Below are 116,427 nucleotides of genomic sequence, written 5' to 3' on the forward strand. Positions count from 1 at the left end.
AAATTATGTTGTCTCATCGCAATTCCAAATGCAACATATAAATTTCTTACTTTAATAGAGTTTATTATACGTTATCATAAATGTTTAAAGCATAATATATTATAAAATGATAGGTATAGAAAAGTAAATTATAATATTTATATATTTCTAAATTCTTTTAAAGGTTAAATGATACGAATTCTTATGAGGATCATAAAATCAACATCTCAAATTCAAAGATAAAAACTAAAAGTAATTTCTAATAATCTAAAGAGAATTTTCTCTAGTTTCAAAGCTTTATCCTTAATTCCTAAATGAGTCCAAAACTATTACAAGATCAACATTTGTCTTTTTATACTAATAGAACTAAAGGAAACTAAAGTCTATTACTAAAGCCCAAACATAACTAAAAAAATTAAAAGTCACACGCAACTGACGCAAGAAACTCTTCTAATAATGCACCTACCTCTAATAAACCCAATAAGGGTTTAACAAATAAATATGAAAGAGACTTAATTAAGTCCAATAAAAAAAATATAAGAACCAAAAGAAATTCAAATACAAATATTAAGGGTCCAATTAATTATATTTTTAGTCTCCCAACATTTTTAATATTTATTTTTAATCTCTTAACAAAAAGTTAACTTGTCTTAATCTCTAATGTTTTTGGATGACGGATTTAGAAATTTTTAGAAAATTTAAATGCATAATATTTTAATTACCTTGATTTAAATTTCTTTCATTTCATAAATATTTTGTTTGGATGAGACAATTTAATTACTTGTTTTTTAATTTTGTTGTTTAGATAAAGTATTCAATTTCAATCAAATTTAAATTTTCATTTTTAAATATTTATTTAAAAATTAAACCAACAACAGCATAATCACACGCACCTTACACGTCACGCCAGACACAATAAAAACAATTTCTTATTCTAAATAAATTTAATTTTTTTCCTTTTAGTTGAAATGTGAAATGAAATTATATGAGGTGAGTATGATATCATTTTAATTACTTTTAAAATATCATATCCGAACAAATTATATTATAGAAAAGTATTTTACTTTTTCTATTAAAATATTTTTCCCTGTTTAATCTTTCCATCCAAACACATGCTAACTAGATTATGATATGACACTTGTTAGATTTATTTTAATTATATTATTGCAGAGGTTCATCTTCTGAGGGTTAAAAAAGTCAGAAAATGCTTAGATGACTTGTTTACAATAGATTAAACCCAGAAAAATTGCTTCTCATTCTAATTCTTGAACCAATGTTTTTCATTTGTGGTAATTTTGTTTTCACATTTCACAATCCCTGAAGTAGCATTCAAAAACCTACCAAAGACATTAAAGCATTCCCACATAATTTTTTCACTCATCGTTGTCGCCGTCCTAGCCTCCTCAGCCACCGCCTCCGCCTTGGCTTCCTCTATTGTCATCTTTACCTCCCTTACTGAAGATCGACAACCTTTGTTCTCACCTACATTCCTCAAAAGAAAACACACAAAGTCTCTCTCTCTCTCTAAAGTGAAGTAATGAAGCTTCAGATCTAATGCTAAATCATGGATCCGAGAGAGAGAGAAAGAGAGGAGTTGGATTGATTCACAGAATCATATCGAAGAAAGGAAATAAAGTGAGTGGTGTTGGATTGTTTCACAAATTAAATCGCTGTAACAAGGGTATAATTAATAGTTCTCAGAATTTGAACTCCTTTGGTTACTCTTAATTTTTTTAATTTTGCGTTATGATTTTTGCATTTTGATGTGGATAAGGCCTTCCTGGGCTACACGTTAGTTTCAATGTAGGTAGGTGAACAAGATCATGTGTTCGTGAATTGGTTTAGGTGAATGATTGACACCTCTGTTTTTGCTATTCCTTTTAATATTGGTCTATGAGAATGATTTTTTCTTGTGGTTATTTGAAATTGATCCATTTGGCTGTTGATTGGATATTTGGATTCATGTGTGCATGATTTGGAATTTGTTGATCGACAAGTGCTTCTCACTTGCAACGAAAACAGGGGAAAGGGGAGAAGTGAAGCCTGAAACACTAGTGAAGCAATTTCTGGCGGTTTTCTAGCGTCTAGAATTTGTTCCCCACAAATATTTTTTGGCGGATTTTGCCCGTCAAATATTAACCGCCACAAAAAATATCAATTAATTAAGAAATTAATGTCATGCCATAAATTAACTACGGGATTTTATAACAGACTAAAAATATTAACAAACAAAAGCAGGTTAATTTTTTGTTTAGAGACTAAAAGTAAAAATTCAAAAAAAAATTGTAACTAAAAACATAATTAATCCAAATATTAATTATCCTTCGACTCTTTCAAGTAAAATTTATTAGGTTCATCTTCATCATTTCCTTCTTTTTGAAAGAAATTTGTTGTCAAATTTAACATTTTATTATCTACATAAAAAATACCATTATTAGAAAAAGACAAATTGCCCATACAATATCATTTTACACCATTGCTCAGTTCTTTTATTTTACATATATACTTTAGGCAATTTTGTCTCTCTTTATATATTTAAAAGTTTGGGATTATTAATCTCTCCTTTTCCACTTTAATTAGGTACTTGAGATCCTGATACAGGATTGATTGTATCCACATTGCATGCTGAACTGGCAGCAAGAATACAAGAAAATAAAGAAAAAGGTTCTTTAGGCTTTATTTAATTGAACTTATTCATAATAGTTTTTTCAATTTTGAACATATTTTTATGCCTAGTTTGAGTCTTTTACATTCACTTACATATTTTTTTAGTACATTTAGATTTACTTATAATCATGTTATCACTTGTTAATAGTTTATATATATTTTTATGTATTTTTATTCACTTTTAACTTTCTATTTTATAATTTTTTTCTATACTTATTATCAATTCTTCAATTATTTTGTGCAAACTTTTTTCCAATTTTTGCATGCTATAGTATACAAAAATATTTCAGAAAATCATATTATTAAAGAGAATATTTTATACACTCTTACTTTTTTTTTCAAATTATTTCATAATATCTTTTCTACTTTGAACATTTTTTAACATGATTTTCAGTTTTATAAGTAAGAATATTTTTACATATTTTTCATTTTTCCTTGATTATTATTTTGAAATGTAATTAAATTTATCGCCAAAGCTAATTGATCACATTTATAATCCACCAAATTATTGACAATAAATCACTTGAGAAAAATCCTCTAACTCCAAAACCAATTCAGAATACCCAATGTTTGATTTGGTTGTTGTGTCGATATTGGACCCAGGAATCTATTGATGATGAAAACATCTAGATTAGATGAACTAACTCCTACCTTGGATTCGTGTTTAAGCAACTACTCCTAGTGCCTTTTATGCAATTTTTGATGGGTATAGAGGGCTTGATGTTGTCTTTCTTAAAAACAAAACTATGAGATTATTTTTTGAAGTTGTTGCATTTGTTCAAAATAATGCTATACCATTATTTTTTGAAGATGTTTTTGTTATTCTTAAAAACAATGCTATGAGATTACTTTTAACAAAGAAAAGTAATCTCAAAGCATTGTGTTTAACAAAGACAACAATATCTTTGAAAAATAACATCATTGTCTTGTTTTTAACAAAGGCAAGCACATCTTCAAAAAATTATCTCATCGCATTGATTTTAACAAAGGCAGCTACACCATCCTCTCCATGGCCATCAAAAACTCCATAAAATACACTTGGAGTAGGTTCTGCTTAAACACGAATTCAAGGTAGAAGTTAGATCATCTATTTGAATGTGTTCTCACATCATTTATAGTTAAATCCTTATTTAATCTATGAATTAATAGTGACATAGTGTATATATTGATATTAGTGATTCCAATTTCATGGATGCATCCTAATATATGTTGAGATTAGGCCGAGATGATGTGTTTGATATAGACTATTGGGATTGAATAAAAAATGATAAAGGTTCACCCTATTTTGGGTGGATTGGAGTTAATGGAAGATAGACATAAAGAAAAAGAAAAGGTAAAGAAAAATGTGATAGATATGATATATGATATGATAAAGAAAAATGTGATAGATATTATATATGATATGATAAAGAATGTAAAAAAAGATAGGAAAAAGTAGATTAAATATGAGTTGTAAGATTGTGGGATATATGATAATTATTCAACTTGATTGAGTTATTGTAAATGTTGACTATGTTATGAGTGCATCTAAGTTTTTAAGTTTTCTAAATTTGGCAAGTTTTCCAATATCATAGAAATACAGTGAAAAGTAAGATTTACATATGTGTAAAAGACATTTGAATGACATGTATTTTTAGATGCATGAGATGGATTGGATTCTACAATACATGACCCAAAGGCTTTCAAGGACAATCTTAGTAAAGCGACATGATAACTTTACTCCAGGCCATGGTTTGATTTACTAATCCATTTTAGATATCCTGCATCTAGGGGTTGACTTCAATCAATGTCTACAGTTTAAGGCTAACGCTTTTGTGGGCTGAGGTAACCCATTATGCAAATTGAGCCACAAGCTTGATCTGAAACATATCCATTGACTTAATGGTGCTTTTTTTTTTTTTGAAGACTAAATCATGCTTAAGACATAGATTAGATAAAATGAGCCATGTGGCAAAGCCAAGGTTTCAAATTCCAGCTATGATATTAAAAACTAATGATTTAGTGATGAATATGACGATAAATTGGTAAGAATTATTTTAGTTTAATCGATAGTGTCCAATTTGAGTTTCAAATATCCAATTAATTAAAGAGAAAACCTTTTCATTTATAAACTATAATGATCTTAAACATCTTCATATATATATATATATAATCTTACGTAAATTATTTCAACTTTCAAACTCAATTCTAATAGACTAGAATAACAATATATGTAATTCATATATTTTAGAGAAATATCTATTATAAAAGATAAATAATACAACACGAAAGGAATAATTTTTTATATAAGACTTAACTGGTCTTTGACAAATTACTAATCTATTTAAAGTTGTGTTGGTAGTTAAAAAATCGAGTAATTTATAAAAGATTATAATGTTAAATATTTAGCATCATTTGTTTAGAAAAAAATAAAAGCAAAAGGTACATATCAACTTATGAAAAAACTGACAAAGTTACAAAATCGTATATTATCCATGTTGATTACATTATATCCAATTGGAGAATGGTAGCTAGAGAAGCATATAGTTGAAAAATGGGTTATTATTAGTATATTTAGAGGATAAGTCAATCATTTTCGGTATTATTTTTGCATTAGATTTCTAAATTGACTGATTAATGCACATTGGTGAGATCTTATAGTATACTACTAGTACATAATTAAAAATATTGAACCTGGGGAAGCTTTGAAAGAATGACGCAATGATCTAGCGGCTCGCATCAGACTGGGAAAGACGCTCCTGTTCCTACGCCCAAAGTCAATTAACGTCATCATTCCCACCTAACAATGCCTCTAAAACCTACAAAATATTTATCTTGTCCACGTTAATTTGGATATTGATATTGTTCTTTTTTTAATCAATACAAATTAAGTTGTATCATTATATTGTTATTTTAATTTTTAATGATAATTTTTTTTAAAAAAATATCAATAAATGATTAATTTCAAGAAAAAAAAAGAATACGCCAATTAGTATAACAATTAACAAACGATATGACAACACAAAAAAAATATGATTAAAAAAATTCCAATTTTAAAATTTTGAATTCAGTTCTTATTTGTTTTTTTTATCATTTTTTTATTTGTTATCATATGGTGTTATTTGTTATTATGCTAATCGGTATATCTTATTTGTTCTTTTTTGCTTTACCTTAATTTTTTGTTAACAATTTTTTTAAAAGACTAAAGTTTCTTTTTTAAAATTAATATTAATTTTTAAATAATAATATAATAGTACAGCTTGATTCCTATTAGTTAAAAATCAGCCATATTAACACCTCCAAATTAACGGAGCACGATAAGAATTCTCATAAAACCTACTCACTAACATTTCTCTTTCATTGTTCCTCCCAAATCTTATAAATATGTACACAGTGGTGGATTCAACGATGAATTAACAGGTGACATTACGAAGAAAAGAAAAAAAATGTATACTCTGTAGTCTGTAATCTAAATTTTGAGTCTTTAATATAAAAGATATGTTAATTAAAAAACTGGTTAAAAATAATTTAGTTTTATTTAAAATTTAAAATTTTCTTAAATCATTTTTAATTAAATTTTGATACCAATAATAAAAAGAGTTATTATCTTTAATTCTATATATGAAACAAATATTTGATTTATCAAGAATTCAACAGAAGTAGTTATACTAATTAATTTTAATTAATATTATCATAAATTTATATTTTATTTCAATAAAACTCGTATAATTAAATAATTTAAGTAATAATTATATAGTTAATGACAAATTGGCACTATTCATAATTTAAAGAATAATTTTTTTACCGATAAATATTACTTATTTCATTTTAGATTATTTTTTGAATATTTTTCATATTACATTTTTTGTTTGAATCATCATACTATTTACATTATTTATACTACTCATTTAATATTACACTTCAAAATATTTGAATTATTACATACACTAATCTATAATAACAAGGATAAAATATATTTTTTCCCTAAATTTTTGTGAATTATGATTTTAGTTCTTAAATTTTTAAAAACCAGTCAACGACCTTTCAATTTTATTCCGTCATAGTTTTTAGTTCATTCTCTCTATTTTGAGCATTAAGTGATGATATAATGTTTGTTTTATCATATTTTATTATAATTTGTATTGTTGCAGTTAAAAATTGTTAGAAATTATATTTTTAATTTAATAACTTTCAATTTTTAACAAGTAGCTAATTTTTAATGGTTTTTTTTCTTAATTTATATACTTCTCCTTTTAAAAGGAAATGTTTAATTATGTATTTAATCCTTAAAATCATATTTTTTTATTATTTTAGTCCTTATATTTAAAAAACATTTTCTTATTCTATGCGTAGCTTTTTAATCTTTTATAATCTTTATAGAAGGGACTAAAGAAATTAAAACATACGTGTAGAGATGAAGAAGAGTTTAAAGTGAGATGTGTATAGATTAATAAAAAAATATGTCTATAAGTATAAAAAGTAAAATAAATTCATTCACATCTAAAAAAAAAACAAATAAATAATTAAACCTAAAAAAAGTCATTCCTCTCCGCTAACTGAGAAACTAACAAAATGTGAAAATGGAATTTTAATTCCGGGGCAGTGTGGCAAAGTGTGTCGAAATTGGAATATAACCCAAGAAAAAAAGTCACGAGCTTGGGCGGCAGCGATCTCCAGTGGTCATATCAAAAAGATTTGTTACTTAGTTGTTTAGTTTTAAACAGCAAGTTAACCACAAGTCTCCCAGCTTGTTTAGGAAGTCTTTTTACCTTATTTTTTTTAATTATTTGATTATTTAATAATTATATTTGATAAATGATTTTATTTCATTAACTTATAATCTTTTTTTATATATCATTTGAAGCAGTATTTGAATTTTTAATTTCTTATTTTTTATGAAAAAAAATCATTTACCATTTTTATATTATATTATACTATCATTTGTTTTATAATTTTTTCTTTCATATCACATTATTTATTCAATCAATAACATGCACTGTTTATTTTAATATTTAGTAAAACTTAAAATTATATATATATAAACTTATAATGATAAGTGGTTGATTCAAATGGTCTTTTAAGTTTGATTTTTTTTAATAAGATCTTAAATTTGATATAAAATTAATAGATATTGGACATATATTTATTCTTTGTTGGGAGTCAAAGAAAACTTTGATTGGAGATGAAAGCTTGAATACAAAGTGAAATCAACTCAAAAGTAAGGGGACTAGCAAAGATCTTGACACCATGGCCAATTGGCACGCGCAGGATTAGCTTGTCTTGGGATAAAACTAACCACTAAGTTTGCAATCAACTTCGATCAACAGTTACATCTGAGATACCAAGATTATGGAGCCATGCCAGTGCATTGATTCAACAAGTCCTGTGGCATCAACTTCATGTTTTAATGGCGAACCTTTGAAAGAGGCAGAGTTGACGTTGCATTTTAAGTGTTGGCAATGAGAACATTGTTTATGAATGGTTCCAATGTTGGCCAAAGCCCCCACTTTAACCAGATCCAACAGACACAATGGCAATCAAAGGAGATATGCCATTCATTTTCAAGTAACATGTATTTATTATACACACATATTTATAAACCATACAAACATGTGTACTTTATGCATTTTAAGTTAGTTAATAATTAAATTTATCAAATAGTTTTAATTTAATAAATTAATTTTAAACTTTTAACTTTAAATTAAGAAATAATATTTTAATTTTCAACTAATTCATTTTACTAAATATAAAAAATTATTTTTTAAATTACACGTATCTTTTTTTTTAAAAAAAATTCTAGTTTGAAGGGCTAAAATTACTATAAAAATAAAAAAATAAAAAATAAAAACATTTAATGTTATTGTATAAAGTTGAGATCACTACTAATGTTAGAATAGTCACCCGCTATTTCATCCACACACTCAGTTGATACTAATTATTAAAAACAAAAATCAATTTCTTAGATTTAAATTTACATACATATTTCCCATGCTTTGTTATTTTGGTGTACATGTATTCCCACATGGAATATAATATTCTGAATACATTGTATTCTTATTTTATATGCCACGGTCAGTGTGAGATGACGAAATAAAAAAAAAAATAATGAATTAATTAACCCACCCATATTCTCTTCTCTCTGAAGTCTTCATATTAAAATTGATAAAGTAGAAAAAGGTACTCCATTCATTCAGTCATATACACCGTCCCACACTCACGCACAGGTCTCTAACATTCCCTTTTTCTGCTTCTGCGTTTCAACTAAATTACAAAGCCTACCATCATTTCTCTTTCTCTTTCTTTCATCAACTTCATCCTTTGAAAATCCTTTCTTCATCTTCATCCATCCATGGACACAGCTCAATGGCCACAGGTAATTAATCCTTTGATTCCTTCTGTTTCCTTTTTTGTACCTGCTGGTGCAAGTGAAACTACGTGTCCACCCATCATTTTTTTTCTTCATATCTATCAATTTTCTTTAACATATGTATCATGTATGTACCTTTCGCTTTCTCCCTTTTTCCTTTGCTTTTGCCATAACATAAAGAAGTAGATCAAAAGTTTCCATTTATATCATAATTATATACATAATTTCCTCCATCTTTCTCGATCGCGAAAAAGTGCAGACCAAGTAAATTAATTTGCTAGTTATGATGTATGTATATTTGTTTGATACACACACCTGCATGATTTGATTAATTAATTTGTTTATATGCATATATAATTATTGAAGGAGATGGTGGTGAAACCAATAGAAGATATAGTGGTGACAAATACATGTCCAAAGGCTGTGGAAAGTAAGCCAAGGCCACAGAAGGAACAAGCAATTAACTGTCCAAGGTGTCATTCAATTAACACCAAGTTCTGCTACTACAACAACTACAGCCTCACACAGCCTAGGTATTTCTGCAAGACTTGTAGAAGGTATTGGACTGAAGGTGGAACTCTCAGAAACATCCCTGTAGGAGGTGGCTCTAGGAAGAACAAGAGATCTTCAGCTTCTTGTTCCACACCTAATAATAGTCACAATAACAATAATTCAACCAATAAGAAGCTTCTTTCTGATCTGGTCATCACACCTCCAACTCTGTCACACACTCAAAACCCTAATAGCAATAATGCTATTCATCAAGGCCAAGATCTCAATTTGGCTTTTCCATCCTCCACCCCAGATTTCAGAAAAATCTCTGAATTGGTCCAACAAAACAACAACAACAACAATAGTAGCAACAACAGCATGTCAGCTTCAGCTTCTTCTTCTTCAACCACAACTACAACTTCCACTTCTCACCTTTCTGCATTGGAGCTTCTTACTGGGATCACTTCAAGTTCCAGTGCTGGTTTGACTTCTTTCATGCCTGTGCCGGTTCCATCTGATCCAAATTCTATCTACACATGTGGGTTTCCTCTGCAAGATTTCAAGCCAACCTTGAATTTCTCTTTGGATGGGATCGGAAACGGGTACACAAGCCTTCAGAATGTTCAAAGTGGGAGGCTCTTGTTTCCATCTGATGACTTAAGACAGGTTTCTAGCTCCACCATCACCACAATGGATCAGAAACAACAAGGAGATTCAACTGGGTATTGGACTGGAATGTTAGGCGGAGGATCATGGTAATTAATCATCAAGAGAGTCATAAAGATATATATTTATTTACTTAATTTCTTCTCTTGCTTTCTACTAAGTTAATTTTCCTTTTGAACTTTTTTCTTTTGGGTTTTAATGAGTTTCCGTCAGATCATGTGGGGACTTCACTTGTTTGGATTTCTTCATAACTGGCTAACAGCTGATAGGATCGATTCATACATGAGTTTCTTTTCCTCTTCTGTCAATTCCTTATATGTATATCTGGCTCCGCTTATATCTCTTCATGACCAAGTTTATTTTGGGATCTTGAAATGAAGCTTATTTTAGGCAGGCTTCAGTAGTACTTGGAAAATTAAAACAAGGGTTACATTACATTTGATTATATGTAATGATAGAAGAGATCAAGATTAACTCCATTTTTTTAGGGTTAACAAGTAGCTAGAAAGGGGGGCCGGGTAAATTAAGTGTTATTGCTGTTATAGTATTTCATGTAATTTCTTCTATCACTGAAGAAGGGCAACATCATCAATTGATTTGATTGTCTAGCTTACCGGATTCGAAAATGTATAATGTACAAGAATATATTATTATTATTATTAAATAAATTATTGGTATGCTTTTTTTATGATTAATAAATTGGCGTGTTATGTTTACATTGTAAATATTTGGCTGTGAATATCTATGTGATGATATAGCTTTATTTTATCACCCCTTTCCTTTTCTTTCTATTTGTTTTGTGCTAATACATTTAGGTTTAATTGGAGATGTCATTTGTAGCAAGATTCATATCCGCATTAAAATGTGTTATGATCATGATTCATGAATAAAAGCCAGGTGAGACTTCTGATATCTTCACGTGACATCCCATTAAAGAAGTAACCTTGATTAAGTATAGTCATCATAACTACAAACTATAAAGCTGACTCAATCAAAAGCCCACCCACCGGCCTCCGCAATAGTATCAATAAAATACCTCTGCTTGTACTATTTTCGTTCGGTTTGCAAATAGATAATAGTGATTTTTTCATGATAAATAAAAAAGAATAAATATAATTAGACGCTTAAAATGTTATTCAACATATAATCTAATGAAAATAATATATATATATATATATAATAAGTAATATAATATGATAGAAAAAAATATTTAAAATGATGAAGTATTTAAATGTTATTATTCATAAAAAAATTTAAATATAATTTTATTTTTTAATTATTTTTTATCCTTATAAAATTATTTTTTATTTTTAACTATTTTTAGTCCTTATAAATTATATTTAATTCATTTTAAATTATTAAAATACTTTAAATAATATTTTAAACAATAAAAAATATTATGTAAAATATCATTAGATGAACATAATTAAAAAAATAAAAGAAAAAGTAAAAAAAAGACATAAATAAGAATAAAATCTGAGGATTGATTGATTGTGAGTTCTCTCTCCCACATTGACAAGAGGCAATTATGATTGCTTGCGTGCCACCTCTTCCTATGAAAGAAAAAAAGTGACAAGGATCTGACACATGACATGCCCTGTTATCTTGTAATTTTTCCAAGTGAGGGTCCCATAAACATTCCCCTCGGCATGTGTGCTAAATAAGAATAATTATACACTCAGTCCCACTTGCTTCATCACTTCTCTTCTATAAACTTGCTTTCTCCTTTTCTCCTCATTCTGCGCTGTATGCCACTACTAATGCCCATCTGGACCCTCAGACCAACTAGTGTGTTTGAAAACAAAATAAGAAATTAAAACCATTTCATTCAACACAAATACAAAATACAAAATAGGAAAATTCAAATTATCCATTGTTAATGGATTCTTATAACAGACAATTAGTTGCCCTTTTCTAACCATTCATTGTCATGTATAAATATTAACTATCATAGGTAAAAATATTTGTGCATGTTTAAACTAAGGTTACAAGAGTTTTAAAATATTTAAACTTCAGAAGTGATAATTTTTTCTTTCAGTTTATATATTGGAAAAAACTATTTTGAATTAAATTTTTTAAAAGTATTTATGTAACTTTAAACTAGATATAAGCTTCGTGACAATCAATTATTAATTAAAATAATTGATTATTTTTTAAAAGAAACATTTTTTGCTATTCATTTTCATGCAAATTTATAGAAAAAAAAAATTCATACTTTTTATTTGTCTTCTCCCTTAGATTTGCTCACATACTTTTTCATCTTTTTTTCTTTTAACCATAATAATTAGAGTATGAGACTTTTTAATAATATCTCTTAAGATATCCTCATAAATTTCATAATGAGATTAATCTTCAGTCATATCTTGTCATACTTAAATTTCTTCTCCTTATTCAAAGTATATTCTATGAGAATTAAACATAAATTCTCTCTTACAAATTTAACATGCACTTTCAATTGAACTAAAAATATTAATAATTCTCCTTTATTTTCTTTCTTTTTCTTATTTTTAACTTATTTTATTGCGCTCTAAGCTAGACGAACAATACATAAATTGAGAAGGGAAGAGTAACATATAAGTATATCATTCACCTACTGTCATGATTCATCAATAATAGATTATTTGATCGAAAACTTTAATTGTTTGATAAGAAAATAAAATTAGAATTATGAACATAATTTTATTAAAAAATTAAATCAAATTTATGCACAAAAATGTTTATTATTCAACAATTAAAATATATTTAAAATATATATATCATAATTTATGAAAATTTAAACTTTTATTTATTTTTAACTTCATTTAATTCAATTTTTTATGAGAAAAAGGTGCAGAAATTCACAGATATTTATCTTTTTAAGTCAATTTTACGTCCATAAGTGGCAACTATAAGTCTATAACTACTCCATATGTTCAGAAAATTTGACATAATTGATTAATAGTTAATTTTTAAACATACTGGTTAAGTTTTATTAGAATTCTAACTTTGAATATGAAAAAAATATATTACAAATAGTACTTTAAAAAAAATGCTTTTTAAAAGAATTATGTAAAAAAGATTATTCTCGTTCCCTGAAAAGAGGGGGGAAAGGAGTATATATGTTATGCTGCAAATGGTGGCCGTCACTGGAGTGATAGACGTGAAACGCATGTTAAATTCTGAAATTCTTTGACGTCTATAACACACCATAGATCATCCACTCATTTTGGTCGATTGGGTTGGAAGAAACTAGAAAGATATAATAATAAGGGGGGCAAAAGTGATAAATATAATAGATTTTCTGATGAAAAAGGAAGAAATAAATATGAAAATAAAAAATGAACATAACTATTCTAACAGTAAAAGAAAATCAATATAATTACTATGTAATTTATGCTTATAATTATTTTCGTCTCATCAAACGTAGTCTGGAAATTTATTAACCGAATGATGTATTAAGTGTTGATCAGGCTTTTTTTTTTTTCACGTGACCACCTTTGAAGTTAGAGTTACCTAAATGAGTTGGGCTAGTCGAATTATCCAAATCTATTTAACAAAGTGTAATGCCTGAACTTAATCTTGAGTTCAAATTAAATGTGGATTTTTTTTCCCAATTCGATGATGGTGGAATGTGAAATTAACATGTAAAAACTCACTAATTTTTTTAAAAAAGATCTTTTTAATGTTTAGACTTCATTTTAGATATCCAAATTAAATTTCAACTTTTTATGCCATTTTCCACTTTAACTCGCAATCTATATTGGATCAATTCACATTGGACTATCAATGGTACAATAGCATTCCTTAGAAAAAGCAAAAGAAATGTTACGTTAGCTAATCCTAACCATCAAGGTAAACAGCAAATTAATTTGCCAATAAATCAATTGGAATAAAAAAATCTTTCACAGTATTTAAACTTCATTTTAGATATCCAGATTAAATTTAAATTTTTTCTGTCTTAGTCCACTTTAACTCGCAACCGCATTGAGTCATTTGACTATCATTGGTACAATAACATTCTTTAATAAAAGAAATATAAATGTTGCGTTACCTAATCCTAACCATCAATGTAAATAGCAAATTAATCTGCCAATAGATCAATTAGAATTAAAACTTGTTAATTTTGGCATTATAGCATCTGTAACAACAAAAAATATCTAGGATTTTATTCTTAATTCTTTGAAGGAAGTGACAAATCCGAATTGTTTGAATACAAATTTCTTTCCGAAACTATTTCAATTCTATCACAGACCAGTGTCACCTTATCCAAAATAGAGTCATTGAATATTAGTTAGAATGCTCCTGGTTGGTAAGGAGACCATATATTGATGCTTGTTTTGATCTATAACTCCAGCTAGGCTGGTCCGTCTTTTCCCGAACCCGAAGTGACATTGATGTGAGAAATTATTTCTTCAGGAATAGGATTTTCCGTTTTGATAAACGGTAGTTACATGACGCAGTTATTTAGTCCACTATCCAATTAGGCTTTAACTTTGGCTGTCACGGAGCAATCAGTCTTACTTTTTAGTCCATTTATCCATTTGTAACTGCAGACAATGAATTTTACTAGTAGTAATGAAATGACTGAGGAAACATCGAACCCTACTGTTTTGTGGAGAATAATGGTCTGAAATTGGTGTCACCATATGATATTTATAGGGTAAATTACATCAAGTATATGATGTTTTTATAGGATACAATAACCATCCTCTTATTGTTCTGATATTTTTTCAGGTCATATATGAGGTATTAAATGAACACAGCATAAGCTGAAAAAAAAGCCTTCCATTTGACTGGCCTATTAAGCCACATTCCAATGCTCTTTTCAATTATTATTTTAGTATTATGATTTATGATCTTCAGGTTTGCAGAAGTAATTTAAAATAGTGGGAAAACAAGAATCCATATGATTATATATAACAACTTGATTCCTTTTGTGGACTGCAAATACTTATATTTCAATGACAATATAATCAATTCGGAGATAGCAGTTAATACTATATATGAATCTTCCTGATAAATTACTTCCTCTTATATCAACACGAATGGGCATACTGAGGCTTTGCTACGGCCCATGTAATTATCAACAGCTTCAAGATAATTGTGACAGAATTTTCTGGTAGCAAATTTCATTGGACAATAATTTTTTATAGGAAATTTTATGTAATGTGCGGACAAAAATTTTCATCTCAAATGATTTTCTCTCTTCTTTTAGTTATAGTACTTTGTAACTTTATTTACCACCGTTTGTTACTATTTTCTTTCGGTACATTTTATTGGCGATTTTCATTTAAAAACTGTATGCTTTCTATGCTTGTCAACTAAATTTCTTGATAGTTCCAGTCGAATGTCACTCTTTGTGATGTAAAGAATTGCTTATGAATCTATATATATGTCTTCCTGAATGAAATCGCTTAATCAATAAAGATATCTGTGCTTGTTATTAGTTACTAATTTATTTAACTCTTTAACTGATCTATTCAGCAAAATATCATTCCAAAGAAAAACGCACCCACAATTAAAAAAAAAGAAAAGTATATATAAGTTTAATCTGTTGGAGATTCTGGATACAGGCAGCACGGGCCTCAAAGGTACGAAGACGATCACTTGGGCAGTTGGGCTTAAGTTATATATAAATATAAATATATTTAAAAACTAACATTTTAAAATACACGTTTATATAAATTAGAATTATATAAGATATTTGTAATTATATAATTATTTGAATATATTTCTTGATTAAGGAAGGAGACTAATCAACTAACACACAAAACTTTTACCTGCGAAATAGAAATAAGAAAAATGGACTCGAGAAGAATGCGATGTGACCAACCAACGATGTAAGCAGAACGGATCGAGAGAGGGCGAATAAGGATCAAATCCCTTTTTCCTTGAAATTTTTCATAAAAGTTAATTATTATAAAATTATATAAAATTAATTTTGTATATTGCTATTATAATAATGATTAATGTTAATTAGTATAAAATTAATTGTATTTGTAGTTTATTGTAATGATTAAAGTGATAACTAATATAAAATTATATATTTATATAAAATTAGTTGTGTGTTTATTGTTATTATGATAACAATTAACATTATCATCATTTAATATAAAAATTAATTTCAATTTATGTGTAAAATGTAATTTTTAAAAAATTATTATTTATTGAAAGTTAAATAGTTAAATAATTGTAAAGGAAGAAAAAAGAATTAGCCCCTTATAAGATTTTTGAATCCATCCCTGAAGCTAGAAAAAGAAAGAGAAGTTAATTTAAGATACAGTGACGACTGACGTGAATTAGCATAACAAAAATTGTTAGAAATTGAAGGTGGTATATATTTTGAGCATTGGTGATCATGACTCATGGAGGAAGCCTATCATAAGACCCATCTTCTCCAATTTTGCGAATGACAATCGGATAGGATTTTGTTGGAATACAACTTGATCCTCACCGATTAAGAGTAAATAAAAGGATAATGGGGCCTCTAATCAATGCTCAATTATTTACCCTTTAGCCGGAAGTTCAGAATCAACGATTGACTAAGAACACAGTGAATCCCAGCTGGAAAAGTGATCGCACAAAACACAAAATTATTGAGTTGACTTTGTCAAGAAGTGAATCCTCAATTAATTCGCCAAATGCTCATAATCATAACAAATATTAGCATCAAACTACATATCTTTTGAGACTCTTTCATGATTATTATTAACCCAGTTAAGTACAGAGCTCACTGTAATTAGCTCAATTGTACAAGATTAAGCTCTCTCTCTCTCTTGGTGCTTTAAACCCGCAACACATATTTCTTGAACTTCGCATCAAATTAAAAAAATATTTTAATTAAAGATATTTAATTTTATATTTTTTTAATCTTTTTTTCAATCAACATCATATCACACAAATAAAATGTGTACACATCACTAATTAAAACGTTCTCTGGTGCATTTATATATATATACAGTCATTGCTGATTAAAGAAAAACGTTCTTCTATTAATTAAATGATTTTTTTTTATAGTTACATAAACTAAGTTGCAATTCTTCAACTTTAATAAATAGTTTTATTAGTTAAAAATTAGGAAAATAAAAATAGGGTTAATGACTCAATGAAATATATTAAACTATATTTGAAACATATTGGTCTAAGGTATTAATTAGAGATATGTAGATAAATTAATCAGTTAAAAGTTGATTAGTTTGATGCAAGGTATTTAAGTGACTACGTACTAGTGAAATATTTTTGTGATGCACAATGTTAATTGGCAATTCATGTAAAGAGAAGTTTGGTAAGTTTGATAGATTTTATATCATATTTAATGACTAATTCTTTATCATAATTTTATATTTTAATCAATTTTAACGAATTAATTATAAAATATGTGCTTAAGCTTGTTATGGTATGTTTAAAATAGTGTGTAAGGAAGTTTATTTCTGGCATAATTATATATAGAATAATTGCATTATGTAACATATGTCACGCTGTGCTGGAAAGCTCTATTGTACTTACTTTAGGTCTAAAAAGTTTTTCTACCAGGAGGACAATGAAATAGAATATTTCATTAGAATTTGGCACGTGTACAAGTAAATATATTTTGTTTTTTGTTAAATGGAATGCTACTCATTCACTTGACAAATGACATTTTACAATGAGTCGAGTAGAATGACACTTTTTTCAGGTTTGCTTGGGAGGAATTACCCCAGTCCCCAGCTCGATCAATACAATTAACTTCTTTTCTTGTTTTCTAATTCTAAAACATCTAATTTTCTAATGCCAATTACTGTTCAAGTAATTCGATCTTCAACTCCTTATTTAAATCTATATTGAACATCACTCCTTTTCTTTTTTGAATTACTATATACACAGACAGGAAGACGACATATATAAAGACATATGATAATCCAACTGAACATCACTCCTTTTCTTTTTCTTAAAATATGACAATTTATATTCAAAGTTACCGTGCTAGATGAAGTCAGTAATTACCAAAATTATTTAAATAAAATTATATTAGATTTCATCTTAAAATCAATTGACATTAACCAACACATCTCTTCATGCATAACACTTGAAGTCTGACTCTAATAGCATGTTAGATTTCATTTTAAAACTAATTGATGTTAAATAAAATTACCTAATAGATATATAAGTTACATTCCAATAAGTAAGTGAGGCGGTTAATATAAGACTTGAGTATTTTTCAACAAATTAAAACTATTTTACTTCATTTAAATTGGGGAGGAGGGGTTTGTGTTGCAAAATGGTGGTGGGACTGGTGGCTCTGATGCCATCTAAGGAGGGATGGTTTGAGCAGGAAATGGACCATCTTTTCTCATGAACAGAATGGAAGAAAACCTGTAGAGTTTTAAAGGAGAATACCTGTATGGAAATATTAACTATCCGAGCATCTTTATTATAATAAACATGTTATATATTTTAATGTTGTTACATTTAATTTTCGTTTATTTTTTTCCAATTATTCCTTGCAAATTTAGTAATTTAATATACTGACTAAACTGCATGTTTGGAATGTTTTTAATTTTTGTGATTTTTTGGAGGTAATTAATTTTTTTATCCTTGAATGTTGTTATTGATACATTTGAATGATTTAAATTCTAAATTTGAGAATTCCATTATGTATATAAGTGCCTATACCAAAATGATAAAATTTAATTCTAATTGTATTATCTATTTTTAATTCTACAAAATTAAAAATAATGGATATAATTATATCAAGAAAATAAAATTTGCAACTAACCCGTGCGTCCGCACATACTAGTTTAAATCTATATTGTTTGTCATATATTAAGATTAATCTAGCTCTAGTTTCACTAATTTGAATCTAGCAGTAAATTAAGGATACAAAAAGAAAGACACTAAGCTGCTCAATTGCTTGAATTGAAGTTAAAATAAATTAATCAACAAGAAAAACTATAACACTAATATATAACACTTTCCTAACATTTTTTTTTGTTGGAAAGGCACTTTCCTAACATTAAAAAAGAACAAATTAAACATCTAACATAATAATAACTTATTAGAAGGAAGTTGTTTAACCTTGAGCACCGTGAACCGAAAAAGAGAATAGTTACTTGTTAGGATGAAACAAACTAGCAACACAACTTTGAAGTTTCTGTGAGCACAACATGGGAAAAGTGGCTATGGTGAACCTTAATGTCTCACTTTCTTGGACAACATCATTAACATATAAATCACCAAAACCTGTGCTTATGTCGTGAAGGAGCTTGGTGGAGTGGACCCATGTTTGTGCCAGCTTTGGCTCCCACCTCTGTGAAAGTGTGAGATTCTCTTCCCTTTCTCTTTTTGCTTGTTATTTTAATTAGCATATTTGTCATACAATAAACTAATTTATAATTGAAAGTTTATGAAAAGTATTGAAACATAAAAAAAAAATCTTATATATCCATACAACTCAAGCTCAAACGTGAATCATAAAAATGATTTTGAGCTATTTTTAATACATCCTAACATAAAATTAAATTTGATCAAAAGTGAATTGCATATATTAATCCAAATATGTACATAATAAATTTATAAGTAAAATATTGATATCACATTTCTGATTTCAATGTGAAAAACGTTAGCCAAAAGTGGAATTACTAACAGTAACTATTACTTATTTTATTTTATATTTTACTTTGACGTGGATTTTAAGTGAAATTTGAGTAATAGATGGGAATTCAAACACATACTTTTCACAATTACTTCTCGTAGTTTCTCAGTTAACGTGAGAATGAGATGCAAGTATTCTAGGAAAATTAAACACATGCTTCATGAGTGTTTAAAAATTCATTAAAAAGTAAGAAATTATATTTAAGATTATGAAACTATAACTATAGATTAACTTAATAAATGTGAAAAATCACATCTAAAATATGAAATCAAATACACTATTTAGTTCAACTACACGTTATTGCACAAACCTTAATCCCGAGACAAGAGTAGTTCTTTACTTTAACACTCTGAATCAATTTTTTGCTTAATTAAGAAAAATTTTAAAGAATATTTTTAATGCATTATATATTTTATTTAGAGTAATTTACACCAACCACTATGGTGTTTAATGAATTACCTTATTTCTCCTATTTTTTAACATTTATAACAACTTTCATTATAGAGCATAATATTTTTTAAACGATTAAGAAGAGTTAATGTAAAGTATAAGAAGTATCAGTATATTTTTTTAAAAAAAAGGGTTTGACGGAGGAGTAGATAAAGGTAAGAGGACGTGTGTAATTTTATAAAACTTTAGGTTAATTAGAGCAATTTATTCTTTTAAAAATTAAAATATATTAATTATTTAAAAATATTATTATTACGATTTTAAAAAAATTAACTAGCACTTTACTATTGTGTAACATCCTGTACTTGCTTTAAAAATCCTTTTTCATTCGTTATTGAATAAATATCAAGCATAGCGTGATAATAAGGAAATTAGATAAGGTTTTAAAAAAAGGTGTGCTCATTATGCTTACTTATTGGGCCTCTATCGAGCTTAGGTAGGTGATTAAAAACATAAATGTATATATATTTTAATTATGGGACGTTGAGTATAAAAATTTTAAAAAATTGAAAATATTTGTTCCTTGTATATATGATTTATTACTTAAAAGATGAAATTTTCAGAAAACATAATTTTCAGGAAATATTTTTTTACTTATCTTTCTCACGTAATGTTCCTAACATTTTATGAAGAATATGTGAATCTAACTTTTTCGTATTGAGAAAAATATATTTAAATGTGATAAAAATTATTACTTTACGCTTATTAGATTATTTAATGTAATAAATAATTTAAATTTTCATGAAAGTTTTATTAAAACCAAGCATGAAAATAATTCATTTTCAAGAAACCTATATATAAGTATTTTTAAAAATATTTATGATTAATTGAATATATTTTAATCATTCTTATGCTATAATAAATGATGATTAATAATTATTAAAAACATTTTTTTCAATCAAACACACCCAAATTGTGAATAGATTTTTAAAGTGGAAATATTTAATAATTTTCTTATTTTGAAAGAGAGATAAACTTTTAGAGGAGTGCCGAGTGCAACTATTCCTTGGTAAATCCATAAAAAAAATACCATGATTTGTCAACCTAGTTATGACCCTACCTCAACTTTGCCGATACAAGATGTTGCCAAACAACCAACACTTACAATACAAGCAAATCCGCTTCCAGATTTTCTGAACTTTGAATGAAACCCTTTGAATTATACCCCTTTTATTACAGTTTGGTCAAATCTTGAGTGCAGTGATTATCAATGCAACTAATTTAAAGTTTGGAATGTATTAAAATAATAATAATATTCGTACTGAATTTGTGTTAAATTTATTTTACAAATATTTTAAAATTATTACTTATTATGGTCGCATAAAAATGATTTCTTTATTAGGAATTTAGGACAATGTCTCTCGACACTTTACTCCCAGTCTCAAAACCTCACAAACTTGTGCTCTTAAAAAAAGGGAAATGCTCAATAGTACGAAACTGACATTCGTAAGATCCATACAGACCTGTAATTTGTGTAAAACTTATTTTTTTTATTTTAATATATTTAATTAATGTTTATTTTGAAAAATAAAACTAACACAAATAACTTATTCGTGGGATTCATGCATCCTTACATTCATACGAAATAGCATTGCTGCTTAAAAAACCTGGGCTAAACTTTCATAAACTAAAAATGAAAAAGAAAAAGTATCAAACATTATTTTGGAAGATTTAGTTTCATTTAGTTAAAAATTTAATAACATTAATTTTGAACCATTATTAAAATATTTCTTTAAATTAATTTCAATGACATATTTTACATTTGAATGTGTGCATGGTGTAAGGAGCTACTTTTTCGTGTAGAGAAAATATTATTAACATGTCCATATTTATTTGAAAATTATGAAAAATAAGTCAAAGGATAATGTGTTCAGCGTCTACTAACTTCTATGTTTTTTTCCAGAACTTGTAAGTTTGTTTATGTTAACCAAATTGCTTTCTTTTTCAAGAGAACCAAATCGTTAAATTAGAAGTATTTGATAAATGTATTTTTCCACTAACTCACGGCATAGTTAAATTAGGAGTATAATTTAATTTGGAAGATCTTAAATGTTCTAAAAATGAAAAAAAAAACGTGTTGCTAGTTCACCACACATGTTGAGCGTATGAAAAATGACATGAATGATGAGTTTTAAATATGATTAATCTCAATGAATTGAAATTTATAAATATTTTTTAAAGTCATATCAAAGAATCAAAGATGCTAATTAATTATGATATGGTTGATAAATAACTTTATCCTTTAAACATATGATTATGAGTTTGATCCTTAACTTATATGTATGAAAAAAAATATCTGTTGAAAGAAATCAATCCTTTAAATAAATTTTAATATTTCAGGGATTAATCTTTGATGTTCGGTTGAGATATCTTAATTAAAAAAATAATAATTATAATAATTGCAAAAAAGAAAAAAAAACTAATGTATTATAATTTTTTTTATAAAATTGATAGAATAGAGAGATGTCCTCAATGCAATTAAATAGAGTGCTAATAGCACATTAATTGAGACTATCAACAAAGATCCATTTAAAAATTAAAATTTATACACAAACCTAAACCACCAACAAAGCATATAAATACAATATTCAAAGTTTCAAACAAAGGTGAAGCTATAAACAAGACGATTTGTTCAGAGAAATAACAAGCAAACAAGAAAGGAAATTCAACAACGAGAGCACTATCACTTGTGCCACCGTTGGGGTAAAGAGAACGTGGCACGATAATAAGTAATAACTGACCATAATAGTTTTCTGTCTTATTCCAATAAAATAGGACCCATCGCCCCCTATTCAAAGGGCAAAGCATGTTGATTTCCACACAGATAAAAAATAAAAGATTATATAGGTAAGCTGCATTATTTGAATTTGACGCATATCATTCAATTGAGAGAGTCAAAACAAATCTCTATACTTCCTTCAATTAATCATATGTAGGACCTTATGTTGAATTGGCTGCAATATTACCAATATAGTTCTTGCTTAATTGAGCATGCCCTTGTACATAAATTTTTAAAGCAAAAGGAGAAAAAACATGCTTGTTTTGTATTTTGGAACATGTCTAATAAAAGGTGTGTTATTTTTCACTTGACAAATATAATCAAATAAAAAAGAACAAAATTTATATACAACATTTTTTTGATTCAATTTATGTACAATATTTGGTGTTATTCTTTATTTAAAATTGGAGCTTTATACATTGATAATGTGTATTAATTTTTTTAATATTGACGTCAATTATACAAATATTTAATAAGTTAAAATTCTAATTTTAATTAAAAAAACACTAATATTGTTATACTTAAATCTGGACCATTAGAATATGTGTGAAACTTATTTAGAATTACAAGATTCGCCTGAAACATTGACGTATACATTAGTTACAATCTGAACAAACAAGCTAGAAGGCTATTTAACGATCACAAAAGAACTTATGCATATAGCTCCTATAAAATTGTATGGTCATAAACCTTTTCCAAATGACACACACACATTAATAAAACTTATTAAACTTATGATCAAGCATGAATATAATTCAAAATGTCCTTTGAAAACTGTTCCTGTTGCTTTTGTTGATTAGTTGGTCATCGATCATTATTTGATTGAAAATCATAGGGTCATTGAACATAGCAAGCAATACGGCTTTTAATATGCTCACCTTAATAAGAATTTAGTAGCTCCATATTATTTCATTTTCTTTAGGCTCTGATGTTATATATGGTGTTTTTATGTGTCAGAAAAGACAAGAAAGACAAAGGAAACCCCACAATTAAAGTGATTGTAAAACGCGAAGTTCCTTTACTATTAAGTCTTTATATATAAAATGGTTATTTTATTCGCATCACTAACGAAAGCCTTCTTTTCTAAGAGAGCAAAGGCTTATAATTTTGTCCCCTTCAGCCACCACATGCTTTATTATAACTGTTGATGAGTGGCAAGCTACAACATCCAAAAGTTCTACTCATTTTACTAGCTAGCTAGCTGACTGTAACAAAATTATTTATTATTTATTAATATTAGAATGCTTATATTTTATATCGACATCAAATGAATCCGAATATTCCTTCTATGAGTGGATAACGCACCCGAAACTGTGCATTGACATTTTGCACCGTGGTATGACATGTTCTGTTCTACTATATCTGTCTTATTCTGTATGGATGCTATCTGATCATTGTGCATGCTGTTTCTAAGTTAGCAACCTTCTCATATGACAAAGGTTGGTCTAAGTTATGGTTGAAATGTGACTCTTGCAAGCTTTCAAAGATCACAAAATTGTACCTTGGCAGATCATAAATAGGTGAAAAAATGTTGATCAGCTGACCAAATCATGATTTTATTGTGGGGCACATTTACCTTGAGAGAAACTTGTGTGCAGATAGGCTAATTTCTCACGGAGTTTTTTTAGACATTTTTTGTTGATGGAATTTAATCTCTTCTTTCATTACAAAACTTTTTGCACAGGATAGACAAACTTTTCCGTTTATAGGTTTAGTTAGAGTTTTGCCTTTTCTGTCAAGGGTTAAGTTCTATGCCCCCTTGTTCTTTGTATGGTTTTTTTATTCTTCCTTTGGTTAATGAATTCGGGCTATGCATGTGGTTGTTTTAGTACCAACTTGGTTTGGATTACAACAACCTATTTGTCTTAAAAGAAAAGGAGCAGGGTGATGACATGAATATGTATCTTCATGTAACTTTTAAAATTTTGCCATATTTAATTAGGGGAGGTATGCCTCATACCAAACCTGTATTAATAATATTTTTTCCTTCGCTGATAAAAAAATCCGAATCTTGAATATAATAAATAGAAATTTATGTAAAGTTTCCGTCTCGATTATTTTGTATATAAAATTTTGATTAATCAAATCATTAGTTTATGAATATTTGTTCCAAAAGGCTGCATATTAAATTTTTAAAAATATAATCAAAGACATTAGTTGTTATCAATTGATAATTGTATTTATGTCAATCATCTTATCACAAAACTGTCGGTTTTGTATTGACTAGTTGTTTTTAAGTATAACTTATGCTTCTAAAGTCTCAAGATCTGACAAGAGGTATAGGTACGGATACACACAAGAAAACGGTGAAGATCATAGGTTGCGAAGAAGTGTTTCAATTCATTCACTACGTCTACACATTTTCAATAACAATGACAAAGCTTAACTTTACCATATATTCTCATAAAGACATGCTAAGGGGAATGAAAGTATCTTCGGACAAACGATAAGAGGTTGCTGAATGAGCATAACAATAACAAGCTTATCCTAATTTAAAGGCCAAGTTATATACAAGACCTAACATTGATGTCATCTATTGGACTAGGCATCATATCAAATTATCAATGAATATTCCTTACACACAAACTCCCAACATGACAAAAGCACCATATAAAACTGAGTTATGGTAATACTTGAATCCATGAATTTTTTTTAGTTTAAAAGATAAAAATCTAGTGCTGGCACTCATACCTTATTTTGGTGTTATTATGGAAATTTGGAAAATTGACCACACTAGATTTCGAGTTCCTTATTTCAAATCTAAGAGAGTTAATAATAATAATAATAATAGATGACTTGAGATTTACATTGGTGGATCTTAATAGAGTAAGCTCCAAAAAAGAAACCATTAACATTGTAAATTAATCCAAGCAAAAACAAGTGTTCTATGTCATTTTGTTTCTATATGGTCTTAATTAAAAAAAAGAAGAAGATAAATACTAATTGTTATGTAATTGAAGGATAAAAATCGGAAAGCTTTATTTCCCTTCAAATAAGAGTGATTTTAATTTATAATTATCTAAGTCAGTCTGCTATTAATTAATATAAATTTATATTTATGATTAATGTTGTCAAAGGAGTAATTATACTCTTTCTAGTTCTTATTATAAGATTTAAATTTAAAATATGATTTGATATTTTTATAAGATACAAATTAAAATACTTTTGTATTAATTATTTTTAAAAAATATCTTTAATTAAAGTCAGTACTAACATGATGTGACAATCGTATATTTGTTAGTTTTATTTACGGGAATAATCTTTAAAAAAAATTAATTTAAGATAAGTTTAATATTCTCAATTAAATTAATATTTTTTTAATCATAATAAAGATCAAAAATATTAATTTTGTTAAATAAATAAATTAATGTCGTCCTTATTGAGATAGAAATTTGTATCACATATTCATAGGGATAACATACTTTTTATAAAAATTTCTTTCAAAGTAAAATTGAGATAGAAGTTCATGCATGCTTCAAACAGTACAAAGTTTACACTCAAATGAAATCAGCACATTATCAGCACCCGAAGCAAATTATAAAATCATCAAATTAATGAGTGGAGAATTTATAGGAGTATTATTGAAGCAAATAAACAAAGTAATAATGGAAACATATTTTTCGTGAGGAACGAGGATGGACGATGAAGAGGAATCAGAAGCCAACTCCTTTTGCCTTGGAACTAGGAACGGACAGTCAAAGTACCTCCGATCCCTGAGTCAAGTACCTGTACGAGTAATATAACGCCACTATTTTAAATCTTTTTGTTTTACTACTGTGTTTTTTTTTTTGTATAAGTTTTTTTTATGTAAGTGTTAAATATTTTTCATGTTTCCAAAAAATTAAATCTATTACTGTAACTTTTGATTTAATACTTTTTTTAATAAATATTAAGAAAATATGCAGAAATATTTATAAAAAATATAACTTACATAATTATATAATATTGTTACTCTTCCTGTTCTATTTTTTAAGTATCAGAATAATTATTTTTTATTTTATTTTTTTAAAATAAAAGAAAAATATTTTAAGTATAATTTTTAAATATTAATTTATATATGACGGAGTAAAAATAAATATTTCTTGCCCAGTTACCCTCATAAATGAGAATATTAATCTTCGTACAAGTAAACTTTTTAATTATATTTAAGCTTTAAATATGTTTTTTTTCTTATTAAATTTCTAAAATTTATTGTGGGATTTTAATATTTTTTCAAACTTCTTTCCCTGAAAACATTGTTTAGGGAGTTAGGTATTTCTTTGAAAAGTGAAATAAAAGGATTTAGATAATATATTAGGACAAAAAATAGAGACTAAAAAGTAAAAAAAATATATTAGAGATAAAAAATAAAATTCTTAGCATGAACAAATATATATATATATATATATATATATATATATATATATATATATATAAAAGCATATATTTAATCGTAAATATATTATTCATAAGAAAAATAAATAACAGGAATATATTTATAAATTGTTTAGAAATTCTATTTTCAAAAATTTCATGACCTCTCTCTTAATTTTGAAATTTTTAATATGTTTTAATCAATGAGAAAAATATTTATAAAATAGTATGTTGCTAGAACTTCTCTAGTTTAGTTACAAATAAAAATAGTTTTATGAGCTTGAACTCACAAATAAAGTTTATGTTTTATTTGATGTTTGAATGGTGTAAATGAAGTTCTCTTTTAGATTTTACTACTTCATTAATCCATGTGTATTTTCTTATAATTTTTTGTTAACTTTATGTTAGACATTTTTTATAAAATATTTTTATCGTTTTAATAATTTTCTAAAAAATTTCAATAATTTTTTAATTTTCAAAAAATGTTTATTTATTTTAATATTTTTCTATTCATCCCGAGGACAGATTCATTTTCTCATGAGCTAGGTGGGTTCAACACACTAGACAAAAGTGAAGTACATTTAATTCAACACAAATGCATTTTGAACGGGTGATCTCAAGTTGAAAATCTGAAAATGCATTTTTGTTGAAGTTTTGTAAGAAAATATTATCCTTGATTATTTTATCTAACTAACCCATATAAAATACATTAAATCAGAAAGAAAACTATCATTAATTTTTGTATGGGTTTTCAACTTTGAAGCCAGCCCTCAGATCAAGAAGTAAAAAAGAATGCAGAATGCCAGAATATGACACATATGTCAGCATTCTTGCTCACAAGTTACACCTAGTATTTCTTTTTAGTGAACTCTTATAATTTTTTTGTTGTTGAGCAGTTACCCCCACTAATTAGTACTGCTAGATGGTATCGGCACTTCAGTCCATGTAACTAGAGTGCGGGGCGCAAGATACTTTATAATTATAATTCAATATACTCATAAGACAATTAATTAATTTTGATCTACTATGCCTGGAATGAACATCTTTTCACAATATGATAAGATTCTCAAATTCAATGCTCGCAAATTATAATTATTCCCTTCATTAGTATTAATTATGAATAATTATGATATAATCATGAGCATGAACGAGAAAATATTTTTTCTTATCTAAACTTTCAATTCTATCATACATGCGTATCTGTATGATAAAAATCCAATGATGACCATACCTCTTCTGCATTTAATTTCAGGATATAATAGTTTTCCATTTTTATTCTCTGGATATTATAATTATAAATTAATAGTAAATTAGTAGTATTACATTTATAGGTTTAAATTCAATAAGAAAAATGATCGATATGATAAATTTGCAAGCCTCATTTGGCCCAGTCTCATAATTCTTTATTAATAATTGTTGGATTCATTTAAATTTAATCCAATTTAGTACGGAGAAGAAAACATATCACAGTATTTTTATTTTTTACTTTTTTCGCAATGAATGCGAATATTTGAAATTATGAACAATTATAAGTAGATGTCATAAAGAATGAAAGTGAAGTTGGGGAATATTTGTAGGGGGTGAGTGAGTGGGACCAGTGGTGGGGAAGTTGATGTCGTAAGCTGTGTTGGAAATTGGAAGCCAGGGAAGAGAAGAGAGTACGGGTAATAGATGTTGGTTTTGTCCCTAAAGAACAACAAATACATTATAGTATTAAACTATTAAATATGTGTCTATATTGTGTGCTTAGATTTGATTGAAAGTAACTGAGAATAGGCCAAACCTGACAACATTTCTGTTCAGACTTTGCCTTTCCTTTTCTTCCTGTGTTTGACACTTTGACATATCTGAGCTTGTTGAGTGAATATTCGCCTTTACTGGCCTTCCCTCCATCCCTTCAATTCACCAATTTCTGTTCTTCTATATAGACTATATACTTGTTCATGCATAGATAGATAATTTATAACCATTTTAGTTAGTGGCAAATGACAATGCCTCTTACTCTAAGGAATAAGCTCAAGACTCTTTGTACTTGTGGTGATGGCTGGTCTTATGCTATTTTCTGGCGCTTTCATCCACGAAATTCTTTGTAAGCTTTTTTTTTTTTTTGCTGCCCTTCTCTTTTATATTATGTTTTCTTTTCTCATTTTCTGTATGAGGGTACTAGGAAGTAGAAACGTTTCTTCTGTTGATAAAATGCTCCAAAAAAACTATTCAACTGTCACATCTTTGTACCCAATGCTTCAACATTTCACTGTCATTTTGATCTTTCTCACCGTGGACTGCATTGCATGTTTGAAATTCCTGTAGGTTGCTGACTGTGGAAGAAGCATACTATGAAGAGCATCTGGGAGAAGAGATTGCCAACATGCATCCACAGGTCCACTTGCTGGGTGAAGGGTATGCTCCAATTTTTGTTAAGTTTTGTTTTACTTATCCAAAACTACATAATTTTCAGTTTTTCGCTAAGCCAGTGAGATAAAAGTGGAGATTCATTTCAATTGCAAAACCTAAATGCATTTACTTATCAATGAAAAACAAAGGGCTCTGATACAGTTGCCATGTCCTATCTAGAATTGTAGGTGAAGCTGCTTTCACGGGCAAGCACAGTTGGGTGCACTCAGATGGTCTAACTCATGATTGGAATTTGACTGGCCAAAATACTTGTGAGGTATTGCTTTCAACTGTTGAATTTGTACCATTTATTTCAACTTTCAATTGCTCGTTTTTTTGTCCATTTATCACTAAAGAATTTTCTTTCTTTTTGCAGGATGATTCTGAATTGCAGCAACAGTTCTCCTCAGGGATAAAGGTACTACAAGGGAAATAAAATGCATTTTAGTTGAAGTTCCAAGCTTCATATTTTTCTTTCCCCCCTCACTTTCAACATTTCTTCCGATGGTCAAATATAATTGCTTTAGTTGAAGTTACCAAGTTTGCATGCAATTAGTTTCTTAATACCATACAAAGTATGCTTATTTGATTATCTTTATTCTTCAAAGTCGTGAGTTATGTATATTTTTCTGCTTTGTAGACTATTGTGGTCGTACCTGTCAAAGCATGGGGAGTGGTACAGTTTGGATCCAGAAAGAAGGTTAGTATCATGAAAGAACATGAATTTGTGATATTATGCATAAATGAGTTTGTACGGGCAAGTTTTATTATGATAAAATGAGATCACGGCGCACAATGTGCCCTGGTTTTTGTACTAACTTCGAATTGATAGATGCTGATTTGCCATACAGGTTTATATTAAATGTGATTTTTATTTTAAACAGCAAATGTTCTTGACTATTTGATATTTTTTATTTGGTGGGCTCAATTAATCTTATTATAATTTATTTTTTCAGAAACAGAGAACCTTAAATCTTCCCTTATACATTTTATTTAGGTTTAACTATTTAAACCTTGAGTCTTGCAACTGTAATCCAAATTATGTCATTCCACAATGTCAAAGCTTGACCTGACTGGCATAAGGTTGTTGAATTCCCTTTATCTGAAAGACTGGAGAGTAGAAGTTTATACTCATGTTTCATTTGGAAGAGTATTCTAGCATGACATAGAAATTTAGGACACAATTATAAAAACAGCATGCCTGTATTGTTACGATAGGATGTTACTCATGTGCAATGCTTTTACTCATTTCATTCTATGATCCATGTTTTGAATGCAGAAATATTCTTGTGGAATAGCATTTTCTGAAATATACAAGAGCCTCCAACTTTGACATACTATTTAACATTTAGCCATTTCTTTGTTAAGTTATGATGCTCGTGACATGCACCATTCACTTTTTGTTATTTTCATCATGGTTGATTATTAATTAATGGTCTTGAATGTTTATCTACAATGACGCGTATCTGAGTGCTAATGGATCATATCATAATACTTCCATTATTGTAGATCTTAGAGAAAGTGGAATTTTTGGAGCAAACACAAAGCGTACTCACAGAGATGGATGATGATATGGGTATGTTTGACATGCCGGGAAATGCAGTTTTACCACTGGATTGTGAAAATAATGATTTAAATGGGTTCTTGGATTCCATTTCTTCTGCAAGTCCCAACAATTCCTTCCCTTCCCAATATAACACTTATGAAGAATCAGTGGCTACATTGCAAGGAGATTCTTCTTATCTTGGTGACCAATTGAAAGGTACCATGGAAGCTCTAGTTGTATTATCAGATAGGGATAGTGCTGATGTGCTTTTGAAGCCTAACTCTTCTACGAACAATTTAATTGCCGAAAACCCATATTTTGGCGTATGTGGTAACGAATTATCTTCTTTTGATTTGTTGGAGCAACAATTGGTATCCTGTGTAAGTGCACAAGAAGATGCAGATGTGTGTTTTACAAATGAAAATGCATTTGCTACCAGCGAACTTCTAGGTCAGGATTTGGCATTGACCTCATTGTGCAGTATGGACAGAGGGTCATTTCAAGGCAAATTACAAAATTCACTCGATAACCAATATTCAACTCAGTCCAGTGTTGTGACAGATGTTGATTTTTCCTCGAGTTTAAATGCATTGCATGGACTCTCTGAGAACTTAGAGCGAGTTGATATGTCAGAAGAAATTTTGAAATTCAGCTCCATGGAAGATCTTTGCCAGTGGTTTGGTCCTTCTCCCAAGGATAGTATCTGCAAAGCAGTAATTGCATTGGATAATACCTTTTCTGAATCAACAGAATTTAATCCCACTTCCTTTGATCTGGTTGGATCTAGTTCTTTAAATGATATTTCAGTGACATGCCTAACTGGACAGAATTCCAACTCAGAGGGGAAAGAAACATCTGTAGTTATGCATAGCACTGAAAACGCTCTCTTGGATAACCTGAAACTTGATTTTAGCTATGACCAAGCTGATGAATGGTGGGGGAATATGCTTACACCAGTGGTGAGTGGTGTTACTGATACTGGCTTCTCTGAATGCATTTCAGAGTTGAATACTGATATCCCAACTGGCACCCGAAAGAGATTATTCTCAGAGTTAGGAATTGATGAGCTTTTGAGGGGTGAAGCAAATTACAATCCTTTTAATAGTTCAGAACTTGAGCATGAGTTATTATTACCCAATAAGAGGCAGACAGTAGAATCTTCATCAGTGAATAGAAATTCAATACCTTTCACCAACCTTCATTGGCCTGGTGTGGCTAGAGCAGACTTGACGCAGACATTTTGTGACTTAGACAGCGCAAACAATCTTCCGACAAAGAAAGATAAATTCCCAAAATTACAAACAGGCATGTGGAATGATGATAGTCATAGCATTAATATTGGGAAGGCTGTTCCAGTACACCCTCAAAAGCCAGAGGAACCCGCAAAGCCACCCAAGAAGAGGGCTAGGGCGGGGGAGAGTACTCGACCACGGCCAAAAGATCGTCAGCAGATCCAAGACTGTATTAAAGAGTTGAGAAGACTCATTCCCAATGATGGAAAGGTAACTGAAGTTTAACTGACCTACGCCAATATTTCCTCTATATATGATGCAAAAGTTCCAATTTCATTAAACTTCTTCCATTCATCCTTTATGATTTGTGACATACATTTATAATCTTACTTGGCTACAATTTTATTTTTTTTGTGCTGCAGACTGTTTTGATATTAAAATGACATGTTTTCTTGATTTGACAGTGTAGCATTGATTCTTTGTTAGACCGCACCATCAGATACATGCTTTTCTTACAAAGTGTCGTCAAGTATTCAGACAAGCTACAGGAACCAAATGAGCCTAAGGTAACTGATCAGACTACTTTTCTACAATATTTTCTTTTAAGAAGAAAATAAACATGTCAGCTCAGATATGATTGGACTTGCTTGGATGTTTAGCTTATTGAACAGGCAAATAAAGTGGTTCTAAAAGACAGTGGTGCAGCGGATGGCAAAAACTGTGGCATTACATGGGCATATGAAGTAGCACACCAACCAATGCTATGCCCAATTATAGTTGAGGACATGAGTCTACCTGGCCAAATGCTTATAGAGGTATGATAGAATTGAGAATGCATGTTACTTTGTTTATCATCTGCTATCCTTTGGATTGCCTATGCAACATTGAATCCATTGGCATTGCTTTGTTGCAGATGCTTTGTGAGGAGCAAGGTTTCTTCCTTGAGATAATTGACATTATTCGGCATTTCGGGCTGAATATCTTGAAAGCCAAGATGGAAAGAAGGAGGAACAAACTATGGGCACGCTTTATTGTTGAGGTAGATCCAATATTTGATTGCAATATCAGAATACAAATAATTAACAACATTTAAATGGTGGCATGTGGTTGCAATTTTGAATTTTCTTTCTCATTTATAAAAGAATTAACACTGGTTAACTTTGTGCAACAGGCAAACAACAGACACGTGACAAGGATAGATGTGTTTTTGTCCCTAATCCGTTTTCTACAGCAAACAAACACCTCTGGCATTGATTCTTCTAATAAGAATTGCGACGTTATTGATGCCAATATTTAGGAAAGAAGACGATTACCAACCCATTTCCACAGTTCCTAGAAACAGGATCCGTGTGTGTACATAGATGATAGATTAGAACTTAGAATACACTTAGCAAAAATTGTAGGTGATCTGTGCCCAATTTAGTTCCCTTGGAAGAGGCTGTGTTAGTGATGAATTGAAATCTGAGGTGCAAAGTTATCTATGATAAAATTTCTGAGCATGCAAGAGGTGTTACAACTGCCTACAAGACATGTTAATGGAGTGAACAAGATAATTCATTTGGTCTATGTATTAATTCCTCTTGTGTTCACGCCGTTTCATTTAATAATTATATATAATACTTGAAAAGAATAGAAGATTGTCTCGATCGATCTTTTGTTGAAATTGCTTACATGATTGGTTCCTTGTTATTTTGTTGACTTTGGCATAGTGGCCGCTTTTCTTCTCGAATTAACTTAGGAAATTCAAATCTTTATCTTGTCAACTTTATGTTTCTATGAGACAAAAGTTGTAGTTATCAATAATGAGCATCCAAATGCGTATATTTGGATTTTCTTTTACATCTTCTAGGATTTATTGTTAGATTCCTATGTGTCCATGAAGATGTTAAATAAAATACTTGGAACGGTATCTCAATTAAGGGCCAAATGTAATCAACTTCACCAGCGCAGATACCCAAAATGATTTCCTATTGCAGTGGCACTTAATTAGATATTGATTTACAAATTACAAATAACCCTTCTCAGCAGAAGTTGTAAAAAAAGGTGAAAAAAGGATTACAAAATTAATGATATGGTTCTTGGTGTAGTGGTTAAATCCTTTTACGAAAAAGCTAAACAATATGCAATGATGAGATGACGAATCATCCAAACATATATCCGAGCATATGCATTATGAATTAACTAAAAGAGGCAGCATAGTTGTGTAGCTGCAAGACAACTTTAAATAACTTTGGCCAAGAGTAATGACCAATGTTAGGACTTGTAGAAAATGCTGACCCAATAAAGTACTTTAAAGCTACTTTTAATAGATGGTTTGTCCTTTCACCAAGAGTGCGGATCCGGGGATGTAGCTAATAAGTTCTCCACAATGTCATGGACCATGGACCCACATTCATCTCAAAATGTTTGAAAGCTTTTAATTAAAATGAAAGTTGTACTCATGACCTAATTCATTCTGTTCCTTATGTTGAGTTAACTTGGGAATCTATGGTATATACCTTTAGATTGTGTTTATATTCAGCACTAGTTAGAGGGTGATCAACGAACATCCATAGGAAATGCTTTCATTTTGCATATTCAAGGAATCCGGGCAACAATTTATTATTAGATTCACATATGTCTAAATAGTATGTACATGAAATTAAGTGTGTTTGGATAAGTATGATTAAAATTGATTTTAAATAAAATTGATTTTATGTGATTTATGTTTGAATATTTTTCCTTTTAAAAGTTAGAAACTAACAAAGTAATTTGATATAAATTTATTGATCTAATGTAAAAGTTATCTGAATTTACTTCAATTTAGAATTAACTCTAACCTAAAATCAAATTCTTGATGTGCAAAACGTGTATCTAAAATTACATTAGGTGATATTTCAATGTAATTCTAAAAAATTTAAGGCAAAATGCAACACACATTAATTTAGAAGAAAAAAAAATATAGTTAGTAATGGTATCTCAATTGCCAAATATAATCGATTTCATCAGCATTACGCATCCAAATTGTTTTCCTTATAGTAGCAATTATTAGGTAGTAGCTTGTTTGTTTGCAGAAGTTTATATTAAGCTAACAAATGGCGAACAAAAGATTGCACTAATCACAAATTTGGTCCTTGATAGCTGTAGTACTCTTCGAACCCCATTATTAAAAATTTAAAAATAGATAACATGATGTGATATGCATATTCCTCCACATAAATCCGGACGCATGCTTTGTACCAATAGTTAACTAAAGTAGGCAAAGTTATGTTGCTGCAACTGACAATTTTAAACCCTTGATTAATTAACCAAATTAGGACAGGAAGAAAATGGTGACACAAGTACTTTATCTATATATATTTATTTATAAAGCAACTTTTGATAGTTGGATTCACATTTCAAAAATAGTGCGTCAACACCGAAAAGGAGTTAGATAAGGGCTCTCCCATATATATATATATATATATATATATATATGCCTGTCATTTCAAAATGCTAAGAGAAGATACGCCCAACATGGAGTCCCCATTGTAAATTCCACAACCCTCATTTGTCTAAAAATGTTTTAATGTTTTTAAATAAAAGGTCCTACTCATGGCCTAATTCATTCCGTTTTCTTTTCCTAATTCCTAATTTTAGTATCCATATTTAGACAGTAGAAGAATGATCTGATAACGGAGCCACTAAGTATCAGGTGTGTGTGCGGTACAACAGGCATGCAATGCTAGACATGGTGGACCAAGTCACTATGCTACTATGAGATTGCATATATAAGTTGCTATCCCAGATTCTGGTTTTAGTTAGGTCAGCAAGTAAAGGAAACACATAATGTGAATTGGCGTAAAATATATGCAAGTGCCTATATAAATTAGGAGTGGAAGTGACACGACAAAGTTTATAAGTTTTTAATTCGTCTCAAATTAAAAATGTAATGCATGCATGCCCATGTCCGGGGATGGACAGAAAACATGAACGAAAATAACCATTACTAGATTTTTGTATCACTTTATTTTTGCAATAATATATTGAAATATGTAACATAAAAGTGCAGTATATGTTTTATTGCCAATTTATAACAAAAGAAAAGGTAAATACATAATAATAATTCCCTAAAAGATATACCTTGCATGCTTTGAGTTAGAAGCTTGGTTATTTAAATTTTGATTGCATTGACACAAACTTGCATTTAAATTACGTGCATCTGTTCTTCTGCTCTCACGTCCATATTTATATATACAAGAAGATATGATCATTGATGTATATAATATGCCCAACAATTTGAATTAATTGGGAACATTTACCTACTAATTAAAAAGATAGAACAATACTTGAGTGGGATTTGTGCTGTTGTTACATCAGCTACGTCTAAGAATAGAATATAATCTCACCGACTTATAAAAAGTTAATGGACACACTCCCTCCCTATTTAACTTGAATTAAATATAAAATATTTTGTCCTGATTAATACTATTAAATATCCTCATGTTAAGACATGCGGAGCCTCTCTTTATATAAATACAAGGTTACTTCTCTAGCTCTGCCATAGTTTTGTGTGGCATAAGGCATTTAATTAGGGCCTTATTAGCCACACTAGTCTTGGTCTAACAATATTTTCCAGCACACAGCTTGCTAATTAGGGCTTTAGTACTCATCAAGAAGATGGCTCGTGGCAACGAAGTGGTGAAAGAAGTAGAATGGAGAATCAAGGTAGAAGAAGATGAGACACTGCAGAAAACAGTTGTTGGTTGCATTTGGGCAGTTACAGCAGGTGTGGCTTTGAAGTTGTGCAAGTTTGTGAAGAAAGCATGGGAATTGGGGGTGAATGACCCTAGAAAATTCATCCATTGCTTGAAAGTAGGCATTGCACTTTCAGCAGTTTCGCTCTTCTACTATTGGAAGCCTTTGTATGATGGAGTTGGAGGAAATGCTATGTGGGCTGTCATGACTGTGGTTGTAGTTTTTGAGTACACAGCCGGTAGGTAGTGCTACATGTATATATAGCTAGGTAGTTACTATTTTAATTGTAACAATTCATATGACATATGTCCCTCATAGTAATTAATTAATGTCAATCAAATTGCAGGTGCAACGATATGTAAAACTGTTAACAGAATGTTTGGAACTTCCCTTGCTGGATTTCTAGGCATTGGTGTACATTGGGTAGCTAGTAGGGCAGGAGAGCAATGGGAACCCGTAATTGTTGGAGTCTCTCTCTTTCTTTTAGGTATATATAGATATATATTGACAAAAACAGATTTTATGTGCATACACAAATAATATGTAGTGTGTGTTTTAATTTTATGTATATAATTGATGATAGTTAAATTAATTAATTGATGTAAATGTTTTTGTTCAGCATCTGCAGCAACATTCTCCAGATTCATCCCCACCTTAAAGGCTCGTTTTGATTATGGTATTTTGATATTCATCCTCACATTCAGCTTGGTGTCAGTATCGGGTTATCGGGTAGATGAATTGTTGGTCATGGCACAGTACAGAATATGCACGATTATAATTGGCAGCATATTGTGCATAATTATTAGCGTGATCATTCGTCCCATCTGGGCTGGTTTCGAACTCTTTGTTTTAGTCACAGGGAACCTCGACAAACTGGCCAACTCCTTGCAATGTGAGTTTTCTATGTTGATTATTTGCATTTTCTTGCATATTAAAATTGTTATCATATTATTTTAATTTCTTCCACTGATATAGAATGGAAATTCTTGATTCTCCAGCCCCATGCACTACCACTACTACGCTGTATATATAATTGTATGCATATACGTATTTCAGGTTGTGTGGCTCAGTACTTCGGTGGTAGTGAAGCCTCAGAAGATAGTGATGAGATGTCTGATAAAAAATTGCTAGGCTACAAGTGTGTGCTAAGTTCCAAAGCAACAGAAGAAACTATGGTATATATATACGTGTAACTCTTTTCCTATGTAAATATTCAGTTATTTAATTACTTCAATTTATTTTGCATGTGTAGATAGTGTTTACATAATATTCAATATGTGAATAACAAAAGATAGAATAAAATAATCAACGGGAGAGTTATGTGTTCGTGGTGCAAAGCTTAACGAATAAAATAAAATCAATGCAAAGCTTCAAATTACTATTGTATTTATAGTGTGTGACTATACAATTATCATTACTGTACGTAGGCAAATTTTGCTAGATGGGAACCTGCCCATGGCCGCTTCAACTTCCGCCACCCGTGGAGGCAATATGTTAAAATTGGAGCATCAATGCGTAGTTGTGCTTCCTGTTTAGATGCTCTTATTGGATGCATAAATTCAGACAACCAGGTAATACCTGAATTTCTAATCAAATACTACATTAACTATTTGCTACTAATTAATCTATGAGTAATGTTAAATGTCTTATTATTTTTTTTCACGCCCTGTAAAGTAATGTAAGGCAAATATTATTGTAATATTTATGTTTATATATCAATCAAATCTTAAAAAGCTCATGGAAATCGTACAATATATATAGTTATTTTTAATCTATACCTTTGATGCAAATCTATTTTTTCATATGTGATTGATGAGGTAACCGTGTTAATTAACTTAGATCGCTATGTTAGTGTATTAATACAAATCTTGATACATGTAGAAAAAAGAAAAACTATCAAATTAGGTAGTTAAGTTATGCACGAAGTAAGACACGGGCAGTGTATATATATCCTGAGCTTCATCCAGTTAATTGACCTGATTAATTTGAGCAGGCTTCGGATGACATGAAGAAGAATATGAGCAGCATCTCCATGAAACTGGGCGCAAACTGTGCGAGTGTCATAAGAGAGCTAGCAACTACAATAAGGAAAATGGCAAAATCATCTAAACTTGATATTCTGGTTACAGATATGAATAGTGCTGCACAAGAGCTTCGAAGTTTATTAAATTCTTATCCAAACTTGGTTAACGCACCTTCACATAATGCCAAAATTAGTACACAAACAGAAACAGCTTCACCTGATGATCAGGCTGCAAAAATAGAAATCCCACTTATGGAAATCATTCAAGTTGTAACTGTAGCTTCTTTGCTCATTGAAATTGTGGCTCGTGTGGAAGGCATTGTGGAAAATGTTGAAGAACTATCAGTTTTGGCTAATTTCCAAGCAGAAATGTGTGTCAAATCCAAACAACATACATCTGACAGCAAGGTCTCCCCTGACCAACAGAATGATGATGAACCCGTTAGAACACTCCAAATGGTCTGAAGATATACGAATATATATATATATGAGATCTATTTTGCATATTCTTTGATCCATGAATATATATGAATAATGTATATGAGATCATTTAGTCTGCAGGCCCATCAACACGTGTAAATTTACCTCCGAGAATCCAAACTTACGCCCCTAGTAATTCAGCTTATTAATCATACATGCATGTGTTCCAAATAATATATTATATCGATAGACCAGAAGTTTTATTACTATTATTATTTAATAAGCACGGCCACTTTTGTAAATGTTCTAGAGTAAATCTTGATTTTACTTGTAAAACCGACATTACTTTTATAAAACAATATCAATTTAGGGTTGGGGTAACTGCTCCGAAATAAATTTTCATTTTACTTGTAAAGCTTATATTATTTTTACAAAACAATATCGATTCATTCAGGGACAACCAATATTCTAGGATAAATCTCGACTAAACATAAAATGATCATCCTAATTCAATAACGTAATTAGTAAAGTAGATGTAAGGCATGAAGTCATTGCGATGACAGAATTACCGTTACGACTTAACCAAATGAATAAGATTCCCAACACAAACAAGGATTAGACACATGGCATGAGATGTCGGGCAACAATCACTATAAATACTAGAGTACGTACCAACTGAATGTAACCAATTATGCTCATTTTAGCATAAATACATATTAATACAAAGAAACTTTTTTCTCTAATCCTCTCCGACTTCTCTATTTTCTTTCTTCAATCTTTTCTAAATCTTGAACCTTCCATACCTTGTGACAAACACCATAACAATAACCATTGTAAAAATAAGTGAGGGAGTAAGTTACTAGATGCGTAATTGGTGTGAGGTTCAAACTTGCTTATTTATCTAAAATGCCTTAAGAATTTAGATTTGTAATATCTTTACTTTAGGTTTAATAATTCATCTTATTCTTATAGTTCCAAAATATTTTTCTTTTATTCTTTATACTTAAAAATATTAAACATTAATCCTTACACTTAACTATATTAAAAGAGATTAAAATGATACGTATAGAAATTCAAAATATATATATATATAAGAACTAAAATTAGATGATTTTAAATATAGAGACCAAAAGAAGATATTTTTGCAATCATAGCTGGGGATCAAATAAATAATTATTTATACGTTTACTTTATATATTCTTTACCAAGTTAAATGGAGTTACATTTTATAATACTTTTTCACAAACTATATATGCTTGAACTTCTCAGTCGAAAATGGCTTAGTCAACATATTTGTTGGATTGTTTATTGTGGCTATTATCTTTTAATTTATTTGCAATAACATCTAAGATGAAATTCAACCTGGCATCAATGTGCTATGATTTTCATGATAGGCAAATTTTTTAACCAAACTCAATGCACTTTCACTATCATAATTAAAAGTAGGTTTTCCATATTCATACCAAACTATCTATAAGACCTTACAATCACATATTTTCTTTAAATTTTTATGTTATCAACTATCGATCGGGAACTCCCTCCTTCACAATAGAATTACCACACATCCAAGGATCTTAAATAGAACAAATGATAAGAATTATTATCATTATCCTTATCTAAGCATAACATCCTAAAAATTTGAAACATAACTACAAAAACATCTTTTGAATTTCCACCCTCTACATTTATTTTAAGGGTGAATTTAGTTACGTGCAACAAAAAAGGTTAAATTATTCATTTAATTCATAGTTTTATAATTCTTACTTTTTTGGTTTATATAGTTTAAAAATGATTTTTTTAGTCTCTATAATTTACATTTTAATTTTCTTTTAGTCCTTATAGTTTTGAAAGTGATTTTTTTAATCTTTATAATTTGTATTTTAATTATTTTTAATCTCTATAGTTTGAAAGTAGTCTTTTTAGTCCATATATTTTATATTTTAATTCCATTTTAGTCCTTATTATCAAAATATGAGTAATATTATCAATTACAATTAACTACAAAAATATTAATAAGTAATTAATAATTAATTTATCATAAGATAATTTATAATAAAAAAATAATTGATAATTTATAACTAATTTGTAGCTAATTATTTTTTTTGTAATAAGGATTAAAAGGTAATTAAAATACAAATTATAGGGACTAAAATTATCGCTTTCAAACTATAGAAACTAAAAAAAATTAAAATACAAATTATAAGAACTAAAAAATATATTTTTAAACTACAAAGACTAAATGAGAATTAAAATATAAATTATAGGGACTAAAAAAATCATTTTCAAACTATAAGGACTACAATGGTAAGAATCATGAAACTATAGGGACCAAATGAGTAATTTAATCAATAAAAAATAATTGAACAAAATTAGAAAAAAAATATTTGAATTAAAATAGAAAGAAATAAATATAAGATTTATTCATACATAATTTTGAAATTTTTTCTCCATTTCTTCACAACAAACACACTAAAATTTGAATTATTTTTTCAACAATTCTTTCCTCAATTAAAATTTTTGAACAACCATCTTATTAGAAAATTTTACCTTCTTCTCAACGTTACTATCACAATGATTTTCCTTTCTCAAAGCTTTTACCTCTAAGTAGCAAAGGTTTTTCTCTTTTTTGCTTTCACAACACTAAATCCAAATGTCACATTGTATACCATGCATCTCTACTTTAAACCATTATACTTATATACTTGTAATGTCATTTTCTCCAATAAAATAGTACGGATAAACACACTAAATACAGATCTCACATTTTGAAAGTTCAAATAATAATATCACTTTATATAAAGTGTTATTCTTATACTTATAATGTTTGGACCTTTATCTCCTCACCATTTTTTAATTTGAAATGATTAAACTCCGCGTTAATTTTAAGTGTTAAATATCATTTGATCTCTATAAATGTGTTTTAAAATTGTCAATTTTAACTTAACAACCTTCTCAATAGTTGTTAAACACAAATCTTCATCTTCAAAATTTTTTACTGCGTTAGCTTAGGAATTGTCATTATCTCTTTACATAAGTCTAAAATTTTTCAAGTCTGACGCTTGGGGTAGCTAGCTAACCTGGGTGCATTAGAGGATCTCATATGCATATTAACCAATGGGCAGCTGGAAAACATTGTTTTTGAAAAAATCACCGTGTTGGCATTAGGAGAGCACTCGGACCCGTCAGGTGGGTACATACAGGATGCTTATGGTTTTTCCTCTTGTGGGCACTTTACAAGCAGGATTAGATTTGGGTGCCATCATAAAAGTTATAGTAATTCTATCCTTCAAAAAATGACATCGATCAATCCTATATATGTTGTCTTTATATCTACAACTCAAGATATCCTCAAAACAATGTGGCTACGTCATTAATGTCAAGACAACACACCAATTTCAACTTCAATCCCAATTGCCTTCATGATCCATGTTTAAATAACATTCTTTAGTCCTATACTTATCAAGGATCACATATTCTTTAAATAACATATTCTTTAGTCGGTGTGTAGCCTCTTGATTTTTAGAGTGATTTACTTTCAAATAATGAATATATTTAACATTTTTCTTAATTTTTTTTAGTCCTTTATTTTTGTAGGTTTGCCTTTTGATTTGCTTAATACAAGAAATGACAAAAATAGTCCCTAATTTCAGAAGAAATTTAAAATCAAGCCCAGTTCATGTAAGAAATAAACATATAGTTCTTATGCAAAAAATATGGACACACTTTCAACTTAGGAGATTCAACCTAAAATTTTCAAAACGTTTAAATAAAGAAGTACCACAAAACTCTAATCCCATAAGCACCTCAATTTCAATCTAGAATTCCTAATCACAAACTAATTAGTCACAAATAATTAACTATTAAAGTTTGTTCTCGTTAAATCGTACAAATCCTAATTTTAATTAACAAGAAATGAAGGATAAAAAATATACTAATTACTTTAAATAAGAATCTATATTGGTATAAGTATGTGTGTTATATGAGTTGTATTTTGACAAGAAGATGGTAGTTTAAAGGAGCAAGTGGGACTAGTATTGATTGAATGATTGATAGAGGAGTGAGTCTCGGGGCATCAAAGAAGAAAGATGGGAGACGTAGCAGATAAATTGGCGTATTTCCAAGCGATAACCGGTTTAGAAGATCCGGAGCTCTGCACAGAAATCCTGGCTGCCCACAATTGGGACCTGGAACTCGCTATCTCTACTTTCACCTCTTCCTCAAACCCTAACAACCCTCCACCGCCTCCCGCTCTGGCTTGGAAACTCATCACCCTACCCGTTTCCGTCATCTCCGCCAGTCTAGGCTTAGTTTCCGCCGCTATCGGCTTGGGCCTATGGGCCGCGGGGGGCGTCCTCTCCTATTCCCTCGGCCTCGTGGGCCTGGGCTCGCCCTCGGCCCCATTGGTTTCCGTCACGGCCGCCGCTTCCGAGGCGATGGATTTCGTGGCCGCTTTCGAGAGGGACTACGGCTCCGGTGGGCCCAATTTCGTGGGCGAGGGCTTCATGGACGCTCTTCAGCGATCCAGGAACTCGTTCAAGCTTCTCTTCGTTTACTTGCATTCCCCCGATCACCCCGACACGCCGTCGTTCTGCCAGAGGACGCTCTGCTCTGAGACCATTGCGCCGTTTGTGAACGAGAATTTCGTGTGCTGGGGTGGCAGCATTCGCGCCAGCGAAGGGTTTAAGATGAGTAACAGCTTAAAGGCTTCTCGCTTCCCCTTCTGCGCTCTCGTCATGGCCGCCACCAATCAGAGGATCGCGCTCCTTCAACAGGTTATTTTTTTGCTGAAACTGCTTATTTATGTTATTTGTGAGTATGTCTGAAATTAAACCCTAGATGAACCGAGTTTTAAGTAGCATAGCAGTCTCTCTTGCATTATAGTCTTGCCTGGTTGAAACAAGAGAAACAAGTCTCATGGTTTTAATTCTTGTGAATTTCTCGGTTTGGCAAATTTGAGTGAACTTGGCCAACTTGGCGAAACTTTTATGAAACGAAACCATTCATATTTAATGCCATAGTTAGTCTTTGGAAAGCTATAGTTTTTTCCTTGTGCTTTGGACTTATTTACTTTGCCGCTGCATGATTTAAGTAGTGAGGAGCGACTATATACCTCTTAATAGCTTTAATAGGTTGCCACCATCCCAAATGGCTTGATAGCTCGAAATGAGAATTTCAGACTCAATGTCCTTCGGTTCGAACCTTGGCATAGTCATAAGAAAAAATAAAGCTTTAATCAGTTATGTAAGTTACATTCCCTTTAAGCAGATGGCTTCTGTCATCATCTTCTCCACTTTTGGAATTTGATTGATATGGATTTATAGTTCTCCACTTCTGGCCTCCTCGTCTTCTCTTCTTGCCGACCATCTACTGTCGCCTCTGCTGTACCCTAGCTCTCTTTTATCATCTCTGTTGCAGTGGTGTTAAATAGCCACTAGTGCTATTGCACTGTGGAATTACCTTTATAATCAGTGGCGGCACTTGAGAGCTTGCAATATGTGTAATGCAATACCTTGTTGTGGTGTGGGTTTATGGTCGTGGCAAGTGCAACCGCATTTTGCAGTGAGATCACGGTGGGGTCGTGTGTAAGCAGCTGCGATGTCAGATTTCAGGGTGAAAACATTGAAATAGCCCTTTTTCACCATTTTGATTTCACTTTTGGGTGTTTTTAATTTGTTAAAACTTTTCGGTTTTGACCCTCTTACTAATTTGTGTCCCTTTTCCATGGTATGTGTATTACAAAATTGCCCCAATAATATTTTGTCCCTAATTTTAAGTGAACGTGAATGTTTTCCAAATTTCCTGTAATTCTAAATTAAGTGGATGTGAATGACTTGCCCTTGTTTTTAAGTTCGCACTTCATTCTCACTTGTTAACCTTCCTTCTCAATTCTTCCCCTATTTCTTATACGTCTTATTTTTTTTTCCACCACGGCATCATCTAAGCTACCAAGTGAACGACCAATTATAAACTATATGTGTGATATAAAATTATTATATTGTTTTCTAGACTTCGCAATAGCAGTCATCCCACTATAGCATTTTTTGGGGATGACCGCTCCGCATCACTATCCTGCATTGACTACATTGGGAATTACTTGGATGCACTATCACGACTCTGGCTGCTATTGCTGCCGCTATTGGTGTTGTGGTTGCTCCTTGTGTCCTACATCTTGTCATCTTGAGTCTCCAGCCAATTGGACTTTTGAGTTAATATTATGCCTATTTTTATGCATTTTTTTATTTGCATACAACATTTTTTTTCTACATATATAATTGATATATATCATATGTTTCAACTGCTAAGTGACTTCTGCTATTTGCCCGCAATGCTATGAAATCCACTATATGATATAGACTATAGAGGACTATTGGATTTCTGCAATTTTCTGCATTTCCTTTGGCACTGCAGTTCAGCTAACATATCCTCCTCCCTTTGAAAAATGTCCTCTGACTTCCTACTTATATGCCTTCAATTTTCCTTTGCATTTCTTTGAGCCTCCCTTCCAATTTTGTTTTACCATAATACCATTCAGGTTTCCCAAATGGGGAGCTCTAATACCAAGTAGACAAGTTGATAAGTACTTGGTATTATAGACAAGAAAAATGGAGAGAACTCATTACTACCAGGGAATTCTACCTCCCAGCATCATGGTTCTGATTGCAAACCAGAATTGCCCAGAAACAGAAATATAAACCCAGCATATACTTCTAATATAATTTATTTCAAATTGTATCAATAATGTCTATTTCTCTCAATTATTTATCTTATAAATCTATGCAAATAGTTTTTTAGCATATGATTTTCTGAACCAATATATGTTTTCTGTAGTCTTTCTAGTCTTTTTATATTAGGAAATATGGTTGTAGTATTACTTTACATCCCCATTTTTTATTCAAAGCCTAAAGTTTGTCATCAATGTGTGTATGTAGTGTTCTAGAAGGATGAATTTTTGCTTGAAGCATGATAAATTTTCCTGATGTAGTTCAACTACAAAGCCAATAGCCCTACTATGTTTGAACTTTTTCATGAAACACTCTCGTAAATATGCATGTATTTGTTGCATATAAGATAAAAGTTTACACCTATAATGAGGTTAGAATTGGTAAGTTATGATAGTTCAGACAATGAGATTGGCTTCATATGACCATGATGAAAAATGAAGTTTTCTTTAGGATTTTAGCACTTAGTGTGACAATTATGTTCATAATCAGTTATAATATGGATTAAAAAAACCACAAGGAGGTTTTATCCCAAAAAAAGTGTTTGAGGTTTTATATTCTTACAGAGCAAAACTCTAGGAATAATGATAAGGGGCAAAATAATATTGCCAGTTGCCACTCACAATATTAAACACAAACAATGACAGTAAAAGAAACATCCTTTGCAGAATCCTTTTATTGGTGATAACCACTTTCCCATGTTGTTGCTGGTATGCTATCTGTCTCCGTAGTATTAAGTTTGTTATGAAGCTGAATAGAATTATCTGCATGAATTTCATTTTTTTATTATATACAGATTCCAGCACTAGAACATAAATTTAATCTATTTTATGTAATACAGGTTGAAGGTCCAAAATCCAGTGAGGAGCTGCTGGTGACACTGCAGAGAGTGCTTGAAGAAAGCTCCCCCGTCCTTGCTGCGGCTAGGCTTGATGCAGAAGAAAGAAGAAATAATATGCGCTTAAGGGAGGAGCAAGATGCTGCATACAGGGCTGCACTTGAAGCTGATCAAGTATGCTTTTTGTAGTGTATGGTTGTTCTGCTTGTTTCTTATCATTTTTTGTGGTCTCTACTCCATGGCTTTTTTTTTTCCAATCTCAACATCCCTTGCAGAGGCCTTTATTTAGAAAGAACTGACCTGTTACTGTTAGTGTGGATTAATGTTGTTGTATGTGTGTCCAGGCTAGGGAACGACAGAGAAGAGAAGAAGAAGAACATCTTGCATGGGAAGCTGCTGAAGCCGAGAGAAAGCACAAGGAAGAGGAGGCGGCTCGTGAAAGAGCAGCACAAGAAGCTGCAGAGAAACAAGCTGCATTGGCTAAAATACGTCAAGAGAAAGCCCAATCTCTTGGTGAAGAACCTGAAAAAGGACCTAATGTTACACAGGTACGGTATCCCAAGATTTTATTTCTCCTTTAGTGCCTTTACTCTGTTATTGGCATGTTTCATTAGTTAAATTTAGTTCATATATCTGTTCAGCTTATATAGTTACACATTAAGATCTCAACTTTAATTCATATAACATGGTTTCCCCTCTTAAAATTCATAGATGGTTTTACTTATATGTAAGGTCTTTACTTCTAATCCTGTATTTTTTAAATTGCTTTAGCCTCCCTTTTTGGTTTCTCGTCTTTTTCAGTTCAGTTTTTGTTTAATTATGTTATAATTTACATGACATCTATGTTTTTTTTTTTCACTTCCTGATCAAAATGACTAGGTTTTGGTACGGTTTCCAACTGGTGAACGCAAGGAAAGGAGGTTCTACAGCACAGCGACAATTCAGTCTTTGTATGACTATGTTGACTCACTTGGATGTTTAGAAGCCGAGAGTTACAGCCTGGTCTCCAATTTTCCTCGGACTGTTTATGGACAAGAGAAGTTGACATTGTCATTGAAGGAAGCTGGATTGCATCCTCAGGCCAGCCTGTTTGTGGAGCTCAGTTCATGAAAATCAAGCTTGCCTAATGTTCTTATGAATACAAGATGTGGCCTGCAAATAATTCTGATGTTTCATTCTTCTGTTTAAAAGAATCGACTTGCTGAACAATTATAAACGTTAGATAAATAGGTTGTCGTGGTTTATGTAGTTTTGATTTCTCTTATTTTCAATTGAATCAATCAAGCAGATAGCGTTACATGGAGATGATTTAGAATAATGATATATATAATATACATATTTGGAATTTGGCCGTTCCCTTAATTAGGAAGCTCCTCGTTTTATTTATCGGTATAATTTGTTTCCGATCAAATATGTTGATAGAGCATGGGAGCAGCTATTGGGCTCACATCATGGAAAGCCCAAGGTTGGAAGGTTTATTCTCATATTTAGTACTAAATTCTTTTAATACATCTTTTCTAATTATTATTGGTCGAAATTCATGAGCTTCACTGCTTTAGGAATAGGACCACTGAATAGGAAGTGGGATTCATAAATGCAGTGAGAGTTGCATGAATTTCAACTAATTATAGTGTGTTGGTAAGAATATGTGAAAGAGTATGTGGTAAGATTTCTCTACCATTGTGTTGATGTTTGTCATAATCTAATACCTAGCTATCTCATGCTACATGGATAGAGGATAAGTGAAAATTTTGTTGATAGGAAATGCAAAGTATCAACCTCGGATAAATTCTGAAGCTTAATATTATGATTTGTTAATACTGGTCTTTAAATTTGATTTTTAATATTTGAAAGTAACAAATTGAGAAAGAAAACATGTTATATTAAAAATATAAAAGAAAAATAATTTATATCTTTTAAATGTTTAAAATCAAGAACTTTACCATCAGCTTCTTTTACACCAAAAATGCTAAAGAAAACGCTTGCCGTCGCATGGCTCTTGGAATCATGATACAAGTTTTTCGTCCTACATTCTCTTTTTCTCAAGGTTCTTTGTTGGACCTAGTGGTAATTTCAAGATGCCAAAAGACAACCAAATCGTGGTGTACCACGATATCACATCACATCTATTGATTCGATAAGCTTGTCATTGAGATATATTTTCCTATATTGGATACGATATAAATTTCACCCTTTTTTTAAATTTAATTTTAAAACAGTTTGATCTAGTTTCTCCGTGGAAAAGGTGATCGTTGCATCACCAAGGTTCCCCAAGATGCACAAAACAATATATATCTAAATTATTCCTTCCAACTTGATATTCTGGAGCAATTGGCCAAAGGTGTAAGTAAAAATGTCCCAACTCTTGTTCGATATGGTGAATCAAAATATCGGTCTTTTCAATAAACGTGGATTTTATTCTTAAAAGTTTTATTTCATTGATCGAAAATTTCAATGTTGCCCACCCACAAATACAATTTATATAAAAACAAGTGAATGGTCTTCAAATATCCACACATAAATTGATAAGAGAATACACAGCGAATGACAATAATATGAATACACGTCAAATGAACATGTAGAATAGAATACATGCACCAACACACAATAAGAAGCACTTTGGAATGATTATATTTATAAGATTGATAAATACGCACTAGAAGTTTTCCCTGACAAATTTAGCCTTTTCAAGTACATATTTGCCCTCCTTGTACTTCTGTGATTCCTCATAGGCTCTCTGATACTTCCAACCAAGCACCTCATGGCAGTCAGAACAGTAGACATCAGCAACAGTGTGGAGACCCGTCATGAGCTCCCTGTCTTCTTTTGGTCCTATTGTAACGTTCATTGCACGAGTAAACAGAAAAGCCCGTCCACTTTTCCCCTGAAATCAAATTCAAATCACCAAGTTTCCCCAAATATTTGTGAAATAGTAGTTTTCTCTCGCACACACACAAAAAGTAAATTAACCCGACCATTTTCTATTCTTTATTTTTAAAAATCATTCTTAAAGGTTAAACTCATTTGGTTCCTATAATTTCATGATTCTTACTTTTCATATAGTTTGAAAGTGTTATTTTTAGTCCTTATAGTTTATATTTTAATTCTCGTTTTAGTCCCTTAGTTTTGAAAGTGATCTTTTTAGTCTCTATATTCTTACATTTTTAATTCCTATAATTTTCAAATTACAGGAAAGAGAATTAAATGTAAACTATAGAGACTAAAAAGAACACGATAGGGACTAAAAGAAAATTAAAATATAAAACTAAAAAGATCACTTTCAAACTGTAGAAACTAAAAAGATAAAAATTATCATAGGAACCAAATGTAATTTAACCTTCTATTTATATTAAAACCTATACAAAAACCTTCTTACATACATTTGAATCTAAACCTTTTATTTCTAAATACAATTAACAAATTTTCTTTAATTATCTCTACAATTTTTAAAATTTATCAATATTTAAATGATACTTTTTTTAAGATAACATTAAAATATATAAGAAAGTAATTAATAAAAATATATTAATGACACAATTATCAATAAAAAAGGGTTGTTTGAAAAACATTGCGATAAAATTCAATAAAAGCTTAAGCATGTGAATAATAACTAAATCAATAAAATATGGCTTTACTTTTAGTAGAAATCAGAATTCCATCTTATTAATAACTCATGATTAAGTTTTTATTAAATTTTTATTACAAAACTTTGAAAGTGATCTTTTTTTTTATTTTGCATCTGGAATGATAGTTAATCGTATTATTTATTCTTTTAAATTACTCAAATGTTGTTTTAAAATTTTTCATTTGAGAATTTAATTATTTCGACTTATTAGTAGAAAAAAAAATAATTGTAATCCATTTAAAAAATAAAAGGAGTTTTGTCAAATGTTTAACAAATGCAGGGGATATGCATCGTAATGAAACAAAATATATAGTAAGAATATTTTTATCAATGTTACACAAAAATAAAAGATATGGGCTTAAGAGTAACATATTTATAAAATAAGAAAAAGTTTTGTTTTAGTTTTAGAAATAGAAGTGATTTTTTTTATTTATTGAACGGGTCTGAAAAGCCCAAAAAGAAAACAGGAACTAAACAGCAACTATACGAGGAGTTTCAACTTCACAATGAATTGGAAACAGAGGTGATTTTAATTTACACTTATTAAAACAATGAATTGGAAGTAAACTGAAATTCCTCCAAATCCAATCATATTATATGATAGCAGATTGGTTATCTTGTTTGATCATGGTAGAAAGGTAGTAAACAGATCAAATGAATTCAGAACAGAATTTAGAAGTTAAGGCTGAGAATAGTGTTAACCTGAAAGGCCTTTGAAATCACATCGTCATGAAGGGCAACATGGTTTCTACAATTAGAGCAACAGTACAATCTGGGTCCAATCACTTCCTCCATCTGAGATATAAAATATTATCTCAAATCAATCCTTTCCAACGAAAAAGACTTTACCATGAGCATGAACATAGCATTTTCAGTGTTCAATCAATTATGATTTTCAATTACAAATTGAAACTGAATTTGTAGCTACCTGCTCCTCTTAACAGTAGCTGATTGAGTCTGCTTTGCCTTCAAGTTCTCCTTTTTAGGGCTCTCTGCTTCCTGAATCACTCAGAATGTGGGATTGCTCTCTCTCTCTCTCTCTCTCTCTCTCTCTCTTACAAGCTAAGCATGCTACTACTCATGTCGGATTTGATTAGTACAGTGATTTAATTGCAAAGTTAAAAGCATTTTCTATCACTAAACAGTAGTATGAAAAGTCTCTAGAATTTAAGTGCCACTTATTTAAAATAAATAAAAATTGTCTATTTAACACGTGTATTTTTGTCTATTTAACAGAATAAAATTTTCTTTTTTGGTTTACGGATTTAAAGAATAGAAAATAGATGGTCCTTTTTTTTTCTGGGTCATCATCTGTTTGCAACTTAGATAACTAAAATTTTGTCTAAAAATAGTATAAAGAAGTGATTTTAAAATTTTAAGCTTGTCTAATAAGGTCGAATGATGAAATCATTATAATTAATGAGTATTTTTTTCTTCGTATTATAATTAATGAGTATGAAATAGTGTACATCTACTCACCTTCAAAGGTAAATTTCATAACTTTAATTGTAAGATTTTTTTAAGAAAAAAAATTAAATTACACAAGACATGATAGATTTAAAGAAATTACACATATATTTCTGCAGCAGTTTAAAAAATTACACTTATCTCTCTTGATGTTTAAAAAAATTACACATTTTTTTATTTTATTTTAAAGATCTACATAAATCTCTTAAATATTATCTAAACATTTAACATTAACAAGTAGCATACATTAATAATTTTGACTAAAAAAATCTAAAAAAAAATGTAAAAATATTAAAAAATCTAATACTTTCTACAATAACATATATATAAAAGTTATTGAACTTGGCTTTAGACAAAAAATAAAAATTTAAATTTTGCAAAAATGAAAAATAGACAATTTTTTTATTGTAATGATGAATGTTTTCATATTTATGAGAATAAAAAATATATTTTAACTTTGTTATCAAAATTGTTAATACACTTAAAATGTTTAGACGATATTTAAAGGGATATGTGTAAGTTAAAAAAAAAAAAAAAGAGACATGTGTAATTAAAAAAAAAAAAGAGAATAATGCACCATAATTTTTTCCCATGCCAAAAAGTTAGCTGTGCCAGTTCACAATCACGTTCATAAGAGACAAAATGAATGGTTGTAGTCGCACCACATTTGCCAAATTCCTCCTTAATAAATGAAGAATTGACGCTGTTTTACGGAAATCTCCAATCACAAAGAATTACATTGCTAAAAGAATTATAATATAATATATAGGTACTGGGTACGCCCGTATTCGGGTCAACTGAAAAAGAAAAAAAAAATCAACATGGAGACGTATTGAGCATTGACAAAAAATGCAAGAAAAAATAAAAGACATGGACATTTTTTTAGGTAAAGACAGTGTATCTATCTTGTTCGAATCAAGTAGATCATGATGCTTGATAAAGTTTTCTCTTTGACATATATGCATTTCCAAAATTCCACCTCAACATTACCAATTAAGCTTGAATAATCTTGAGTCAATTGATCTACGCTCTCGATGGCAACAAAGACATGGACATTTTAATTTCACATTAAGGAAGCGAAGTGCGCACATATCATAAATCCAATGATGAGAAGTTGAAAAGTTGATGTGAGTTGAGGTGAGGTTGAGGTTGAAGGAGCTACTGGAATATTGCCAAATACTGTGGGATAGGAGGGTGCAGATGCAGGCAATGACGAACTTGGACCAGGTGCTGTATCCATAGTTTCTATTATTCCTTCACCAACAGATATATGAAGCTTTTGATTTTTTTGGCAATGGCCAGGCTCACCACTAGTGAAGAAGAATTGGCCCTTTGATGTAATGTTAAACAAAGAGTTGCCATTGTTCATGTACAATATCGGGTCTTTAATGTTGCACCTCTTGTAGGATTCCTCTGTAACTTGAATCACTGAATCTTGACTTGGTGGGTATAGAAATACTGCGTAATAAGCATATACAATGATCAACATATGAGATCAGATTTGTACCATTTTTGTTACTCTAAAAGGGTCATTAGTGTAGAGTTGTATAAACGAAATTGAAAAAATTATGATGTAGAAAGTAGTGTAAACTTACAAAGGGAGTCTCCAATTGTGAGATTATGATATTTGGACCATTTTGTGTAGACTTGTGGATTTGCTGATGTGGGTATGCCCCAAGCATCTAGATCTCCCACTTTGTATTGATAGCAAAACACCTTGGCTTGGATTTGGACCAACGTAAGCAAGAGAGACACCAACATTCTGTGGTGACTTGAAAAAATGGCCATCTTGGTTCTATTCAAAATTGCACTCACATTAATCTTCACTCTTTTCTTTAGATATAGTGATCTCGCCAAGGACTTATTATTGGCTCGAGTCTGGCTCTGGCCAATAGAGGAGTAGATAATGAGATCAGAAAGAAGCCACCTAAAAATGTCAATTTACTTGAGTGCCCCCTATTCCTCTATAATTTCACGAGTCCAAAATTTCGTTACTACTTATAATTACTAGTACTATAATTCCTCCATAATACAGTTTATTGTTAATTAATCTAGTTGGGTTGTCATTCATTGATTTCTGTTTTTTTTTTAAAGAGACCTGGATCTAAAATGAAAACTGAATTGGTTGGGGAATACTCTAATTAAAAGCACACACACAAAAAACTTAGAAAACTGAAAATTTCTGAGTACGAACAATGAAAGATGGTTAAAGTCAAAATGAACTTGCAATGAGGCTGACAAGAAGAATATTAATGTGATGGCAAGGAATTTGTGCTGAGTTTAGAGGGTTAGGGCAGGGAAACAGATCAACTAGACAACTATAAATAATGTGCACATGGGCCAGTTGGCAGTTTATATTTGTTTATGAATTTTGGAATATTGGAATTTTGGACTTGGGGTGGTCTCTTTTTATTATCTTAAGAGTGTCTGTATAATTGTGTCACAATATGCATTATCATGTGCAGCAGGGCAGATAAACAGCTAGCTTTCTCCGGGCACATCACATGGTTAGCAAAATGAGAAAAGATGAATTGCAAATGGGGCTAATGATATTAGCAAACTAGGGCAAATTAGAAATTAACAAAGTCAATTCTTCAGAAAATTACTAATAAAACACTTTTGAACACATTTTTTTTCTAGTACTATCGATTAAAATTTATTAAAAATTATACAATCATGAATAAAATTTATTAAATAAGAAATCAGATCTATAAAAAAAAGTAATTTTTAATAAATTTTAACTAGTTTTTGTCTTTCCACATAACACATTGATCTGGACATTACGAGAATGGACTTCAATGATGAGAGGCTCTGCTAACGTGGAGTGTAACCCTTACTATCAATCACAATGTTAAGCCAAGCAGTGAAATGGTCTCCAATCACAATGTTATTTGCTTTGAACTTTGAAGAGATTTCGTGCATGTGGTTCTATATGGCAACGAGAGCTGAACTAGAACAATCCTTCCTTAAGAATTCAAAACGAAAATTACACATAAAATTCCCGAAACATGAACAAGAAACGACGTCCAGTGAGGAATCAAAGCTTACATAAAAAATCTGTCCTCGTTGTGGTTGCACCCCAAAAAAGAAGGTCAACGTTTACTTTACGGTACTTTGATAAAGGAATAACGTATGTAGTACGTTTTAAAAGCATTGCACTGCATAGCCAATCCGGTAATAAAGCTTCAACAGATTGCATTGCAGCCACCTATTTCGGTAAAACAAAAAAAGTAGTACGAGGTTTTTCTTGTTATAAATTTAAAGAGAGTGAAGTTGCCTCCCCTCAATATGCTTCCACTGACATTCAGATTACAATTTGAGTCGTCCCTCGTTGACGTAGTATAATTAATATCAACTACCAATTATGAATCTAGAATGTGTTTCGCTGGTGATTTCAACTCACTTGTAACTTATTTGATTAAGACAGAAGTATTAATTTATTTTCATTACGTTAAAAAAATTCATGGTTTACCGTTTTCTTTAAAATTACGTTTTTTTTACAACTCGTTATTTATTTTATTAATTAAATATACTATTTATTTTATTTTTATCAAATAGTTTATCCTTAAAAGTTTAAAATTAACTAAATAAATTATTGACTATAATTATCGAATATGTTTCTATAAACTAATTTTATCAAACATTTATAATACAATAATTTACCTGCAAAAAAAATTAGTTAAGAATTAACTTGTTTAACTTTTCACTAATTCCTTCACGAATGTAATGCACTGTTTGTATAAAAAAATTACTCGGTCAAACAATTTAAAATTACTTTATATGACTTTTAAGGTAAGTTAACAATATATATAAACTTACATAATAATATATCTCACAAAACCTTTACAGTGTCCTGTATTTAAGTTATATTCTTCAATTTTTAGCTTGCCCGTCAATTTTTAAAATTTATTAATTCAATGATTAAATTAAATTTTTTATTAAGCAGATGAAATATACAATTTTTATAACATTTTAAAAACAATTTAGTAAATAAATTTAATTTAACATATAATATCTTCTTAAAAATATAAGTAAACATTAATTATAAAATTACATAATTACAAATATTTAATTTAACTAAAATTTAGTATACATAATCATTGAGTTAATATCAACAAATTCAATAATTAAATTAATAAAATTCAACAGATACCAATAATTATTGAAGAAAATAACTTTATTAAGATTCACTTTTAAATAACTTAATAAAGATCCACTTGTTTGAGTTCTTAAGAATAATATTTCTTTTCAATTAAAAAGACCTCAAAAGGTTATGTTAACACTTTCATCCCAAACTAAACAATAGCATATGAAAAAATTTGAAAACAAATATTGCATCATGAAAAGACTTTTCTTTTTAACTTGAAAAACAGGTCCTAAATAAACAACCAATTGGTTAATCTAGGTTCAGGTAACATTATTAAACTGTTAAATTCGGTTCCATAACACGATATTGGTATGAGAATATTTTACCATGTTGACTCATTTTGATACAGAACCTATTATTGAGGTGGTCGAATAAACCTATACAAGTTCAAATCCGATATATAGTAATAACAAAAACAGTTCAATATGTAGGGATGTTATTTCTCCCCCGGGGTAGTACTCACAACTTTCTTATCAGTTATCACGAGAATTTCGGATTGATCTGCAAACATAGCACGTTGCAGTATGATACAACAGAGAAGCTTATTTACATCTGAATCTTTAAATGAAATAAATAATGAGATTAACTATGACAGATCATCATCTTGCTCATTTGCACTAGCTGGGTATTATAGATCGTCACAAAAGTTTATTGAACACAAGGCTGGATCAGAGAATATATATATCTATATATATATATGACACTTATCAAGGACTGACTATAAACATCCAAAAAGTAGTTCTCCTCAGCAAAGAGAAAGAATTGGAGCCCAACGTATGATTGATCACTCGCCTGGAGGTTCATAATTATCTGCTTTCATGCAAATTCCTCTCTTTCCCCATTTTGTTCCTGGCTGTAGAGACCAGTTAGCTGTTGTTGCAACTGTTCAAAGCGATAACCAGATTGATAATTAGTTTTTACAGACACCTTTAAAACTTCAATTTAAATGGATTCCAAGTTGGACGTAACATGTATGTAATCCAAGCAAGAAAATAAAATAGCAGAAGCAAAATCCTGCACGGATAATGAAATATAAAAGCTTGTACAGAAACTTACCTGCACATATCTTAACTTCTCATAAGTCAGTTCGTCGGTCAAATTAATCATCCTGTTAACACATGACAGAAGATGTAGGTAAACTTTTTAAAGTCAGAGAGAAAGGGTTTACCAAGAAAGCATTTTACAAACTGATTAACTAACCGGGATTGGAGTTCTGAAATTTTGCCCAGCAGCAGCTGTTCCCTCTCTGAAACTGCTGTATCGGCCTATAAAAGACTCAAATGTCAAAAAAAGAACATCAAGCTGATGAAAAATCGTTGCATGTTTTGCTACAGGTTTGTCACCAAAACAGAGGCAATTAGTTCTTAGCAGAAAATTGAGATAGGCAGTAGTTAAAAACAATTAAGCATATAAGTGAAAAGAATAAATCAAACAAAAATTGCTTACACTTCCGTTGTTCTCTGAATTGCGAGGTAATGGTGGTAACTTCCCGTTCTGAGAAGCTGCAAAAATTTGATTGTGTTCATTATTTCATCCAATACTAAGGAAAAAAATCCTCAAACATAATCAATGGAAAATCCATCACTCACTATCAATTGCCTCGGCAGTTTGCAAGCTATTCAACAGATTCATTATAAGATCCTGGAATTAAACAGAACTTTCCAGTATGATTATAAATTGGAAAAGTTACATAATGATCAGCTTTCCAGCAGGCACACACTAGCAAATTATATGACATTGCTCAAACTTAAGGCTTCCCTCACCTGTTGAATAGATGTCTGCTGAAAAAGATTGTGAAGATGAGGCACTAAAAGTGATGCAGGAATATTGATATTGGCAGAATCATTGGAGGACTGACCAATTGGCTGAAGAGAAATACAAGCAATGCAAGACAGACAAGCATTATATATCAAATACAATAATAAATGAAACATCCTAGATACTCTGTAACCAACCACAGAATCCGAATATTCACATAATTGATTTTAAACAAAGTTGGGTATAGAGCAAATGACAAATGTACAAACCATTTGTTTGTAATCCACCATCCAATCACCAACACTCGCAGATTTCCTCATTGGTGATCCCTATATTTAATGTAACAGGAAGAGAATATCAAATGAGGAATAAGGGGAAATATATATATATAGACAATAATCAATTAGATCATCAACTAACCTGTGAAGATCGGCGCGAAACTGAACTTACAGGAATATCCTATTCAATATGAAGTCAGTTAAAATTGTCGATAGGGACAATTTGATTAATAAGAAAAAAAACTAAAAAGCATACCTTCACCAGATCTAAATTTTCTGATGTCACTGAAAATCGTCCTTTAATTTGCACTAGATTAGCCTTAGACTTATCATCCAAGGAATCTCTGAATCCTAGCAGGAGTTGGGTGAACAAAATCAAAACCAAGTGTTTAAGATGGCTGGTTGAAAAATACTAAAACTTGCACACAGCCTTACGGTGTACATGATGATTCAAATACCTCCAGAAGATTTGATTGGAGCTGATAAACTATTTGCTGAAGCTCGGTTTGGAAGCATTAATGGACCACTAAAGCTTGGAGCTCGTCGTATATCACGATTACTTTTCTCACCCGCTAACTGGTTTTCATTCTCAAACCTAAAAGTAATAAAGCATTACAAATTTTAACAAGCAAAAGATTATGCTGGTGATAACAAGAAAACCTCAATCACCAAGCAGCATAAAGATCAGAACCAGAAAGAGACACACTCACAACATTGAATTTATTTATTCAAAATTGAAATTACACTTTTTACAAAGAATATTTATAGACAACTCAAGAAATATAGAAGGGATAAAGAAGATTCTCCAGAAAATACACACTTTACGAAGGTAGACTTTGAACTTACTAGAACTCGATGAAAATAAAATAAACGTGATTGATTGCCTTGTTTATATAGGTCACCAAAAGTACTTCCTAAATTAAAAGCTATGACGTAAGAATGGTACATTAACCATTGATAAACAATTGAATAATTATTTTTCAGTTCCACACTATCACCTGCAATTCCAAACGGAGAATGTACCCGAACCTAGCACATGTGTGTGGGCACACACTAGTGCTAGTATGTGAAAAAGAGAGAAAGGGGAGATCAACTTACACTTATGCGAGTTACACACTCTTACAACTCTAACTTTATTGGACAATATTATCCAAAATCTAGCATTAGATTAAAAGTTCCTATTATGTATATTATATTTGCAAACTTTTAGATTAATCCAAAATTATTTAATACCTCATCAGCATATATTTCAAAATTAACAAAATATATACTTTTGAAATATATGAAATTAAAAATCGTAAAATTATCTACTTAGAATCGTAGTGTTTCACATGATTTAAACATTCATAGATATGTAATCTAAAAGTAACCATTTACCTATATTTTGAATAGAATGTTGTAAGTTATAAATTCATGCAATGAAGTATCAATTGAATTATAAATTGTATGAAATGTTTTAGACTATATCCATCTCATATGAACTTTTAGTTTAACGGTTAGATTGAACAAGTTTATTTTTGGTAAAAAGTTATTGGAGGTGTTCTTTTACAAAATTTGACACCTGAGATTAATTGACATATGTGTAGTTTATTATCTTGTTAGAAAAGTTGTAAGTTGAGCCAGGCCGAGCACTTGAAGCTCCAACTAGACTTGAGATTCATTCATTTAAACAAATCAAATTTAAAAACTTAGGTTTGCCTTGTTTAAAAATAGTTTTAATTACTATTTTGGTCCTCAAATTTATTTTTTAGATTCATTTTGGTCCACTTATTATTAAAAGGTTCAATAGGTCTTATAATTTTTTAAAATGGTTTCAATTAGGTCCTCCCTTTACTTTTAAAATGGGTTCAATTTGGTCTCATTTTTCTTCCATCTGCTCTGAAAATTTTAGCAAATAGGACCAAATTTGGTTTTAAATGGGACCAAATTGAACTCATTTCAAAATATAAGGAACCTAATTGAAACTTTTAAAAATAAAAGGGCCTAATTGAACCATTTTTCAAAATTACAGGACTTAATTAAACCTTTTAATATTAAGAAGACCAAACTGAACCTCAAAAATGAATTAGAGGACCAAAATAGTAATTCGACCTTAAAAATATAAAATTTCAGTTCGGCATCATTAGCTTATTTATAGATTTTTTTCCTCTTAATCAACTTTTTAAGTTTATTAACATCATTTTCGGTAGGCATATTATGCTAGAAGATGGAACAGTTCTTGCAAGAGTGCAATGCCTATAGGCATAACCAATCAAAAGCTTAGAATAGTTAAATAACTTCAACACAAACTTTATTATTATTCCAACACATCCAGAGCTTTCAATTGGTTGTGCCTAATAGGCACTATGTTGACACAAGAATCGCTCTAGAAGATGAAGAAAAAATATGAAGAAAGTGTAAAACATTTTGAACAATGTAGTAACAATAAATAAAATTACAACTCTCAAGATGGATTGATAATTTACTAAGTAGCAATAATATTATTTATGCATTATCTTATCTAAAGTTACATTTTTTTGCCATTGATACAAAAAAAAAACACAAGCTATTTGTTTATGAGTTTTAAAGTCAATCCTATAAGATTTATATAACAAATCTGAAATGAAAAACTTGAACTTCTTTGTTTAGTTGAACAAACAAGTTTATTTGAACATTTAACATGTCAAGCTTAAAAAGTTTATGAACAGCTCAACCCATTTACAGCCTTATTATCTTCATTCCTTACAAATATGAAGGTGAATTGCCCTTACAAAACTCTCAAAAAATATTTTTAGCATCATTTAGTTCTACAATCTTTAACAACGACAGCAACCAAGCCTTTTCAAGTTTTCATATTAGGATCGGCTACATGAATTAAATGACGTCATAATATTCTATTGAGTCATGTTAATATACAAACCATTGACCTCTAAATCCTTATTGAGTTTGCCTATTTTTTTCTCGGACTCTTCTACCTCTAACACAATAGGGTTACCCTCCATCTGATCTACTTTCGTTACTAGGGATTCTACAGGTCTTTTCTACACAGACTCAAACCAAAAAAAGAATTTAGAAATGAAATGCTTTCAAAGATATAAACCAATATAACCAACTCATCCTCCACTGATAATACTTCGAGCTAGTCTTGTTAGTAAATGCTCCATCTCTTGAGATATATCATGTAGCAAACTCCTTTTCTAAGGGTATTTATTTTTTTAATCTTTTACTATAATTGATGGTATTAGTTTACTGAGAAAACTGGTAACTTCTAAGTGTTACTTTTGTCCTTCAAACTCAGAAATTGATTTCCTTGACTTCTTGGACCAACACTTTCAACAAATTTAGCAAGCACAAAATAGTTCCAAGTCTGAAAAGTCATGACAAACCAAAAAATATCTCAAAATCGCAAACTAATTAAGTACCAGGTCATGGGTCCCATATTTTATATAAAACAGTATATTTTCAGCACTAACAAACACATAAAAGCCTACTATTTTTTATCTTTCCTCAACTAAGAGCCTAATTGTACAAGGAACAATGAGTGGCATGGAAAGGAAATAGCTCCTTGAGTATTAAAACAATATGAAGGAAAGGGCATCATATGAGGGGGAACTATTCCCCCTCTGAAAACTCATCTTTTATTCTCTTCAGATTTTGAGGGGAAACAGGGTAATGAAGGAGAATAGCTTTAATTTTACTTTGAAAACTACCTCATTTACTATTTTATGCAATAAATTGAGAAGTTCCAAAAATTTTGGTAGGGTTATGTTGAAATTTTGCACTTATAATTATAACTCTTTAGCTCACTCTTTCGAGGGTAAGCTTTGGTAGTAGTAAGGTTGCTACTTTGAGACCTGAAGATCACAGGTTCAAATCCTAGAAACAGCCTATCAGCTTGTGAAGGTAAGGCTGCATACATAATTACATATACCCTCCCCAGACCCTACTCGGTGGTAACCTCATGCACTGGGCCACCTTTTTCAACTTACACTTCCTTTCATCTTTAATCATCAAACATAGGGAAGACAATTGTTTTCCATCCCCTCCCTTCCCCCCTTTCAAAGATATAATATGAAAATACAATGTACCTTTCAAATGTACGCCCTCTTTCAGATGAAGAATGACCAAGCACTAAGCCTGGCATCAGGGGTCCACTTTGGGTTTTACCAAGTTTCACTGATTGAGTTTTAACTTTGCTTGTTCCCACATCATTCTCTAAAGTAGATGGTGTTGCTTCAGCAACTGATCCATTTCTTTTCTCACACTGTGGTATGTCGTTACTACCTACTTGTGATGTGAACTCATATTGTTGCAAGTTATTTGAATTCTTTTCATCCACAATAAACTGGGAATCAGCTGTACCCTGTCATGACAAACAACAAAGATTTTAATAGATTATTTTTAAGGAAAAGAAAGCTTAGAACAGTTGACCCAACCTTGTAAGAGCTGAAGAATTTGTTTTCATCTTCTTCCCTCATCTCTGCAATATCATCACCGTCCTGCATCTAGTAAAATTGAAGCCATTTGTTCAGATCAAAGAAAGAGAAAAACCAAGTAAATACAATCTGAAAACACAATAACATACCAATGCCGCTTGTGCTTTCAAATCATCAATATCGAAGTTCCATGCACTAACTCCTCGATGATATTCACTCTAGAAAGTAAAATATATAAGTGGATTAGATTTCAATGGTTATAAAAGCAACAAGGCTTTTTTATTTTCTGCATGAACCTATAGGTGTTATGTTAACCGAGAAACTTCAAAATGGCAAGCTTCCAAAGAAAATGGTTATCTTTTATCTTGCTTGAAAACACCTTTTCAGAATTGGGACCAATTGCATAAAATCCCTCTCATTTGTAGATACTGGAGAATTTGGCAGAGCTTTGAATTAACAGATGCATTTCAGTAAAGAAAATCACTTTATTTATTTGATAATAATTTTTTAGGTGTTTGGCTAAAACATGATAGGGATGATTTTAAGTTGGGGAGGAAGCAGAAAAACTTTTGTTAAAGAGGTGTAATAAACTGGAGATTTTCCAATGAAGCAGGAAAAAACATTATCTATTCACAGAATTGTTTCTTTATAATAAAGCTTTTTAGAGGAATGTTTTTCAAGAAAGCACTTTTCAAAAAAGAAAAACTTCACAGCAAGGCCAAATGAGTATGAAAACTTCGTTAGCGTAAATAAGTGTAGATATTGTAAAAACTTGTATTTTAGTCTGTATATTGCACAAAACAAAAGTTTATTTTTATATAATTAAAATTCATAATAATAAAAAATTATATATATATATAATATTTAAAACTCATAATAAATAAATATCTTTGAATACAGAAACTATATTTTGGACTTACAATGAACAATTAAATTATCATATAAGGTTATTTTTAACTATTGATAATTTCTTTAAAAAGAACTATTAAAATTTAATTCAGGGATATAAATAAAAGAGGATAGATTAAAAAGGATAGGTGGTTAAGAAGATTAAGTATACAGAAAAAAGATAAATGGAGGATAGTTTAAAATGGTTGAAAGATATTTTTTTTTAGCCAAATGCAGGAGTAGTGTGATAAATGGACATCCAAAGAAGTGAAGAAAGAGAATATTGGGAATGCCTAATTAAGAAACTGAGGAGAGTGAGAGTCATTCTCAAAGTTGTGTATTCTAATTTATAATATAAGAGTAGATCTACAAATATTGAAGTAAGATCAACCAAAGGTCTACCATTTTAAGTATGTAATGCACTCTATCAATCAACCAGACTTGAATATGCTCTACAAATCAAGGTTTCAAGTAGAGAAGGAAACTAGTATCAAGGAAAGGGGGGGCACAAACTTGGATAACATCCATCAGCCATTCATGAAAATGCTCCTTGAAACCATTGACTAGATATATATCACATTATATGACAAATGAAATTTGATTATCAGCCTTACTTGAGATATAGCTTCTTGTTCTGCAGAAGGCATTTTCTTTAGTGCTAGCTGAGCTGCATCTTTATGCTGCAAGGTTTTTGTGATGTCAAGCAAAGCAAAAGTAACAGATTAAGTGAAATAATAGAACAGGCATGCAGTGAAGCATGCATGATATCAAACCTGGAGGGATTTTACACGGTTCCACAGAGGCGGTAAATCAGCAAATAATTTCTTTACAGAAAGCTCCGGTGGCTTAGCCTGTTTGAAGAAGGAGTGTTTGAGCAACTTCTCCACGGATGGCCTCTTTGTTTGATCTTTTACCAGGCACATAGCAACCATTTCCTTGAAAGACTGGTCACAACTGGAAATACTTTAATTAGACTGCTACTACTACTACAATCATTATTGTTAATATTATCACTAGTGGAAACAAAAGCACTGTCACGTCTGTATGTTGGCATTTCTATCGTGCTAATGGCTAACGTATTGCTATTGCACTAAATTTGATATATTGTAAAGATTTATCTTATTATCTTATTATGCATTGACATGTATATTAAATTGTTTAATATTTTGTCCTGAATACATGTCTATTTAGCAGAAAGATAGGCACTATCATACTTGTGTGTGCGCATTTAATAAATGTGTCCTTTGCAATTAATAAACCATGACCAATAAACCAAATAAAACCACAAATGCATTCAATAACGATGTATCCGTCTAGGCAGAAAGAACACCCATACCTTGGAGAACTTTCTATCACGATCATAATCAAGCCCCGGAGGAGCATTCTGAATGGTCATCAAAAGAACCTACACACAAAACAAACAGTGAATCCCTATCACACCAGCACATTACAAATCACAAGAAACCTAAAACTCAAAGAACAGAACCATTCTGAACACATGCAGCAAACAGACAACGATTACAGCCTACCTTCATGGGAGGATACTTGGAGAAAGGCGCGTGACCATGAGCCAACTCCAACGCAGTAATCCCAAACGACCAAATATCCGCCCTGTCCAACCCAATCCAATCCAAACAAATCAGAAACCAAGTCAGAATCACACAGGTAAACCGAAGCATTAAGTACAAACCGACAAAAATTAGATGCAAATCCTTAGATGCATTCAACATTGTTCTTCAATTAGAATTAGAGTTTCACCTCAGTAATCAGTCTATGCATCAAAGGTCAATAATTCTAAATAAAAGCACCTAGAAAATTCGTTATCTAAATTTCATCCAGAACAAAAATACAACTAACTGACTTGAAATTGTAACCGGTTCCAGGTTGCAGCACCTCCGGCGCTATCCTGCGAAAACAACAACAACAAGAACATCAAAACATAAAAATCAAATCACAAAACACACCGATAAGACACGTTAACCGCAACGGAAGCAGAAAAAGTAGTACCAGCAGGGAGTTCCGACGAAGGTGTTTCTGGAGCGCTGGCGGTCGCCGGTGTCGAACATGCAAGCGGAGACGCCGAAGTCGGCGAGCTTGACCTGGCCGTTATCGTCGAGGAGAATATTCCCGGCCTTAACGTCACGGTGAATGTGGCCGTGTCGGTGGAGATACTCCAACGCCTTGAGAGTCTCCTTGAGGATAGATCCGATGGCGGCCTCTTCGAATCCCTCGGGATAAGCAGCCTTCATGAGGTGCAGGCAGGAGCCCTGCGCCATGAATGCCATCACCACCCACAGGCTCCGCTCCACCACGAAGGAGCAGTAGGCCCTCACCACGTTGGGGTGCTCTATCAGGCTCATCGTCTGCGCCTCCCTACGTATGTCGTCCAGATTTATATTGCAGCGATCCAGATCCAGGCACTTGACGGCGACCTCCTCGTTGTAGGGGAGGTAGATTGCACGGTAGACGGTGGCGCTGGCGCCGTAACCGACTTCTTCTAGAAGCTTGTAGTCGCTCCGGTTCGCCGAGTAGCTTCTGCTCCCGTTCCCCATTTCGAAAGACCACGATTGACCTTCAGCACCTCACGTTGACCGGCATGGATTGAATGAATAGTGTAGAAGAAAGAGAGAGAATGGAAGAATGGTGGTGTTGTGACTTATGTTGATAATAATAATTAGATTAGAGCACTAAGAGAAGAGTAGAGAGTCTTAGAGATTAGAGAGTGAGGGTGGGCACACCAACACCAACAACAACGCCCATCATCTCTAACGCCTGACATGTTCCTTCTTCCTCTCCCCTCCGCTTCGGACTCTTCCAGTGGGACCCTCTTTCTCTCTTTTTTCACTTTCTACTGCCTCTCTCTCTCTCTCTATATATATATATACTCTCCTATGGTTTCCACTGACACTGTAAATATCATCCGATTAGACTTAACCATGTACGTAATAGTTTGTTAAATTTTAAAATAAGACAAATGTTAAGGATATTCGTTAAATAATTCAAAGTATAAATATTTTTTAAAATTTTATAATCAATATCCTTAAGTTACTTGTTATCAAGATTTTTAAAATAATTATTTGAAGGTAACTTCAAACGTGTTTTGTAATTGAATCACAGTAGACATTTTTAGTTTATAGTTATTAAACTCATTCTAGTACCTCTCAACTTTACACAATAATTCTTTCTTTCCCTTCACTTATATATTCCATTTATTTTACCACACTTTATTAAATAATTATTAAGTATCGCTTTCGTTCTAAATATATTTTATTTTTATATAATTAATTATACTTAAGTGTGAATTAGTTTATTTATGATTATAAAAATGTGAATATAATTAATTTAAAAGAAAAATATAATTTTAAAGAAACTACGTACATGTTTTTTTGTTAGCTAGGGGTAGAACTATTCATTGCATAGATTTTTTTTAATTTAACTTAATTTTAAATGTATAGAATTATAGAGTGAGAAAATAAAAAAAAAATCCATATTACTATCACTAAAAAAATATGAAGTGATGTTCTTTTAAAATGGAATAAAATGTGATAAATTATATCTTTATTGTTAAAAAAATATGATATTTTATTATATAAGAATCAATTAAAAGACTACTTCTTCCATTCCTTTTTATTAGTTCATTTTAGAAAATAGTACATAAATTAAGAAATGTAAAAATATTATTATTTATATTAAAAGTATTTGTGTCTTTCGAATATGATAGTCATTGTTATTTTTCTTTCATTTATAAAATATGGTTTTTTAGTTATAATTACATTAGGTTATGTATTTATCAATTTTATCAATAAATACTTTTAATTAGAAAATTTGATTGATCATTTTTAATAAGATTTTAGTCATTTTTATCAACAAAGCTTAAATATGAGATTTTACTAATGTTTGGTTGTGGAAAGTGGAAGGGAACGACGGAGATTTTTATAAACTTGTGTTGTTTGAGGTTTGATATTTAGGATGGGAGAAGAGAAGAATAGAGGGAAGCAAAATTCTTTATAATTAAATTTTGCTCTCCTTCCATATTGAGGGATTTGGAGGAGAGGAAAAGGGATTTAGTATGTGTTTAGAATTAAATCATATTTACTTTGATCTATGCCACAAAGAAGCAATATACTTGTAGGAAAAAAACTCTTATTCGATCATTAACCAGAATTTTTCAGTTTAAAGTTTCCCATTTAAGAGAGAAATACACATGAGACTCGTGGGATACCAGTTATAAGAGGAGATTCAAATCCATATTTGTAACTTTTACCTCCATTATTAATTTTGACCTAATATTTAGGTCTAACGTGTGTAAACATCTAAACACGTAGTTAAAAACATTTCAAGTGTAATGAATAGAATGTTTTTATTTATGTTTTGAAATTTAAAATTTTAAGAGTAGAAAAGTAAATTAATGCTTAAAATTTCCTCCCTCCCTTTGTGAATCAATCAAGAAAAAAGGTTATTTATTTTTCCTTTCATTAAAATATTTCCTCTCCCCTCCTCTAAATCAAACAAAATATCTAATTAAACTTCATTCCCTTCCTTCTCTTCCATTAGAACTCATCTCTTCCTTTAAAACCAAATTATCCCCAAGAGATAAGAGTCCACTGTCATTCAGACCAAACTATCTGATGACAAATATACTTTAGTTTTCTCATAGTGTTAATTATAAAAAATATAAAAAGGCATCATCAAATAATATTTTTAAGACAGCTATTAACTTCTTTGAGAATTAAGTTGAGTTATAATTTAATAAAAATATAGTAACTGATGCAATTTTAAACTTCAAATAAGAAATATTTTTTCTAAAATAGATAAATATAAATTAGAGAAAATAAAACTTTTAAAATTAGAAAATGAAAAAACTATGAATTCGATATAATGTGAGAAACTTATATTTTTGAATTTATAAATATAAAAAATGCACTAAATATTAAATACATTGAAATTGATTAAATTATGCCATATTGTTTGATAAAAAAAAAAACAAGGGAAACATAATATGCTCGAGATAAAGGAAAGCGTGTAGCGTTTTATGAAGGACAAAGAAGATTAGGAAAAAAAAATATGGATTCATAGTGTAGAAGATATAGTTTTTTTTATAAAAGTGTACAAAATATAATTGTTTAATCACAAATGATCCATATAATAAATTTGTTGATTTTTACAATGTTTACTTTTAAAAATATATAAATGATTATTTTTAATTAGTTAATAATAGTTACAATGAAAAAAAATTAAACTAATAATACATAAAATTTAAAGTCTTAAATAAAATTATTTTTTTCTTAAAAAATTATATAAATTTTATATATCTTAGTTGATAATTTACTCTTAAAATAATATATTATTGTTCTAAACTGAACTTGAAGTCCAACATGCATAATGATCTATCTTGATCATCCAAATGATAGATTAATCCATATTGTATGTTGTTCATCGAAGTCAACATTAATAAAACACTCAAGATCGATCCAACATATTTTCAAGGCTAAAACAAACTTTGAAGTGAGACCTTTTAAAATTAGTAACAATACTTTTTATAAAAGAAAAAATAAAAATACAACCTATTCATGAATATCTTATAAATTTTAGTTGATGAGAATTTATACAACAAGAGACAAGTTATTTAATCAAAATTAACAACTAATTAATTTCAAGTGAGAGAGTAACATAGAAAATAGGGATTTTATGAAAAATAGAGGTAGTTTTTCCTCCAACAAAAGTTCAAACTTCATTCACCATAAAAAAAGAAGCATAAATCTTGTTTTTTATTAAAAAAAAGACATACATCTTAGTAACCGTTATACTAGACCAAATAATAATAAAAATTGTATAAATACTAATACTGAATAACCATTTTTTTAAGATACTAGCACAAATACTTAGGCCATCTTTTGCCTCTGTTGGCCTTGACAACACTTTTAAGTATATATACATTCATGAATAATATATCACGCATGAGCAATAATAAAGTTACTTTGACATAACACTAAGACATTATACTATGGCCAACAATAGGTTTTAGACTTTGTGTTAGGAAATCTAACACATTTAAGACACTTATAGATGCAACTTATGTCAAGATAGCATGTCAACATTTATTATATATTATCAGTATGGTGAAATTTTTATTAACTTGGATATTTAAATGTCTTTCGTGTTTTAGATTTGTTAAAGAATTTACCTATAATAACAATGATTTCATATTTCGTTCATTCAAGAATTGTTTCAGTCAATGTTCTTTACTCTAAAGTTTCACCTTAATCAATCCTCAACTTTAAGACACATCATCATAGTTTATCTTAAATGCATCAATTATACATTTTAAAATGTATTATTTAAGGGTATACTTGCTCAATGAAGGAGAATGAAATATTTTTAGGGAATAAAAAAAAGAGTTAAAAAAACTTTAACATCAAAATAAAAATTCAAAGGTAATTCATTTAAATGTTTTTATAAAATGTTTAAAAGGTTACCAATGAAATTACATATTTAAAAGTAAGAATAATTTATTTTATTATAAAATACGTATTTTAAAATTAATAATATATTTTATGAACCCTGTCTATTAATTTGCATTTAAAGTTTAATAAAATGTAAAACTTGTTGATCCTACCATTAAATAAGGTGATAACATTTTCATGATCATACATGTCAAATTATATATTAATATGTATTTAATATCATAATTAATTTGCTTATATTCTGAAAATTATATTGTAAACTAAAATGAAATTAATTGATGAAATATCATATAATTTTAAAACTATATGCATTTTTTTATACTTAACTGACTGAATGTAATCTCTCGAATTAACTGTTGGGTTAATGAAATTAAATGTCTATAAGAAGTTATTAAAAAAATAAGTTAAGCATGATTTACTCCTAAAAAGTAAATTAATCTCTCCCCTCTCTCTCACTATAAATGTATGTACCAATTTTAGAGTATTGTTTATTGAGTTGCTTAAATGAGTCTTGTATATATTTTTTATTGTTTGAAATTGGCTCAGCAATGTTGCTTATATAAGCAACAATTATTTTTTTTATAATATATAAGCAACAATATTTGTATAAGCAATGCCACACCATTTGTTCCAATGCTAAAAAAATTATTAAACAATGTTTCTTATGGTGTTTGATAGAGATAAAATGGAGTAATTTTATTTTTTTAAAGTTAGCGTGAATCTCACATCACTATTACACTACTTTATTTCAATTATTTATTTTTCTCAATTTTATTCTACTCTACTCTACCGAACACACCATTAAAATTAAGCCACTCATATGAGTAACAACTCTTAGTGCAAAAATAACTCAAGGTAAAGTTATTAATTTCTCTTTATTCATGCTTATAATTTCGAGCAGTTCAATCTAAATTAGCGACGCTTGTATGTACACATGTGTACTTTTTTCACTATGATTTTTTTTTTTCAATCGACAATTGTAAATTAATTTTTAATGGCAAATATAATCACTAAAACGTATATACTCACTTCCTTTTAAAAACCTTTTTTTATACACATTTGTTTATTAAGTATTTTTTTTAACAAATTAATATTTTTAAATTGAAAAATAAAATAAAAAATATATTTAAAATTGTGAAAATACACAATTGATTTAAGTTACATTTAAAAAATATATATTAAAAAAATTTATATATTTGATCCAACGTAATTTGAATTAAATACCCACCGACATGGCCATGGTATGTCTTTTTGTTTTCCCTAATTAACTGCAGGTGCAAAAGAAAAAAAAATGCAGCATGTAGCTTAAGACTATTTTTTTCATATTTGTCGGTATGCTTGCTACACAAATATTAATATTAATATATAGTATGACGGAACAAGTTTGCCATCCTATGCAATATAGCCCAAAGAAGTTGTCTTTAGATTTGGTTTTTATGGAACATTGAAGTAAATGGAAATTATAAGAAAAGAAAGAAGCAAAGTAGCTTTTGCTTGCGCTGAATCAGTAAATTCATATATTTTAGTTTTAGGAACTTTTCGTGAACATATTTTGAACTATTAGAATAGAATCTCTTTTAGTTTGTACGAGCTAATTTTTGGTAGTTTGTTTACATGGACTTAATCAACTAAGTGTTTGCAAGAGGATGTTAGTGTAGAAATTAAGAGAATCTACTTCAATTTATTGGATAGTGTATATAAGAGTTATTGTAAGTTTATTGTTACTTGAGTTTGATTCTTATAGGTAAAAAAAATACTCAAAAGAGTGTAGAAGCTTTAGAGTATACTTGAGGTTTTTATGACTTATTTATATCATTTTTTCATAAGTTATAGTAGTGATTCTTACTTGATGAAATGTGAGAAACACTTCTAGGTGTGAATCCCGTACATTGTGCCAAACATTGTTAATGAATTGTGTACTTGGTCATATGCTTCGCGGTTACATGGGAGTTGGTGTGGGATCAATTCTTTCAACGTGTTGGGTCTTATAGATCTACCTACAGTCGGACATAGAAGTATTGAAGTCCTCTGGATGAGGTTAAGAACAATTGTCCCAAACTACTAACTCAATATCGTCACTTATCTGAGCCATATAATGGCTTAGAAGAATGACAAGTGCCTTTTTGTTATATTTGGTCTTTAGCTAATTCAATGTTCTTGAATTGTTGCACTTTCATTAAATATAGTAATATCCATTTTTGTTGGACTTTAATCATGACAACCCACTACGCATTTAAATTTGACAACATATTTGTATGATTTCCTTCACTTTGGTATTATACTTGTAAGGACACGGATGCTTGAGTCAGTATTTGTAGAAGTTTAACAGTATACTTGAGGCCTTAATGGCCTATTTATATTGTTCTTTCATAGGTTATGATAGTGATTATTATATAATGAAACATGAGAAACCACCTATAAGGGTGAATCAAGTTACTTGCGTTATTAATCAATTATGAACTAAATCATATGTTTTGTGACTAAATTAAAGTTGATGCGGAAAGACATAAAGTGAGTTAGATAGTTAAAAAAAATATTATAAGTTTGATCTTCTATGTTAACAAAAAAAAAAATCAAAGTTGACATGAGGTTTGAGTTTTTTATTCTTTAATGTGTTGAGTCTTGCTAGTCTACATGTATGCATGATCAACATTGTTATTTTTCATTCATATCATACCATACCTAATCACATGTTAAAGGTTGATTATTTTTCGATCATATCATATTATGTTGGTGAGCTGAGACCTATAATTGTTTTCTCAATACAAATTTTAGGTAAAAGTAAAATAAATTAAAAATGAAAGTAGAGATTTGGGTTGAATTTTTTAATTGATTGAGCCGAGAGATCTATAAAACAAGTACAATTAGGCCATGATTCGATGAATTCATAAATTTATAATAGTTTTTTTTTACAGAAAATTTATTTTATGTTAGATAGAGTTCCTTATATTCTTTATTATTGAGTTTTTAATCAAATTACGATGTGCGAACGTTTTTCCTAATACTAAACTTGCATAAAATATGTTTTGCAGATTTTTTTTTTAAAAAAATAAGTATTCACATATTAAATTATTTTTAAAAAAAAATTGTAATAATATAATCATTTTGATGTAAAATTTATCATTTATCCAAACTCAACTTATCACTGAAGACCGCAGTGCATGTAACTTGGACATTGAACCTATAAAAAGCCTTCTCCTTTACTTCTTTTGGTTTCAATTATCTATGCTTATTTTATGAGTTTATCTCTAAAATATACTTTATTTAGTAAAGTTTTAGATTTTTTTGTTTGATATCAAATTCAAATGAAAGATAGTTTAGAAAAAGTATTTAATTTTTAATTGAAAATACATGAAATTAATTAATTTTTTTAATAAATGTGAATTTTTTTTTTTTACAATTGAGATCGAATGGAATATTTTTTTATATTTTACAAGCATGTGCATTTATAAGATTTAAAACACAATAGTTATATTACTGCATGTGTGAATTGATGTGAAGTTATTTTAATTTAACCAAATAACTCGAGCAATATTATCTCCGGGTGAATTAAATAAAAAATTAGTTATGCACTTGTGTAGGAATAGGAAATCTGATTCATGGATTGGTGGGTAGCCCACAGCCAAACCCAGATGAACGGCCCACGATAGAGTTGTTAAAGAAAAACAAAAAGTCTTCAACAACGTACAGAGGCAGAATTGAACAAAAAAACGATCGATCTGCAGCAGCAGTTGCATCACCAACCGCTGAACTTCTTTGTGGGAATCCATCAGTATATATCATTATCAATATTTAATGATCCTATGTTGGTTGTTCCTCAGTCGTAAGACACAGCATTTTTACGTAAGATACATTGCATATCTCCAAACGGTCCAGTTCCCTATATTGAGATGAGTTTATTTGAGAACAAGTTGACAACAAAGAAATGCAACTTGTGAGGTGAAATAATTGATTCTCTTATTTATGAATTCCAAAAAGTCCAAGATTGTAACTTTGTAATTGGGAGGACAAGTCACGGATTGAAAGGAAATGGTAGTATTTTACTAAGTTAGATAATTTAATTTCGGAATTGTTTATACACTAGCAGACATCAATCAGACACCAGTATGCATATATATAAAATCAGGAAAAATAAGGGTCCCCGTGATCTAGAGTGGTCACTCATTTGGAGCATCCATGCTCTCACTGAAAATTACTACTATCACGGGTTACCATACAATAACTGACATTGTTTTAATTTTTTAATACTTAATATTTATTTATTTTTATAGCCACAAGTTTGGTGCGTGCCAAGGGAACATTTGTTTCCACTTCCATAGCAGATGATGGTGATGGTGTTGATTGATCTCGGGAGGTAGCAGAAGTGTTTCTTTGCTACTGTCATTTGTTTTTTCTTTCTTAATTTATCGGATGTATTTGCACTATATTACTTGGTGTCTTTCTTTGGGTATCTCTCGTGCCCTCATTATAATATATTTCGATTTTGCTGATAAAAAAAAAATTGTATTATACTTCATTGAGAGTAACATTTTTAACAATATTATAATTAGAAATAATATTTTTTAGAATATTAAAAAATATATTTGGTTTACATTTTAACATTGCTAGAAATGCTTTTTTTTTTAAATTTAAAATAATTAAAATGAAAAATAAGAGTCAAAATGAAAGTTATAATAATTTTTTTTTCACATTTCTCACCATTGAAATAAGAATTACAATACAATTACTTTTCTGAAAATGAACAATACTTGAGAAACTCATAACAGACTTGAAACACACTCTTAAAAGAGAAACATGTGTGCCAGGGTGGTGCGGTTCGGAATCATGGATGAAATCAATGACCATAAACTCTATGGCCGTCTAAAATGGGAAGAAAAAAGCAAAACCAACTAGACAAGGAAAATTTTGAATTTTGAAAAATATTATTTCTAATGCATTTGGAGACCATTTATGTATTTTGTATTCTACCATGCTTTACATGTTTAAGGTCGCAGGTTGAAAACCTAAACCATTGATTACTGTGTAGCAAAATCATTGTGACAAACGCTTAGAACATCGATATTGTCGAGAATGATTGGAGCATAGTAGTAAATAATGTTCCACAAGGAGGAAAGATTCAGTTTTTTAGTTGGACAAAACCACAACACTTCTTCCCTTGAACAACATTTATGGTATGTTTAAACAAAATACAGAATAAAGAGAATACATAGAATTAATAATATATTTTCTTTTAGTTAACGAGAAAATGAAAAAAAACATATCAATTAGAAGTGATTTTTTTCTTTTCAATCCAAATTTCATATTTGTATCTCTTCTCTTATTTTCTTTCTATCCTATCCAGAAATGGAATTGGGATAAGGCGAGAACGTGTATGTGGTTTTCTGTCTCCGCTTTTTCAAAACCATCTTGTATCCGTCCCCATCTTCAATGAGTATAGTTTTTTTTTTTTTTTCACTATCCCCATTTCCGTTGATATTCGATATACTTGTATCCGTTCTATAATTTAAAAAATATTATTTTTTGCAACAATAACACATAAAAAAAATAAATTTTAAAAAATTGAACAAAACCAAATATGTTATTTATTGAAGAAGTCAAGTTTAAAAAAAAATTAAAAAATTGAACAAAGGTAAGATTATTTTTTAAAAAATGAACAAAGCTAAAAAAAATTGAATAAAATAAGGATATCTTAATAATTATATTTGTCAGATACGGAACCGATATTTGTGTCTCCATCCTGTTCTTAAAAGTCAAGTATTACCTATATCCCATGTTTGGTCATAGTCGAGACGAGAGTAAAACAATACTAGCATGTGAGTGTTTTGTCATGTCTAATCATACCCAATATAACATTACAAGACACAAAATAAAAAGGAGATATAGCAAGGTAATCTTCTTCTCTTCCATGCATCTCTTTTCATTATTTTTTTAAATAATTATGTAAATTTTACATAGTATTTTATTAAATCTTTGTTTATAAGTCTTGCAAATATTTTATAATTTTTAATATTACTTTTTTAATGAATTTTTCATTTATTAGGTCTTTTTTTTTTTATCAATTTTGCTGACATTGTGGTGTATTCTATATATTTTTTTTTCTTTCAACGCATTGCACTACATGTCATGTGGAGGTGACTCTAGGTGGTTGCGGTGATGATGCTTGGGTGTGGCAGTAGTGTTGGTGGAGGTGAAGTGAGGCGATCGTAGAGGTTTGGGGGAGAGACGGTTAGGGTTTTGCTTGGGAGAAGAAAGATAAAATAAAAAAAAAAAAAAAAGGATATCAGAATTTTGGGGGTGTAGCACGCAAAAATAGAATGCATTAAGTAATTGATAAGACAAAGCTGAGATGCGGATTTGGTATGGGCCAATAATCTTAGATAAGCCCAGCAATATATTATCAAATAATGTCCAATGGGAATATACTAGTATATGGCAACTCTGCAAGCTCAGGCTCCTCTTGCTTGACTTGTGATCTGACATACTATGATGAATTTCAGTCACTACCCGAGAACCTTATTGCTTGACTTAAACTCTTTGTTTGATTGGCGGAAAGAGAAAAGAACTATTATGGATGGACAGAAAATAACTTGTTATTCATTTCTTCTACATTTAGTTTGAAATTGGCTGATAAAAGAAGGAAATAATAGTTTCATATAGGACCTACATACGTTTTTGTTCCGTCCAACTTTGAATGAATGGAAACGGTGGGGAAGGAATTCTTTTTTAAAGAAAGACAAAAAATAAGTATATTTATATTACATTTCATTCTTTATTTAATATATATAATTTTTGCAAGAAAAAAAAAATATATTTTTCTCCTTTTTTTCTAATAAAAAATAACTTAAAATTAATATCATTTCACTTTTCACTCTTTTTTTTTTCTTTTCTTTCCTATAAAACATATCCTGACTAATCATACTTTATATATACATTTTTTCCAATTATTTTTCGTCATCAATGATGCTTATCTAAACCAATCATTTACCATCCTCTAATTATTAAAGCTCACATATACAGTCTGTTTGACATCGGGGTTTGATTTTACAACCCTTATTTGACATTCTAATAATAATTAGTAGTAGTAGTAGACGACGAGGACCCTACAATGCTAATCTTCTACTTCCGAATTCACACGGGAAAGAAACAGGAATTTTGTAGGGTTCCAAAAAGACAAAAACAATTAATGTTAAAATCAGGTATTGGCAAAAGTGTACGAATCAGGCACATGTCGACCACACTCCTCACTAGCTAAGGTAGGATTTTGTGCTACGTGTCAGTGTCGTGTATCAGTTGATAATGGCAATGATCGATTGAGCCATTAGCCACTAGATTCAATTCAAGTATCCACTACGGAGTTAGTGGTCATCACAAATGAATACTTCACCCTTACTTTCTCAACATTAGATAGATGCTCACTATACAGCTATAGCCAGCCACAAATTAATATATATGCATTGATGCCAACATATATATATGTAAAAACCACCCTTTCACCATTACATTGTTTCTTCTTAGTTTCCATTCCTCTTTGTACAATTAGAATCTGTTCACGATGTGATGTCTGGAATATTTCAAACCTAACTAGTGCCCATATTCAACGGTCCTAATGATGCAAGTAAACCATCACCATCATCATCATCTATGCAGAAAATTTTACCATCTATATTTTCAGCACCCTATTCATGACACTTGCATCATTAACATGAAGATGAAATCAGCACACATGGCTAGAGTATATATATGAGACAATATTTGAAAGACAATTGTAACATCTTTACTGCTAAAGTACATGAATTATACAGTTTATATATAAGATATACAAATCAATCAGCAAATCAATTAACAAAAAGAAAAAAAAGGCATCGATCCAAGTTTATCTCTATGCTTCCATCATTTTCAAACTCGATGCTAAATGTTGACAGCCCAACCCATCCACTAACAGCTGCTGCAATCAATGTATTTCAATGGCTCACCTTAGTCCCCTCATGGGAAGAGAATCTCTGCCACTAGAATTATGTTATCGGAACCTCATGCGAGGGCAAACCTGGAAAAAAGGGTGGGTCAATAGGAGAAGGTTAGCTAGTCAAACCAAATGGAAGTTAAAAAAGTTTTTGCTATATATCTCCTTGCTGATTCTACCCCTCACTGTTGCCAGTGCATCAAATTCATTATTAGATTGTGCGTGTGCCTATTATGTATATATTCTGATTCTGAACGCATATAGTTGCTCTTTTTTGGACAGTGATTCATTCACTCACTCGGATGAACCTTCTGATTTTTCAAAGTGCTATCTGTCGTAGTTGGGGGCGTATCTGTGAAAAGTAAATCTTCAACAGTAAAAAGTGTAGTCCTTCATATAGTTTATTAATATATAGTGCTGTCTGGTTAACTATTACTCTATTAGATTCAATTATTCGTTTCAAGTTTGATTTTTTTTTACTGTATCTGCGTGTGTGTATATATTGTGAGAACTGTAAATGCGTATGCATGTTTATAGCAAATGACAAGAATCTTAAGGATGGGGGATTCAAATTATACCCATATTATAACATATTTAATTATTATCCTATTTAATAACTTTTCATTGAAGAATTTTATCTGACAATCTACCATTAGAGCACCTCCAAGGATTGGGTGCTCTTCTGACATGCACAGTTACAGTAACGCAACAAGGAAACTGTGAGCGTTGGAGAGAAACAGTGCAGAATCACATGTTGGTTTCGGTTGCTACACAGAGCACCTATTATTCTTCAATTTTTGTGGGATCCATAGTACAAATTAACATTATAATATTTGTTGTGGTTGTGAATAAAATTGCACAATTGACCGTGTGTTGGTGTTCTTAAGACTGGGCATGCAATTTTCCTGCAAATAAATTGGACAAGTTATTTCTTTTAAAAATGACCGTTTTTATTTGACCGTTATGAATCAAATTTCCCTGCAATATATGTAACGGTAAAAAATGAACAGTAAAATTGCTTAGTATAAATTGTAACACTTTGATAATATTTTGTCACACAATTATCCTTCAATTGCATCTTTTTTTCTCTCTTATATTTTGCTTGTTTTTAACCTTTCTTTGTATACACAAATGAGATATCCTAATCAATATAATTTCAATTTTTACTACAATTTGATGCCAAATTGACAACTCTCAAATGCTAAAAAATGTTCAACATTCTCCTCAATCTTCAAATTCTCCAAATAACCCAAGCATGGAAAAATTTTCCCATCTTCCAATTTTTGGTATCTTTTCATCAAATATGTCATATATGGATAATCCTTATGTAATGTCAGACCAAAGTGGAATAAATTCTTCATTCCAAACATTTAGTCCCGTTATGATTAACGATGTTTCAATGATGAGTAGTGGTGGAAATTACTCTCATCAAGAAGTGCAAACACTAGCGGAATCCACACTAGAGTCTCTAAGTTTCTTCATTTTTCTCCCAAATTAACTTGGAAAAGGTTACAACCAGTGGAGATATAAGCTTGAGTGATCGTGCAAATACTAAACAAAGGTTTTCAATGGTTGATGATAAACTACTCATTAGTGCATGACTGAATGTTGCAAAGGACCAAAGTGTTAGAGCTGAAGAAAAGTGGAAGCTATGAGGATGATGTCATCAACAATACTTAAGCCATTTTTATCAAGATCACAAAAAGTCGTTTAGTCATGAGTATGCATGGCGTGAAGTGAGGAACCACGCTAAATGGCTTGCAATGTATGGTGGAGGTTCTTCTAAACGAACAAAGACATCGACAACAGGGACCTACACGTCATTATCTCAATCAGACATGACAACTGATTATGAATTTGACATAATATCATCTCCTTTATAGCGTCCAATGGGAACAAAAATGACAAAAAGGAAGGCTAAAGCGAAATCTAAAGAAACAAATTTCGACCTCGTAGAGATTAAGGCAATGCAAGAGTCATTGAGTCAGGTATTGACAAAATTAAAAGATCGTATACATACCAAGGAGGCTGAAGTCTGGAAAGAAAAGGGAGAATTACTCTTGAAAGAGTTTTCCACCCTCATGAAGGATAAACCTGGGATGACAGGGACACAATTTCAATTTCACAATTATTTGCGCAAAATAATTAAGAAAAAACATGGGTTGAACTAGCCGTTGGGAGTCAAAGTAGTTGTTACATAACATTAGTTGTTGAATCTTATATATTGTTTCAATGTTGCCATTTTGTATCACGCCACTTTGTTTCCCTTGTTTCTTTTTTCTTCAATTGTATTTGTCAACTTTTTCTTGCCTTCTTTTGTCAAAAGGATCCTTATGATTTGCATTCTAGAAGTTAACTCAATGGAAAATTTATTGAATATGAGTTGAGTGTCATTTGAGCCCAACATAAGTGTATTCAAAAATTAATTGATAAATGTGTGGAAGAAGAAGGTAGCAACTCCAAACAACGTGCTCGTAAAAGAATTCATATACCAAGAAATCGTGAAGAATGTCATCTTCGCTTATTTAATGATCACTTCTCTGCAAGTCTAGTATATAATGATAATCAATTTCGATGAAGGTTTTGAATGCGAAGACATGTATTCCTACGCATTTTCAAAAGAGTTAGCAACAATGACGAGTATTTCCAATTGCGGAATGATGCTATTGGGAGAATAAGCCTTTCATCATTGCATAAATGTGTTGTTGCAATTCACATGTTGGCTTATGGATCACTGACAGATAGCACGAATAAGTATGTGCGTATTGGTGAAACCACTACAATGGAATGCTTACAAAAGTTTGTCCAAGAAGTGAATGAGGTATTTGGGATCGAGTACCTAAGAAGGCCCCACAACAATGACATTGAACGTCTTTTGAAAATTGGAGATGCATGCAGCTTTCCCGTAATGTTAGGTAGCATTGGTTGTATGCATTGGGAATGGAAAAATTGTCCTACAACATGGAAAGATCAATATCAAAGAGGAGATCGCGAAAAAGCAACTATTATGCTAGAAGCAGTGACGTCACATGACTTGTGGATTTGGCATGCACATTTTGGTATTGTTGATTCAAATAATGACATAAATGTCCTTAACCAATTTGATGTCCTTAAATGAAGGTTTGCAAGGGCGAGCTCCTGAGGTATAATTTACAATAAATAGAATCACATACAACACGAGATATTATTTAGCATATAGTATTTATCTAGAATGAGCTACATTCGTAAAAATCACCCCAAAGCCACTAGGAGAAAAAATAAAATTGTTTTCCCAACATCTAGAAGCAGTAAGGAAAGATGTCAAAAAAGCTTTTGGAGTTCTTCAGTCACGATTTGCAATTATACATTTCCCAACTCAATTTTGGGAATTGAAATATTGAAGAAAATAATGGATGCATGCATAAAATTGCATAATATGATTGTCAAAGATGAACGATATGAATATGATGTAAATTTTGATTGTTCATATGATGGTACAAGTGATGATGTTTCCACACCTGAAGTTCTTAATGAACATCATAAAGCTTTTAGAAGATATTTAGAAAAAAGAGCACATATGCATTAAAAGAAAATACATTGTCATCTTCAAACAAATTTAGTGGAACATATTTGGGAACGTTTTGGACCTGAGAATAATGAAAATTGAACTCCATTTTAATGGTAGGTTATTTGTGTTTATTTATGTATTTTAAAATTTATTATTAATAATTTAAATTTGCATTATATTTTATGTATTTTAATTTTGAAAGTTAAATTTTATTTAATTAAAATGTATTATATATTTATTTAATATTTACCTATTGTCATTTAAATATATTAACTTAAAATTAACATGACTAATAAAATATAAAAAAGTATATTGTGGGGTCCATTTGAGAAACTTTAGTAAGTTTCTTGGTTGGAGTAAAAAATTGATTGGGTTGTTTAAAATAAGAAATGTGATGTGACATTATAAGGAAGTATGAAACATTATTAAAAAAAATAAAAGAGAAACTTTGGTGGAGAACTTGGTTGGAGGTGCTCTTAGATTGAAAGTATAGTCTCTATAAATTATATTGATAAAATTTTATCTAGCAAAGATGTATATGGTGCACAAAAGTGTTTATACACTATCACAAGAATGTTAAGCGAGCAAAGGAAGGTTAGTATAAGATAATCTAGATGTGTTTCCGAAAAAATTATTATATGGTCCAAGATCACTATGATTCTACCACATTTAATTAAGTTTTATTAATTCTATTTCGTAATTGAAAAAATCAACTATATGTTGAATTATAATTAATTGAAACCATTGACATATGGTAGTCTTAAACAATTCAATAATTTTTTATTTTTTTACCATTTGTTGTTCACCTAATCTTTATTGTTACAATAAGGAAGTTTAAATTTCTATTGATATTTATTTTGTTTTGTTTTAAACAATCATAATTAGGGGTGTTCAAAATTGAATCAAACTATTGGCAAACCACCAAATCGATTAAAAAAAATCAAAAAATCACAAAAATAAAAAATCTAAAAAACCACATACTTTTTGTGGTTTGATTTAGTTTTTGAATTTTATTATTAAAAACAGAACCAAATTAAACAAACCACATATTATAATTATATTAACTTTTTATTGTGGAAATTAATAATAAGTATTAAATAATTTACTTTTCTTTTACTTTATAATTAAGATGCATATTTTACTTTCATATGTTAAAAAAAGATATATTGATATCGTTAAAAAATAATATTAAATATCAAATGATGCACAAATTACTATTATGTTATCAAAAAAGTTGACAATACCATTTTGTTTTAAGACTAAATAGAAGTGAAAATAATAATTTTCAACTAAAATATGTTAAATTTTTTATTAAAAGTTAAAATTCATTTTTAAAAATAATATAACATAATAATTAGGTAAGTTTAGTTGATAGGTTTTAAATTATGATAATAGATTAAAAAATAAAAAATCGTCAAACCAAATCAAAATGTAAAAGATTAATTTGATTTGATTTGAATTTGATGTTACATTTAAATTGAATCATAACCTTATTTTATGTTTGGTTCAGATGACTTTTGTATAAAAATCAAATAAACCATGAACATCTCTAATCGTAATTACTTGGATCATGAGTGATCAACTTACCAATTGAATATCTATAAATTTATTATTATCGATTATAGACGTATTATGAATGCTTTCTTACTTGAGTAATAATTGTATTGATACGAAAATGTTGTAGAAAATGTTATACAACAAAAAGAAAAATAGGAGGAAAAGAGTCGATGTGAAAGAGATAAACGTATTATGAATGCTTTCTTATTCGAGTAATAATTGTATTGATACAAAAATATTGTAGAAAATGTTATACAACAAAAAGAAAAATAGGAGGAAAAGAGTGGATGTGAAAGAGATAAAATGTTGTGGAAAATGTTGCATATTATTCGAGTAATAATTGTATTGATACAAAAATATTGTAGAAAATGTTATACAACAAAAAGAAAAATAGGAGGAAAAGAGTGGATGTGAAAGAGATAAAATGTTGTGGAAAATGTTGCATATTATTGTATGAATAAATAATCTCAAAATAATAATTGTAGTGAATTGTCATCGATCTGAACTTATGATTGGCGGACACACTATTGGTTTTCAAAAGTACGCAATGTTTATTAATTTATTAGTGTTTTAAATCCGATATTTATTGATACGATTTTTTAGAACACTAGAAGCCAGCCATAGCCAAATGATAGACCAACCAATTTCACTGCAACTTGTTAAAACATCTACGGAATTAAACTCATTATTGATATATGTTAAACTTAGTTGACTTCAAAAGAATCGGCATTGTTATTGTTATAATGTACAACCAGCAAGTCAAGGAAAGTAAGGGTCCCTTTAGAAGGGATGAAAGTAGAAGGAAAAGAAATCGACAGAAAAATAAAACAGGTATAATGATATATATATTGTGTTTAGTTGAAGAGAAAATGAACAGAAAACAATAATAATAGTTAACTTCCAAAAATAAAATTTCAAATTTTTGTTTCTTACTTGGTTTTCTTTTCCCTCTACCAAACATACCATCCAGTTATTAGTTAACACTGATCTATATATGTACCCCACATCAATCCATACAGTAGCTAGCTGTGCCTTTAAGAAAGCATATCTTAATATCTTCCATGCTCCATCCAATTGGCCAGGAAAAGTCTAAAGGAGAAAGAACAAATAAACTAAGGTGAGATAGTAATAGTATATCATTATTCCACTTTTCAATATATCTATGCATGAACATCACAATTAATAAACTCAGTATTAATATCAACCAGACAATATCTATTTTGGTGTGCTTGAGTTGAGTTTTCTCTGATATGTACAAAGTTTGTGTTACTTGTTAGGCCTTATAGCTGCTACTACAGATAGAGAGATCATGATCTCCCCATCAAGTGGCCTTAACATGGAAGAAGAGAAGAAAGAAGAAATAGTTGAAAGAGATGAGGACTTGGAGGAGCAGGTACCTGCTGCTGCTGAAGTCGAGCCTCAGCCATGGACAGAACAGATAACAGTGAGAGGATTATTTGTGAGCATGATTATTGGAATCACATTCAGCATAATAGTCATGAAGCTCAACCTCACAACTGGAATGGTTCCTAACTGTAATGTCTCGGCCGCACTTCTAGCCTTTGTGTTTATCCGAACCTGGACCAAACTGCTTCACAAGGCCGGCTTTGTAGCCAAGCCATTCAGTCGCCAGGAGAACACCATCATACAGACTTGTGCAGTTGCGTGCTATAGCATTGCTGTTGGAGGTTAGAGGCTTGTAATTTATATTTTTGAAAATACATGTCTTCTCCATATTACTTAATGAATTTATTCACTCTTTGTATATGTTATTTTGTATACTAGAGTTTGATCTATGTATGTGTATATGGCAGGAGGATTTGCTTCTTATCTGTTGGGATTAAACAGGACAACTTATGAGTTGTCAGGAGTGGAAAACGAGGGTAACAACCCAGGTGCTATTAAAGAACCTGGATTTGGTTGGATGACTGGCTTCCTTTTTGTGGTTTGTTTTGTTGGTCTCTTTGTCTTGATTCCACTCAGAAAGGTATATTTTACACTTTTTTTTTTTTTGCGAAGTTTTGTTTTGGATGTCTTTGATGCACTTCTTTTTGTGACTTGTAATATTGGATGCATATGTAGAACTTGTTACAAACTTACAATCACTCATCAACAAAATGAAACCCAGATGTTTATTTTTATCTTACTAAATTTTCCATTACGTTTGTGACGTGCCTATTGCCTGACTTGCCAAGAGTATTGAAGTTCAGTTTGAGTTGCATGTGATGAAAACTCACACAAGACTCCAAAACCCTCTGGCTTACTGCTTTTTTTTCCTGCCGCAGATCATGATAGTTGACCTCAAATTAACTTATCCAAGTGGCTTGGCAACAGCGGTTCTCATCAATGGTTTCCATACACAGGGTGACAAAATGGCCAAGTACAGTATACTTCTCTTTTATTCATCAGCTTTCATTTGTTGCAATTTGTAGATGCAAGAGTTATATATTATGATATATTTTTATCAACAAAAAGACTAATTAATAATAATGTTTTTATAATATTGCAGGAAGCAAGTACGAGGCTTCACGAAGTATTTTTGTACCAGTTTCTTGTGGGGTTTATTTAAGTGGTTCTTCTCAGGGATAGAGGACTGTGGATTCGAACAGTTCCCTACCTTCGGATTGCAAGCTTGGAAGCAAACGTATGATTTTGAGCATATTAATTAATTGCTTCAGGAATGGAGGCTTCCATCCAAACTATTACTGATCTTAGTTTTTGAATTTACTTTGCAGATTCTACTTCGATTTTAGTATGACTTTTGTGGGAGCAGGGATGATTTGCTCCCATCTTGTGAACTGTTCTTTGCTCCTTGGAGCTGTGCTCTCTTTTGGGGTCATGTATCCGCTCATTGATCGGCTTAAAGGAGACTGGTTCCCTGACAATTTAGAAGAAACTAACATGAAGGGCTTATACGGTTACAAGGTTTTTGTTTCCATTGCTCTTATCCTGGGTGATGGCATATACAATTTCACCAAGATTCTAATTTCTACAGTCCTCAATGTTAATGAAAGAATGAGGAGCAAGAATAATAAAAATGGTAAGAGCAGTCACATCCAAACACTCAAGTTTGCTTCTTTTTTATTTTTCAATAATAAAAATATATATCTAATGTTGAGGTCGTTTTCTTACTGCAACAGTAGCTGCTGATCGGCACGAGAATCCTACCGAGGACCTTAAACAAACTGATGAATTTCTAAGGGAGACCATTCCCCTGCGGATTGGAGTCATTGGATACGTTGTTTTCACAATGATTTCCATAATTATAATTCCACGCATGTTTCCTCAGCTGAAATGGTACTACGTGGTGGTAGCTTATATATTTGCTCCATCTCTGGCATTCTGCAATGCTTTCGGAGCAGGTCTCACTGACATAAACATGGCATATAATTATGGGAAGGTTGCACTCTTTACGCTGGCAGCTGTTACAGGAAAAGAAAATGGTGTGGTGGCTGGACTTGTGGGTTGTGGTCTCATTAAATCCGTGATCTCAGTGTCTTGCATTCTGATGCAAGATTTCAAAACTGCACATTACACACGTACCTCTCCTAGAGCAATGTTCATATGCCAAGTAATTGGCATTGCAATGGGTTGTGTGACAGCTCCTCTCAGCTTCTTCCTATACTACAAGGCATTTGATGTGGGAAACCCGCATGGAGAATTCAAAGCTCCATATGCGTTAATTTATAGAAACATGGCAATCATCGGGGTCCAAGGTTTCTCAGCATTGCCACAGCATTGTTTGCAGCTATGCTTTGGGTTCTTTGCTTTTGCCATAGGAGTAAACATGATAAGAGATTTTGCACCCCAAAAGATTGGGAAATGGATGCCATTACCAATGGTCATGGCCGTACCGTTTCTGGTTGGAGCATACTTTGCAATCGATATGTTCATAGGTACTGTGGTTGTGTTTGCTTGGCAGAAGCTTGACTCCAAGAAGGCAGAGTTGATGGTTCCAGCAGCTGCCTCTGGACTAATTTGTGGGGAAGGACTATGGACTCTACCAGCTGCGATTCTAGCTCTTGCAAGAATTAAACCTCCTATCTGCATGAAATTCGTTCCTACCTAGAGCTTCACCCACAATAGAGCAAACAATTCTATAGGAATTATTAGTTAGTGCACCCTTCCCACCCACATTGGAGCACATCAAACATTATCCAAATGCTTTACAGAAGATTCAGTGTCACCCCATACAATTTGCAACATAAAATTTGACAAAAATAACGTATGATTTTGAAGTTGCTCTTGCAGGTACCCCTCCCACCCCAAAAAAAAAAAAAAATAATAATGAAAGCCAATCGAGCAGAGGATTAAACAACAAAAAATAGGCTTGAACCTCGAGAAATTCATGCAATTGCAAGTGTAGTGGAAAGGCACCAACATACATTGATTCAAATTTCAGTTCCCAAAATTCTGCATATTAGAGTATATGTATGAATGTTAAAACAATTTTGTAAGGGCTGCTAGCTTTTGCTAACAGCACCTCCCTCTTTGCTATTAACAGCTATACTCTCTTAGTTCAGAGTTCTATAAATATCTCTTTGTAACTAACTTGTGTGATATTCAATAATATCAGTTTCTCTCTCTCTCTGTTACACAAAAACTTCTCTCTCAATCTATCTAATACAGCAACTCTTGTAAAATATATATTGATAAAAATTAGAATGCTCAACAAACTGGTCAATGAGTAAACCAAGATTTTTCAATGGTATTGTAATTATTTCATACATTACTCAATATTATACACAAGTTTGCGAAGTGAAAAACACTGGATAATGAGTTCTTACAAAAAGTGGCATATCAAATCAAATTGGTGGGTACAATTAAAATTTATATTCATCCTGTTATTATACCAGCCAGTACATCACTTTTGCCTCGCACATAAATTGTGTAAACTAGACGAAGTGCATCCAGCCAGCCATCCAATGATTCCCAAGAGTCAGCAACCTTGATAATCCAAGTAAAAATGAAGATTAGAGGTGCATTTTCAAAATCTAAAGAGATTCTTCTGTTTATAGATTGAGATGAAATCACATTTCAAAGATTTCATGAACCCTTGAAAAATTAATTAAATTTGGATTTGGGAGAGCAAGTTTTAAAATACAATGGTGGTGAGCAGGGGAGGGGTTATTTCGGAAACACTGAAACACATGAATGGACTTTGCCTTTCTATGCAAATGCACAGAGAGAACTAATGGAAGCATGGAGGTTATGCCCCCTAGGAGCTGTGTATTCTTTTTCAAGACAGAATGAACAGCAATAGTGCAAGTAATTGCCTTCTCCATTTAAAGCTGATAATCTCATGACATAATCAGATACACTATCAACACAATAAGCCATCACAAAAAAATTCCAGTTGTCAGAAGATAACAACAGGATTGACTAAGAAATAAAACCAGAACTATAGTTACAAGAAATTGTAGGGACAATCAAGCATGCGGAAGTGGGAATTTCATTATTAAATGTGGGTGTCATGATTACTTGATTATGAAAAAGGTCATGGCTTTGTCAGTCCAAAATTGCTCTATCTTGTCTTCAATCAAAATTGATTTTGTGCAATTGATTAAACAATGTTTGATAAGTGCGGAGGAAGGAAGCAATAAATTTGTACAATATGGATAAACCCAGATCAATGAAACTGTTGCTTACCAAGTAAACTGATCCATAACTTGTATCTATGCAGAGGCCTGCACCAGGTGGTAAGGTAAGATCAGCACATGCTGATACAGAAATAATATCTGCTATATCTACTTTGATAGTCTTCTTATCTCCACTCACTGCATCTACCAATCTGCCTGAGAGATTTTGAGGTGGTACTTGTTTATATTCTCCTCTGGGTATCTGAACCAAGGGAGGAATGCAAGTCATTTAATCATAAATTAGCAGTTGTGACACTAGATCCGAGAGGTTATGCAATGATTTTAATACTAAATGTGACTTTGCCTATTAAAACATTTCAACTTGTCAGCCACATCTTACCTGCTGAAGCTTTTCATGATCCAAAAGGAATTCTGATCGTTTCCAGTCATTATGAGGTGCAATCGATGCCCCCACAGGAGGTGCAGTTAAATATCCAACTTTAAGGTGTGGTAATGGTAGCTGTGAAAATTGAGTTCTGTCTAAGTTAGTATTTAAATGAATGATTCCATCAACTAACACTCCATTGGCATAGTAATGAAACAGCAATAACGGATGACACATATCAATTCAAGTAGAAGACATAGTTGACTTCTAATAAAAAGTAGGTTGACTCACTATAAGTACTACTTAAGGGGGTGAAATCCAATACAACGGCATGGTTACTTATTGTGAAACAAAATTCAGAAAGCTTGATAGAGCAAATTTTTTTAGGTCATTTAAATGATAAATTGTGTTGCACATTGCAATGTTGATCCTGGTACACTAACATAATTTAGAATAATGTGTACTCACCATAGAACGCACCAACCGCAAGGCACTGCTATAAACCTGTTACACCAAATTAATAATAATAATGAGCTGATTGCATGATTAAAATTGGAGGAAGAAATTAACTAGATTAAAAATATTTCTAATCCAAAAAATGCATAAAGCCAATAAATATGTACAAGGCAAGACAAATAGACTGTGGCTTCTTACTGAATAATTTGGTTTCAATGCATGAGCAGCAGCAATGTATATTGCAGACTGGCTGTATAATTCATTTGGTGAAACTTCTTGAGCACTCACTGATCCCCCAGTTCTTAAAGTGTCCTCTGCTAATCCATACTGCAAAGGCATTAAGTGAGTCAGTTATATACTCTTCATACTATTACATGCATGCCAATACAAGACACCAAAGCATAATGTGTCACTGTGTAAAATGAAAAAGCAATATGACCAGAACAGTTCCAAGATTGTAAATTGCCCGATGGAAATCAAATTGCAACTGTATGGCTGCACGAAACTGCATCAAAATCAAAGAATATGGAAATGTCAAATGTGGAAGTGGAAATGAGTTAATACTCAGAGAACATAGCTGATGTAAAACACTTGTTTGTCAATTCCATCTGATTCCCTCAAATATTTTTGTTACCTTGCTGATAGCAGTTCTCACAATCTTTTGCTTTTCTCGAGCTGGAACAATGCCACTGAGTTCCTAAATTGGAAACCAATTTTTTAAACAAAAAAAAAGACAAAAACATTAATTGAGAATTTCCAATGTGGAAAATTATGAATTCTTCAACAGTATTAAATACAGAGTTTACAAAATAACTCTCAAGGTATAGGGAAATGTATTCTGAAGAAGAGAAGAGAGTTGGGTAAGATTAGCAAAAAAAACAAAGGGAACAGGTACATATGGCTGTTCCAATGGTTAGAAGGTTTTATCCCATTCTTTTTTTTAATCTGTAGAAGCTTTTGAGATAATCTTGCCCGTGTCATGCTTTTTTTGCCAAAATTTACATTAGAGGTTCCAAATCCAAATAAAAGAGGGGGAAAGATATTAGACCATCCACAGCCAAATTAAAATTAAGTTTAATCTTTTCTGACATGGATTAATGATTCAATTGTGCTAATGCTAGGTCATTACCTAAGTATTGCAGCACAGGGATGCTTGAGTACAGCACTGAATGAGATAGAAGTGCTATACCATGTTTCAGTTTAGATTAAAAATTATAATACTTGAAAAGTTATTTATGACTGCACGTTTGAATGAGATTTATTCACAAGAGCCCAAAGTGCTTTTGGTATAAAGAAATCTTTTAGGTGAAGTAAAAAGATCGAGGTCTTGCAGAAAGATGAAAATGGCCTTTTGAAGAGCATTTTATTTAATGAAGCTTCTCTTAACTTAAAGTTCTATTTTGATTCCTAGCAATATACATGCATATCAATGAGGGGGGAGAACCCAAACATGCAGTTAGAAGCATGTAACCATAAAAATACACTTTTCCTTTTAATTGTAGTTAGTGTATAGAAGTGAAATGCTTGAATACTGGCGAGTTAAATATACCTGAAGAGCAAGTCCCCAGTTATTGAGCGCCTGTAATAGATTCCATGAGTCAGTAACAAGGGCTCAATATGCAATGACCATGCTTGTGAAGAAAATCAAAAGTGTTTGAACAGAAAGTGTACAGAGTAAAGCAAATATTTATCTAAGGAAACAAGAAAGGCTGTTTCAAAATCATGTTCCCACATTATAAGAAAATGCAAGACAAACTTTTACAAATTAATTGAGAAGAACCTGAGGACTGTTCCAGTTAAGTTGAACTGCTTTTTCATAGTTCCGTGTTGCCTGGGGGAAAAAAAAGGTTAAATTCAACAAAAAATAGAGTGTGTGATGATCTCTATCAACCAACACTTGACAACTATAACCAAAAATGTGAAAATTTCTTCCATTCAAGTTCAGTATGAATTCAATTCTTTATAAAGCACTATCCAAAATATGCATGAAACCATTAATAAAAGGCAGCATTTATTTTTACTGACCAGCTTCCATAGCTCTTCAGCTTCCTTTGTGCGGCCACGCATCTTTGCCCGATCAGAAATTGCTATAGCCCAATTGTAGAAAGCCTGAATACAATCAAATGTAGGGGGGGGAAAAATAAAAAGTAAAGACTCTCATTTTGTGTATAAAAACACAAACATACTTAAATCCAAATAGGAATTATTTTGAGCTTTCCAACTATATCAATAGACTTTGGCGAGGAGACTACTCAAGTATCATCACAATATGGACAGAATTTTCCTACAGATAGATTGGCTATCAATACTGAAGTGATTGCAAGATAGCAGAGGTGACTACTTCCCCCAAGGTAAGGATACTTATATTTGGAAAAGCATGCCTGGTATAAAATGTAGCTAATACAACAGAATTGTGGGATAACATGGTAACAAATTATGTATAATGTACCCCAATGCTAGAAGGCTCCTTGCTATGTGAAGATATGGGGGAGAGTCATTGTACGCAGCCTTACCCTTGCTTATGCAAAGAGATTGTTTCCGAATTCAAACTCATGACCAATTGGTCACCAAGGCACAACTTTAACGTTGCTTATGTATGAACAACAAAACTTTTCTTTCTTTAACAAGGAGCTCAAAGGGTGATACTAAACACAGATCTAGGAGTGTAGAATAGATAACACTGCAGAACTTTGAGGGTCTGCACCACTCAATGCCAAAAGGTCCTAATTTCCTCTAACAAATGGAAAGATGATCTCCCTCTGATCTCTCTCTCAGCCACCCCTCTTATTTATAGACAACATGCCTTATTTAAACTATTTCAGCACACTAACCTAATCAATTGACTCATTAATGTAACTAATTGACTCGTTAATGTAACTAATAATTACTAAGTACTAACTATTGGGTAGCTATCAATACTCCCCACCCCTATTAAACATTCACCTTGTCCTCGAGGTGGACAGCTTGTGGCAGCTGAAAGAAAGCCCACATCATTGTTCCAGTTGTTTGAAGCATCATGAACAAGTCAACCAGACCACTGCATCCCAAAATTAACTTTCACTTCTCCTGTGTCAAACACAAATATGTGAGCACTCCCATGCTTCCCTAGTGCTCTGTTTTCTTCTGTATTTTTAGCCATGAAACAGAGCATCATCACCACTGCTATAGTTGTAATGAGATCTCCCGGCTCCCTGGTGAACTGCACTGCTGCACATGATGGAAGTTCCTGGGTTGTAATATGACAACTTTTGTCTTGGTACTCACTGTCCTTAGTGGTTTGGGTTTGGCCCATTAAATTCAGAAATTTATTTTCTCCTGCTTTGTCGGTCACTCTCCCTTCGTCGTCCTTTCCTTGTGAAGACCTTGATCCAGAGGTTTTGATGATGGCAGCTTGGTTAATATGTTATACCTTGTTTCAGGTCTATCTGTGGTTATCATGTCGTTGTTCTGGAATTAACAGACAGTGCCTTTCTCCACCATTGTCTCTATTTATAGAGTAACATCAACCAACTTACGAGTGTCACAATCAAACCGTGGAGGCTGGGTCAGCCCACATGGGAGACCAGAGATCCATCTTAGACAGTGACCATCCCGCTCCATGGAAGAACACAAATCTGGTGGCTTTTGTGGCAATATCTTGACTGGACAACCTGAGATACCAAGTTTTGTAGCCATGCCAGACCAGTGCTTCATATTCACCCACTATGGTCAACCCCTCCATGTCCCCAACTACCACTTTCTCAGATAACCTGCAGCTCTTCTCCTTTTGGGGCTTGTAACTCACTGGCGAAATTTGATTTACCTTCAATCAATCTCTGCCTCAATCAATCTGTGTATTTTTCACCCTCAATTTTTTCAAATCCTGCCTCATTATGATGTTCTCTCCTATCTTTTGGACTGAAGCATTGTTTTTTTTCCTTCAAACTTCTCTTGTTTCTTCATGTACAGGAAGCAGTCCTTTACTCCTTTGCTCCCATCCTCTGATGATATTAGTTCAGATTTTATCTTTGTTTCTGCTTCCACCATATCAGTGGTCCCTCCATCCTTTAAGACTTTCTCTTTCCCTCTATTTTTATGCTCCTAAGATTCTCCTCCATCTTTCAAGACTTCACATCCCCTCTGTTTTCTTCCTTCCAAGGACCTTTACCTTCTCTTCTGTATTTTTTCACCAACAATTCTCATTCTTCCTTGAGTTCCCTACTGAAAGTCTGAAACTTTCTATCTCTATCCTCATTTCTTCAAGAATGTTAAGAAAGTGTTTCTTCATTCTTGACAAACTTGAAGAGCCCCTAGATCCTCCCATCTACACTACCCATAGCTTGAAGATCAGAGCTCTCATATTCATATCAGTTGAAAGAAACCCAGTATCTTACTGCAAAGAATAGGGAAGAAAGAACTCCCCAATTTATAGACTAGAAAATACACACTACAGAACTTTGAGGATCTGGTGATCTGCAGCTCCCTATGCCACCAAATTGCCCCAATTTCCTCTCACAAATGATAATATGATCTCTCTCTCAACCTCCCCTCTCATTTATAGGCAGCCTGCCTTGTTTGAACTATTTCAACCCACCAACCTAACTAACTAACTAACTAATTGGTTTCTATCACTGACTCAGTACAGTTCTGTTAGATATTCGGTCCATACATTACCAGTTAGTTGGAACTTAGAACAGACTCAATAAATTTATCAACAATTAGTTAGATTAGAACAGTGGATTGTGTATCTAAAGAATAGGTGGGCAATAAATAAGTGGGTCTCTTGAATACCACAGAATGAGAGAGACAGAATGTTTAATAGCTCAGGTTCACATTTTTAATAAGTCGGAATGTTTGATGTGCAATAAATAAGCGGTTCTCTTGTTAGTCAAGTTCACATTTTTAATTAACCAAAAGGACTGAAACTCAATCAATAAGTTACTGAGCTTAAGAATTTTACTACTTGGCTCAGCTTGTTAATAGCTCATATAATATTAACTTCTTCAGATGTGTGTGCATTCCCATTTAAACTTTATACTGAGTCTCATTCAAGGCTCAGGCTCATTTAGCCTTGACTGCTCTTACCCAAGCCCAAGTATTCCAATGTTGAACTCATTTACACCCTATCCAGATCCTAGCTAAAAATTTGCTACCCATTCATCTAAAACATCATAAAGAAGTATATCCTTACGTACATCATGCAGTGTGGGACAAAGACGAGTGGCCTCATCATACTTCTTACAAGCCTCCTCAAGCAAAGCATCTTTAGAGGGTGAAGTGGAATCTGGGCTAACATTATCTGCACTTTCCTGCATGCCAAAAAAGATTGAATGGACAGTTTATGTAAAGCTTGAACCAAGTATAGCATAATTACAATTTAAACAGATAGAAATATAGCTTGGAAAGTTTACATGAGAAGGGATAAAGAGCAAACTGAGACTTAGTAGACTTGAATTATGAGTGTTTGTGTAGTAGTTGTGTCTTTAGGCAGTTATTTAGGTTGCTATGGATCTGAATTATTATTTTTCTGTATTATTTCTGTCTTTATGTAGGGATGACAATTAGTGTGTGATGCATTATAAGTATGGGGCTTGGGGGTGGTTATTCATTGGGTAGTTTTAGTAATTGCTAAAAGCAGAAGGAGGAGAGTCTGGTTAGGGCTCAGGGGGAACCTTGTGTTGTCTATGTCTTGTACTGTAATTCTGACCAAAAGACCATATTGTTTCCAGTAATAAATACAAAATTCAGTGTGCTTACTCGACTTTAACACAAACCAATAGTATTTCTGTTTGTAATGGATATACAAGGAATTTTATTTCATAAAATAATATGAAGTTGTAATCCCATTACATCAGAAAATGCACAATACATATTTCCGCCAGATAAATGCTACAGAAACAAAGTGAGAAAGTTGTTCAGACCTGGAGTACCAATGCCCAATTGTACAATGCATCATAATCTTCAGGGTTCCTCTCAATTGCAGTAGCATATCTAGAAAATCCAAATAAGAAGTTACAAGTTTGAATAAATATCAACAATGGCAGGACCCTGCCATTGAGCTCCTACTAATCGCAAAAGATTACAATGCAGACTGCAGTTTTACAAGAAGTTTTTGGTGCGGATAATTCCCAGTAGCAAATAAAAGTAGTCATGTTACCTCCTGGCAGCGAATGTAAGAATCCTCTGTCGGGACCGGCCTTCCTCGTCGACACCTACAACGCTGTTTATCAAATCCATTGCAGCGTTGTTCTGGTCTGCCTGCTGTTGCTGTTGTTCTGGGCTGAAAATTTCGAAACACTACAATGTAAGCTGCAGTTCATGCGTGCACAAGAGAAAGACACTCTCAAACCATTAAATCTAAACCACTTTGATTTACCATAGCTGTATAAAAAGGAATGCATTAACAGGAGCTAAAATTAGAACCATTTCTCAATTAAATATTTTACAAGCCATTTGCGATCTACAATTTTTGTGTTCTACTGTTCCGTAGTTGCATCAACAAGAAAAATTGAACGCATTGTCGTTTTTCATTTTCTTGATTCAGTTAGGAAAAAGAGCTATAACCTGTAGGGGGAGTTGCCATCTTCTCTCTCCGGTTCGGAATCGTTTTTCAATCCGTTCAGCAATTCTCTCATGGTGAACGTTCGGCTTCCTTCGTCTTTACGTAGCTGAGGAGTGGGAGAAGGATTGGCATACGTTTCATTGGAATGAATCGTCGTTTCCCTGAGATCTGCGTCGTTTACCGCTGGATCAGCTTCTGATCCCGATTTCGGCTCCAATTGTGCTTGCGTTTGCTCTGTTGGCACTGGCTCCGATTCTGGCTGCGGATTTGGTTCTGGTTCGGGCGTGGATTTCGATTTCGGCTCCAATTGTGGTTGTGTTTGCTCTGTTGGCACTGGTTCTGTTTCTGGCTGCGGCTCCGGGTCTTGCTCGTGTCCGTTTTGCGATTCCGGTTCGGGCATTTCGGAGTGTTAGGATTTTAGAGAGAGTGAAACGGAGGATTGTGGACAGAGGAGAGCTTTGCTCCGATCCGAGTCGAGGAGAAGGGAACTGCGAGTACTGCAGGAAGGAGAAACGGTAAATGGAGAGCACCACTTTTAATTAGTACAGTTTTCTTCTTTTTTTTTAAATCAGTTATTAATTATTAAGGTAGGAAAACAAGGAAGAACTCTGTGACACAAAGATAGTAATAAATTACAACAAAAAAAATTGGACAGTAAGAATTTACTAAAAAAATAATTTAATTTATTTAAGGGTTCATTATACTTTTTGCTTATATTTCTTTTGGTCGATTATTTTGTTTTAGTTATTTCATTTTGGTATATTAAGGTTTAAAAGTTTTATTTTAATCTTTTATGTTTTTAAAAAATATATCATTTTAGTTCTTTCTTTAATTTTTTATTAGAAACATTAATTTATGTTAACTTTTAAATTTTAAAATGGTTTAATGTCACTTTTGGTTAATCATATTTCACAGTTATTTTGCTTTGGTATATTGTGTTTTACAAATTTTATTTTGATCCTTTATGTTTTTTAAATGTATCATTTTGATCTTTTTTTTGTCAATTTGTTGTTAAAAATGTTAATGTCAATTTTGGTCCAATGAAACACACTATTCGACCCATCCTTACATTGCTCGCCTTCGCCCAGCTTGATTGTAGATGTTAGATGAGAAATCCTTTACTTATCTGGGAAAGTCTTACTCGGAGGTCTCACAAAGAGTCGCATTGTGATTTTCTTGTTTATATGATTTTAGATCTTAGTTGATTGATGAGTTAGGAACATATTTTTGTCTTTCATCAAAGATAACTCTTGCTCCAATTTTTCCTACTTTTGTTTTCAATAGTTGTTAAAGGTTTTGATTTTTCAATGAGGAGTATAAGAATTTTCGGTGATTCCAACGAGATTATGTGTTGATATCGTTCAATTTGTGTGATGATGTATTTTTTACCTTTTCATATGGAAGAAGTTGGAGGAGATGATGATTGTTTTAGTTGTTTATTTTTTTAATAAAATAAAAAATAATAATGGTGGTTTTTAGTTATGTAAAGTTAATTATTTTAAAAGACTTAATGTCAATTTTGATTTATTATGTTTTACCGTTGTTTCACTTTGGTACATTAAGGGGGTGTATTGGATTGGGATTTTGAGAGAATATTTTGACAAAAACAATCTTGAAGATTTTAAAAGATTATGTGGGATTGTATTGATTTTGTGGGATTTTAAAAGATTTTTTTTAAAAGACTTTTTACAATCAGGATTCTTAACCCAAGATTTTAATGGATTTCTAACACAAATTTTTAAGATTTCAAAGTACTTTATGGATTTTTAAGATTTTGAAAGATTAATACATTTTAAACAAAAAAATAACGGAAGTTACAAAAGTGAATGAAAAAGATGATAAATAAATTATAATGTTTGAATAAAGAAAATAAAAACGATAGAAATTTTAAACCTTTTAATAACAAAGTCATTATTGCCTAAAAAAATAATAACAAAGTGATTCTCACTTCATGTTCGCCTAATTATTAGCATTTCTCCACATATCTGAATCTATATTAGTCCTCCATATATTAGCATCTTCTCGTTCCTGCTCTTGTGTTTGAACAATGGGTTCATGATCATTGTCTTCGTAATTTGGTAACACTGAAGATGAAGATGAAGACTCGTCAGTAGGTTCCACTGGAAATTCATCAGAACGACATTCTTTGCGAAGAAAATTATGAAGTGCTGCACATGCCAACACAAGCTCTGCTTGTGTTTTAAATAGAAATGGAGGTGCTGACTTAAAAATTGTGAACCGCGATTTAAAAATACCAAATATCCTCTCAATCACATTCCTTAAGGATGCATGCCGAAGATTAAATAATTCCTTTTAATTTTCAGGGTCATTACCGTGACCTGCAAAATCTTGTAGATGATATCGTACACCTCGATATGGGGCTAAAAATTTGCGTCGATTAGGAAATCCACAATCCACCAGATAATACTTACCTTGGGGCACTTTAAGTCCATTCTTCCTTGCCAAAGCATCACTTAACACCTTGGAATCATGTGCTGAACCCTCTCACCCGCTAAGAACGTACATGAATTCCAAATCAAAGTTACAAGCAGCTAATACATTTTGTGATATATTTCCATGACGATCACGATAACTGCTTACATCTCGTCCTTTTACTGATGCGGGAATATGTGTACCATCAATAGCTCCAATGCAATCCTAAAGTGTGTCTATCAATAATCATAAATATTATTATAATAATCACAATTATAATTATAATTTTGTTATAATTAGATAATGATCACATACCTTAAAATAAGGATAAAACCTTGTGCTTTCCCTTATTTTTGCAGGCTCAGTTGAGCCTGGTCTAACCATTAAATCAGGTGCTAATGAGTTCAGAGCTTTCAAAATCTTGTGAAAATTTTCACTTGTAGCAAATTGTGATCGGCCAAATGTATTGCGGATTACACAATATCGAGTGTTCTGGCCGACAATCTGTAGGAATGATGCAAGCATTTCTTCAACACAAATAAATCTTGTATCCTCCAAAGGTGTTTTTTCTCTTATAATCGTGCACAACTTTCGAAATACATCAGGATCATCCTATATACTTGTCGAAAGATTGCAGGATCATCGTTTAATGCTTTGTGCACAATTTTTAATTTAATCCTTTATGTTTTCAAAATGTATCATTTTGAATTAAAAAAAAATAATCAAAATGATACATTTTAAAAATATAAATAACTATAATAAAACTTTTAAAACTTAAAATAACAAAACAAAATATAATGAATCAAAAGTGACAAATCTTATACTTTTTTACGTAAATATTTTTCAAATTTAGTTATTCTATAAACAAAATTTTTAACTTTTGTTGTCACTTTATTTTTTATTCTTTGTTAATAACTTTAGTCTTTAACATTAATCAAGAATTATTTTAATAATCTAATTATTTGTCACATCATCAAAGAACCTAAAAATTACATGTAGATTTTTTTACACCCATGTAATTTTTTTTTGTTTACATACATTTTTTGTCCTTGTAATTTATTGTTTTTTTGCTTTTAGTCCTTACAAAATGATTTTTGTCTTTAGTTCTTGCAAATTATGTTTCTTTTAGTTTTAGTCCTTGAAATACTTTAGATAATGCTTTGAACAGTAAAAAAAAAATGTTATCTAAAACTCACAAGGACGAAAAACAAAAATAAATATAATTTGTAAGGACTAAAAATAAAAATAAAAACAATTTTACGAGGACTAAAAGCAAAAAAATATTAAATTGTAATAATTAAAAAATATTTGAACATTTTTTTATTTGTCACATTATCAAAGAATCTAACAAGACAAATGTAATTATTTTATATAAATTGTAATTTTTAATTTATTATCAGTTAGTCTCGGTGTATAAATCACTACTTTTTTCAACCAATGTTAGTATCATTGACTAACTAATGCCATAATAATCATTGACAATTTAAAAACTTAATATGTCATCAACAAATTTAATGAGACACATGGGTAATTTTTTAAATAAATTATATTTTTAATCTTCCACAACTAATCTAACGTGATTAATTGGTGTAAATATATAAATAACTACTTTCTTCAACAAACATCGCTATTTTTTTTTTTCTGTCTAAACAACATGTATCATCTACTTAAGGCAATCATGTTTGAGTCAAATAGAATCACTAAAGGCGACAAAGGCTCTCCCTCCAAGTATATATATAATACAATTGTGTGCCTAAGACTCGAACCAAAAACCTCTGATTAAGCTGGAACAACCTCACGTAAGTTGATCCATGTGCTTAGTGGTTAATGAACATCCCTATTAGCATTAACTAACCAAGGCCCTGTTCAGGGTGATTTATCGTTTTTAGTTTAAAAAAATTTAAAAATCAAAATCAATTTTAGTTTTTGAGTTTTGAATTTAGATATATTCTTTGTTTTTACTTTTTTTTAAAAATGTTACAAATTAAAGATAAATAAAATGAATCACCTGTTTTATCTTATCTCGCTCTACTTTGAAATAATGATGATGGCAGAGGTAGTAGGGTGAGCTTGACAGTGGTGATAATGGTGACAATAGTGGTAGTATCGATGATAATGGTGGTGGGGGTGGAATAGTGGCGACGATAATGGTGATATAATGATGGGCATAGTAGTAGCAGTGAAACGGTGATGACTCTGTTTGAAAATTCAAATTGACCCGACTAATCAAATCGATTCGACCGTAACCCTGAGGTCTAGCTAGGTCAAGTTGCTTATCAAATCAACCATGTATTGAACATGGTGCAACCCGGTACGACTTGATAGGATTTGTAGTTAAATCGTTGACCCAAGTCAAGTCACGCCTAAGGGAGGACGCAAGGCCATGCAGGTTAATTAAAGTTGGGTGTAAAGTTTTTATTTTTTTCATAAATATCAGGTCATGCAGGTCAGTTAGTGACACACTGGTTCGATCATTGACCCAACAGTCCAATGCCTTGACAAGGTAAATTGCTAGTTCATTCTTTAAAATCATGGGTGGTGTTAGGGTGGAATATTAGCAATGGTGGTGACAACGGTAATGGAGGCATCAAAAATGGTGGCAGTAATAGCGGTGTAATGGTCACGACGATGATGTGGTGGTGGTGGTGAATAGGGCAAAGTCAAGTTGCAGTGGTAGTGACGATGGTGGTGGAATGGTGGAAGCGATAATGGTGGTGGTGGCACAACGAGGTGTGATAGTGGTGACAATGACAGTAACAGTGGTGGTTGTGGTGGAATGGTGGCAGCGGAGAATGTACTTTTCAAAGCTAAAATCCAAATTTCCAAAAAAAAAATAATCTTGGATTTGATAATGAATGTATAATTGTTTTGAATTTGAGTTAAAAAGTAATTCAAATCCATTTTTGCCAAATGTGTTTTATTTTCGAAAATAAAAAACTCACAATCACCCTAAATGAGACCTAATGTTATCATTATAATTTTGTTGCCAACGTTTTTTAGTTGTTCTAGTACAATTCGAAATTTGATTTATATATTTGTTAGGAACAAGAAAAATATTGATTTTAATCAAATTTTAATCTTTACACTTTTTGATAAACGCCATAAACTATAATTCAAGAAAGTAAGATTAAAAATTGATAAAAAGATAATTATAAATTTTAAAAGAAAAATATATACTCCTCGAAGACTTTGCAAGTAGAATGATTATCTACTCAAATATATCATGGTTTTGCTATTTAAACCTTCCCTTTCCTTTAGAAGGAGTGTACTTAATAAATGAGACTATAAATGGCAAAAGACCATGTGTCAACCTTATAAGACTCAACTCTTCTTGAGCCCAAAGCCCAAATGTCACAAAAGAATAAATATCAATGCAATTAAATCCTAATTTTGGAGACAATGGTCACAAGGTAATTACTTAAGGCAACTCATTATTTGTTTTAGTGCATCCAAACAAATAATGAGATGTGTTAAATAATTACCTTGGTCATAAACAATAGAAGCATGGACATAAGGCCCATGTGATAGTGGTGGTGATAGTGACGATGTAATAATGACAAGGTGTGGTGATGGTAGCGATGACGGTAGTGGTTGTAGTGGAATGGTGGCGGTTAAGGCAACAATGATGGGATGGTAGCAGTGGCAATAATGGTGATGATAATTATGGTGGTGAAGGTTAGAATGTGTTTTTTAAAACTAAAATTTCAATTAACAATTTTTTTTACTTTGATAATAAATATAAAATTATTTTAAATTTGAGTTAAAAATCAATTTAACTCCATTTTTATTAAATGTGTTTTATTTTAAAAATTACATTCAAAAATAAAAAATTATAAACTTTAGTTCAGAATTAGATTTAGTTACTTTCAATCAATTTTAATCTCTATACTTTTTGATAAACACCATAAACTATAATTCAAGAAAGCAAGATTAAAAACTGATAACAAGCTAATTAAAAATTAAAAGAGAAAAATATATACCCCTCGAAGACTTTGCAAGTAGAATGATTATCTACTCAAATATGTCATGGTTTTGCTTTTTACACCTTCCTCCTCTTTTAGAAGGGGTGTACTTAATAAATGAGAGTGTAAATAAATGGCAAAAGATCATATGTCGACCTAATATGACTCAACTCCTCTCCGTCCAAATGCCACAAAAGAATAAAAATCAATACAATTAAATCTTAATTTTGGAGACAATGGACACAAGGTAATTATTTAATCCAATCCATAATACACTTGGGATACAAGTAAATAATGAGGTGCATTAAATAATTACCTTGGTCACAAACAATAAAAGCATGAACATAAGGCCCCCATGTTATTAACAATTCCTTTTTCCTGTTCTTACCCCAACTTTTTATGAAACTCCCATTCTATCCCTGTCTTCACACCCCTCTCTTTACTCTCGAGGCATCTAGACACCTCCTCAGCCCCATCTCCTCGTCTTCTTCAAACATCTTCTCACTTTTTTCTTCTACAAAGCATTGTTCATCTTTGTCATCCATTATCTTTTTCATGAGTTTTTGCTCCTCTATTGCTTCTTCTCCTAAAGCATTTTGTTTTTTTTTTTTCACATGCTGCTAATTTGATGACTAATTTTTGTTATATCAAGATTCATAATGGGATCCATTAAGTATTTTTGAAAAACGTTCAACAGATTTTATCAGAATAATTCAAAAAGCTGGATTGTGCGAAAATAAAAAAAAATGGGGTGTCAATAGTATGGACCAAGCCGAGGGAACAAAGCACGGTAGCAGGCACGTGATTTCATATATTCTAATGCCCCCATTCAATTTGCCTCCCCAACAAGTGTGGTGTGCGGGACACTTGATGAGGAATAAAATTATTGCATGAAGCACGACGAATCCGTGTCATAATTTAATAACCAAACATTTAATGGCACCTAGTTTAATAATTAAACCAACCAACAATTAATTTTAAAATTTTATGGGCTTAATTTGTCTCACGAGGCTTTTATTTCAATAGTTGGATAAGTGAATTCGGAAATAACTTGCTTTAGCCCTTCTCTTTGTTATTTTTGTAGGGACTAGTAGAGAGCATTTTCTGTTCACGTGTTGCCATTCAGGATATCGGAATTGAGCACAATAGTTAGTTGTGTTGTGGGTGTAGTTCCCTTTGCTTGAGGTTAAGCGTGAAGAGCATAACTACTTCACAATTTATACGATAGTCTCTCGGGATTTAATGCTTGCTCAATTGCTTGTTCTAGTCGATCAAAACCAGCTCCATCTCCTTCTTTTTGCTGATTTAATATAGATCATGCGTATCTTTCACGAAATAATTTTGTTTGAATATTGTGTGATTATTATAAGTGACAAACTCTTTCTTTGAATATTTAACGCATAATTCGAATTTAAAATCTCTTGGTTAAGTTAGAATAATCTTATTTGGTGGTCTTTTGTTTCTGACTTAAGTATTGTTTATCCTGCTAAAGAATCAAACTCTCATTAATCTAAAATTTGTATCCAAGAGTATTCTAAACACGTTTAGCAAATTTAAAATAATATCATTGACATTCAAAATAAACGGATACGTCTGAAATTTGTAATGGAAATTATAACTTTTTTTACTGAAAAATTAGTAACTTAAACATGCATTTTAATCACGTTTAACAATTTGAAACTAAAATTATCAACATTTAAAATAAACGGACACACTACCTTCTCCGAGACCCTTTGTTGACTGCAGCTACCACTCCACTTTCGTAGTCTCTTTTAATTTGTTTTTTTGGTAGAAATTAAAGATATCCTTTATCAATTATATGGCCACTTGCCTCATATTTTATTAATACGAGATTTTGTCAATGGAAATTTCAGCACGAAAGCGAACAATAATCTACAGATGAATGAACAGTAATAAAGGTGTCCCCCTCTATTTTCATAAGGAACACTTTTCAAACATACCATAAAAAGAAAATGTTTGAACCTTTGGCAACCAAAAGCAGAAACAATTTTATGAAAAGAAATAAACTTTACAATGCAATCATCATGAGAACTTAGGTCTAAATCATTTTGTCATTGTCATCTGCCGTGGAAGAAAACCTCATTCCCAATGACTGTTATTGTCGTCGTGAGTTCCCCTCCATGCTGCTAGAAGCCACCAAGGAGGTCCTACTCAGTATCTTTGGCGCCATCCTCAACCTCATTGTTCAGATTGGTGGAGGATGGAGAGAGAAATGGCTGGGAAGAAAAAAGATTACATGTGGAGAATAATGTAGCCTACAACTATAAGGATAAGATAAATCTAAAAAGTTAACAAAATTTCTTCATCATGAATCACTTAAAAGATTTTTCCACTATAGTTTGACCGCCCAATTTGAATTATTATTATTATCATAGAAATAAAAAGACACTCGCATTTAGACACATTATACAAATGTGTCATTTGCAACTGTTTTTTTTAAAAAAAAAACTTTTGATGCATATTATATCTGCATAAGTAGTGACAAATGTGTACTCTATTTTTCAAATACATAGCTGGAAAATGAGAGAAATAAAGAAAATAAAAATAAAAGAAGAAAGAAGAATGATGAAAATAATATATGATATGATGAAGAAGAAAGGGAAAAATAGAATAAATAAATAAATAAAAATGAGATCAACAAAATATAATATATATATATATATATTATTTTTCAAAATGCATCCGAGTAATAATCGAAAGCTGAAAAATTAACTTTATCTTAGTTCACGTATAATGACCTACTTTAATCATCCTAACAGTATGATTAACTTTTATCTTAGTTCACGTATAATGACCTACTTTAATTTTAAATCCTATAGAATATTTTCTTTTCTTTACGTAAGCTCTCATGGTTGCTTCCATTACAATTAATGGACAATTTGGATACAACTTTTTCCCCTCTCTAAATGTCGATTTCTTAAATAATTTTTTTTTTAAATGTCATTCTATATTTGTTTAAAAATTCAGAATGCAAAATAATTCACAGCCATAGTCAACTTAGTTCTTCATTTCATCCTAGAATGAGAATGCCCTGTAACTTGCCAGAGTGGGAATCTCCATTTCTCACCCTCCGAGAGAGTAACGTATGCGAGGACTGCCTCAGCAATTGGAGTGTGCCCAAAAGTGGCGCCTCCATATCCCAATACACAATTTTATACTTTTCTTACGGTATATATTTTTATTCATTTTTTTATATTTTATAAAGAAAACATTAAAATGATAAATATTCAATATTAAAAACAGAAAATATGTTTCTGAAGATTTAGAATATTATTTTATTCCGATTGATTTTTGTTTCTTATATTTCACGACTAAAATCATTACCAAACGGTTTGGAGAATCGTTAATTAGTATAAAAGTCTTTCTTGTATCTTAATTGTGACATTAAAAAAGGTTGATTCTAACTATTTAATAATACCATGCATAATGTTAGGTCGTGTAGAAGAATAGAAACAGTACACATGGATCACACTGGTCATGAAAAGCCAAACCGCTAACAACCACATGCCCAAATTATTGACTAAGTTTCAATTAGAATAGTAACAGTGTAACACCACACCTTGGCTAGTGACAGAACTTCACCTCTTGTTTTAATGTCCATGCTTGTGATTTGCACAATAAAAAGAAGAAACTCAGCTAGGGAACATATGCAATGCATCGCAATTCGCAATATAGTAATTAAAAAAGTCAACATTTGTACTCAACGAAGAAGTCGCCAATGAAGGGACGAAACCTCATAGTAGTATCTTCCTTAGCATTGGAAAGGCAAAATCTTAACTAGGTGAAGGGAAATGAAATTGAAGGACCATGATTTCTGTGCATGTTGTTAAATTCTTGTGCTGACATGAGTCTAAGTTGTTTTGTTTCTTTGGAAGGTCTACCAAATTCTTCAAAAGGAGTCATCACATCAAGTCCATTCGGTAGAATAAAAAAATGTAAACGAATTAAAATAAAATATAAAAATATGAATCTCACTTGATTATTTTATATTCTTTTTCTCTACAAACAAAAACCAGCAATAGCATATAAGAGTATATTACTAAATTGGAGCCACATTTACATGCCATGCACCTCATTAAGCGAGACACGTATGGTTTGTGCTTTCGTGGAGTTCCCACGCAAGCCTTGTACTGTAATCGATCATGTGGGGGTGGTTTGACTTATGCTCTATCAAATTAAAAGATCTGCAAAAACAGTTTGCTGGTATGCTCTCGTTGACCTTTGCTTCTTTAAAACCCTCATTCCCCTCTCAATTAATGCTCCCACGATTCAGATATAAACTCCTTGGCCTATTCCACACACATATATATGCTCCTCCCAGTCACTTTCCTCAAAATTAAACATAAGGTTAATTGCAATTTTTTGTCTCCAAAATTTTACAATGTCATGAATTTTGTCTCTTAATTTACAAAACATTGCAGATTTTTCTGACATAAAAAATTGTCAGAGCATATTAATGAGAAGTTCGTCAAAAAGTTGTCTTAATTGTGATAATTTTTTTTAGTCAAGGCAAAATTCTGTGATGTTTTGTAAATGGGAGCGCAAAGTTCCCTAAAAAAATTTGGGAACAAAATTTGTGACATCATGAATGATGACGGATTTAGAATTTTTTTTAATGAAAAAAATAATAATTTAGGGTCAATTATATTTTTGGTCTTAATTTTTTTTCAAATTTAACTTCTAAACAATTTTTTAGTACTTTTGTTATCTATATTTTTTTTTTGTTAACAAGAAATAGTTATATGAGGACGTGACGTACAATAATTAACATTGTTACTCTGAAAGTAAAACTATTAACATAATAGATTTATAAAAACCAAAAAGTTAAAAAAATTATTTAAAAACTACATGCAAGTGAAATTTACAAAAATTTTAGAATGAAAGACATAATTAGTTTAACCCAATAGTTTATAATATTATACATAATATCATGACTAAATAAATTTAAATTATTTAAGTTTTTATAAATTATAATTGTTCTTCACGTAATTTCATATTTTGGAAATATTTTATAATTTTTTCATTGTAAATATTATAAAAATAAAGAGAATAAAGTAGTGAAATTCGTGTCAATTTATCATTTTTTTCCCTTATATCATTTAAAAATGATTATCTTATATGAGTAATATTTATTTTTTGGGAGATAATTTTTTTATTACACATATATAAATTAAAAAAAAGTTGTGGAGATAAAAATGTAATTAAATTTAAACAAAATTTAATTTATATGCACTTTTAATTGTTTTATATATACATAGTTTTAATATGGATTCACTTCATTATATAGAGAGGGAAAGCATATACTGTTGTCCCGTTCATAGTTGTCATTGGACAAAATTATCTTTTATAAAAAAAAAAACATGTGACCTCATTCCAAAGTAAAAGGCATTCACTGTATTTATATTTGTCTTATTCATTAGGGCAAATTCTTATCAAACGTTTGTGAAAAATGTTTTACACTAACGGTAAATGTAAATTGAACTCAATTAAATTAGACAGAAAAAAATATTTAACCCCCCTAATTTTTACTTTTTTTTTCAAACAGATTCCGTAAATTTTAGTTTTATCTTAATTGATCCTTAAACTTTATTCCCATTTGCAAATAAACCCCATATTAAACATTAATTTTGTTCTAATTCCTTGATTTTACCATTTTTACAAAATAGACACATTTAACTTTAATTGCATTCTAATTAAATCTTAAAATTTATCTTTTTTTATAAACAATTCTTTCTATATAGTTAGAGTTAAATAAGACCTCTCATATTCAGAAAAAAAAAACCCTCTCATTTGAACACCACTTGAAAGTTTAACTCTTTTTTTTTTTTTACAAATTCACATTATAATCTTGAATAACGATTTTTTTTTTGTTGTTAAAATTTTAACAACTTTTTGACTATGCTAGCTGCCTTGGAATTAACGAAGTACGAAGTCCACGTACATGCAGGAATCTCCATCTAAAGAAAAGGACGTATAATTAGTCCTAATCTATAAGATAGCTATAATTGTCCAGTGTGAAATAATATACTTATAAGCTTGTATTTGATATTCACATTACTCACGGATTAATCATATCTGCCTAAACACTTTGTGACAAAAACCTAAAGGGTTGATAAAATGGGTTGTGGATCCGATTCATCTAATTTGACAATAGTCATTCAGCCGTACAAAAACAGTTTGGATCAATTTGTTCAATTTTAAGAACTGGGCTGAAAATTACGAAAATGAACTAATAATTCATCAAAATTAAGAAAAACAATTAACTTAATTAATAGCATTAAATTTATTTTACATTTATATATTTTTCAAAATTACTCCTAACATTAATAAAACATATACTTTAATTCTTTATTCAAATATTTTTAGGATCTTATTAATCAGTACAAATAAAAAAATTATCTTTTTAACTAATATCCTTAAGGATATTGATTAAAAAATTAACAGTTGAAAATGTTAATGCAGGAACACATTAAAAAAACTACTCATTCCATCTCATTATAATTATTGTCTTATGTTATTTTATACGAACAATAAAAATATAATAAATAAATGAAAAAGATAATAATTTTATATAATTAATCTTATTATTATTTTTTTAATTTTTGTTGTCATCATCAATATATCATGGAACATAAAATAAAAAAGTAATTAATATTACATTGTAAAGTTAAAATGACAGTTATTTTAAATTTATTTTTTCTTGATGATTATATATAATGGGATGAGGGAACATAGGAGAACACATTTTTATACATTTCAATGAAAAAAATATATAGGAGAGCACCTTTGTCATATTTTTTAATTAGTTTTAGTTCTCTTAATCTCTCATCGTTTTAATTTTTATTTGGTAAGCATGTGAATAATCAAATTAAGATTCCCAAAATATTTTTATAGAAGACAAAGTTAGACTTTAAAATAAATAAGATATTAATGTTTGTGCTTACTATTTATTGAACTTAGAAAATGAGTCATAATTAAGGATATTTTTTGTAAAAAAATAATTAATGTACATTTTAAATTAAGTCTTATAAAGAAAATCAAGCCAAACTTATAAATCGAGTTTCATTAAAAAATGAAAGGAATAATAATTAATCTAGGTTGGCATGATAACACGTCTAACAAAAATATTTAAAAAATAAAATATTAAAAATAAGAGCCTAGCTATAATTTATATATGACTAATTCTAATCTTCAATTTGTGGTGTGAATAGTGCCTAGAGCCTAGACTTTAGTAATTGTGACCTCAAACTAAATACTTGATCTAAATCTAGAAAGGTCTAAAATTAGTAACTGATGTTAATTTGGAAAAAGAAATAATTAAAGACATGCATGCACAACTAACATTTTCTTTTATATCAACATCATCTGCCACTAGTTTCACGTATGAGAAATAAATTTGATAAAAGATACCCTATTCTCGTAATGTGATACAAGTGAGTTAGGTAGGAATAATTTTCGGCCTGTACCTAGATTTATTAATGTTATGAAGTAGCCATCACAAAAAATAAAATGCACAAACATAATTCTCAGGAATCAAATTTCCTAAAAATATTGAAAGAGGCGTGGCCAATTATATTCAAAAAGAGAAAATTGTTGTACATGTGAGTTAATATATTTACGAGTGAATGTATTTAACATTCGTGCTTTATTAATTAACGTAACCTTCTTGTAATAAATCACTTGCTGAGCATCTAGATTAATTAATTAGCAGAAAATTATTTTAACATAATCAGAATTTACAAGTTCGAATCTTCAAAATATTATCACATTAAATACTAAAAAAGGAATAATTTTATCATTTATAATGATATATGATTCTCTCAATTCAAATAGGATTATCTTGATTGAGGGTATCAGTGCTTTAGGAAGAAAGAAACTCTACATGGACTTCCTCTTGTAAGCGAAACAGTGTCCTTATCTGCGGCACGGATCACTTGTATTTTCAGATGTACGAACCAAAGTTGACAACAAATACGAAATCATGTCAATTAACTATTATATATATTATAAGTAATTAAACATGGTTATTAGGATATAAAATCGTGGAAACCAATAGAGTGTTCCTTAGTTGGAAAGCGTAATACTAATCATATGTAATGTTTTTTATAAGTAAGATCGTCTCCACATCAACTTATTTATATTTGAACAATTTGTGACTATTTACTAACTAAGACTGGAGAATAATATAAATCGGATTTGAGTAAATTAAGATAAAGTGCAGTGAATTTAAACTCTAATAAAGTCTAAAATACTAAAACGCTTTTTGATATTTTCTCAAGCAGTTAGCATGCCAAAACAGAATGGATTTAATAGCAGCACCAGGGTTGGATTTCACGAGCCTCACTAAATTATGTTATTTTCATATTTAAAACTATCGAATCCCATATAACGAAAGGTTTTGCTAAAAATTATTACAAGAAAACTAATTACACGATATTTAGAGAAAAAATAAATCAATTTTATTAATCATTTATTTAACCTTGTAAAAATGATGTATACATGACTTTTTTCCATGGTTTGGGCCATTTGTACATGATGTAGGTGAGAGCCTGAAATGGATAGTATAACTGCATAAGGATTTGTCACAGCAAAAACAAGGATCCGTTTGTGAAAGGGTGAAAAATGGGTTAAGGAGTCATTGTTTTCCACAATTGATGAGAGTCTACAAGCACAAAATCTCGAGAGGTGAAAGAAAGAGAAGCAGGCATAACACAAAAGCAGATAACTGTCAGCTTTACAAATAGGGAATGACCAAAAAATGTAGCGCTGCTATTTCGTTTGGATTCATATCACTATCGAAAGTTTTTTAACACTAAAATATATTGGCTTGTTTTGAGCACTCCGATTTTGCGACAAAATGTTGAGACAAACACTGTTCGCATGGCCAGCCAAAGCAGGTAACAAAATCTTCGAGCTTACGTACGTGTCTTCTCTCCTAGGGCATCTGTGCAATGTCCCCAACCATGAATAATTTAATTAATTATCAGGATGAACTGTTCATAAATTAAACTCATCGTGTTGACAAGTTAACATAATTCAAGTTTTTCAAAACAAAAAAAAAATCAATGAATGCCTTAAAACTAATATATATGATAATAGTATATATCCAAAATTAGATATGTTTTAACAGTTAAATTTGTTTAAAAATTGTCATTTAAAAAATTCTTTTGTCGGCAATAATTGATACTACAAACAAGAGTGTTTAGGCAATTATATGTGAAATTTACTGATAAAATTGAATGCGTATTCAGACAGTGTGGTGGAAAACAGTACTGTGAGGGGATAGAAAGTCTCTACATCTGCTTCACAGTTAAATGCATATGTTTAGTAATAGTTGCAAGAAATTCTCAAATTCGATATAATGAAAAAAGATTTAAGTTTAAGTCTAATTCAAAGTGGGTACTTAGTATACATATGCAATAAACAACTCAATATTCTATCATTTATATATGTCATTGGGGATTATCCTAATTGTCTATAAATAATTACTAATTTCATTTTGGTGTTTGACTTTTATATATTTTTTAGAAATTTAAACTTACTCATGTATTTTAAATTTTACCTAAATTAATTATACTTATTATTATTATTTCAACAACTTATTTTTTTTATCAATTTTTAATTTATTTTTTAAATTTTAATGAAATTTAAAAATATTTATATGATGCAAAGATATTTACTAGTTACACAAGTTATTTACTATAAAGTCAGAGGTAGTGGCTCATTTATTTGCACTTTTTCTTCACATCATTATTTTTTTTGTAATAAATACTTTAAAAATCATATTTGGAATAATTTTATTTGATTAACCGTGTAAAAATATTCATATATTGTGAATGTAAGAAAACTGAAGTAAAAAAGATAATTGTCTATTATCATCCAACATAAAAAAAAAGGTTAATAATATGCTTGATGCGCAGATTGTATATTAGAAGTTTAGAACTTTGTTTCAGCTTTTTTTTAAAAGAAAAAAATAGAAGAAAAATTGTGTTTGATTAAAAAATATGATAAATGAATTTTTATAATAACTATACAGGCTTTAAAAAAGAAAAGCAAAAGCTTAATTAGCGGCTAAAAATAATACGAACTTATATTTTTTAGAAAAATCTACGACCACATAGTTTCCTTTTCAAAGGGGGGAAAGAAGAAGAGAAAAAAGTAACTTCTTTATTTGTCGAAAGAATTCTATATGTTTATTCTTTGATTTTTCAAAACTTGGTTTACATTAGTCCTTCTATTTTAAATAAATGTTACGACTATATTTTGCTTGATATTTTGAGGGTCATAAATGAAAGCCGTCGGTGGCAAAGATTATAAAGTTTATAGTTTTTGTATCAAATTTAATGAATTTTCGTTTCAAATTAAATTAATTAGTTTTTCAATCGCATGAATATATAATTTGTATCATAAAATGGTAGTGATAGCGTTAGTACTTGACGAGAATGCATGCATAAATTGACCCCTTCTAGACAGATAAAAAATAAATTGACCTCTTCTAGAAAATAAAGACCTGAATCTGTTATACGTAGAACTTAAATAATTGATAATGAAAGATTAGCGCATTTCAAAATTATATGAGTTTGGCCGGGAGGGGGTACGGTGATGAAAATTATATGAGTTATAAATGTGAAAATGGTATAGTATGGGATGTTTTTTTTAGTTTATTTGTTATTAAGTTATATATAACTTAAAGCAAAACTAAATTCGTTAAACCATACACTATATTTCATATAAACAGCAAAACGTAATCCATACGGGAACATAATCATTCTTTGACATTAAAGTTGGGTAACTAGGTTTGACAGAGTCTTCGAAAGCATTGTGATTGACGAGTAATTGAGGACGGTTTTAAAATCGGTACCTAATAGCATGGGGCTCATGTGGCAGAGACAGATTGCATTAAATACACAATAGGTTTTGGTCCGAATTCAACTATTCATTAATTCGTTGAGAATAATCACGCAGTAATTAGGCTGGCCTTCTAAATTAACAATGTAATTAAACTGATCACTAAGCGGGTGAGCAAAGTGGGAAAAATGGTGCCGATAATTTCGTATGGGCAAGAAAGTGACTATGACTTGTTTCGTAGAATTAGACATTCTTGTTATATATACCACTTGAGTTGGATTGTCTACACTTCATCTAAAGCATAGAGATCAGAGTGGTGCAGGGGAAATTGCTTCTTCTCTTGGGGGGTTCAACAACCAACTACATTTTTTTTTCTTCTTGGCCAACAAATGCTGTTTAATAATGAACCATCAATTCATTTATCTGTTCTCTCTCTCTCTCTGGCTGCTTTTTTTTTTTCTTTTTCTCTTTGAGTTTTAGTAATTTAAGAGAGGTAATCCCACACGCTTTCATCAAACGAAACACAACCAAAGAAGGGTACTTTCGTTTCGTTCCGTCCACGAACCCACCCTTTAAGATACGATGTGCCAACATCGTATTCTGTTGTCTTTGCAAGTTTAGGAACCTTCTTTTGGCTCCTCATTTTCACTTGTCCGTTCATTCTTTCTAATGGCAATATTCTCCACTCTACTTTACTTGGCATACATACATCAACCATAAATAAATACACACACACTTTTTTTTTTTTTTTTTTTAATCTTCTTCACCGTTTCATCTCTTTGTTTCTGTGATCTGCATTGCATGCAAATGGGTGTGATGGGCAAGGCAAGATCCGTTGCGGCAATGGGTGGGAGAATATTGAACGAGGCAGTGAGCTTCGTTGCTTTCTGTGTTCTGGACCTTGTCGATTTTCTGTTATGTTTTGTTTTCAAAGCTGTGGACTTGTGGGTTGAGGCAGAGTTGAGACCCTGCTATTGCTCCTCCGCGAAGGAAGCAATCACGAGCAGTGGGAAGATCTTGGTTTCTGAGCAAGGTGGAGAATCCAAGATCGTTTCTCTTCTTAGCTCAACCAAGCTTCAGTTGGAGGACATCTCTGACACCCTCTACTCTCGACCCTCTTTGGTCTCGGAGGTCTCGAGGTTAACCATCAATGAGCTCAAGAGGTTCAAGCTGGAGGACCCCGTTTTGCAGTCCAAGAGAGGCACCAACTCGCGCTGTTCCACGTTCACTGTCAACACCACCATTGTAGAAATGCTTCAGGGAAAAATTGCAAGGCACCTTACTCATCCCATTCCTAGATGGTCCGACTGTGATTGCAAACTATGCACAAGTTGGATCTCCTCTTCTTCCTCTCCTCATAACGATAACACCAATGCCAAAGCCACTCTCTTTCTGAAGTCCCAATGCCCCACCACAGGTACCAAAATTTGTCATTAACTTTTTCTTTTTCTAAATTCAGGATATTCCGGCAAGAGCCAAGACTGACTAAAGAGGTATTAATATTCATTTAATAGAACATGTTTTTGCATTGGTATGGACGGGGAGATTAATCAATCAATTATGTGATTTCATCTTTTCAACTTATTTTAGTTACGCAACGTAGCATTTGTGAAGGTAAATATAATAGGATGAGCGATAGTTGTGGTATTATTAGTTAATGGGTGGAAAGAATTGAAGGTGACATGACATATAATGATGTAGATGAAGCGGGAGAGGATGTGGTGTTCATACATGGGTTCATTTCATCGTCATTATTTTGGAGCGAGACAGTGTTCCCGAACTTGTCGAAGTCGTGTTACCGATTATTTGCGGTTGATCTACTTGGGTTTGGGAGGAGTCCAAAGCCGAACTCGTCGCTGTACACATTAAGAGAGCATTTAGAGATGATAGAGAGGTCGGTGTTGGAGGCCCATAAAGTTAAGTCCTTTCACATTGTGGCACATTCCCTTGGTTGCATTCTCGCACTTGCCCTTGCCGTCAAACACCCTCAATCCGTCAAGTCCCTCACCTTGCTTGCTCCAGTAATAAATCATCTTCATCTTCATCTTCATCTTCATTTTTGTCTTAAGGGAATATTTATTTATTTATATGATTTCATTTTGAACAGCCCTTCTATCCGGTGCCAAAGGGTGAAACACAGGCTACTCAGTATGTTATGAGAAAGGTTGCTCCAAGGCGCGTGTGGCCACCCATGGCCTTTGGAGCGTCCTTGGCATGCTGGTACGAACACATAACTAGGGTGATTTGCTTCCTCATTTGCAAGAACCACCGTCTCTGGGAATTTCTCGCCAAACTCATCACTCGGAACAGGTAAACTCATGCCTTCAATTCTCGATCTCCTTAATTTCTTCTATCTTTATCGACACACACATGTTTGTTTTTATAAACAATGAAATCAAACTTGTGATATTTTTTCTCTTCTAACTCTACCCATTTCCATCTATCTTGTACATTCCATCACTCTTCCAAGTTTCATCCATCCCTGTTTAGTTGGCCAGTTTTTTACCCTTGCTATTCTCAACGCCCCAATAATAACGGGATTATTACACTTTCCTTTCTTTTGAGTAAATAGGTAGCTTAATTACCTACCAAAAATAGGTAACCTAATTTATGCAACTGTACTCGCTGTTTATTTTTTTTTTTTAATTTATAACTATAAGACGTGTATAAATTTAGTTTTTCTAATACATGATATTGTGTATGGATTTCTTTTTTTTATATCAATTTTAAATACTGACTCATACAATAATAAAGTCAAGAATCAGATTATCAGAAGAAACAATTTTAAAAGCTAAGTTTAGTATCTATTTGTCTCTTCTTTCTTTAAAATTCAAGTTTTATATTGTCACATTTTTAGTTATATGAA

The 116,427-nt window shown here is 31.0% G+C and overlaps 9 protein-coding genes and 1 non-coding gene across 18 annotated transcripts in view; 6 read left to right on the forward strand and 4 right to left on the reverse strand.

Annotated features, from left to right (window-relative positions):
• The first annotated feature begins 8,784 nt into the window (after positions 1–8,784).
• LOC100782268 (dof zinc finger protein DOF4.6) lies at positions 8,785–10,818 on the forward strand. Its single transcript, XM_003556373.5, has 2 exons — positions 8,785–8,998; positions 9,359–10,818. Exons 1-2 carry the CDS (start codon positions 8,975–8,977, stop codon positions 10,241–10,243), a joined length of 909 nt encoding a protein of 302 aa, XP_003556421.1. The 5' UTR covers positions 8,785–8,974; the 3' UTR covers positions 10,244–10,818.
• Positions 10,819–28,999: 18,181 nt separating this feature from the next.
• LOC100798158 (transcription factor bHLH157) lies at positions 29,000–34,132 on the forward strand. Its single transcript, XM_006606353.4, has 10 exons — positions 29,000–29,431; positions 29,653–29,742; positions 29,917–30,013; positions 30,113–30,154; positions 30,377–30,436; positions 31,246–32,784; positions 32,979–33,080; positions 33,174–33,329; positions 33,428–33,553; positions 33,686–34,132. Exons 1-10 carry the CDS (start codon positions 29,328–29,330, stop codon positions 33,809–33,811), a joined length of 2,442 nt encoding a protein of 813 aa, XP_006606416.1. The 5' UTR covers positions 29,000–29,327; the 3' UTR covers positions 33,812–34,132.
• A 2,900-nt stretch (positions 34,133–37,032) lies between these two features.
• On the forward strand, positions 37,033–39,850 carry ALMT34 (aluminum-activated malate transporter family protein). The gene is made up of 6 exons (NM_001357759.1): positions 37,033–37,468; positions 37,577–37,717; positions 37,850–38,122; positions 38,287–38,405; positions 38,658–38,801; positions 39,224–39,850. The coding sequence occupies exons 1-6, from the start codon at positions 37,153–37,155 to the stop codon at positions 39,716–39,718; spliced, it is 1,488 nt and encodes a 495-aa protein (NP_001344688.1). The 5' UTR covers positions 37,033–37,152; the 3' UTR covers positions 39,719–39,850.
• Positions 39,851–43,650: 3,800 nt separating this feature from the next.
• On the forward strand, positions 43,651–48,575 carry LOC100784230 (plant UBX domain-containing protein 10). Its single transcript, XM_003556377.5, has 4 exons — positions 43,651–44,445; positions 47,234–47,404; positions 47,575–47,778; positions 48,110–48,575. The coding sequence occupies exons 1-4, from the start codon at positions 43,759–43,761 to the stop codon at positions 48,338–48,340; spliced, it is 1,293 nt and encodes a 430-aa protein (XP_003556425.1). The 5' UTR covers positions 43,651–43,758; the 3' UTR covers positions 48,341–48,575.
• Positions 48,576–49,687: 1,112 nt separating this feature from the next.
• LOC100784760 (protein yippee-like At4g27745) lies at positions 49,688–51,999 on the reverse strand. 3 transcript variants are annotated; one of them, XM_003556378.5, is made up of 3 exons: positions 51,784–51,999; positions 51,558–51,650; positions 49,688–50,114 (listed from the first exon to the last, which is right to left on the reverse strand). In XM_003556378.5, the coding sequence occupies exons 2-3, from the start codon at positions 51,648–51,650 to the stop codon at positions 49,887–49,889; spliced, it is 321 nt and encodes a 106-aa protein (XP_003556426.1). In that variant the 5' UTR covers positions 51,784–51,999; the 3' UTR covers positions 49,688–49,886. The 3 variants fall into 3 exon arrangements, with proteins under 3 accessions (XP_003556426.1, XP_014627839.1, XP_040869403.1); XM_014772353.3 differs by having other exon boundaries at positions 51,558–51,681; positions 51,784–51,966; XM_041013469.1 differs by having other exon boundaries at positions 51,558–51,698; positions 51,784–51,966.
• Positions 52,000–53,024: 1,025 nt separating this feature from the next.
• On the reverse strand, positions 53,025–54,212 carry LOC100527517 (early nodulin-like protein). Its single transcript, NM_001250251.2, has 2 exons — positions 53,918–54,212; positions 53,025–53,780 (listed from the first exon to the last, which is right to left on the reverse strand). Exons 1-2 carry the CDS (start codon positions 54,108–54,110, stop codon positions 53,386–53,388), a joined length of 588 nt encoding a protein of 195 aa, NP_001237180.2. The 5' UTR covers positions 54,111–54,212; the 3' UTR covers positions 53,025–53,385.
• A 2,727-nt stretch (positions 54,213–56,939) lies between these two features.
• LOC100783699 (serine/threonine-protein kinase BLUS1) lies at positions 56,940–66,668 on the reverse strand. 4 transcript variants are annotated; one of them, XM_041013417.1, is made up of 19 exons: positions 65,816–66,666; positions 65,670–65,714; positions 65,338–65,419; positions 65,145–65,213; positions 64,582–64,752; positions 64,423–64,488; positions 63,070–63,138; positions 62,921–62,983; positions 62,573–62,847; positions 58,964–59,100; positions 58,762–58,856; positions 58,648–58,686; positions 58,497–58,556; positions 58,233–58,334; positions 58,059–58,110; positions 57,916–57,971; positions 57,670–57,734; positions 57,526–57,577; positions 56,940–57,351 (listed from the first exon to the last, which is right to left on the reverse strand). In XM_041013417.1, the coding sequence occupies exons 1-19, from the start codon at positions 66,358–66,360 to the stop codon at positions 57,286–57,288; spliced, it is 2,109 nt and encodes a 702-aa protein (XP_040869351.1). In that variant the 5' UTR covers positions 66,361–66,666; the 3' UTR covers positions 56,940–57,285. The 4 variants fall into 4 exon arrangements, with proteins under 4 accessions (XP_040869351.1, XP_003556424.1, XP_014628291.1 ...); XM_003556376.5 differs by having other exon boundaries at positions 62,921–62,989; XM_014772805.3 differs by having other exon boundaries at positions 56,940–57,577; positions 65,816–66,668.
• Positions 66,669–84,212: 17,544 nt separating this feature from the next.
• LOC100785643 (metal-nicotianamine transporter YSL1) lies at positions 84,213–87,939 on the forward strand. 4 transcript variants are annotated; one of them, XM_003556379.5, is made up of 7 exons: positions 84,213–84,453; positions 84,614–85,024; positions 85,151–85,323; positions 85,622–85,716; positions 85,846–85,980; positions 86,072–86,376; positions 86,477–87,939. In XM_003556379.5, the coding sequence occupies exons 2-7, from the start codon at positions 84,646–84,648 to the stop codon at positions 87,403–87,405; spliced, it is 2,016 nt and encodes a 671-aa protein (XP_003556427.1). In that variant the 5' UTR covers positions 84,213–84,453; positions 84,614–84,645; the 3' UTR covers positions 87,406–87,939. The 4 variants fall into 4 exon arrangements, with proteins under 4 accessions (XP_003556427.1, XP_006606419.1, XP_006606418.1 ...); XM_006606356.4 differs by having other exon boundaries at positions 86,480–87,939; XM_006606355.4 differs by lacking the exon at positions 84,213–84,453 and having other exon boundaries at positions 84,462–85,024.
• A 95-nt stretch (positions 87,940–88,034) lies between these two features.
• LOC100786164 (protein HLB1) lies at positions 88,035–96,848 on the reverse strand. Its single transcript, XM_003556380.5, has 14 exons — positions 96,300–96,848; positions 95,893–96,015; positions 95,657–95,726; positions 94,931–95,044; positions 91,782–91,865; positions 91,537–91,587; positions 91,306–91,335; positions 90,391–90,453; positions 90,196–90,261; positions 89,955–90,083; positions 89,769–89,804; positions 89,316–89,435; positions 88,986–89,177; positions 88,035–88,283 (listed from the first exon to the last, which is right to left on the reverse strand). Exons 1-14 carry the CDS (start codon positions 96,695–96,697, stop codon positions 88,173–88,175), a joined length of 1,587 nt encoding a protein of 528 aa, XP_003556428.1. The 5' UTR covers positions 96,698–96,848; the 3' UTR covers positions 88,035–88,172.
• A 16,996-nt stretch (positions 96,849–113,844) lies between these two features.
• LOC100798688 (probable lysophospholipase BODYGUARD 3) overlaps positions 113,845–116,427 on the forward strand; it is a 4,188-nt gene continuing 1,605 nt past the window's right edge. Inside the window, exons 1-3 of the transcript XR_005890332.1 lie at positions 113,845–114,978; positions 115,263–115,582; positions 115,669–115,871. This is a non-coding gene — a transcript (probable lysophospholipase BODYGUARD 3). The remainder of the gene's footprint in view (positions 114,979–115,262; positions 115,583–115,668; positions 115,872–116,427) is intronic.

Source organism: Glycine max, chromosome 20 (genome assembly GCF_000004515.6).
Source record: "Glycine max cultivar Williams 82 chromosome 20, Glycine_max_v4.0, whole genome shotgun sequence".
NCBI lineage: Eukaryota > Viridiplantae > Streptophyta > Magnoliopsida > Fabales > Fabaceae > Glycine > Glycine max.

Coding starts and splice junctions, on each gene's coding strand:
- LOC100786164 (XM_003556380.5), bottom strand. CDS start 96,697: ATGCCCGAACCGGAATCGCAAAACGGACACGAGCAAGACCCGGAGCCG. Junction 91,588..91,781: donor CTGAAGAGCTATGGAAGCTG/GTCAGTAAAAAT, acceptor TTTTTCCCCCAG/GCAACACGGAACTATGAAAA. Junction 88,284..88,985: donor GTTATGGATCAGTTTACTTG/GTAAGCAACAGT, acceptor TGGATTATCAAG/GTTGCTGACTCTTGGGAATC.
- LOC100782268 (XM_003556373.5), top strand. CDS start 8,975: ATGGACACAGCTCAATGGCCACAG. Junction 8,999..9,358: donor ACACAGCTCAATGGCCACAG/GTAATTAATCCT, acceptor TAATTATTGAAG/GAGATGGTGGTGAAACCAAT.
- LOC100785643 (XM_003556379.5), top strand. CDS start 84,646: ATGATCTCCCCATCAAGTGGCCTTAACATGGAAGAAGAGAAGAAAGAA. Junction 85,717..85,845: donor CAGGGTGACAAAATGGCCAA/GTACAGTATACT, acceptor ATAATATTGCAG/GAAGCAAGTACGAGGCTTCA. Junction 85,981..86,071: donor TTGCAAGCTTGGAAGCAAAC/GTATGATTTTGA, acceptor TTTACTTTGCAG/ATTCTACTTCGATTTTAGTA.
- ALMT34 (NM_001357759.1), top strand. CDS start 37,153: ATGGCTCGTGGCAACGAAGTGGTGAAAGAAGTAGAATGGAGAATCAAG. Junction 38,123..38,286: donor ACTGGCCAACTCCTTGCAAT/GTGAGTTTTCTA, acceptor TACGTATTTCAG/GTTGTGTGGCTCAGTACTTC. Junction 38,406..38,657: donor AAGCAACAGAAGAAACTATG/GTATATATATAC, acceptor TACTGTACGTAG/GCAAATTTTGCTAGATGGGA.
- LOC100783699 (XM_006606354.4), bottom strand. CDS start 66,360: ATGGGGAACGGGAGCAGAAGCTACTCGGCGAACCGGAGCGACTACAAG. Junction 64,753..65,144: donor GTGATAGAAAGTTCTCCAAG/GTATGGGTGTTC, acceptor AGTTGTGACCAG/TCTTTCAAGGAAATGGTTGC. Junction 59,101..62,572: donor AGAGGGCGTACATTTGAAAG/GTACATTGTATT, acceptor TATTACTTTTAG/GTTTGAGAATGAAAACCAGT.
- LOC100527517 (NM_001250251.2), bottom strand. CDS start 54,110: ATGGCCATTTTTTCAAGTCACCACAGAATGTTGGTGTCTCTCTTGCTT. Junction 53,781..53,917: donor CACAATTGGAGACTCCCTTT/GTAAGTTTACAC, acceptor CTTATTACGCAG/TATTTCTATACCCACCAAGT.
- LOC100784760 (XM_003556378.5), bottom strand. CDS start 51,650: ATGGAGGAAGTGATTGGACCCAGATTGTACTGTTGCTCTAATTGTAGA. Junction 50,115..51,557: donor TGATTTCAAAGGCCTTTCAG/GTTAACACTATT, acceptor ATTTGATTTCAG/GGGAAAAGTGGACGGGCTTT.
- LOC100784230 (XM_003556377.5), top strand. CDS start 43,759: ATGGGAGACGTAGCAGATAAATTGGCGTATTTCCAAGCGATAACCGGT. Junction 44,446..47,233: donor GGATCGCGCTCCTTCAACAG/GTTATTTTTTTG, acceptor TATGTAATACAG/GTTGAAGGTCCAAAATCCAG. Junction 47,405..47,574: donor CTGCACTTGAAGCTGATCAA/GTATGCTTTTTG, acceptor ATGTGTGTCCAG/GCTAGGGAACGACAGAGAAG.
- LOC100798158 (XM_006606353.4), top strand. CDS start 29,328: ATGACAATGCCTCTTACTCTAAGGAATAAGCTCAAGACTCTTTGTACT. Junction 30,014..30,112: donor CTGGCCAAAATACTTGTGAG/GTATTGCTTTCA, acceptor TTCTTTTTGCAG/GATGATTCTGAATTGCAGCA. Junction 32,785..32,978: donor TCATTCCCAATGATGGAAAG/GTAACTGAAGTT, acceptor TTGATTTGACAG/TGTAGCATTGATTCTTTGTT.